The sequence below is a fragment of the Parasteatoda tepidariorum genome, chromosome 3 (assembly GCF_043381705.1).
Source record: "Parasteatoda tepidariorum isolate YZ-2023 chromosome 3, CAS_Ptep_4.0, whole genome shotgun sequence".
In the NCBI taxonomy this organism is placed as follows: domain Eukaryota; kingdom Metazoa; phylum Arthropoda; class Arachnida; order Araneae; family Theridiidae; genus Parasteatoda; species Parasteatoda tepidariorum.
In genome coordinates this window covers 31,909,750-32,026,238 of record NC_092206.1, presented here as the reverse complement: position 1 = coordinate 32,026,238, position 116,489 = coordinate 31,909,750, and the positions used below count along the sequence as shown (strand labels likewise).

At 28.4% G+C, this 116,489-nt stretch overlaps 2 protein-coding genes and 1 long non-coding RNA gene across 9 annotated transcripts in view; 2 read left to right on the top strand and 1 right to left on the bottom strand.

Annotated features, from left to right (window-relative positions):
- Positions 1-1,853: 1,853 nt before the first annotated feature.
- Positions 1,854-85,495, top strand: LOC107439947 (serine proteinase stubble). 7 transcript variants are annotated; one of them, XM_071178478.1, is made up of 8 exons: positions 1,854-2,011; positions 68,424-68,519; positions 73,901-74,353; positions 75,963-76,042; positions 77,282-77,388; positions 79,465-79,733; positions 81,644-81,798; positions 84,817-85,495. In XM_071178478.1, exons 2-8 carry the CDS (start codon positions 68,444-68,446, stop codon positions 84,973-84,975), a joined length of 1,299 nt encoding a protein of 432 aa, XP_071034579.1. In that variant the 5' UTR covers positions 1,854-2,011; positions 68,424-68,443; the 3' UTR covers positions 84,976-85,495. The 7 variants fall into 7 exon arrangements, with proteins under 7 accessions (XP_071034579.1, XP_042898790.1, XP_042898789.1 ...); XM_043042856.2 differs by lacking the exon at positions 1,854-2,011 and adding an exon at positions 35,797-35,988; XM_043042855.2 differs by lacking the exon at positions 1,854-2,011 and adding an exon at positions 35,809-35,992.
- Positions 85,496-88,389: 2,894 nt separating this feature from the next.
- On the bottom strand, positions 88,390-103,808 carry LOC107439949 (uncharacterized). The gene is made up of 3 exons (XR_006225215.2): positions 103,700-103,808; positions 92,305-92,386; positions 88,390-88,419 (listed from the first exon to the last, which is right to left on the bottom strand). It is a non-coding gene; the product is annotated as an uncharacterized lncRNA (long non-coding RNA).
- Positions 103,809-107,864: 4,056 nt separating this feature from the next.
- The window catches only part of LOC107439948 (serine protease filzig), a 53,433-nt gene continuing 44,808 nt past the window's right edge, over positions 107,865-116,489 (top strand). The window contains exons 1-2 of the mRNA XM_043042850.2: positions 107,865-108,050; positions 112,644-112,924. Coding sequence (XP_042898784.1) covers positions 112,813-112,924 — 112 coding nt within the window. The 5' untranslated portion in view covers positions 107,865-108,050; positions 112,644-112,812. The remainder of the gene's footprint in view (positions 108,051-112,643; positions 112,925-116,489) is intronic.

Sequence of the window (116,489 nt, the reverse complement as noted above, 5' to 3'; positions counted from 1 at the left end):
TTCGCATTATTAACATGCAAAATATTAGTTTACTCCGAAATATATTTATACAAAATATTGCACATGGATATGAAATTACAGAAATGATCATTTTTTAACTATCTAAGAGAAAAAATTCATATATTGGTAAATACGATACATTTAATCATGCAAATTGATAAATTTATCTTATTTACCAATTGCATCATGCACAGGACATTACCATATTCTTAATAGTAGCGCTTTTCCTATTACTGCAGGATAAAAATTCGAAGTTGATGGTCAGATTTTGGGATGGTTAGTGCAAGCATACAATTAAATGGTTAATGGTTAGTGCGTAGTTAAAATACACGAAAAATATTACCAAAACAAAATCTCTTATTGGGTTTTTTTTTCATTCAGTTTATATTATGTTTTAAAATTTTAAGCAAGTGAATAGAAATGCAATTTTGTACTTATATGTTAAATATCAGTATCAAACTGTATAAATGTAAAGTAATTGCTTGGGTGTCTTTTATTTTTGCCTCCAGATTGCGCCTTTTGCTGTTGTATATGGTGGTTATTTTGAAAACAATATTTTAATGTTTTCTCAGTTAGCAGCACCATCTTTTGACAATCTTTGTAACTAATTTTCTAACTTTTTGATTAAAAAAAAAACATCATTAATTTGTTTTTCACATTTCCAGCAAATTTTAGTACACCCGGTAAACAATAAGAAAATCACCTTTCTTATAGTTCAGATCTGTCTTAATCTTTTTAGTTTTCTCAAGGAAAAGCACATGAAGCATTTTAATACTGCATGATCATTAACAATTTTGGGTTTATTCTATTAAAGCTCGTCCCACAGTGGACTGATCGTTAAGACACGGCTCCCAGCAGATCACCGAAGTCAAGCATCACTGGCTGCGGTCAGTGTGCGGGTGGGTAACCACTTGGATCAGCCTGCGTAGGGACCCGAGGGTGTGCGGTATTGGTCCGCGTTAAATTGTTCTACCGTAAAGTGCTCGACTTCGCGTGCAGGTCGTCGGGCTACCGAAGAGGGGGTGCCATTCCCTCTGCAGAGGATCAAAATTGTGATGGCATGAATTCGGATCATCCTCAGGGATGTTTCCCTGACTGTCGCCAATAGCCTATTGTACAGCTCTAGTGCGACGTAAATGAACAGCAACAATTATTAAAGCTCTTGTTGAAACCGGAACTTGGTTAGAACATTTTAATGAGTTTAGAAAATTTTATGTGTGATATAGGGAAAATATCGTTATAACTGTACCAAAGAATTCTTGGAGAATATTTTCCTGTATTTTGATAAAAGTCTGATTTTTCGTGAAAAAATTTATCAAGGGGAAAATAATTTAATCGGGTATAAATGAAACTAATAATTGTTTTTCAGTTTTGTGCTTAAAATAAAAACTTAAGCGTATTCCTTTTGCAACATAAAATGAGATCAAAATAAAACAATGTCTACTCGCTAATTTAAACTACTTTTTCACAAATAATAAATAACAAAATCAATGAGCGTATATATTATAAGGAAATTTTAAAAAAATTTAGAAAATTTAGAAGTTTCGATTGTTTCAAATAATTGATGAAATTGAGAATCATTATGAACAGTTTTTAATTTCTGTGTTTTTATTTATTTATTTATTTTTGCAAATTTAATCAAGTTTTGTTTTAAAAAAAGTGAAATAACTGGAAAGTTTTCATAGACTCAGTTCTTATAATTAAGTTTAACCGTGAAAAGGTCATTGGAGTGAGGAAGGAAAATAATGAACTTAGTCTTTTTCTGTTTAACTGTGAACTTGGTCTTTTTTTATATAACTTCTCATGTTACTGCTTAATTGTACTTAGTCATTTCTGTTCACCATATCGTACAGAATTTCACTAGAATCAAGCTGTGCCGGGGTTGAATTTTATTGTGAATCTGATGTGAATAGAAGATTTGCGTGGATTACTTGAAAAAATACTTTTACAAATTTAAACACTATTTTTAAGGAATAAACTCAAAATGGATACGTAAATCAGCTGTAGTTTGGTAAGTAAATTTAGAAACTAAAAATATTTGCTTTTTTTTTTACATATTTTAGAAACATCTAAATTACTTACATCTGCTGTATATACATATGTCAGGAAAACTCAAGATGAAAATTACAAAATTTATTTACCTTCGATTATTTCATTTTTTAAGAGGATTTTGTTAATAATCAGAAACTTATTAAATTTTAATTGCCGTGAGGATATTTTATTGAATGCTACAGTTGAAAAATTTATTATGTTTTAGCTAAAAAAATTATGATTTTACCAAGATTTTTTTTCATATTTATTGTCTTTTTTTATCGTATTGTTATATAGCTGTTATTTGAGTAAAATATTGCTGCATAACTAACATTTTGTTAATATAACTAGAGAAGAATTTTTTTTTGTGTTTAAGAGAAATTTTGTCAAAATATCCCTTTTTCGAGGAAAATTGACGTTTTTGTCAACGAAAAAAAAATTATAAAATTCTTTGGGGTTTTTATTTTTACTAAAATTAGATTACCCTACGGTTGTTGAACTGTTGACTTGTCTGATAAGATGACATTCAGCAGTGTTTAGCGAAATTTTCTTTTCTCGTTGCTTTGAACCATGAACCCTTTGCTTTGAACCATGAAGAAAACTTAGAATCAATGGGGAATAATAAAGAAAAATCAAACTCTTTACAGCAACTTAATAACAGATATAAATGTAATACAAATTTCCCTGATCAGAAAAGTTTTTGACAACATTTTCTAAAAACATTTCTGGGGGTTAAGAAGTATTAAGATCTGGATAATTATTGCCTGGGGTATTATTCTTATGATAGAATGGAAACTTTAGTCAAACTTCAGTGCACTATTTTGGATGGTCATGTTTTCCTTAACTGTGACAATTTAATGGAATCTACTCGTGTAACTTTCAAGAAAAAATCAATAACCGCCATCTTGCGAAGTCAACCATAAATTGGTATGCGGCCCGAGCGCACGCTTCCCAGTGAGATGACTCAGATTTAAATCCCTGAGTCGACTGGTCATACGAAAGCTGCTTTACGCTCGCATCGACCACAAATTTATTCTATAGAGTATTTTGTTAAAATAACAGTACTTATCTGCTTAAAAGATAGACGTCTATTTTTACATAACAGTATTTTTCAGCGAAGTGGTTTTATACTAGCACATTGGCTGACAGTTTCTATCCGTAAATTCAAGTGTTTATTTTTTTCCTTCCTGTATTGGCTGGAGTGAAGAATATTTTTTTTATTCATTTTGTAGTTCGTCCATCCCTATAAAAGGCAGTTTCAGCTTCAAACCCTGGGATATATTTTTAACAAATCCTTTGATGACAATTTATGGCATTTCCCCCCCCCTGGATGGAAAAAGACTATTAGTTTTGTTTACTGAATTTGAAAGTTTTTATGCTTTAGTGATTCAACTTATCCCTGAGATCCTCCATATGGTTCAGGTTTGGGTTCCAGGCAGGCTAGTTCATTTGATTAACCCCATTGTAACCATACCGATTCTTGATGAACTTCGCTTCATGCTAGCTACCATTGTCTTCTTGAAAATAAAATAAGTGTTACCCCTGAAACTGCCACAATTTAGGAAACCACTAAGTGTTGGCACTATCTTCCACTAAGATTTTGGCATTGGACTCACTATAAATCTGGATCAGGGATTGCAGTTCATAATATGAGAAACACCCAAACCATAATTCTACCTCCACCAATATGTATGGGTTGTCCAAAAATTATTGGTAAATAATGTAAGTAAAACAGTTATTGTAAAAAGTTACCTATTTTGTTTAAAAAAATTTAATCTTTGAAACGATAAATAGATAGCAAAATTTTCTCACATTAAACGAAAGAATTAAAAAAATAAAACACAAATACATATATATTGGAAAACCTAACTTTAAAGGTTTTGAAATTCTCTTAAAATTTAGAAATTAATATTTTAAATCGAAGTGGTACCCAAAATTGATTGATGTTCAATGCATGTCAAAATAAGAATTTTAAGCCACGTTTTTATTTTAACTCTTCTTCTATTTTAAAACTAGTCTTTGCTTCGCATGAAATATTTTTAAACGAATGATCTTTAAAGTTTTCTATGCCGATACTAGTAGGAAATGATAACTCTACCATGTTTTTATTTCTTGTTCAGAAGCTTACAATTGATGATATCTATTTGGCATCTTTGGTGGTTCAATTTACTACCAAAATACAGGTTTTCAAAGGTCAATAGTTTATTGTAACCCCCCCCCCCAAATGCACTTAAATCATTTTTTTTTCGTTATCAAAACAATATCAGTGAAACTCTTAATCCAATGAAATCTTCGAAATTAAAAAAACTCAGCGAGGGGAGTGAATGTAGTATAGTTAACTAAGACTAAAATAAGAACTTTTTCCGATAAAGATCAATTTTTCCAAGACATTATTCATGCCCTTTCATCCATTCAGCTTTTCATGTATTTGTAGAGGAAGAAAAAAAATGTATTGTTCATTAAAAAAAAAATTTCTTTAAAATAATTATGATTTGTTCTCACTATTTCATCGCAATATATTAAATCTACAAACATTCAATTACAATTGATCAAATATCTTTGTTAGAGATTTTTAAAGACATTTTTTCCTACATTATTTTAAAAAAAATGTTTCAAATTTTTGGATTCTAAAAGAAGAAGACAAGCCCATGTAGCTGACATTAAAGGAGTGTATTGGTAAAAAGTTTGAGAGCTAAATGACTATTATGAAATTGCATATCATTTATTTTTATTTTCTGAATTATTTAAACAATTGTATACTGTAATGAATTACGGTGAGTAATTGAATTTTGATAGTAATTGAATTGTTGCACAATATTTATATGTTTGCAAATTGTTAAAAATATTAATATTACAATAGTTTAGATCCTTAAAATATTTGTAATAATATTAATCCGACAGAAATTGTCAAAGAAAAAAAGGATTTGCTTAATCTAATTACTCCAGTTTTTATCAAACTTAAGTTTTATGAAAAGTCCTCTTTGCCGTACATATTTCAGCACAAATTTCTCTTATAATTCATTTGCAAAAAAATTACCATTTCTTGTTTATTTGTTTTTTCTACATTTTTCTCCAAGAATTAAAGGAAAAGAAAAAAGGAAGCAAACTTTTTAACTCAATTACCTCAACTTTTAAGAAACATACTATTTGACGTACAGATTATTTATAGATTTTTTTTCTCACAATTAAGATGATTTAATTTTTTTCAAATATTAATATGATATTTTTACAATTAATAATAGAAAAAAATATTTTTTTCGCCTTATTATGAGTACTTTAAAATGTTATAATTCAAGCTTTACAAAACATTAAATCTTCCATCAAAAATAATTTTTAATATAATTGCGACAACTTCAACTTTATATAAATCGTAATTTCTGTTTGATTAATTTTTGCTAATTTTACCTCTAATTACCACTAATTTTGCCAATTAATTTTTTAATTAGATTTCTTTTTTAGCTTCAAAAATGCTAATATGAAACGTTATTCCCTTATGATATATTCATGCGCAAATTAAGTTACAATAATAAATTTTTATTATTTTTTTGTATTTAGACTAATAAAATTTGAAGAAAAAAAACTGAAAAATTTATCTTAAAAAAAAATAATTAATAAATGCAATAACTATAATGAATTTTCAGGAAAAAGAACTCTGCTCTCCGCTAGGTGGCACGCCGATCCTCAACATTCTTTTGGTTTCATCATCTCTTTCAATATTTCTCAATAAAACGAATTTCAATTTGTTAAAAAAAAAAGTAATTATAATAAATTTATGAAAGGACATTTTGGTAATATGTGAATCATTAAAAAATAAACGATTTTCTGGATTTGAAAAATAATCAATCATACTAGAAAAAAAATTAAAATACGGAATGATGAGAAGAAATATGTAAGAAATAAGTTTTCTTCGTGAGCAATGTTACAATGATATACATATATCATTATAACGATTCATATTGGAAACCGGATTTTATCTCTCTTGAGTTAAGATTTTTATGTTTTTTTCAAATTTTAACAGAAATATTAAAATTTGTATCTTTAAATATCCGTCTCTTTTTCTATATCTATCTATTTTTGTTACTTTCGTCATCAAAGTGAGCGCAAACTTATAAATTAAAAATTTATAGACAGACAAATAAATAACATAGATAAATAAATTTCCTATATCAATGAAAGATAAATAATTTCCTATAACAATAAGTGATAAATAAATTTACAATAATATTGAATTCCTGGTCATTTTATTTAAAATTTTCTTAAATTAAATTTAGGAATACAAATTAATGAGAAGAAATATATAAGAAATAATTTTTTCTCTTAAACGATCTCTTAATGATGTACTTGTATCTTTATAACTTGTATATTCATATTGGAAACGATTTTTATGTATCTTAAATTAAGATTTTTATGTTTTTCAAAATTTCAATAAAAATGTTGAGATTTATATCTATAAATATCTAATCTCTCTCTCTTTCTATCTATCTATTTTTGTTACTTTCGTCATAAAGCCGAGCACGAGCTTATAAAATAAAAATTTCTAGAGAGGTGAATAACTGATATAAGTAAATAAATAAATTTCCTGGCAATCAAATCCTGTTTCTTGTTAATATCGTCATTTTTTTATTTACTCTTATTTATTTATTTTTTATTCATTAATTTTTTTAATTTATTTTGTTTTATCTTGTCCAGTGATGGCTTTGAATTATAAATTTAGAATATGTTACAAGTTTAATGATCAATTTATTTGCGAACACTACCTAAAGATGAATAAAACCATATTTCAGATCAACATCCATTCTTCTTTCATTCAACTGCATTCTTTCGGATGGTTGAGTTCAGTCTGTTGTGACGTCATGCATGGATTTAAGGATTAAAACAAAAATTTTCAAATCAGTTTAATTAATACGTTGCAGTCCGAGCACTAATAATAATGAAAATTTATAATAATTAACTGAAAAATTATCTACAAATCGCCAGCAGTCGTAGTATTTTGAAATATAAATTCATTTTATAATTATTATTAATAAATTTTATTAATTATTAATTGATTTCATTAATTAATTATTAATCAATTTTATTAATTAATGTTATTAATTAATTATTACTTACTTTTATTAATCAATTTTATTACTTAATTATTACTTAATCATTACTTAATTTTATTATTTAATTATTACTTAACTTTATTAATGAATTTTTATTACTTAATTATTACTTAATTTTATTAATTAATTTTATTATTAATTATTACTTAAATTTATTAATTAATTTAATTACTTCATTATTACTTTATTATTACTTATTTTATTAATTAATTAATATTATTTCATTATATTAAATTGTCAATAATAAATTATTAATTAATATTTATTATGTAATTAATTATTATAATGTAAATTTTTAAAATTTAAATGAAAAAAACTTTATTTTTAAAATTTGAAAATAACCATACGACAGTACATTCTAAGTTTAAAGTCATATAATAATATTCTAAATTGAATCAATTTCTGAAATTACAAAATAGTAATCTAAATTTATTCCATTTCCAAAATGACTAAACAATAATATTTTAAATTAGTTTTATATTTAATATTCAAATTTTAGATTATAGTATTCTAAATGTAAATAGATTTTACTTTAAAAACCCATAATAATTCGTCTGTGTAGTAGCAAATAAAATTTTAAAAAATTAATTAGATTAAATTTTTTAGTATTAACAATATTTTACAACTTGTTACCACCTGTTTAATTTTAAAACTACTAAATTCTCAGCTTTCGTAGAACAAAATAATAATATAAAAATTGAATTGTTACGCGTTCGAAACGCTTTTATAATTTGAATTAAAATTAGTTCCCTACCTATAAGATTAAAACAAAGTTTAAAAATAATATGGTTGAAAATATTGTTAAAGATATACTTAAAATAAATTGTTTCACTAAAGTTGAACAAAAAACAGACCTTTGCATTTACCCTTCTATTTTATCATTAAGTACGCAATAACTCATAGACGCATTCTTAAACAATAAAAAAATTAAAAATAAAAAACGAATGGAAATGTAAATTTCATTGTTCCCGTATGGAAAACGAGATTGAATTCTCTTTTACTCAATTTCTGTGTTATTTTCTTTAAACTGTGCTTAATGACTATTATTTAATATTCTAAACATACTCATAAAACTTCTTGAATAACTTTACAGGGTGGTCTTAAAAACGTGAGACTTTCTAAAAATGTATATAAAAGCATCCAAATACTTGTTTTTTGAACTGAAATGTTGTTACTAAAAATGCATTATGCAAAGTTTATTTAAAACTTATGCGTATGAATAATAATTAAAAAAAACGAATGGAATTTTCTTTTCTAGTCATATAGAAAAATATACTTCAGTGGAGTAATAATTTAGAAGAAATCCACTTTTTTATATAAGAGAAACGTTTTCCTTGTCGCTTCAATATTTTATTTTTATTTTAAAATTTTAATTAAAACTATTTTTAAAAATATTATCTACCACTGAAAAAATTCTGCATATTTTTATTTGTTTATTATAATTTTTGTTTCTGGTTTTTAAAGTTTGACTTGGTGCTTTGATTACAATTGATATAACACAATATTTTTTTTAGTTATAACTATTGTTTTATTTATATTTCTATAATCTGTTAATTGGATTATTCTAATAAATTTTTTTCTGTAAATTACTTTATAACAATATATATTTTAATATATATTAAAAGAATAAATTTAATTGTAGGTGAGCCTCATGTTAATTGAAAATAATTTTTGTATTTTAATATCCTTTTCTGGAGACCTTAGAGTATGTCTAAATTTTTTCATATGGTTTTAATTCAATGCCACCTAATTTTTCCATTTTTTACTGAAAAAACGCAGCAAAATTTGCCGCGTTTTTGTCTAAATACATTTGTTATTTAGATGTTAAAAAGCTCAACTATTAAAATTTTTAAACAACTTGAAAGAACAATTTTTGGAAGAGGTGGTCGAAAACAGTCTGCAATGAGGCCATATTAGAATGGTGCCACTTCCTTAAATTGGGATAAACCATATTTCAGTTACTCGCACCATAAAATGTTCTCAGTGTTTGGCAGGTCATGGGTTAAAGTCTGTAAATCTGATTTCTTCAAATTTAAAAAACTGAGCCGTAGTGGTTCAATGGATAGAGCGTTCACCTCCTAATTAGGTGGCCAGGTTCGAATCACAGCGTTGGCTGGTCATTTCGAACTTTGCACCTGACTTACCCCGACCACGGTGGAAGCGTAAAATACCCGTAGTAGTCGACGGATCATCAGTTAGAATCCCCTACCCTGCTAGGTTAACCGTGAGAGGTTTTCCTCACCTGGAAGCTAATTTCACGAAAGCTAATTTCTCCCAATATTTAATCCAGAAGTTCCTTTGTCTTCTTGATTGGGTTCAAACTTACATGGCTACGCAGTTTAATATTGTAGTCGTAAAGACAAAATTAGGTCGGCTATTCAACGACGGTAATAAAGTAAAGCAAAGTTTAAGAAACTGAGTCGTTGGTGTTTAGGGGATAGAGCCTACGTTTCTGAATGATGTGACCCAGGTTCGAATCCCAGTGGTGGCTGGTTGATACGATTTCTGCTTCAAACTCGTATAGTCCACAGTGCTGACGTAAAACCGGGTGAAGTTTTCGTTCTTTTTCTCTCAATGTAACGTAAATGCTGGTTAGTTTCATCAAAAAAGTCCTCCGCGAAGACTAGTTTATTCCATTTCTTGATCCAGGAGTTACCTTGTGTTCTGGGTTAGGTTGAAAATTACTAGGCTGCGGAGAGGAACATTGGTAGTCGTAAACTCAGAATTGGGTTGGCTGTTATTTTATGAAATAAAATAAATAAATTTAACAAGTTGTTTAAATTGAATTAGAAGTTGTAACTGTTAGTGATGTAATTCAATAATATAATGAATACTAATTTTATTCCATTTCCAAACATCAGATTTGTTCTTTCTAAAAAAAAAATAAGCTGTTACCTGTAATTATAATTTCAAATGCATTTCCTTACTCCTTATAACCCATATGGTCAAAATAGCGAGTAATACTAACTTCTGTTTCTTTTATTCCTACTTCAGAATATTCTTTCATTATGGCTATTAAATCCGGGATGGATGTTCGTTCCGCTTCGGAGATGAGTTGTAGACTGGCTTCTGCTTCTTTATTTACTTTTTTTTTCCGTTTCCCGCTTCTTAAAAGTGGAAAATGTATTGTTCGATTTTAATGCAAGTGTTGAAAGAAAAGTTGAAATGAAAAGTATTTAGGTCATCGTTGAAACTAATTTTGATTTTAATTTTTCAAAAAAAAGAAATTTTCTTTTTTCAAAGGGATCTCTTGAGATTCAAATTAAGTGTCACGTATTGACGATTCTTTTTATGTGGAAAAGGGAACGATCAATTCTTACACATAATCACACGGAGATGGAAGAACGCCCATTCAATGAGCAATTGTAGAACTTTTTGAAAACGGATGATTTGAAAGCCATCTTGCTTTGATAGTTCTTATCCTTACAAAGGGAATAATTGAAAAAAATATTCTAAATTAGCATTTCGATCCTTAAATGAAAACTCGTTCCAAACGAATAGAAAAATCGGTATAGTTGTTTTGGGGTATTCTCGATGTTTTAGAGGAGGTTTTCTCACTGGAATGTTATGTTTAGTTCCAAACAGATGCTTAGGTACGAACTTGATCATGAAACCTGTTTATTGGTTTAGTTTACAAGCTGTTTATTTTGAATTTTCGATTTTATATCAAACTCTGGAATATTGTGTTAGTTAACTGAGGTATTGTGTTCTGATCTTTCACCATGGAATGCATGCAATTTATTTTATTTGGACATTCTACAAAATTTTATTAAACTTCGCACAATCGTAAAGTAAGTGTTTTTAATATTACTGCAAAATTTTATTTTAGAGTTTTTGTTATTTAATGTTTTTTAGTCATGATGGATTTTTAATTCTCCGAATGAAATTAAAAAAAAAATTTTTAAATGAAATATTTTTTATAAAAAAAAGAAAATTTCAGAAGACATTTTTTTTTAAATTTAGATTATTTTATTGGTAAAATTTTCATATATGTTTTTGAATTGCAAGTTGCAGTTATTTTTTAAGAAATTAATATTTTTTGGCTTTGCGTACTGCATAAAAATTGGTTTTAAAAAATGAAGAGGATAAACTGAGTTCCTCTTCTTGAACATATTTGTATACTGTTGATAAAATCTATCAGAATAAATAGTAAACAAAATAATTTTGTGAAAGAGACTCTCCTAGCTTAACCGATATTCATATATTTTTAAATTAAAATCAATAAATATAATGAATAAAATTATATTAAATGAATAAAACAATTACTCTAATAATAAAATAATTAATACGCACTACTTATAGAGAAAAAAGAAAAGTTTTTTTTTCACAACGTTTTGAACAAATTTTGATATTATTTTATTTATAAATTCATTTTGATTTAAAAATCGTAACTCCTGTGTAAGATGTTTTTTATTTTTTATTTTTTTCTGTTGATGGAAGGTTTATTTTTTTTTAAAGAAAAAGGAAGCTCATTTTATTTTTAATGTTCACGTGCACCAAGCTTTTAACACAAGAAAATTGCTGAGTTATAAAATAGACATTTTATAAAAGATAAATTCAGTAGCGTATTTCTAATAACATAATATTCACCTCCAAGTAAATGAGTAATATAAAAGATCTGAAAATAAATTCATTTTAGTTGAGGTATTTTTTATCAAAACTAACAAGTAATGCAACACCAAGTATCACTCACCATTTAAGCAGCAATTCGATATTAAGAAAATAAAATTTAAAAAATAATTCATGCGTTTAAGTTTGGTACAGGAAATAAGAAATTTTAAAAGTATTACTGTTTACTAAGATAAACTTAAAATGAATTACCGCATTTCTGACTCACAAGCAATAAAAATACACTTGGTTGAATTATTTTGAAGTTATTTTAAAATACTTAATAAAAGCAGAAAAATGATCGATTTCAACACAATAATTGGTGTTCTTAGTTTATCAAAACTTAAAATATTATTTGCTCTATTTCTAATTTACAAACATTTGAAAATTTAAATAAAATGAACAAAACCGCATTAGTTTTTTTAAGAGATTCGTATGTTAGCGTACATTTACCAATTGAATATCTACTATCTATATCTCTTTATATCAAATCAGGTATCTGCTCTCTTTATCTCTCTGTATCAAATTGGATATCTACTCTCTTTATCTCCCTATATCAAATTGGGTTTCTACTCTCTATATCTCTCTATATCAAATTTGGTATCTACTGTCTTTATCTCTATATATCAAATTGGGTTTCTACTCTCTATATCAAATTGGGTATCTACTCTCTCAATATCAAATTGGGTATCTACTCTTTTTATCTCTATATCAAATTGGATTTCTACTCTCTTTATCTCTCTATATCAAATTGGATATCTACTCTCCTTATCTCTCTAAATCAAATTGGGTATCTTCTCTCTTTGTCTCTCTATATCAAATTGCGTTTCTACTCTCTTTATCTCTCTATATCAAATTGGGTATCTACTCTCTTTATCTCTCTGTATCAAATTGGGTATCTACTCTCTTTATCTCTCGATATCAAATTGGGTTTCTACTCTCTGTATCAAATTGGGTATCTACTCTCTATATCTCTCTATATCAAATTGGGTATCTACTCTTTTTATCTCTATATCAAATTGGATTTCTACTCTCTTTATCTCTCTATATCAAATTGGGTATCTACTCTCCTTATCTCTCTATATCAAATTGGGTATCTACTCTCTTTATCTCTCTGTATCAAATTGGGTATCTACTCTCGTTATCTCTCGATATCAAATTGGGTTTCTACTCTCTGTATCAAATTGGATATCTACTCTCTGTATTAAGAAATTGAAAGGGCCGCCGGAGCAGCCGCTATTTTGAGTGTAGAAAATATCCCGGCAGTACAATAGAATAGAAAAAAGTTAAGTTCAAGAATAATTAAATGTTAAATTTGTATGAAAAAAACCATACTAGCCGCTCTATACGCAGCAGGAATGCAAATTCAGAGTTAGAATTTGGTATGCTGAAAAATTCATTATTTTCTATGAACTTAGCACAGAGTTTCTGTGTTTTTAAGGAAAATATCGACGTTTAAGGGGGAAAAATCAATGATTAATGAGAAGCAATTGCGGGGTAGACGAGCGGATTGAGTGGGGGCAGATCCTCCTTGTCTATTTAAAAATTCGTAAGTACTGCTGTTTTAAACGTAAGATGTTACGTTACATTTTGTTTTGCTACACAAAAAGTAATTGACTTAAACTTAAAATTACGAAAATGTGTAGGAAAAATGTATATGGAGTACTGGGGAATAAACTAAAATTAATATTTGATAATTAGTTCAGCAATTATAAGCTGTCATATCTGTTGTAAGAAATGCCAAGCATGTCGTTTTCCTGTCTGCTGAAATACAAGTACAGAATTGAAAACTGACATGCTGAAAGTGCCATTTTTATTTGTTAACTTAGCGTGAGTTTTATCCGAAATTCCAATTTGTTCAAAAGTTGGAGTTTTAAATGCTTTTATTATATATTTTTTTCTCAAATTTTTTTGCTTTAAATATTGTCTACTTATCAGTGTTGTAAAAAAAATTATTTTCTCTTTCGAGATCTTTATTTTATAAGCTAGAGTTTGAGTTGAAGTAAAAAAAATTTGAGAGAAAGATTGCATGTTGCCAAATATAGATCTAAATATAATTTGTTCAACAAATTTAGACTGTCAAACCTCTTGTAAGAAATACTAAGCATGTCGATCTTCTGCCTGCTGAAACACAACTATGGAATTGAAAATTGACATACTTTAAAGAGCCATTTTTATTTGTTAACTTAACGTGAGTTTTATCCGAAATTCCAATTTGTTCAAAAGTTGGAGTTTTAAGTACTTTTATCGTGAATTTTTTTCTCAGATTTTTTTGCTTTAAATATTGGCTATTTATCCTTTAGTGTTGTAGAAAAATTATTGTTCTCTTTCGAGATCTTTATTTCATAAGCCATAGTTTGAGTTGATGTAAAAAAAATTGAGAGAAAGATTGCATGCTGCCAAATATAAATCATAACATTTATATTGAGATTTTTAAAAATAAAAATAACTTATACAAGGGAAATGAAAACCTTTCCTAATTAGAACTGTTTTGTGTCTCGTTAACGAGTAAAATTAATTCTCATTTATTTCTTCGTATTGATTTACATAATCTATATTCCTTTGGTTAATTTTTTTTCAAGTATAGATCACTATTTTTCAAATTTAGGTAATCAATCATTCCGTTAAGACTAACTCATTTTCTTGCATAAAACGATAAACATTGTATATTTTGAACACAAAATGTTCATTGTTTTTGTGGAAAATAATGGTTTTTAAGGGAAAAAAATAATGACGAATAAGAAACAATTAAGGGAGTTTTAGCCTCCTGTTGATACAGACAAAGATTAATATTGAAACACATTTGACACCTGATTTCATATTGTATTCACAATTATAAACATAGAAACCTAAACAGTAATCCCATATTGATGCTATTTCTCAATGGTGATTATTATTAACTTTAATTTTTTTTTACTCTCAATTTTTTGTCTAGTGTAAAAAAGAAACGAATCTATTTATAATAACTAAATATTAGATTATTTGCTAGCGAATTCGTAAAATTAAAATTACGATAAGAAATTGGATTATATTGTAACTTATTAGCATTGTTTTATATAAACAAAGGTAATAAATAAAACATAGTTGGATATCTGATTCAGGATGTCTGCACCATCATAAACATAAAAACAGTAACAACTTTCCAGATAAACGGTATTTTTCATTGATGATATTATTAACATTAACTACTTTTAAGATTATTATTAATTGCTGATTAATTGACATTATGATTATTATTTGCATTAGAAACGCGTGAACTTATAATAACTAAAAATTATTTTTGTTAGACTTAAAATACGAAAACCCGTATAAGGAAATTAACTTGATTGCTTTTGAATTTGAGACATTCAATGGGATAATTAATGGAATTTCCTTGTGCCTAGTATTAGTTTATATCAAAAAATTACATTGCTTGATGTAAACCGATATAACCAATAAAGCATAGTTTATACCTGATTCAGGCATAGAAATCGAAACAACTATTCCTGATAGACGTTATTTTTTATTGATGATTATTATTAACATTAACTATTTACGCTCAATTTTTAAAACAGTCCTTTTTCAAGTGAAATAAAGAAACGAGTAAATTTGTAACTAAAAATTATATTGTTAGTTAGACTTGAATTACGAAAACCAGTAAATATAAGTTAATGGACCAGATTTCTTTAGAATATGACAAATACAATGGGATAATAAATAGGACTTCCTTGTGCCTTGTTAGCATTGTTTGATGTAAACCAATATAACCAATAAAACATAGTTGATATCTGATTCAGGATGCTTTTACTATCATGAACATAGAAATCGAAAATACTATTCCTGATAGACGTTATTTTTCATTGATGATTATCATTAACATTAACTATTTACGCTCAATTTTTAAAACAGTTCTTTTTCAAGTGAAATAAAGAAACGAGTAAATTTGTAACTAAAAATTATATTATTAGTTAGACTTAAATTACGAAAACCAGTAAATAAAAGTTAATGGACTAGATTTCTTTAGAATATGAGAAATTCAATGGGATAATCAATAGGATTTCCTTGTGCCTTGTTAGCATTGTTTGATATAAACCAATATAACCAATAAAACATAGTTGATATCTGATTCAGGATGCTTTTACTATCATGAACATAGAAATCGAAAATACTATTCCTGATAGACGTTATTTTTCATTGATGATTATCATTAACACTAACTATTTGTAGGGACCGAGAGTGTGCGGTATTGGTCCTCGTTAAACTGTGCTACCGTAAAGTGCTCGACTTCGCTCGCAGATCGTCGGGGTACCGAAGCGGGGGTGCCATCCCCTCCGCAGAGGATCAAAATTGTGATGGCATGTCTTCGGATCATCCTCCGGGATGTTTCCCAGACAGTCGTCAATAGGCCATTTTGCAGCTCTAGTGCGACGTAAATTAACAACAACAACAACATTAACTATTTACGCTCAATTTTTTAAACAGTTATTTTTCAAGTGAAATAAAGAAACGAGTAAATTTGTAACTAAAAATTATATTATTAGTTAGACTTAAGTTACGAAAACCAGTAAATATAAGTTAATGGACTAGATTTCTTTAGAATATGAGAAATTCAATGGGATAATAAATAGGATTTCCTTGTGCCTTGTTAGCATTGTTTGATGTAAACCAATATAAATAATGAAACATATGACATTGATATCTGATTCAGGATGTTTTTACTATCATGAACATAGAAATCGAAACTATTCCTGATAGACGTTGTTTTTCATACATGATTACTTTTAAAATTAACTATTTACGCTCAATTTTTAAAACAGTCCTTTTTTAAGTGAAATAAAGAAACGAGTAAATTTATAATAAAAAAAGATTATATTTGTTAGACTTAAAATACGAAAAGCTGTAAATATAAGTTAATGGGCTAGGTTGCTTTAGTATTTGAGAAATTCAAATTAGAATTTCCTTGTGCTTTGTTAGCACTGTTTGATATTAACCAAGATAACCAATAAAGCATATTTGCAATCTCATTCAGGATGTTTGAAATATCATAAACATAGAAATTGAAACAACTGTCCCAGATAGAGGTTATTTACAAGTTTCGAAGTAGGACATTATGAAGGTGGTATATGACGTCTTTCTTGATTTATAATTACCCGATGACGAGTAAAATTTTCTGGTAGCATTCAGTGTCACGGACCTTGACAATAGAAACATTTACTTTGTGAACATTAATTTCCCTTTGTTAACACGCCAAAAACGAAAGATTTAGCTTTTTGAAATAAAAAAATTGTGACAAGGTTACTATGTTTGAAATACAAATGTTGCACCTAATCATTTTTGACAATTGTTTATATGATTGCTGGTAAGCGCTGTTTTTGCATACAGGCCATAAAAACTTTAGAACTATATTAAGTATGTAAAATTGTATTTTTGGAAGAAAAAAACTGCATTCAACTGTAATTTAATTTCAGTCCATTATGTTTGAATGGGAAGTTTCTTTAAAAGAATGTGTTGATTATGTTTTTTAACGCTGTTAGTAACAGCAATTTAAAAAATAATAATTTCTTCGAACAGTCATTCATTTGATGACATTGTAAAAAAATTCCAGATAAAATTACAGCAAAATCTACAGGCACTATGAGTGCAGTATCCATATAATCCATGTAGCTGTAAAATTCATTTGACCGTAAAATTCTTTTGACCGTTAAATTCCTTTTGCTGTAAAATCCATTTTTACCATAAAATTATTAATAATAATATATAAAATTAATAATAATTCAAAGAAGTACACCGAAAAACAAAATACTTCTTAGCGATTACAATGAACTGCAAAAAGTAATAATAGTTACTTTTAATTTTTACATGAGTTAACTATGAGTTTAGAGTGGAACATTGTTAAATGTTTAAGTTGAAAACTAAACAAAAAACGAAAGATATATCACTTCTTGCACTGACGCACATATGAAATAAGCTTTCGTAAATAATGATGTTTTCTTTCTGGTTTCGTTTCATCTTCATAAAAAACGGTGTTTTGTCTCTAAAGATGTTTTCGAATTCACAGTAACTTCTTTAAATTTGACACGATTCGTTTAGAAATTTCCTCTCCGCGTACAAAACTATAAAGTAATCTGCGTTGCTTGCAGGTATTTTTTTATTGTATAAAAAGAAAGGGAAGGGTTTTTTTTATATTTAAACAATTATCTTGCTGAAGAGTACCAATTTATAATATGATAGAAGTCGGTAGCTAATGTTTTTTTTTTCATCAAGCATTTGAACTTAAATCAAGGAAAAATAATTTTTCTTTATCATAAGATTTTTCCCTCCTATGCTATCAGCCAGTAACATATATAGAAAAAAGTGTAATTCTATGTGTTTTTCGATACATATTTGGAAAGCCAATATGCTTAATCAAAAGGAAAATAAAATTAAAATAAAAGGAATTAGGAAAATGAAAATCAAATTATTTACAGTCAACCAGCAATAGAAAATTCAATCTTCCAGCGTTATCCAGAAATTAAAAAATTTGATCCAGGTCAATCTAGTTTTTGAATGATCCTTAAGATAATGTTATGCTCATTAATTTACTTGAAATACTGCAGATTTCATAGTAAAAATATTAATCATTTAATGCATCATTGTATGTAATTGAATCATTAAATGCATTGAAGGTAATCATGATTTAATGCATCATTGTATGTAATCGAATCATTGAATGCATTCATGAATCATTGAATTAATGTATTTTTGATGGAACTAAATTTAAAATTCCTGTTATGAGATGAGGCCTTCTGTCCTTTGATTAAAAGAAGATAGTGTTTAACAGGCCCGTAGACAGGGGGGGACCGTCGGGACAAATCCCCCCCCCCCGAAATTCTGGGATTCAAACTTTTTAGTCTTTCTATGAGCCTCTCAGTAAAAAGAAAAACAAAAACTATCGAATCAAACCTTTTATTAACTAACCTTATTAAGCATATTTCGGGATATTCCGGTTTGTCCTAAAAAAGTAATCGAAAAATTTTCTTCAAATCCCCGTCGCATGTCTTTAATTATAATCAATTCGTAAACTTTGTTTACAAATTGATTATAATTATTATGTAATATAAATTGAAAAATAATTATTATGTAATATTTTTAATTACTAGTTTAACCTTTGCAAACAACAGAATAAACAATATTTGTTACAATGTTTTCCCCTACTTTGCATGTCTGAAACTGTCCTTGCTTCTTACCATCCCCCCCCCCGAAAAAATGTCCTGGCTACGGCCTTGGTGTTTAACTATACTTGCTCCGATTTCTAGTAAAATATGAAACTACCGAAGCATCCAAACGAAAATAAAGGTGAGCTTTGTATTAAATTTCTAACTAACGTAAAAGCGAACGTCTACTTAACAAATGTAAATCAGTTGAATTTTTATTGCATGACTAAATAAATTTTTCAATATTTAGGTCACATTTTCAAAAGATTGTGATGATATTTAATAATAGACCAGCTGAAATGCATAACTTACTATACCAATTTGAGATACAATGAACTGCATGTATGTCGATTTCATCTATTCATATCTTATTTATCAATTGGTCAAATAGGAATGCTGAGAATGTTAATTGTTTCTTTATGTTTTCACACATGATTAATTTGATACTTCTGAGAAGAGACTCTAATTACGACTAAGGAATGTGTGGCCACGGGTACTTTTGTTCGTTTGGTTATTTTATTAATGGACAATTGAAATACTGAACAAAATGTAAACTGCTTTAGTTCAACTAACTTCAATTGTTGTTGGCTAAATGGATATCCGTCTCGCTGCCATCATTTTTCAAAGAACAAGAATAAATATTAATCCACAGTAAATAGTCTCCCAAAACTGTCAGTCTAATTCGAAAGTAGCGAAGACTTTTATAATTAATATTACAGAGCGACTATGGCAATTTTTAAATAATATATATATAGATAGATATAGATATATATATATATATATNTATATATATACACTAGATTGCCCAAGGAAATCATTTTGACTGCTTTTGGGCAATATAGGTATATACTAAGTTACACTCTTTCTTGTGTTAAATAATAAGGGCGTAGTTGTATATTACATTGAGTTTAAATTTTTTTTTCTTAAAATTTGAATGACGCGATCGAAACAATCAAACTTTATGTAATTAAAGTATATAAGTAGCCATTTTTTTAATAAGAATCTTCATCAAAATTTTCTTCACTTATCTAACGAAAATGATTTGATTATGAATTAACTGATTAAATACTTTTTTTACTCCAATTTACCTGACCTACCCGATAAAAAGTCAATATTTGTAAAATAAATTATCTGTACATCGAAAATAGTGGATTATTTTACTTTTATTAAATTCAAACTTTACGTTGACGTAGCAAACTACTTTTCAAAAACTTTATTTTATTTTAATTATTAATTAATTTCTATTTAATTACTATTTAATTATTCTATTTAATTTATTGATAAAACTAAATATATTCTATCATTTTTCAGACTGTGATCTTAGGTCTGTGTAGTTCGAAAGAAAAAATTTTTACAAAAAACAACAACAACAAACGATTTTGAGAAATTACCGGAAATAAAATAACCCTTTCTTCAGAATAAAAAAATTATCCAGCTCTTAATTTAAATATTTAATGTAACATATCTATTGTCCTAAATTTAAGCTATTGAAGTTTCAGAAATTTAAAAAAAAAATTCTATTAGAGATTCAAAATCATTACTTTGGACTCTTTCTTTTGCTCGCTAATGATGGCTCTTTAACTCAAATTGAAATTCATACTCATGATATAATTGTACAAACCTTTAAGATAATTGCAAGGACAGCCGGTATCAATTAACTTTAATTCTCTATTGAACCCTTCCTGATTCTCTGATTATAATTAGTTTTAAGTTTCTTATATGAATTATCGTGATACTCACAAATTTAGCACGGTAACCCTGTTTCCAAAGGCAAGCCATGGTCTACTTGAAAATAAAGAAAATAGATACTACAATTTGACCGCAGATTATAATCTCCTTGTTTCTTTTTTCATAATTGAGCTTGTTATTTTATTTATTTATTTTATCTTTTTATTGGAACAAGACGCTGATCTATACATTCATCTGGGCATGTAATTAGGTATTTTGCACCCTCAAAATATGAAAGTTCTTTTTGAAATTATTGAAACGTAGCCCATCGCTGACCTCAAACTGTTTATTGCATGGCAATTTTAATCATATTGATAAAAATAGCGCATATTATTAAAACCTTGACATTGTAATCTTCTTGAACCGGTTTACAATCAGTTTTTTTGTATTTCTTCACTTAAAAACGAGGCCATCAAACTGTTTGATTGTTACTGAAAAAGTAAATTCAGGTTCCAAATGTCATTTTAGAAAAATTAAGTGCAAAATAATTATTTGCGTATCGTTCGATTGCGTGAAAATGAAACGGTTCATGTATTCAGAGAATTAGTATGATCTTGATTGTATCACTTTAGCTTCAAATTAGTAAATTCCAGTTGCCAGAACCGAAACTTAAAAGTATTAGATTGTTTTCAGTTAAAATAACTGGTGTTTATTGGTAACTGGTGTTACTTCCTGGTTTTTATTGCTCTGTTTAAAAACAATTGGATGTTTCTAGTGTTCTTGATAGTGTTTTTATAATGAAATTATATTCATATTCTGAATGTCATTTTTTTAAAAAGTAAGAACAAAATAATTATTTGTGTATCGCTCTATTGCTTGAAAATGAAACGATTAATATATTCAGAGAATTAGTGTGATCTTGATAGTATCACTTGCCAGAACCGAAACTTAAAAACATTATATTAACTTCCTGAACTTTAATCAACTTCCCAATCTTTATTGCTCGGTTTAAAAACAATTCATATTTTGATGTTTTTAGTGTTCTTGATAGCGTTTTTATAATGAAATTATATTCAGATTCTGAATGTCATTTCAGAAAAATCAAGAACGGAAATATTTTTCTATGTTTCAATTACGGTAAAAACAAATGAACAGTTTCTATTCGGAGTAAGTAGGGTATGACCGGGTACATATGTTAACTCAATGAAAAAATTTAGAAATGCTGCAATTTCAATGAAACAGACATTTCTATTTAAAATGACAGATTAAGAAAATTATGCATATGATTAACATGTGATGTAGTCAAGGCCCTACTTAAGAACATAGAAGGGATTGCTGGTTCCGGGACTGCAGCGACCCCCACAAAATTTTTCTGCAAAAAATATAGTGTATATTGAAAAGTTTTTCAATAAAAATTCGGAGAGAATTTTTTTTTATTTACATAAAACCTACAATTTGTATAAAGGGTCTTCAAAAATTCCGAACAATGTGAAAATAAGGCTTTTTGTACTTAAAGGAAAGAGCCCGTAATAAAGTTTGTCCTGGCGCCCGTAAAGTCTTTGTTCAGCCACTGGCTCACATCAAGCAAGCACTGGCTCTCATCAAGGGAGTCAGAGCAAAACCGAGTAGCACCGGGTTTTATCCTGAGAGCAGAGGTTATCGAAACGAACAGGACTATGCATGTGTGTGAAGGAAAATAATATAGTTCATGCATTCAGAGAATCGGTATCATTGTATGAATCATTGATTGTATGATTTAGATTCAAATTAGTATACCTCAGTTGCCAAGAAATAAAATGCACGTTTTATTAAGATGGTCGAAGGAAGACCGCAATGGCTAATCGCAACGGTGCGGTTAGCCTCTTCAGGTTATTTGCACCATTTCACAGTGGGCCAGCATCCAAGGTTTCGTAGCCAAAATTAGTATTTCTATAAAATTTGTTTCAAAATTTGTATTTACGGATTTTTATGTGCAGGTAAATTGAATTCATAGTTGAAATTTTGAAATACGCTAAAAATACCCAAAAAACAAAATGGCGGCTGAAATATGGCGAGCAAAAATAAAAAAATTATATAGTACGTTTAAATAGTTAAGTATAGAAATAAAAATATAATAATTTTCGGAATTTTATATTAAAAATGAAAAGCAAATTACATTTCTGAAGTAATATTACAAAATAACGCGAATTAAATACAAAATAACACGAAAACATGAAGAAAAAAAACATAATTTTTGTTTTTCGGTATATTTACTCCACCTTCGCAATACGGGCAAAATGGGGCAGGTTTTTTCGATAGAAGAAACATTAAAAAAGACAACAAAAAAAAGTTTAGCTAATTACCTCGTAGAACATTTTGGAACTAATTTTCGAAAGTCATTCAAACATTGTAAAATGACAAATGATAAGATATAAACTATAAATTTGTCAAGAGTATTAACAAATCCAATAAATTGAAAAATTTTACTATAATTTAACACTAATTACTCTGATAAAAACGTAACAGTATGGTGAAATTCCGATATATATTTCTGAAATAAAAATTTAAAAGTTACATTTAAAACAATTTTTTTTAACATATTTTTCATTAAATTGTACTCTCATCGATCCAAAAAGTAAATTATAATGTTTGAAATGATTGTGAATACTTAATTTGGGATATATTAAAACTGCCTACACATATTTTAGTTAAAAAATTAATTTTTTACTTTCTTCCGAAGATCAAAGTCTTCTGGCCCACAGTGCATTTCGACGTTAGCATTTGGGAGCTGACCAATATAACAATGAGAGTAAAAGACTTTAATTCGCCATGAAACGGCCATCAAAATAATAATAAAGTTAAATTAAGTTTAAAAGTAAAAGTGTGAGAAAAAAAGTTGTTTTTTTATGAAAATAGACCCAAAAGTTCATCAATCATACAATCGAAAGTTCATATCAAGCTTAAATAAACTAAACATCGCTAGCCGCGCGTAACTTAACGAAACAGTGAGACTGTAAAAGAATAATAGAGAAGTCACTAAATTTTTCGAACCTTGTTAAATTAAGTTTAAGTGCCATTACCTGTTTTACACTTGCCTGATCTTTTGATTGATTCTATCTTTTGATTGAGTGAAAAAAATTAAACGTTTTGTGTTTAGACATTCCAGCATTCCTACTATCGTGATTGTTTTAATCATTAGTAAATCAAAATATGAGGGATTTTTTGATTTGCAGAATTGATAGCTCAAATTAGTAAAACCAACAGCCTATAAATGAAAACTTTAAAAAAAATGTTTATTTTCACTTATTTCAAAAAACAAGAAAGTAAAATATAAATAATTATATATTTATAAATAATGTAAACAAATGTTTCCAGCATTAAATCTAATTTTCTCAAGCTAAAAAAATTTCACATTGTTCTCTCTGGATATGAAACATTTGTCTCAAATATTGATGCATTAACAAATGCTGTAGAGGACCAATTTTTCCGGAAAAAAATCTCTTACATAAACAGGAAATATCCGAACTGCTCCTGTAGACGTCACTTGACAAACGTTACGAAGCTCTTGGAAAAAATGTCGATTAAAATGTTATTCTAAAATCTTTTAAAAAATGTGGAATTTCGAACTCTTTGGATTGGCGTGATTTTTTGTGGGTCTCAGCAGATGAGGATGAAGTAGAATCCACGTTAGAGTGCACTGTTATAATTTTTATTCTAAAATTATGGTAAAATGACCGGCTGTAGTTTGTCCTTCCAATTAATCTTAAAGTTCACGGTAAAGAGCATTTTTCCCTTTATGGTTGTGAAACCGTTTACAGCTAGTATTGTAAGAAAAACCATGAATACAACTAGCACGGTTTCAAAACCGTAAAAAATAAATTTTACTGGATATCGGAGATAGGTCATTAGTCTTATAGTGCTGTCATCTATTCGTGAATAAGAGTATCTGATTCTAATAGCCCAGGGTCACAAATTGGGAAATACGGGGCACTGGAAACTCTTCGTGTGTTGAAGGGCATAGAGACAGCGTCAACGTTGGGACCCGAACCCCTGTTTTATCAGTCATGAGATTCACAGATTAGCCCTCTAGGCTATAATATGTAAGGAACTAAGTGGCTTCATTAGGTGAGTCTAGTTAGTGCTGTAAAATTCTGGTTGTTTAACCGTATTTGGTGAAAGTAGTTAATAAACGGCTTTTCTCACAGTTAACAGTTTGAATATCATCTTGTTTATGGTAATTTGACTGTTTTGTTTGAATATGGTGAAATAGCAATTAAATAAATTGTTACTTAACCATTTTTTTCCGAGAATTTTCTAACGGTGTGGGATCCATGAGATGACAGAGTTAACATTATTGAATTCGATACAGATGGTGTTCGGAATCTTTATATGTGTAGATCATATGGTATGTTTCATAAGTTTTCATCGTGTTATATTTTTGAAATATTCTTGAATAGATTATCATAACGCTTCTTATTCCTATTTTTTTCTGAACTCAGATTAGCATTTTTTTTAATGAAACCATTTACATGCAAAAAATATGATGAGAGAAAATGCAAAATTAATTGTATGTAATGTATTGAAAATTGTTTATGAACAGGACAAAATGATACAGAGTTGTTCATATTAACCACATTGTATGTAATGCATCGATATTTCATTATCAATATTTTTTTATTTCTGGGCAACCCTTTGATTTTCATAACATTTTGGGGGTTTGAAAAATTGTCTTATATACGGTAAATTCAATAAAGTAAAAAGAAAAACAAAGGATTAAATTAATTTTCAATTACTAAAATGTTTTATTTCTTTGCTATGATACGGAATACAAAAGTTAGTATGCTTAAATGCACATTTTTAAATAATTAATGGAACTCAATTTTTCATTTAAACTATTAACAGTTTATTTATTTATTTAAAATTGATAATTAAAATTCACCTCCTAAAATTTAATTTTAGGTCCAAAAAAATTATTTTTATGCTTATTAATGTTAATTATCTTGTTTATATGATGAAATTAGTATTTTCAAATTCTGAATTCCATTTTTTTTAAAAACAATTAAGAACAAAGTAAGTATTTTCGTATCGTTCGACTGTGTGAAAAATGAAACGGTTCATATATTCAGAGATTCATACGGCTTTCAAGAAACAAGTAAACAAATACAATATTTATTTCTCTTCATTTACATATAATACTAAAAAAATTAATCTTGCATGTATGTTTTTTTTAAAAGATATCTGATAGAAATCAGTTTCATATATCCTACGGTTGATAGGTTTTATTTAGTTATTTATAATTCCAGTTTAAAACTTACTTCCTCAAATATTTTATTCTTTTCTGAAACAAATTATAAGTATATGTTGTTAGTATTCTTAATCCCTTTCTTTTTGGAGAAATTAGATTGAGGTTTCAATAGCTATTTTTGAAACGTTAAACACAAAACAATTATTTTTGTATCATTTAATGTAGCAGTAACGTAGAGTGGAAAATAAAATTAACGATCTCGTTTGTATCGCTTAAGATCAAATTAGTAAATCCAAATGTCAGAAACAAATTAAAGATTAGTATATTTTTAGAAGATAACCAGTAGAAATTTATATTCCTACCATCTACTGGTTTTATTTATTTATTAATAACTCGTGGTGAAAACTAACTTGCTTAAATCAGAAACAAATTGCAACGATTCAAAAACAAATTATATTTTTATGCTGTTAGTATTCTTAATTTCTTTTTTTTTGTAGAATTAGATTCATCTTTTAAAAGTAATTTTTAAAAACTTAAACACAAAACAATTATTTTCGTACTCTTTCTTTAAAAACGTGGAAAATGAAAGTAACGATTTCGTTTACATCGCTTAGGTTCTAATTAGTAAATCCGAATGTCAGAAGCAAAATTAAACATAAAATATCATATTATTTTAATTTACAAAAACAAAAAAAATATTTATAGTGTATTTCTCTGAACTTATTCAGAACTTATTCAAAATGCTAAAAAAATTTTAACTTCAAGTATGTTTTTAGAAGTTAGAAGATTTATTAATAACTCGTCGGGAAAACTAACACTTAAATAAAACACAAATTGTAACGTTTCAAAAACAAATTGTATTTATATGTTGTTAGTATTCTGAATCGCGTTCTTTTGGCAAAATTTAATTCAATATCTGAGTGTCATTTTTGAAAATTTAAATGCGTAGCAATTATTACGTATCATTTAATAATGTGAAAAATGAAATAGTTGCAGGTACTAGCGAGATTTCTTTTGTATCGTAAAGTTCAAATTGGTAAATCTAAAAGCCAGAAAAAAATTAAAAAATTATAAAATTGTTTTTTTTATTTCAAAAAACAATTTAAAATTTTTTTGATTTTTTAACATTTATACAGAAAACGATACACGTTATAACTTAGATTCATGTTTTTAAGAGGCAGTCAATAAAATTCAGTTTTATATTCTTATGAATAATAGTTTCTTCTCAAAATTCAGTTCAATATCTGAGTACCATTATTGAAAATTTTAATGCGTAACAATTATTTACGTATCGCGTAATAGCGCGAAAAATGAAACGGTTCAGATACTCGCGCGATCTCGTTTGTCTCATAAAGTTCAAATTTGTAAATCTAAAAACCAGAAACAAAGTTAAAAAAATATTATATTGTTTTTTTATTTCAAGAAACAAAAGAAATCTTTTTATTTTATTTCTTAACATTCATACAGATAACCGAAAACAGTATGCGTTATAACTTAGAAGATAGTCAATAGAAATTTTTTTTACATCCTTATGTGTAATAGTTTCTCTATTTATAACTTGTAGTTAAAATGAACTTCCTGGAATTTATTATTCGGTTAAAAAACAATTTATATTTTGGAGGTTGTTAGTATCCTTGATCGCGTGCTTGCGATGAATTTAAAAAGTAATTGACCTACTAAACCATGCATGCATGTTTCATAATTGCAATTTTAATCCAAATGATTTAATAAAGGATGACTTATAGTTACTTGATTGTAACTAACAACCCCAACTGACTCAAGATACATATTCATTTTATACTGTTTCGGTTGTTACATTGTTATTTTGTCTTAATTGTTTTCGATTTTAACTGTTATAATTGTGGTTCATGTAGTTGGTCTTACAAAGTCTTTTTCTGATTTGCTTAAGAAGAGATTATTAGTTTAAACGTTAAGACTGCATAAAAAGTAAAATTATTGAAAAGGATTTTGTTAATTTCTGTACCTATTGAAGATACTCTGTTAGAAAATTTCTTCAAAAAAATGGTTATATAACAATATATTTAATTATTATTTTACTATATCAAGCAAACCAGTTAACCATAAATAAGATGATATTCAAAATGTTTACTGTGAGAAAACCCGTTTATTAACTAAAACTAAACTAAACTCAGTGGCGCGACAGCCCATAGAGGGCCAAGGACTACTGTGTCCATCTCAGTTTTCTTGACCTTGGGCTCTGGTGTGCAGGAGCAGATGTTCCGGTCAGGTGGTCAGCCGAGCGCGGAACCCTCAGTGTTTAGTTCCCAAGCATGCTTGGTTCTCATTTATCGACCCACTGAAGGGATGAAAGGCTGGTTTATTAACTGCTTTCACCTAATACGGTTAAACAGACAAAAGGATTTTTATAACATCATCTAATCCCTCATAATGAAACCTCTTAATCCCTTGCTGACTTGTACGTAATAGCCGAGAGGGCTAATCTATCAATCTCATGACCAACAGAATGATTGTTTGAGTCCCAGTTTTGACCCTACAATGTTTCCTCTATTCCCTTCAGCGCATGAAAAATTTCCAGTGTCCTGGAACTCCCCAATTTGTGATCCAGGACTATTAAAATACGAAGCCCTCAATCACGCACAGATGGAAGCACCATAAAATTTTTGAATAATCTCCTATGTAATGCATCGNTGAATTTAAAAAGTAATTGACCTACTAAACCATGCATGCATGTTTCATAATTGCAATTTTAATCCAAATGATTTAATAAAGGATGACTTATAGTTACTTGATTGTAACTAACAACCCCAACTGACTCAAGATACATATTCATTTTATACTGTTTCGGTTGTTACATTGTTATTTTGTCTTAATTGTTTTCGATTTTAACTGTTATAATTGTGGTTCATGTAGTTGGTCTTACAAAGTCTTTTTCTGATTTGCTTAAGAAGAGATTATTAGTTTAAAAATTAAGACTGTATAAAAAGTAAATTAATTAAAAATGATTTTGTTAATATTTGTACCTTTTGAAGATACTCTGTTAGAAAATTTCTTGGAAAAAATGGTTATATAACAATATATTTAATTTTTATTTTACTATATCAAGCAAACCAGTTAAATAACCATAAATGAGATGATATTCAAAACGTTTACTGTGAGAAAACCCGTTTATTAACTAAAACTAAACTAAGCTCAGTGGCGCGACAGCCCATAGAGGGCCAAGGCCTACTGTGCCCATCTCAGTTTTCTTGACCTTGGGCTCTGGTGTGCAGGGGCAGATGTTCCGGTCAGGTGGTCAGCCGAACGCGGAACCCTCAGTGCTTAGTTCCCAAGCATGCTTGGTTCTCATTTATCGACCCACTGAAGGGATGAAAGGCTGGTTTATTAACTGCTTTCACCTAATACGGTTAAACAAATCGCACCAACTAGACCCACATAATGAAGCCTCTCAATCCCTTGCTGACTTGTACGTAATAGCCGAGAGGGTTAATCTATCAATCTCATGACCGACAGAACGATTGTTTGAGTCCCAGTTTTGACCCTACAATGTTTCCTCTATTCCCTTCAACGCATGGAAAATTTCCAGTGTCCTGGAACTCCCCAATTTGTGATCCTGGACTATTAAAATACGAAGCCCTCAATCACGCACAGATGGAAGCACCATAAAATTTTTGAATAATCTCCACAATTTCTACTTTACGGTTTTGATACCGTACTAGTCGTAAATTGTTAAGAAACAATACAGTTTTGTCTTCATGGTTTTTAAACCGTATTAGTTGTAAACGGTTTCAAAACCGTAAAGGTAAAAAATGTTCTTTACCTTGAACTTAACAGTTAATTAGATGGACAGACTGCTGCCGATTATTTTACCATAATTTAAGAATGAAACTTCTAACTGAGTATAATATGTCTTACGTTTATTTACGAAATTACAAAGCGATAACAAAGCCATAACAATAAGATACAATAAATTTGTACTACTATATTATTAAATCAGTATTATACTAATATTAGTCAATCTACGCAACCGAAAGTGGTATGAATGTCGGGTAATTTGATAATCCAGAAATCTGGTAAGTTAGTGATCCGGATGCCTGTTAAGTTGTTAATCCGAAGTGGTGCACTCCTATAAGAAAGATAGCGAACAAAAAATTGCATTTAGTAGAGAGCGTCAGTGCACCACATTTTTTTATAAAATGTTTTTAACAAGTTAATGCAAACCGAGAGTGTTTCATTAACTTTGAAATCAATTTCGTTAATTTTGAAAATAATCGTGAAATCACGCGATTTAAGACGAATCACGAAATTGTCAAATATATGACGAAAATGTTTACTTAACTCGAAACCTCATCGTAGTGTACTATGGAAGATTGTCAACTAGAATAAAGACTAGGCAATAGGAAATAAAGTGACTAATTAAATCGTCTCTTTGTATGGTGGTCAGAGAGTCGACCTTGTACTAGGATGATCCGGAGGTCGAATCACACTTCGGGCGAGGATGTAATTTATCTATCTGCTCTATCAGTCCTTGTTGCGTTGTGCCACCTATATGGTGCCCACGTTAAAGTGGTTATTGAGAATTTAGATATATTAGGAATTACTAAACTTCTTTTTCGAAAAAAAAATTGAATAATGAAATATTTCTTTAATTTTGACGAAATTCGTTTCCTTAAAAAAGTGATGATAGCTATTTCCTCACTTTGACGCAATATTTACTCGGAGCATATACCAGGACACGGTTTCGTCAACACGAAGAAAGTTTCGTGATATTTGAGCATCTAGTTTTTACAGTGTAAGAAGCGGTAAAAAATTGATAATATATTAATGTCTCAAATGAAATTAAATCAATTCAGATTCATAATGAATACGATGACAAAAATAGATGATTTTTAACAGCTTTGAACTGATTTAACATAATCTCAGTTTTACTGAATGTTTTATTATTCAAATAAAACATTCATCTTCATCAACATCCGGGAATTATCAGGAAATCTGGACCCCCAGTCCACAGTAAGTCTGAGCCCCAGGTCCGAATAAACCGTTTTAAAGAAGTAGATACCAATAGTAGATACTAATGGCTTTCAACCATCAAAGATCAAATAAATGAATAAAAATAAATAAAGTCTAATAATCTAAGAAAATTGAGCAATTCCATATTCATGGTGACAAAACGGATAACAAAAACTGGTAGTTTCTAACAAATTTGACCTGGCTTAACAATATTCAAATAATATTATTTTATTATCCAATAAAATACAAAAATGATTACAAAAAAAATAATTGTTTTGCTTTTCAACCCACTTATTTCTCAGAAAAATATGATTGTCTTCTTAGAAATTATTTAAATACAGTCTTACGTGTTTCATAACATACTAAATTAGTTAACTGATGGTTTTTAACAACTTTGAACTGTCTTAATAAGATCTCAATTTTAATAACGTTGCTTTGTTATTCAAATAAAGTTCATGAATTACAAAAAAATAAATAATTGCTTTGTTTTTTTTCTAACTTTCCATACTGTGCAAATAAAAAAGTTGCTAGTTAAATTCTTCTTATAATTAATGGCTTGGATTCAGGCTTAAGTATATCATAATAAGGTAAATTTAACTTATTTAAGTGAAAAGACTGTTTTCCTGCAGAAGAAATTAACAAAATGTTACAAACGTATAAAATTTACAAATGATAGAAATATTTATAAAATCGACAAACGTAGTTCTATGAATATTATTACTTCTAAAAATTCGGCTTGGGCTTACCATTTGCTGTTTCAAAATGTTTGCAACAATCTTTTTAGCATTATTTAAAAAAGCTTCTAAAATAAAAAAAAACCTAGTTCTAATTACGAGATTTGCACGAAATTCTAGATAAAATCTTTCAGGTTCTGGAAAAATTATACTTTTTTCTGAGTAAGACAAAAGAAATGATAAACATTTAACTTTTTTAGGAGATAAAGTTATATAAACATCTGTTGCAAATATTTCAAAGCCTATCATTAGTCACAATTAATAATTTCCTATAAATAGTAGTTTACAACATTTTAGAGAAGAAGCAAGCAAAGAGCCATTCAAAGACATTCTTTTTCTTATTACATAGTAATTCAATTGCCAATCTTTATTTTAAAATTCCTTCTACATTAAATCAATGGAAGAGATACAAATGATTTTTAAAACGTAGAAAAAATCGTGATAAATAATAACTCCTCTCAATTAGATTGACAACATGAGTACCCAAATTTATTACGTTTTTTTTATTATTTTATAAAGTTCTATTCTTGTCTATTACATTATAAAGTTCTATTTTGTCTATATTTTATTGTTACTTCTAATTACTATATTCGATGTAATAAAAACGATTTGCTATGTGGGAAATCAAACAGGTTAAATCACGAATAAATCAAGGTCAAACCGTTCAATGGATTAAGAAAGCCTTAATCGTAGAAAAGGTCAAACGATGATTCATAAAGGTTTTTGATTATTTGTATTAATATATTTAGTTCACCTACGCTTTTGTCTTTTCAATAGCATTTACCTCGCCAACGTATTTACTAAGCAAAGAGTAGGCCGTCTTAGGCATCTTCAAGTTATTGCCCTCATACCTTTAAGAAAAGATGAAGTAAGAACTTTTTCATCACGAAAAAAGTGTTTTGTTTGATCTTTCTCATCATTAACGTCTTTGCAGCGGAATGAAATATTATATGGAATTTAAAATATTATAAGACGATTTGTTAGAGTGGGAAGCAGACAGATTTTGTAAAGAAAAACCAAGTTAAATTGCTGAAAGGGTTTAAAAAAATTCGGAAAAGGTCAAATGACGACTCACGATTGTTTTCATTATTTGGATCAACACACATGGTCAATATATATGATTCATTACAACTTACCATAATAGTTATCTTGGCAGAGTATTTGCTAAACAGATACGGAAGTAGATTAAGGAAAATCTTTAGAGTAGGCATCTTGAGAGTTAAAAATAAGAACAAGTTTGCTCCAATTCATTAGGAAAAGAAATGAGAAATTTTCCCTTCACTGAGAAAGATGTTTAAAATTATCCGTCTCATCATTAACGATATGAATTCGGTTACAGAACGAAATATTTTATCCGTCTGACACCCAAGATTTAATTTATATTGTAACTTATGTAGCATTGTAATTTAGCCATTTATAAATAAATAGCTTAGATAGTATACTTCTAAATGCGATAAAATTTAAATTATTTAATTCACTTTAATGACCAATGTTTAGTTATTTTTAATTATTACACAAAAAATAATATTTTTTTAACATTACTTTGCATATTATAGTGTATTTTCGTAGCATATTTCTTACCATTTTGGTCATGAAAGAAAATCCACTAAGCTCAATAAGATATATCATAGAATTTCCTAAAAATTAAACATAAGGCAAGTTTCTTACTTTCATTATACATGGTCCCGCAGTGGACTGATCGTTAAGACACAATTCGCAGCAGATCACCAAAGTCAAGCATCATTGGCTGCGGTCAGTGTGCGGATGGGTGACAACTTGGATCAGTTTGCGTAGGGACCGAGGTTGTGCGGTATGGGTCCTCGTTAAACTGTGCAACCGTAAAGTTCTCGACTTCGCGTGCAGGTCGTCGGGCTACCGAAGCGGGGGTGCCATCCCCTCTACAGAGGATCAAAATTGTGATGGCATGTCTTCGGTTCCTCCTCAGGGATGTTTCCCAGACCGTCGCTAATAGCCCATTGCGCAGCTCTAGTGTGACGTAAATGAACTACAACAACAACTACTTTCATTATAATTTTTCATATTACTTATAAAATCTGACAAACGAGAGTAAATACAGTTGAATTTTCACATAAACAATCACTTTGTAAAGGCATAAGAAAATCATCTTAACATTTTATTTAGTAAGTGATAAAATTACACAAAATGTCGAACAATATATTGGGAGATGGGTCTCAAGAGGTTGTGAAATGAATTAGCATGATAAGCCAGTTTATTGAACAGGAAAGCAGCCAGATTTTATTGAAGAAAATAAATCCATGTCAATACAGACTAAGAGGCCATGTCAGAAGATTAAGAAATTCTGAGAAAGTCAAATTATGAGTTAGAAACGTTTTGAGTATTTGGATTAAAATATTTAAACCTCATTCACCGTCCTCTTTGCCCCCGTCAAAATATTTATCTCGTCAACATATAACTAAGCAAATAAAAATCTTTAAAGTGAGCAGTCTGAAATATCTTCAGGTCATGGTCCAATCATGGTCATGGTCCAGGTCTTCAACCCGTTAAGAAGATCTTCAGAAAAAGTTCAGAATAAAAAAAAAATTTAAAAACCTCCAGAAGAAGACTTTTCCCTTCATTAAGCAAGTTGTTTTAAATAATCTTAATTATCATTATCAAAATAATCTTAATTACCATTATCATTAATAATCTTATTTACCATTATCATTATTCCTGTCAAAATGTTTATGACTCCAACGTATTTACTAAACAAATAGAGAGATAAATTTAAAAAAAACTTTAGAATAAGCAATTTGTGAGATCTTCAGGTCATGGTTTCAATTCATTAAGAAAAAAAAATCTACAGAAGTAGTGAGGACTTTTCCCTGCACTAAGCAAGATGTTTTGAATAATCATCATTATTTTGGCTGTCTAACTACCACAAAAGAAAATATCCTATGGAATTTAATAATAGAAGCCACTATGTTTTGTAGGAAAGCAGCTAGATCCAGATTTATTAGAGAAAAAACTACGTCAAGTTGCTCAGAGAATTAAGAAATTCAAAGGAGGTTTACTAATCCCGAAAGTTTTCCTATTATTTTGATCAAAACATGCAATTCCCATAAGTACATGTAATTCATTATACCAACTTATTTACTAAGCATATAAATAAATAAATTAAAATCTTTATGGTAAGCAGTTTGAGAGATCTTCTCAATCGATATAGAAAATATCCTTAAAAGAAGTAGGGGCTTTTCTCTTCACTAAGTAAGATGTTTTAAATGGTATTCTAATCATTATGGTTATCAAAACTTTTACAAAAGAAAATATTCTACAAAATTTAATAACAGGCACTATGTTTAGTAGAAAAACAGCCAGATCAAATTTATTGGAGAAAAACCACATCAAGTTGCTCAAAGGATTAATAAATTCAGGGAAGGTCAAATGATGATTCCTGATTGTTGTTCTATTTTTTAGATCAAAATACATAACTCCCCTAAGTATTTCCCCCAGTCAAAATATTTATCACGACAACGTATTTACTAAACAAATACAAATGAAAAATTAAAATTTTAAGAGTAGGCTGTCTGAGAGATCTTCAGGTTATGGTCTCAATCCATTAAGCAAAAATCTCCAAAAGAAGTAAGTACTTTTCACTAGGTAAGGTATTTTAAATGATCATCCTCAAGTCAAAAAATTGAACATAAAATAAAATGTTCTATGAAATTTAATAACATAAGAAGCAGCTTTGTTCGGCTAGAAAGCAATCAGATTCAAAGGGAAAAAAGAAAACAACGCCAAGTTGCTCAAGGGATTAAGAAATTCAGAGAAGGTCAAATGATGATTCCTGATTGTTGTTCTATTTTTTAGATCAAAATACATAACTCCCCTAAGTATTTGCCCCAGTCAAAATATTTATCACGCCAACGTATTTACTAAACAAATACAAAAGAAAAATTAAAATTTTAAGAGTAGGCTGTCTGAGAGATCTTCGGGTCATGGTCTCAATACATTAAGAAAAATTCTCCAAAAGAAGTGAGAACTTTTCCCTACACTAAACAAGGTGTTTTGGATGATCCCTCATTAACTTTATTACTCCTGCCACAGAATAAAATTTTCCGATGAAAATGAATGAAAAACAAGTGCGGTAAAAACACTCTCCACCCCTGTCTTCGAATTAGGTTAGTTGGCAATGTGGAGAGGAGAGTAGCTGCTTCAGAACTAGAGCGGGTCACTTCGGTATTAAAAAAAAAGAACATTTTGTTTGACCCCGCCCCTAGCACCTCATGCGTGGGTTCATTTGAGGAAAGCTTCTCCATCACAAACCTGGAGGAAACCGGCGGATGAGGTTTAAGATTACATGGGATTACACGGTTACTACAAGTTGTTAACAAAAGACAACGTGCACGCCGTTATGGCGGGGTCTTTGGCCACTATGTTCATAACGTAAAAAAACATGAGGTCGAAATAGTTCCTCACCCCCCAGTAGCAAGGGCGTCGTAAGTAAGTTTTTTTTTTAAATTGAGTTCCTTACACTATGATTATTTATTTATTCTTTCATGGCATTCTTTCATTTATTCCTAAGATATACATTAAAAACAGCTTTTAGACTTTACGCAGCTGATATCCTTAAAAATTACAGGTTGTATTATATTTTAGATAAAAGTTACAATTAAAAACTATAAAGTTGATTTTGCGGTTAAAAGTTGTGAAATTATTACAATTATCTTAAAAATTATAAAATATTTCTGGTTAAAAGTGGAATTTACAAAATAGTTTTATTTAAAGTTGTTAATTTTAAGATAATTCTATTAGCAGTTGAAAACTTTAAAATTTTAAAGACGGTTGGAACTTGAAAATTCCTAAAAAATACATTAAAAACAGTTTTTAAATGGTACACAACTATTATCCCTAAAAATTACAGGATGTATTAAATTTTATCTGAAAGATATAATTAAAAAAATTTAAGTTTACAGATAAAAGTTATTAAATTGTTACAATTGTCTTTGAAAATTATAAAATTTCTGTGATTCCAAGTAAAAATTACAAAATATTTCAATTAAAAATTGCTAACTTTAGGATAATTTTATTAACGGTTGAAAATTTTAAAACGATATTTTAAATACGGATGAAACTTAAAAATTTCTAAAAAAAACACATTTAAAACAGCTTTTAAGTACTACATAACTAATATCCCTAAATTTTACAGGATGTATTACATTTTATCTGAAAGTTACAATTAAAAATAATAAATTTAAGTTTACAATTAGAAGTTATAAAAAATATTGCAATTAATATCGAAAACTATAAAAAATTTCTAATTCCTAGTAGAAATTATTAAATAATTCGATTAAAAGTTGTTAACTATAAGATAATTTTATTAATGGTTTAAAACTTAAAAAAGCTATTTTAAATAGAGTTGGAAATTAAAAACTATTCTTATTACTCTTGGAAAATTAGAAACTTTTACCCATTACATTTAAAAATTATGAAATTATCCTAATTGTAGTTGTAAATTATAAAATATTTCTAACTATATTCGAAACATATAAAATTATTCTGATTGCCATTAAAAATTATAAACACTTCTAATAAAACATTTATCTTATCAAATTATTCTAAGAGTAGTTTAAAATATAAATTATTCTAACTATAATTACTAATTAAAGTATTACTTTATTTGTATTTGAAAATTATAAAATGATTCAATCAAATTATGATTGAATATTATAAAATTAATGTAATTTCAGTCTAAAATTACACATTGATTTTAAATTCTGATAAAAATTGTAAAATGATTTATAAAATTTTAAAATTATTTATAAATTTGTAAAATGATTTAACTAACTTTAAAATTTTCTAATTACATTTGAAGCTAGTGAAGTAAATCATTTAACTGAAGTTCAAAATTATATAATGATCTTACTTATATTTGAAAATGTCAAAATAATTTTTAGTTTAGAATTCTAAAAGGAATATTTTTTAAACTTAATGTATTTCTGAATTTTGCCCCGATATGAACTTTCATAGTAATCAATTAATTTTGCAAAACATAATTAAATTTAAATACGGTTTGTATCTGATTATTTTATGTAAACCTCTTTATTTATTTATTGAATTTCTGGGTTTTATGCTAAATAAAACTATTTCTAGAGTGCTAATTTCATATACGCTATTAATTTTTAGTTGTTTGAATGGGTACATTATTCATGATAATGTTTAGGTTACATTAGATATAAAAAGAGTTTGCTATTAATGGCAATCCGTATATTTAGTCTCAAGCTCGAAATCCATGTAGATGACAAATTAATTTTCATCCCCTTCGGATATTTTCTATAATATTTTAGTTTGGTTTAAAAGTTTTATTTCTCTCCAAACACTTTCTTTTTTTTATCTTATAAGTGCTACTTAAAATTCGCGAACTTTTTCACCATTGAAAGGAATAAATGAATTAACATCATAATGAATAATATTTTCCATCATCAACAAATTAACAGTATATTTACTATTAAAAAATAAAAAAATATGCAAAACAATTAAATATAAATGAAATAAGTTGTAAAACTCACATTTAAAATTAGATATCTTTGTAAATACTTAAATACATAGTACCTTTCATAGTTTGGTATCTGTGATATTTTCCACGTTGTATACGATACTGAACATTATTTGATCAATAGGTTTAGATTGAAAGTCTTTTAAATGCTATGAGCCTGCATTATTATATAAATATAACATATAAAAATAATAATAAAACCCAGATTGTACTTTTTAGGATTAAATCCTCTCGCATATGTCATAATAAAAAAATTTTAAAATTTAAACACAGATCTTAATACTTTAACGTACGAAAGGAATAAAATATAATCAAGCTAAGAAATGTAATAGTAAAAAGAAAAATTGTCGACGCCAGGAGTTAAAACACACTTTTGTTAAAATTTAAAAAAGAAGAGTGTTATTATAAATAAACTAGAAACTACTTTTCTGCATACGTAAAAGTGAAAGTTTGCCTATATGTATGTTTTTAATAAATTTAAAATCGGAATACCGATTTAAAACGCGTTTTTCTCCACAGTTTGCATATTTTTATGGGTTGATTTGTATACAATCACCACTTTTCAATGGGATTTAGTTCGGGCGATATACCAAAAATACGAAATTCAATTGTTAAAAACCATTGTTATAGATTGAACTTTCCTTAATAACTTTTGAATAGCTTCACTGTTTGCACGGTGTTTTCTTTTGTCATATATTGCTAATATTTTTGGATCCTTTTACGATATTTTTGAAAATTCTACGATAAATTTTTCGCATGCAAAAGGGAAAAACATGTTTTTTTTTTCATTGTTATTACGTGTCCTGTCATGAAAACAGCTTCGTTACAAAATATTTATTTTTAAAAATAGAAGCCGATGAAATCTCTAGAAAAATTAAACATTCTTGCCTTAACTTATAGTTTTCAGCCAGGGGTCTGTTTAGAAGAAATTTGGGTCCGTTAACGGACCCTTCACAAAATATCTTTTCATAAAAACGGACCCTTCACAAAATATTTTAACTTAAAAACGGACCCTTCACAAAATGATTTTTCTTTTAATCGGACCCTTCACAAATTTGTTTATCTTCATTATTATTTNTCTGTGTATGTAATGAGATCTGTGTATTCTTTTAATTTATAGAAATTTATAATAGTTTGTTTTGTTTTGATAAAGTTTGTTTTGTTTTGACGGGGAAAAAACCTTACAAACTAAATTGATTGGCTCGCATTAGAAAGTTTTGATTGCTAATATAATAAAATTTTAATGAGAGAAAATACGTGATCAGTTTGATTTTCAAAAAGTTTGTAATTTGTTTTATTATCTATCAAAAACGCCATTGAACCGATTAGCATATTTTATTTGTTTCAAATATTATAATATGTTGTACTGAACATTTAAAAAATACATCTCGATAATCGTTTTGATCAAATCTGAAAATCCGAATGTGAAATATACAGAAATTAAATTCACTTTCACTTGAGTAATATGAGTTTATACTTACATATTGTCTTGTTTTTTGAATATATGGTTTTAAATATCGAAATACTTGAAATTAATCTTATTTAAAAACGTTGTGCCAGCTGGTCACCGAAGGCAGCTAGTATATTATGATATATATTTTATTTCAACGAATAGACATCTCTTTATCTTTTCAAAAATACTACTTATTTTATACTATCTTACAATGTTAATAATTTTTGGGAAATTTTCTGTCAAGTTTACACAGAGGAAAAAAAAATATGGTAAAAGCTACCAGAATATAATATACCCTATAGAAATACCGAAAAGCTCGAAAATTTTTTATCGAAACCAATTAAATATGGTTTTATAATATGTGATAAAATTTGGTAATCATGGTGAAATTGGTAACTTTACTAGATCTTAAATCACAGAATTAAATCCATTTATTCGGTTAAATTAACTTTTCAGTTTTCTATTTTTACTAAACGTGTGGTAATAAGAAGTATAATTTTAACAACGAGAATTTCCGGTAAGCCGTTACCATATGAACAGAAAAGTCACCAGTTTAAATACCGCATATTGGAATAAGGAATTTAGAAAGACTGCTATGGAATTGATTTCGAAAATACTATCTTACAATGTAAATATTTTTAGCTTAATTTTGAAACATTTTTCATTTCTGGTGTTCTGAATGATTTCGATATCCTTAAATCTCTGGTGTTTCTTTACCAATTTTTTTAGTTTCGTAAACAAAAAGTCAGCAGAAGATTTATCCGAAAAATATTCTGGAAGATTCCTCCCTACAACCTCCGTAACCAAACAATTTTCTCTAAGGAAATATTATTAAAGGATGTCAAAGACATTAAAAAAAAACGTTACTTGCAGAGTATTTTTGAAATTTTGAGCAATTTTATCTAGAGTGATGATTTTAAAGGTTGCTTCTGACATCTTAACATCCAAATATAGAAATATATTACGGCTGATGAAGGTTGCAGTGAAATAAATTAAATGGATAGGTAGTTCGCATGCTATTTCCATGATTTATTAGTTTCTTTCCGTGATTTATTAGTTTCCTCATACATTAAAATCCGTTTCTGAAATTTTGTTTCGCAATGCCTTAAAATTAAGTGCCTGCTTAATTGTTTATTATAATTTTATTCTCATTCACCAACCTTGTAAAGATACGTTCTTTAGAATTTTAAGTAATTTTAGTTTTTAAACATCGCATCTATAAATTTTACAGATTTTTCAACTTTTTTCAAATAAAACGAAACATTTCAAACAGCAATCCTTTTTTCGTACTTCGCCAAACGATTTTGAATATCTGTTTAATAAAATTAATATTTAATTTGAATACATAAAATTTAGCAGAAATATTTCGACTTTAGCATCAGTAGATTAAATTTGAAAAGTAAAAGTTGATACAGAAAATTGAATGCTTGTGAGGACTTTAACGTCTATATTTCATTCCTTAACTTTTCATTGAACTTTGAGAAAAGATTTAGTGTTACTTTGAGTAAACATTCGTCGAAGAATTGAAATGTCAATTTAAAAAATCTAACTTTTTTACTGAATTCCCAAACGATGTAAGTTTCCCAAGATGAAACATTCGATTTCCGGTCTATAAGTTCTCTTCTATTTCGATGAAAGGAAATAAATCAATGGATCTTTGAAGCACAAAATCGTCGTGTTTGTGTATCGGTTGATTGTCATTCCGTGAATCAGTGAATTAATATATCAGCGTAGTAATGAGCCGATGAATCAGTCTGAAAACAAATAGAAAAAAAATTTTTAGCATATAATTTGGACTAATTTTTGTCTAGGGAAAGAGGTTATGAACCATTAAGAGTCTTACGTTCTACTAGAGTTCAATCTTCTTTTTCTTTCCTTTTTTTTAAATTTGATATTATTATTTTGTTATAGTTCTTTCTTGAAATGCAAAATCCGTTTTTAGACTCAGATTAATTGCAATTTGACACTAACAAAATTTTTATGAACATTTATGAATAAAGTTATTTCACAAGTGGCAAGTCGTTGTTGCATATGTTCGGGTTTATGATACATAAGTTGATTTTTTGAATTTGTGATAGGAATTTTAAATAATATGTGGCCTCAGCAGGAAAAAAATTCTCTTAAAAAAATTTTGGCCCGTAATTCTAAAATTACTTACGCTTTCAAATAAATGACTCTCATTGGGGAAACGTGGATAAACTAGGGCTGCAGTAACACATTAAATTAGCAATTTAAAATAATAACAAAACAATTTAATTAATTATTTATTTTTAATTTATTTAATTATTTTAATTACAATTTAAAATAATTAAATTAATAACATTTCGAATAAACTTTACCGGTGAACAGACAATAATAAGATTCCTTTATGAAATCTTAGTTGTTGTATACTGTATTGCTACTTTCAGTGGAAATAAAATTACTTACAAGGAGAAAATAAATTCTAATTAATAAAAACGAAGTATACGGTAATTAAACCATTCATTTCTTTATTTTTCAGTTTATATAATAACTGTTCTCAAGAAATTCTGATTTGCAAAAATATAGCTCTTATTCCATACATTCGGTAGAATATACAAAACTAAAAAGTAAATTTAACCGAATAAAGGGTTTATCATTTTCTAAATTTTGCAACATTTTCCAAATTTTATCCCATATTATAAAACCATAATTTATGTTTAATTTTGCCAAAATCATTACCAAAGTGCTTCAATAAAAGTCACCTACCCTTTTAGTGCTCCTAAATTGCCAGAAACACGGTAAATTCTACCATATTTTGTTAGTTTTGACCATAGTTTTTCTAAGTGTACTTAAAATTGCCAGCCCCTTTGAAAACAGTATTTATGTTTCCTTGATGTCAGATAACGCACGTCTACTCCTAGAATGAAACTTTAAAAACATTTTTACCAACTTTCTTTTTTAATAATTCATATATTAATTGTTTTTAAAAAAATTACAATAACATTTAAATAGTTTCTCTTAAATTTCTCTATTTTACAATTAATTTATTATACCATGGCAGAAATAGTATCGATATGTTCAGAACTTAGATAATAATAATATGTTGTTCAAACCGTTATATAACCGTTGTTTAAATACTCTCAATGTTTATTAAGCCAAGTGCACTTTTTACTCTAAATATAGCTGTAATATAGTATTTTTTTAAATAGTAGGAAATTTGTATTTTTTAAAAAATAGGAAAGAGCAGATTAATTTATTTGGTTTGAGAAACATAAATAAAACAAACGTTTTTAAGATTAAATTTTTCAAAAACATTATCCCATTTTTAAGCCGATTCTTACTTTTAGGTAAAAAATTCATATGATTTTTTATTTTACTTGCGCTTTATCATATTTTGTTGTAAACTATAAAGTAGGATCGAAAGTTTTGAGTTCCTTGGGTTGATAATTTCCGGAGGCCCCATATCACACTCTATACTCTGAAATTAACACGGCAGATTTATACTTATTTAAGGGTTACTATTGATTTACAGTTTAGAATAGCAGTGCATTAATTCTATCAAAAGTTAAGAGAAATTGGAAATAAACTTCTGAGTTACTCAGTATTTCATCAACCTCTATCCTTATAATACTTTTGTTTTGTTTTTTCTTTCTCGAATATTTGTTTTTGAGTCAGACACGACCTATAACTCCATTTAGTCTCTTTACGTCGTTTACATAATTTCCTTTATTTTTTAATCGCCATTTCAAAAATCAATTAAAAACTTTCGGAGAAGATTCCCATGCAGTCCCTTTCTGATTAAATATAATTTTAAAAAATATTTTCAAAATAAAAACAATGTACATTAATATAAGATAAGTACTTTAAAAATCAATTTCTCAACGGTCACTCTTTCTCGATTCATCATTTTAATTAATTCCAAATTTAGTATTTCTGCAAGACATATCAAACTTTCGAAATGTATTCCGCTGAAATTTTTACCTCTCTTAATTTCACATTCGTATTAAATCCTCATTTTAAAATTTTATCAAAAGAATAAATATTGTAGGATTATATAAAATAAGTTCTTCATTCTTTCATTGCCTCTTTCTTCCTTTTATTTCTAAATTCCAATTAAATCCTCATTCCAATTTTGATGGAATTATTCTCAAAAATATTTACATTGTAAGTTAGTATAAAATAAGTAGTACTTTTGCAACCAATTCTCTAGCAACTTCCTTAAATTCTTCTTACCAATTAAATCCTCATTCCAAGCTGCATAAAATTAATTTCAAAAAATATTAAAATTGTAAATCAGTGTAAAATAAGTGGTTCTTTCGAAACTGATTCCCCAGCAGTTTCTTTCCATTCTTCTCACCAATTAAATCCTTATTCCAAGAAGCATAAAATTAATTTCAAAAAATATTAACATTGTAAGTTAGTATAAAATTAGTAATATTTTCGAAGCTGATCTCTCCACAGTTTCTTGCTTTCTCATTCCAATTAAATACAAATTCTACGTAAAGAAAAAAATTCTACTAAAATTACGGCACTAAAACATTAACGGTAAAAAAAATTTAAAAAAACATAATTTTGGTTAATAATACCAAAATATCCAAACTGGTACTTTTTCCATTCATATGGTAACGGTTTATCGGAAATTCTCGTTTTTAAAATTATATTTCTTATAACCACACATTTAATAAAAATAATAAACTGAAAAGTAAAATTAACCGAATAAATAGTTTTGATTCCGTGATTTAAGATACATGGTAAAATTTTCAAACTATATCACACATTATAAAACTATATTTTACTGTTAATTTCGATTAAAAAAGAGTTGTCTTTTTGGTGTTCCCATAGAGCCAGAAACACGGTAAATTTTACCAGATTGTGGTAGTTTATACCATACTTTTTTTTGTTGTAACCTTGATAGAAATATTCTGAAAAACGTTCAACATTGTATGATAGTATAAAATAAGCAGTGATTTCGGAATTAATTTCATAGCAGTCTTTCTTAATTCCTCCTTCCAATGAAGTCATAATTCTAACATTGATAGATATATTCGTAAAAAATATTCACATAGTAAGAAATCATAAAATAAGTAGTATTTTTGAAATCTATTCCATAGCGGGCTCTTTTAATTCATCATTTCTATAAAATATAATTCTAACCTTAATAGAAATATTCTCAAAAACTATTAACATTGTAAGATAGTACAAAATAAGTAGTATTTTCGGAATTAATTTCATAGCAGTCTTTCTTAATTCCTCCTTCCAATATACCATACTACTTTGATACAAATATTCTTGAAAAAAATTTACATAGTAAGAGAGCATAAAAATAAGCAGTATTTCTTAAATCAATTCCATAGCGGTCTCTTTCAATTCATCATTTCTATAAAATATAGTTTTAACCTTGATAGAAATATTCTCAAAAAATATTAACATTGTTAGATAGTGTAATATAAAAAGTAGTTTCTAAATTAATTCCATTGAAGTTTATCTTAATTCCACATTTTAATAAAATCCTTATGTTAGCCTTATCGAAAAATACTAACGTTGTAAGGTAGTATAAAATAAACAGTACTTTCAAAACCAATTCCATGGCATCCTCTCTTAATTCCTCATTTCAATTAGATCTTAATTCCAAACTTAAACAATTTTCTCAAAAAATATTAACATTGTAAGAGAGTTTAAAATAAGTAGTACTTCGAAACCAATTCCATTGCAACCTCTCTTAATTCTTCATTTCAATTAAATCTTAATTCCAAACTTAAACTATATTCTCAAAAAATATTAACATTGTAAGATAGTTTAAAATAAGTATAGTATTTCGAAGCTAATTCCATGGCAATCTCTTTCAATTCCTCATTCCAATTTTCGCAATAAGTAAAAGCACATCCCCGCCCTTGACATTCATCCAGGTCATTTCCTCGTCCTTTTGCCTTCCGACTAATCAAGGCCAAGACATCTACCTACTGATGCGGAAAAAGAATTAGGCAGATATCGGAATGAATGTCGAACCACTCTCGATATCATGTATTTATTTCTTCTCTATCATTATCACAATTATCCCACATTTTTTTGCTATCTATTTGTAATACCCAACAGGTTAAAGACTCACCTATTGTTCGATTCTGTATCTTTCTTTTTTTAATTGTTTGGTTAAAAACATTAATCATTAAATTGTGGGAAGTGTAAGCTACAGCTGGGAATGTATAAATTGATTTGTGAAATTAAAATATTTTTTTAAAAATCGTGTGAATTTAAATAACAATTGTAATTAAGGAACACAGAACTTTTATTTTGCCTTGTAAAAAGAATTTATGATTGCCTTTTTTTATTTAAAAAAGTCGTTTTTTTAAAGTATTATAATATTTACATATGCAGTTTTATTTTAATTTTCTTTATTGCTAGATCTTTATTGTTGTAATTTTTTTTCTTTATTCTGCTGTTTGCGCTTTGTTTAGTTTATTTACTTTCTTTTTTTTTAATTTTTCGGAAAAATTGACGTGAAGCAGGAATGATTTGAACAATAACGAAGAATAGTTTTGCTGATTACAAAACTTTTTGTTTTGATTTAGATTAATTAAAAAGAATAATTTTGATGAAAAAAATTACTGGAAAGGAATTTGTTTTTTCCGTTGGTGCTTCTTACCTTTAATTTGTAAGTTCGGCACAATATAGACAATATGTCATTTTATTTCAGACTTAATAAAACCCAATAATGATACTAAATATTTCACAGCCTTTTTCTAGCATTGTTATCAGTGCGTGCTTTTTTTAAAAAAAATTTTTCAAATCCTAATTGGTTTTGCAAAGCAAAGAATAAATTTGCAATTTTGGAATAAAAATTCAATATTATACTCAGCTTCCCTTTTAAACGAATTTTTCGAAGAAAAATTTTTTTATCTTTATTGACACCTAACCTTGCCGGAAAAAAACTCCCTCTTCAACACATAAGAAAAATTCAATATATTTATATTCAATATATCTAATAAAAATGGAAAATTAATTTCCTTTAAATTTTTCTTTTGTGCAAAAAATTTAATTTTTTTAAACTTTTATATTTTATTTTACATATGTACGTTTTTAGATACTTTTAATTTTTAATCAAACTCCGTTGATTATCCGTTTTCTTTACGGAGTGAAAAAAAGTAAATAATTAATAAATCGGTATTAATCAACACTATGAAATCCTGCACAAAACTAAAAGACATATACCGGCGCAATTAATTAAGCTCAAACAATTTAATTTTTTATTATTTGTTGCTCTTATTGGTAGCTTTGTGTTATCAGATTAATCAACACATATTTTTAGAGGTTCACCCTTTCGAAATAAAGATTATTTAAGTAACATTTGACATAATGCTCTTATTCGATGTCAACTCCTGATAGTCAAAAAGTTACAGAACCATCAATCTTCTCATGTACAATAAAAGAAAAAAAATTCCTTTGCCACTCACTAAAAGAAAAATGAACTAGATAGTATTATTTAAAATGTGATATTCAGAACTTTACTATAATTTTTCCATGGTTCAATAGATAACAATTATTAGTCAATAGATGGCAATTATTATAACTTTTGTTGAGTTCATAGTATTTAAATTTATTGATAAATTTCGCACACTTAAAAAATCTCATATATCAATAAACAAAAAAAATCATGGTTTTGCATACCTTTTAAAATATGAATTCGGTGAAGTCATTACCATACCTTGAGAAATTACTAACGTTGATTTTACTTATAATAATCTAAGATATGAAATTAATGATAAGTAATTCATAAAAATGAGCGATAAAACTAATTTTTGATTGATAAGAGCTGCAAGCTATCAAATTACCTTATTAAAAAATTTTTATCAAATCTTATGGAAAATTCACTTTTTAGAATTCAGCGTATGAACATTTTGTTAGAAGTGGTTTAAAGTTAATAGTTAGGTCCGGCGTGTCTTCGAACGTATTATCACCAAATTCGGCCCAGATCGGTTGAGAATTTGTATGCGTTACCCATGTATATGTTGTATATGTAACATACACGCGCGACGTCGCTTACAGGTATTCAGTTAAATCTGATTAAAGTAACGTAAACAGGCATAATCACTTCTTCTCGATTTGCAAGTACCCAATTAAAATCAAATTCTGTCGTGAATACTAAATTATGTCGTGGATAATATGCTTCATTGCTTGTTTACAATCTTATTCATACAAACTCATTTCTAATTTGAGTATTTCTTAAAAAAGTTTTAAAAAGATAAAAATAAAAATTGGATGTATTAAAATTATTAAGCATAGTCCTAGGTATTATATAGTAATTCAGAGATCAATCCTTCTAAAAACTTCAAATCTACATGAAATAAGGTGTGCAAAAAATTTATCACTCGAAATAACTTTTGATCTAATGATAGAATCTTCACGTTCCAGAACCCAATCTTAATGGTTCAAAGGAGTGTATGGCAGACAATATTTTGAGATACAAAATCAGACACAAAAACGTACTCCCCTGAATAACCATACCTTTTTTCCGATATATTTGGATTTTTAACCCCTAAAATATAGAGAGTTGCCGTGATCTGGGAAATATGGTCTCAATAGTTTGGTCAGAAGAGCGGTGCAAAGTTTGAACCCCTTAAGGTTAATTTTATTTTTCGTGTATTTCGTCATAGATCTAGAACCTTTGAATCAAATTGAAAAAATTTTGCACACATTAATAAAATTCGTTTATCCAAAGATGTTAGAAATGTTTAATATTATTTTATTTAACAATAGTCAAAAGCATTTGAATTGTAAGTTTACATCATTTTTTACATCATTTAAAAGAATGTAATTTTACAAGGCAAAATACAAAGTTTGAATCATTCCTGAGGAATCGAATATTAAAAAAGACATATTTGTAAAATTTGATTTATCGAGAAATATTCTACTGATTTCGGTCGAATTTCATATATTAAAGTATAGCATCCACTAATTAATTAGTATATTTGAGGTCACCCTCTCGAACAACTAAGATTGAGTTCTAAAACGGGAATATATCCAATTTTTAGATCAAATGTTATTCAAGATTGCCCGTTTATTTATCTACTTTCTTCTTTTTTAGCGCACTTCATTTACTCTTTCTAAAAAATCAGTTCAAAGGTGAGCCCTAATATCGATATCTAAACCGTAATACCATGCAAATTTACTGCAACCTTAATATAGTGTTAAACCTGACTACTCTGCAGTTAGAGATTAATCATTTGATATCACATGCGAGATATACAATCAAATTAAAGAAGAATTAATTTTCGCCTTAATCTAGTTAAACAATATTAAGGTTGATACGCTCTAAAATTTCTACAGTGTATAGAAATCTTAAGAAGAAACAGTTTTACACTGTAAAATCATTTCAAACTGCTGGGAAATACTGATTTTTGCCTTATAAACTTTACGTGGAAGTATGTAGGACATAGAGTATTTGACCTCTATCTTCCCACACCAAGGGTGGAGTGTCACAAAAACTCGTCAAAAATGTCACTTTGATGGAAGGAGGATCTCTTGAATGCCTTGGCAATAAATATTCCTTGATGAATCGACTGAAATCCTTGCTTTTTAAAATTCTTTCCTTGCATCGCTTACCTTGAAAGCAAGTTGCAACCTAGAATGTCACGTAAGAGAATAAGATGTAAGGTATCTTATGAAAGTTTAACATGTCTTTCAGGTAGTTTTTGAATGTTTATGCTAAAATTTGTATTGTAGGTTGTTGAGATTGCTCATGAATTTTAAAACGATTTTTAAAAAGTATGAATTTGAAGAAAAAGTAATTGTCCATTGTCCATTATTTTTTAGTTATGGAATAATTAGTTACAGAGACTTATTCTCTATGCAGGTAGCAGAACATTTCAGTAATGACGTCACAATTATAAATGACGTTACGATGACGTCAATTTATTAAAATGATAATAAAGTTTGTTCCATATATGTGAATTCTGTATTTTATCTAGCTTTTCCTTTATGCAATGGCGTTCGATAATTGATGAAATAATTAATTATTATATCGTCATATAATAATCCATTTATTAAATTAATAAATTATTGTTTTAGTATGTCCCAATTTATTATAATACTAATGACGTATTTTTATACATCATACTATTTATAATGACTTAAATAATTTTAATGACGTTACAAATATAACTTTGTTAAATATACTTGAGTGGCATCATTCGGTTGTCATTTACCTCTGAAGTTTCTAAAAGCTTGGTAATAGCTTCTAATAAGAAAAAATAGCGATTTTTGGAACAAAAATTAAGAAACACTTTAACTTTAGAAAAATTCAGTTACTTTTATTATATTTTCATTAAAAGCAAAATCTAAAATATATACTGATTAAGTGTATAAAAAATATTTTGTTATTAAGTGTTATTATTAATTTTACGAAACAACATCATATAAAATGAAGTTCTTAGAATATCTTATGCAAAGGTAAATAAACGTTCTACAGGACCAGTGCAAAACAAAGAAGTATTGTTCTTAATGTCTAAATTATTTTGAATAGTGATTGTGAAATTGAGGTTTTCCGTTTCAACAATATTGCTCACATGTGCTCTGAGTTTGTGGGTGAACACTATGATCCTTTGAACTTCAGAAATTTTAATGTAGCCGCTTTTTTGCATGGCTTATTATTGTAGCAGAATTTTCAATTTGTTCAACTTTTTCCACACTCTACTTTTTGCATCTGTATTTAACCAGTTAAAATTGATACAAGTCTCGAAACAATCAATCAGCTAAATATTTCGAGAAATTTCTTTTTAATTTGAAATATTTTGAACAAATTAAGATAAGCACTTAAAGAACACAGAAAAACATAATGATTTTTTCGACATTTTTGTTTAAAGTAATTGTAACTCTTCTCTAAAAAACGTAAAGAAAATCAAAGTACATATAATAGTGCAACAAAGTATAAATAAATTTTAAAAACATTCATAATAAACCTAAAAAGAGTTAAAAACTTAAAGGTATTCTAAAGCTTTTTGTTCCATTTGTAACATTTCTCGATTTATCTTACAATGTAACAACCATAAAAATTTATGCGAACTAGCTTTAGTAATTTTAATGTATTCTTATTTAAACTTGATATAAATATATTTTTAAAAACGTCGTCTAAACATTTTGAAAAAAAAGCTTTCTTTTGAATTAGTTTTGAAATATTCACTTTATTGATTTTAATGATGAAATATTTATTTTTTGATGTAAATAGTTCAATTCATATAGCTAACACATCCATAATAAAAATTAATTTCAATAATTGATAAATAAAATTGGATCTTCGTTTGTAGTTGGTAACTGGTTTTTATTTTCCTTTATGTCAATAAACAGCTGATAAGACATCTCTCGTTCTCTTAACACAGATCTAAACACGTCCAAATGCATCATAAATAACGTTACCAAATCCTTAAGACATTCATTAAAAATTGACAACCATGAATTATCAGCCATTTCAAATTCTCCTTTATTTCCATTCTCTAGGATGTCTGCAGCATTTAAACCTTTACAACTCATTATACCAATCTGATTACATACAAAACTCACTGTCATATTTTCTTTAACAGCTTCAATTTTTTGTTCTTTGTAACTGGCACATTTTGCATGAATAATAAATTAAAAAACAACAATTTTATGGGTCTGTACGAAAAATAAATAAATAAAATATTGAGTGTCACTTGAAAGAAAATCAAGTTTAGATAGTTTCAAGTCTTAGCTAATTTTTTAAGTATTATATTCATTTTATATTTATACGAAGTTCCAGGAATTATATTCAAGTTTAACATAAATGTTTTGCAAGAATTTCTTAAAATTTTTTAAAGGAAGCAGATGCAAAGACAGTGGTTTATTTGGATTTCTTATTTTTATTCTGCTTTCTTTAAAAAAAATTATGAAAAAATCTTGCTACACATTTTAATATAAACTTTATGTAAAATACCTAGAGTATTATCGAAATTATATAAACTCGATTTTTATAAGTTACATGGACTAATTTATTTATTACTTTTTCTGACAGACACGTAGAAATGCTACTTTTTTAACAAAATTATTTAAATTATTTTGTACCAAACTTATTCATCTCAGAATTTAAAGTATTTGAGAAACGTTGCATCTTTTTTTTAAAAACACACGTTTTAAAAGCACAACGATACACACTAAACACGTGATTTGAAGACATTTTAGAAGTGCTAATTTGATGACGTTTTCGATGTATATACCATTCACGTTTGATGACTGAACGTATAAAAAATAATTAAACAATATGCGATAAAATCTCACACAGAATCGCTTACAATTTCATTTAAAACAATGGCTAACATTAAAATAATTCGAGGAAAAAAATTATTCTTCAAACATTTCTTTCTGACGGAATAATTAAAATCCTTAAACCATTTTTAGGACCGGGAGCTAACATTGCCCACTTAGCCGATCTCTAAATTTCAAAACCCTATCATCAACAGTTCTGGAGTTATAACAAATTCAAACCAGCGTTTCGTGATAAGGACAGATACTGAGTAAAGATAGAAGAAAAATCGAAAAAAGAGATTTAAGTCATTGAACCAAAATGTCAACTTATTTTTTTTCTATTTTTGAGGTTAAAGTTCTGTGAATAATATTTTAAATTGCTTTGATTTATTTCTATGATCTTTTTTTAGATTAATAAATCATAAAAATCATTAATGAATTATATACCAATTTAATATGTTTTAATTATCTCTGATCCACTTTATTTGAATAACTGTTGAAAATGTTCTATGAATTATCTAACCATTTAATACGTTTCGGTCTAACCTTCACCTGTTCTATGATGTATAAGTTGCAGAGGCCAGATTTATAAGTTCTAACGCTAGAGTTTTCTTAATTATATTAAAAACCTGAAATCTTGTTCATTTAGCAAAGTTTTTGGTTTCAGAGGGTTTTATTTGTGGAGATGAGCAATTTATCTTACTCTTCAGACAAATCTCTTGTTGACCTTATTTATGCAACTGAAAATTTAGCTTGATCCATTTTATTTTAATAACTGCTGAAAATAATCTATGAATTATCTAACCATTTAATACGTTTCGGTCTAACCTTCACCTGTTCTATGATGTATAAGTTGCAGAGGCCAGATTTATAAGTTCTAACGCCATAGTTTTCTTAATTATATTAAAAACCAGAAATCGTGTTCATTTAACAAAGTTTTTGGTTTCAGAGGGTTTTATTTGTGGAGATGAGCAATTTATCTTACTCTTCAGACAAATCTCTCGTTGACCTTATTTATGCAACTGAAAATTTAGCTTGATCCATTTTATTTTAATAACTGCTGAAAATAATCTATGAATTATCTAACCATTTAATACGTTTCGGTCTAACCTTCACCTGTTCTATGATGTATAAGTTGCAGAGGCCAGATTTATAAGTTCTAACGCCAGAGTTTTCTTAATTATATTAAAAACCTGAAATCGTGTTCATTTAGCAAAGTTTTTGGTTTCAGAGGGTTTTATTTGTGGAGATGAGCAATTTATCTTACTCTTCAGACAAATCTCTTGTTGACCTTATTTATGCAACTGAAAATTTAGCTGTACGAGCAAGATATAATGGTATCTACGACATTACAATTAAAAAGCATTTCAGAATTAAAAAGCATTCAGAAAAGCATTTCAGCCATGTACAAAAATGCATTACATCAAGTGGATGTTAATTCGAAATATGTTAAATGGATATGAAACTTACTTTTTTAGGAGTTATTAGATGAATCGTAAAAATTTATGTTTGTACCTTGTAGTTTAAAGTAAGTTTTAAACAAAAATTTCAAAATGCATAAGCTTGGGACACCTTTTCTAGGAAAAGGTAGCTTGCTGTTTACGTATTGGATATATTAAGAAAATATCTTTACCAAACCTTTGGATTTGCTTCCAACTGAAACTCTTGTAACCTTTAACCGTTTGCTATTTATAAGGTTTCCACATTTTTTCACCAATGCTTCTATTTGTGTTTCTGGGATATTTAGTCATAAATATTTTCTTCAAATGGCTTGGCTCATTCAGAAAAAAAAATTCAGATTAAAAATTATTTAAAATAAAAATAATAATAAAAATGTATCTTATATGCTCGATTATAGCGGTTTGCTCTATTCTAGAAAAATTGACTAGTTCATTTTTCTAGAATGATATTCAGTTTCAAAATTTTATAAGCGGAATTACTTGCTTTGTCTCGAATCGGTCATATTTCAATGACCTTCGTAACATTGCACTCTCACATATCGTGCTTCTTTTCATGCATACGCAATCTATCTACCAAATAATATGTGTCAAGACCATTTTTCAACTATGTAATGTGCGCAAAAAAGAAGAAAAAAATCGTCAAGAACTTTTGTTTTAATGTTTGGAATTTTACATGCCTAAATGAAGTCACTTAAGATAATATAATTATGTTATACTATATTTTAGTGACGTATATTATGTTATGCTATATTTTAGTGACATAAAACGAATAATAATTGTAAAATAATTATCCTAATTTTTATTATTTTATTAAAATACATTCTAAAAGACACTTCCCCCCCCAAAAAAAATGTTTGAAGTCCTTACAAGGATGAAGTACATTGTAACTTGTAAGTGATCAACATTGTGAGAATGACACTTATAAATTATATGTTACCTTATGTCAAAAGTCTCGAAACAAAAAATGCTTTACTACGTATTGCAAGTCAATCGTAATGCTTTCTATTTCATTTAATGTAATTCCTACATTTATATATATGTGAAGATAGAAGAAGAAAAATTATTAAAGTAAAATATTTTTTGAAAATATTTAGTAAGTAAAATAAAATAAAAACAAAAAATAGGGAAAAAATATAATCTTACCATCAGTTCGAGCGATTTTATCAGCAGAAAAGACTTTCTAATATTGTATTAATATAGCCAAAGTAAAATATATCAATACATTAGTGTAAAGTGCACCCAAATAGTTTAAACGAAAATAGAACATATTAAGTAAAAAATACAAAATAAAACAAATCAAGCCGAAAACAAGGAAAGAAAATGCAAGAAAATTTCAGAATATTCTTTAATGTACTTTAATGTATCTTACAAAAATAATTTAAAATATTTTCGTAACAAGTTTACCAGATTACAAAAATAGAAGCGTAGAGGATAGAGGAATCATTTTTTGGCGCGTTCTTACAAAATTGCGTTAGATACCTTGAATTGGCCTAAAACTAAATGTCTGCAAGTTAATAATATTAAACTGGATAATTTAAAATTTATCATTAATTAGGTTAAGGCCTTGATAGGTCTTGGTTTGGTTAGGTCTTGGACTTGAGTTCGTGAGATAGGGAGTTTGAATCCAGCCACCCGGAGAAATCCCGTATATTTAACAACGACTGGTGCACGTTAAATCTGTCGAGGTCACAAAGTCTTCCAAGTTCTCATAACAAATCAATACCTCTAAGGGGAGCCGCGATGGCTCAGGGGATAGAGCGCCTTCCAATGAGGCGAACCGGGTTCGAATCCCAGTCGATTCGAATTCCGCATCCGGCTTGCAGCGACCACGGTGCTGACGTGAAATATCCTCAGTAGACGGATCATGGGTTAGAGTTCCCTTGCTGTCAGGCTAACCGGGGAAGGTTCACGTGGTCTTCCCCTCCATGTAACGCAAGTGCGGGTTAGCTCCATCAAAAAGTCCTCCACGAAGGCAAATTTCTCCCAATACTCGATCCAGGAGTTCCCTTGTCTTCTGGATTGGGTTCAAAATTACAAGGCTACGGAGCTGAACATTAATAGTCGTAAACCCATAAAATTGGGTCGGTTGTTCAACGACGGTTATAAAATAAAATAAAAAATACCTCTAGGGGGTACTGAACCAGGAGTTCCCTTGTCTTTTGGATTGGGTTTAAAATTATGAGGCTACGGAGTTGAACATTAGTAGTCATATACTCAAATCTGGGTCGGATGTTCAATGACAGTTATAAAATAAAATAAAATTAATAAGGTTGAACTTTAATTATACAACTTTAATGATTTTAAAGAAATTATTAGCATTTATTTTAAAAAAATTTTAAGCAATTATTTAAAAAAAATTTTATTAAATATTAATAAATTATAAGCCACAAATTTGCCCGAATTTGTACATGGTAAAAATATAAAATTGGTTAACAAAGAAATGTTTAATAAATTTATTAATAATTATGACATACAATTAACTCAATGATTTTATATAGAATTTAGTTACATTAGTAGGATACCCATTGTTTTTAATCAGATTTTCTAAGAGTTTGTGTATTTGTTTTTTGGATTAATAAATAAACATAACTACAAATTCTTATAATTCAATTCATTTGATTAAAAATGGTATTTAAATAATTGCTTTTAGAAATATTGGAATTCCATGTAATTAGTTTATTGATATTAAATTTAAAATCATTTATTTAATCGTATAAATCAACAATACAAATATTTTCTTCTTTTCTACTACCTAAATCCGAAAAATTGAACTTAATATTATCGTCATGATTACGAAGGAAGAAGAATTCCTGGGGGTGAATACATTTAACAAAACAGTATAATTTTGAAAATTAAAAATAATTAAATCAACAATAAATCTGAAAACAAATTTAATATAAAGAGTATAATTTCTTTCATAATAATGCAAATGTAAGTTAGCTAAGAAAGATGAAAAATTAGATCCTTGTAGTATTCCATCAATTTGAACAAAAACATGTTTTCTATTGCAAAGATAAATATTAAAAAGACGAATATTAATTAGAATTTCCAATAATCAAAATCGCAATTAAGGATATTGTTATAATCATAGTAATAACTCAAAAGATTATCTTTTAGTTTAGAAAGGGGAACTTTATTGAAGAGATCCAGGAAATCAAAAGTCGCAATAGAATTAATTTTATTTTACTTAATAAGTTCCAAAATAAATTTTTATTACATTTTGTATTTTATTCTGTATTTTTCCAACATTTAATTTTATATTTTTTGTTTATTATTTGTTAATATTTATTTTTTAAATTTTTAAGTATTTTTGAAATTATTTTATTTTAATAATTTTTCTTCGTCCTCTTCCTAAATCTTTATATTTGTTCCATGTTTTCTGTATATTTTTACCTTATTTTAGAAGAGTCATATACTTGCAGGTCATGCACAATAAATAAAACTTATGATTATTTTTCTTAATTTTCTTCGTTAATCTCTCTTTCCTTTTCGTCCTTATTGTGCTATATATATATTATTTTAAATTGATTAGAATAAAATTTAGGCGTCATCGGCCGGATGTAACTTCTTCTTCCCAATAATTAAACAATAAATATAAATCTATGTGAGTAACAAATAGACGATTTTACTTTTTCAAGAGAACAATACTGAATAATATCTTTTGTTCTCTTTCTTTTTTTTCAAATTTTTTACAGTAGTGTTCTATTTTGAGAACGTCCTTCACAACTATAGATATGAAGGTTGTTTCCTCCTAATAAAAAACATTTCTTCTGTCGTCCATTATGAGCCTGAGGGTCTTAGAGGTAAAGGCTCCCCAATCTCATGTCGTCAGGAATTCCACAACCTGAAGCAAACTGAAAATATATCTTGTAATGTCTAAATTTCTTCAACAAAAAAAATAATAATAAATTGCTGCGAAAAATTTTATATATAAATTCGTGTAGTTAAGAAAAGAGTGTTACTTTTAATCAAGGTCCTTTTAATTAAAAATTCTTCTTAAAACTACTCACACAGTCTCATTACCTAGAGCCACCGAGGTCCCTTAGCAAGTCTTACGGCTTAAATTTCTTCTAAAGTTGAAAATTAGAAAATGATTTCAAAAACTCTTCTATACAGCATCACGTGCTATTTAAAAAGCAATATTACTTTTCAAGTAGTTTTTAACAAAAGTCACAAAGTCTAAAACCCACTGAGTTACAAACTATTGCACTTCAAAAATTTATTCCCACAAAATGTGGAACACGAGTCCCAAAGACCTCAGACCACAAAAGATCTTTAGTTTGTTATCTTAAGTTGGCAATATCATTTAAGTTTAGTGCAGAACACAAGATCTTGATTTTTAAATTGTTACACTCTATTTTCAATGCATCAGAATATGAAAAAAAGGTTATTTTAAACTAAGTTTTAAAGTTTGTATTAAACAGAAGACATTAAAAATAGAATCATCGGAGATTTTTTAAATTTTTGATCCAATTGAAACTGAGAACTGAAAAATCTTGCAATCCTTGTTCATGGTATGAGCATAATTTGCAAGTTTTGGAAAATGGATTTTGCTTTCAATTCTAGCTTTCAAACTAATGCTGAATAGCTGCATGTAGAAATTATGTATGAGTCCTGCTAACTTTCTAGTTATATTATGGTCTATCTATTCTAGTATGTTATGATTCCTTTATTTTATGTTATGGTCTACCAAATCTAGTATCTTAAGATTCATTTATCCTAAGTTATGGTTTATCTAGTATAGAATGCTGGAATCTATCTTATTCAGTGTGGTTATGGTATAACTAGTCTAGTATGTTATAGTCTATATTGTTTAATGTATTATCTAATCTAGAAGGTTTTAGTCTGTCTAGTCAAGTATGTTATGGTTTATCTAGTCAAGTAAGCTACGATCTATCTGATCTAGTAGAATTCTTTGGTCCAGACACAGTTTGTTTCAGATTTTTTAAGTTAATAGAAAAAAGGGGGGAAAAAATTTATAATTTTTTTTTGAAAAGTCATTTTGAAACCTTTTCTGCTGTTCCATTATGACTATTGCAATTTAACTGGAAAGCAAAAGCCCAGAACAGTGTAGAATGTAAGGTTGTTCTGAGACAGACTCGAGTTCTCAAGAACTGTTACACCACTGAGTAGTAGTGTTGCATTTTTAAAGAATTAACTAGTGAGTACAACTTATTGAGCTTTCATATTGAGTTTTTACTTCTTTTTTTCTCATACTAATGTAGTAAGTGCTTAGAATTGGGGTTCATTGTATAACATTGTATATAAAGGCATTATGAGTTATATTTAGTATCATTGACGCGCACATCAAGCTATGCCCATTTTCTTAAACATGTTGAACTACGTCCGTTTTTTTCAACTTTTTTTCCTTGTTTTCCAAAATGAAAAGTTAAACTGACGATATATTTCAAGATCCATTTACTAGCAAACTTGGGTAACTTGGACTTGGGATGAAAAGTTCTTGTAGAACGATCTATAGGTTAAGGACCCCTGCTTTACAGAAAAAGCAGAAAACTTTTTTTGTTTCAAAGCATTTATTAAGTTGAGTGAATTTTTGAAGGTCCATTGATCCATTTCTTTACTTTTAAAAACGAGAATGTTACTTTTTTTAACTGAAAATGGAGACTATTTTAAACAGAAAAATCGAACTTGCTCATCCANAAAAAAAAAAAAAAAAAGAATTTCGTGCAGGTGGTGATTAAAAATCAAAAGTAGAGACCCAAGCTTTTTATTTATTTATTTTTTCTCTCCTTTCAGCCAATCAAGTCTTCCGTGTCTTTCTAAAGGGAACAGTACACGTGCTATTCTTGTTGACGAACATACAATCGAAGTTCTCTGCACGAAAAACTTCACTTTTGCACGAATTTTTCTTCGCATTTTTTTTAAGCCAACGAAATCGTTGCAGCAAATCGGAGAAATTTGTTACATGCTCCGAAGAGCGTAGCGTGTCGTTGGGACATTCCTCAAAAAAGTGCACGATTTAATTATCGCTATGTCCCTGTCCTGTTTTAAATAACATAAATAACCACCACTCTAGATACACAAAGAACGTCTTATATTTCATTAAACCTTATTAGATTGATTTACCGAGTATAAAATAATTTATTTTGTGAATTATATTTATCGTTCTTTGGTTTTTTACTTATTTTTAAATCTTATAAGACAATGTTTTTTTTTAGTTGAAATTTATATTTTGAATCACCATTCTGGATACACAAAGAACGTCTTATATTTCATTAAATCTTATTAGATTGTTTTACCCAGTATAAAACAATTTATTTTGTGAATTACATTTATCGTTCTTTGGTTTCTTACTTATTTTTAAATCTTTGAAAACAATGTTTTTTTAATACTGTGTAAATCTAGTTGAAATTTATATTTTGAATCACCATTCTGGATACACAGAAAACGTCTTATATTTCATTAAATCTAATTAGATTGTTTTACCCAGTATAAAATAATTTATTTTGTGAATTATGTTTATCGTTCTTTGGTTTCTTACTTATTTTTAAATCTTTTAAAACAATGTTTTTTAATACTGTGTAAATCTAGTTGAAATTTATGTTTTAAATCACCATTCTGGATACACAAAGAACGTCTTACATTTCATTAAATCTAATTAGATTGTTTTGTACCGGAGAGAAAACAGTTTATTTTGTGAATTATATAAAATGTGATTTGGTTATGCATTTATTCTAATTGTCCTAAAACAAAGTTTTTAGACATACATATGGCCGGATGACATTTATATTTTAAACCACCATTATAAATACACAAAGAAAATCTTATATTTCATTAAATCTTATTAAATTGTTTTACCCAGAATAAAATGATTTATTTCGTGAATTATATGTATTGTTAATTATATGTATATGTATTATATGTACACATGTAATGTTCGCGTTATTTTAAGTTATCCAAGAAAATGTTATAAGTTAGTCTAAAACATTTCATATTATCTTGGCTTATTCAAGAAAATGTTATGTTATCTTAAGTTATTCAAGAAAATGTTACGTTATCTCAAGTTATTTAAGAAAATATTATGTTATTTTAAATTATTCAAGAACACGTCATGTTAGCCTAAATTATTCCAGTAAATATTATCATATCTAACGCTATTCTAGTAAATTTACTATGTTTAATTAATATTAATATAATTTATATCAATGCAATTATTAAGCATTTAATAATTCTGAAAGCTTTTTAAAGTTAAATAATTTTATGCCGAAAAATCTTTAGAAACAATTTTTTTTAAACATTTTTCTGGAAACTTTCAAATATATATTTTATCTTAATTCTCAACGTTTTTTGGTGTCTACACAACTTTCTCGCACTTTTTAGCAATCTCTGAAAACGTGTCAGCAGGAAAACATTTTTTTATTACATTTCAGAAATTACTACAGGTAATCTCAATCGATCTTGTTAACCACCCTATGTTCGCAAATTTTAAAATACGTTTGTNCTTTCAAATATATATTTTATCTTAATTCTCAACGTTTTTTGGTGTCTACACAACTTTCTCGCACTTTTGGGCAATCTCTGAAAACGTGTCAGCAGAAAATGGAATTTTTTGGAATACATTTTTTTTATTACATTTCAGAAATTACTACAAGTAATCTCAATCGATCTTGTTAACCACCCTATGTTCGCAAATTTTAAAATACGTTTGTCACTTAGGTATCGGGTAAATGTTAAGTAATTAGACACATATATATATGACAAGAAAAATAAATAAATAAACGATAACACTTTTCCTTGCAATTTCACATTCCGTTTAACATCGATGTTTTGTATAGTAAACAATTGCAGTTCCGGATGTCGGCATTGTTTTCAGTTACTGTTCCGGATGTTTTTGATTTTCTAAAACTTTCACTAGAGTGAACAATGGGAATAAATGGTTATTTTCAAAAACTTGCACCTGAATTCGCAGACAATGGGTAAATTTTATGTTCGTTCCAAAAAAGCATATTATAACATTTTCAAGAAGAAAAAAAACGGACTTTAAAAACAGTTTAGAAGAAAGTGAATTTCTCAATCGTAACTGAAATAAGCATGAATAGTGAGATTTGTTTCCTGTTTTTTTTTTTTTATTTATTTATTTTTTTAAGAATTTTATTTAGTATTACAAACCAATAATTTTATAATTGCATACCACTTTCAAGTACATATATTTTGCAAAAGACTGTAAATGAAAAAAATTTTTTATTAAACAATGGTATCCAATATAAAATTTTGATGTTTAAAATGAAACTAAGTTAATTGTCTTATCCAGAAAATGACGCAAAAAATTACTTTTTATAATAAAATGTTTTTTTATAATAAAAAAATTTTTTTATTTTATTTTTAAAAAATGGGAAGAGAAAAAGTTAATTAATAAAGGCAAATAAATAAGACATAGGAGTAGCCCCAAATACGGTAGGGAAAAAAACATCACTGCCTTTTTTAAATATCAAGGCTAATAATATTATAATAATAAAATTATGAATAACCTCTTCTAGAAATAATATTATACTAAAAATATCATAAAAAAATTATGAATAACGTAATTTACAAATAATATTATGATAATAATATGATTAAAAAAATTAGGAATAACCTCTTTTACAAATAATGTTATGCCAACCAGGTGACCGAGCGGTTAGCGCGCCTGACTGCGAAGCCAATGGTTGCGGGTTCGAATCCCACTCTGGGCATGGATGTTTCTCTCTCTTGTGTTGTACTCTGTTGTGTGTGAATGTGGCCCACCCCATAAGCGGGTTTGTGGCGTGAGTAATGTTGCTCACCTCTGTGACTTTGGTTCACAGGTGCCCACTGGGTAACGTGAAATGAGTAACAATCCCGACATATTCTAAGGCGAAGAATAATGTTCAGTGCCTGCCATTTGAAAAAAAAAACATAATAATATTATACTAATAATATAATGATAAAATTATAATAATTTTAAATAATTTATATAACTTAAAGTGTACAATATTAATTTTTTTTGTAATAATTTTTTTTAATATTATTTGGCTAATAATGTAATAATAAAATTATGAATAATCTCTTTTACAAATAATATTATGTTAATAATATAATATTAAAATTATAAATAATCTTTTTAACAGACAGTCAGCTTAAATAAAGTCTTCATTGAATGAGAACCTTCTCAATTACTAGCTTTTGTTTTTTCTGTCAATTACTTAGACTCGAAACGAAAAGGAAATCTCCGACACATTTCATTTAATACAATTTCTGACTATAGTATTTTGTTTCAAAGTTTTTTTTGATTCAAAAAGAAAAGTTTAAATGTGCTTTAGCGGCTTTTAGGAGAGCAGCATTGCCGCGCGTCGTAAAGACTTTTACCCGATGCATTAAAGATTTTTTTTTTTAAATTATTATAACTATTTATCATTTCCACTACCAATGAATGACATCTTATTTTAATAATTTTTTAACAGTGAAAAGTTTTGGATACAAAAATTTTTTGTGTTGAAAAATCATTAAAATAAGATTCATGGACGAAAGAATTTTATTGTTAGAATTTAGGCGAATGAATTCCTGANTGTAAATGTAAAATATAAATCAGAAAGATCAAATAATTTTAAAATGAATAAATTTACTAAACAATAAATATCCGACTTAAACAAACAACACTTTAAGAAAAATATTCTTTTTGTTTTTGTTTTTTTTTCTTCATTTATTTATAACATATGCAGGTTTGCTTGCTTCTTCATTAAAAATCAGCAAGTTTCTAAACTCATCAGAAAGCATTTGACAATTTTTAAAATACGGAAACATAGCATACAGGGAAAGCAGGAATTGAACCCGCTACCTTCATACTTCAGGGTGTTTGGGGAGAGCACATTGCTCCCTAGCCGAAGAGACCAACAAAAAAAAAAGTTTGAAATGTAGAAATGTGCAAGCCATTATGCTGAGATTTAGGTCAAACAATAAGTAAATTTGTTGTCATTGTTGTTGTCTGATAGGAATTCAGATAACATAACACTACACAAATTAATTTTTATTTGAAATGAAACTCTTAATCTTCTACTATCAAGACGAGCCATGACGTGGCAAACCCTTCATGTATCTGAAAAAATTGGGCCTTTGTTGCCATTTTATAAGCGAAATATTTGCAGTATTCATAAGCGGATTCTCTTCATAACTGGATAAGGAGATATTTCAGACGATGAAAGGTAAAAAGATAAATTCTTTTTTTATATAAAAACCTCGTCTTATTCTTTGCATAATACCGAGTGTGTTTCCTTAACTTATTGAAAGTTTGTCTTATATCAATATCAATGACCTTATAGTTCGAAAAAATAGAGCTAAGGCTATTACCTCAAGCTTAAGTTTCTGAGAATTGAATTTCTTTAGTGACTTCGGGACAGAAACTTGAGGTCTTCAATCACTGTGTCTGTGTAGTCTTGATTGCATAATAATAAAATATTCGTTTTTGAATTGACATCGGTCCCGCAGTGAACTGATCGTTAAGACACGGTTCCCACCAGATCACCGAAGTCAAGCATCACTGGCTGCGGTCAGTGTGCGGGTGGGTGACCACGTGGATTAGTCTGCGTAGGGACCGAGAGTGTGCGGTATTGGTCCTCGTTAAACTGTGCTACCGTAAAGTGCTCGACTTCGCGCGCAGGTCGTTGGGCTACCGAAGCGGGGGTGCCATCCCCTCTGCAGAGGATCAAAATTGTGATGGCATGTCATCGGATCATCCTCAGGGATGTTTCCCAAACCGTCGCCAAAAGCCCATTATGCAGCTCTAGTGCGACGTAAATGAACTAGAGCTACAACTTGAATTAACATCGAACTCGTGATTAACCGATCTCGAGCTGAGTTACGATAACTTGATAAATATGTAGCAATTGCTTTTTCTGTTGTTTTTACAGTCAAATATGAGCAGTGTTTGCAACGACTCTTCTATGGATTCTGCTTTATCTTAATCAGAGGTTGTGGAAGATAATTATGCCGTTTAAAGGTGAATTGAGACAAAATTTATCTCCGTACTTCTTATCCTTTATACCGTATTCACCACACCTAATTATGATTCTACTTTATCGAAATGAAAATGACTATGTAGAATGATATTTAATTTGATAAATTTTTATCTTTTAACCTCTTCACACCCGTTACTCGGTTCTGTTGTTGTTGTAGTTGTAGTTAATTTACGTCGCACTAGAGCTGCACAATGGACTATTGGGGACGGTCTGGAAACATCCCTAAGGATGATCCGAAGACATACCATCTCAATTTTGATCCTCTTCAGAGAGGATGGCACCCCCACTTCGATAGCCCGACGACCTGCACGCGAAGTCGAGCACTTTACGGTAGAACAGTTTAACGAGGACCAATACCGGACACCCTCGGTCCCTACGCAGACCAATCCAAGTGGTCCACTCACTCGCACACTGACCGCAGCCAGTGATGCTTGACTTCGGCGATCTGCTGGGTACCGTGTCTTAACGATCAGTTCACTGCGGGACTTTATCTTTCTAAATTAATATTCTTAGAACAGAGATCCCTCTCAGGGATTCTTAAACATAAATATTTTTTAAAAAAAACGTAAAGAGGACAGTTTTCGACTGTCCTTTTGAAAATTTTGCTATATGTTCCTTAGTTTCTTTTGAGGGCGCTGATCACCTCATGTATGACATCGCGTTGGAGAACAGTTTATCAGCACAAGTGCTGTTCACTTACGTTTGAATCGTTTAAGTTTTTGTATGACTTGGCACGAACTTGATATCTTCTACCTCAGTCCGTCACTTCATTATCTCGGCCATACCAGCTTGCTTATTTATTTATTGTAAATTTATTTACTTACTTTTTGTTACATTTGTGTGCTCATTATAAAAAAGACTTGTAAGTCCTTGTAAAAATTGAAGAATATACAGCACATATTAAAGTATCACAAATTAAAATCCAGGGATTCGAACCTGCTACCTCCACACTACTAAGTTATTGTCGAAACGGCGAGATCGCTCCGATAAGGAAGCTCTATGTATGTATTGTTACACATATATATGCAGGCTTGTCTGCTCACTACAAAATACGGTTTACAGATCAAGTTGAAAAATAGATAGCTCAAGTTAGAGGAAGACATCGCTATGATGCATTCATGGTTACAGTAGGATTCGAACCTTTTACCTCAACGCTGCTGAGAGTTTAGGGGAACGACGAGACTGCTCGGCCGGGGAGGCCCCCCATAACAGCCTTACACAAATTGTTTCTTAAAAAAATTGAAGTGAAACTAATCTGCGGTTTTGTGGTCGAAGAAGGTCGTTAATCCGATTGAAAGTGTGATCTTATGAGAATATTATTTTGTACTTAATATTTGTAAATATTAAAACAATTATTTTAAAAAGTACAATTGTTTTTAGAAACTCATATAAACCAATAATTATTTTTCATTCTTGAATTATATTCGTATTTGGATTATTGAAATCAATAAACATTTATTCGGATTAAGACGACTGAAACTGCAAACACGTTGAATTAATTACTCGTAAGTAAAGTTTATTTTCTAATGGCTTTGTAATCTGTTTAATTTGTAATGTTTTCGGATTTGCATTTAAATTGATCACATTGATTGAATTATAAATTTAATTAAATTGTTCTTTAAGAGAATACACGTGAGGTTTTAACGAAAAACATTTTAAACATTCATGTGACAAAAAAAATTTTTTCTGTGGAAGTTTTTCTTTTTGTATCCTAAAGGTTCAAACTTAATCAGTATTCAAGCTTGTTGGTTTCCGAGATGAAAATGAACTTCGTAAATATATCAGATGCGAAAACTGTCTAATTAAGAGGAAGCTTTCAAATATGCAAAATTTGTTAACAGGACGTTTAAGAAGTACATTAAATATTTTTTTTTATATTAGGTTGTTAAAAAAGTTCTATAATACTCGAAATTCGACTTTTCGAAAATTTCAACTTTTATGAATTTTTATTTTGTGTTGTTTTTGGTATTCTTAGTTCATCAATAAGCTCTAATTGGCTTTGGATAAAGCTGAACCTTTGATTCATTACTGCTATAAACAAGATCTCTCAGCAAAGGGTGGTGCAGAACTTTAACAACCTAATATATTTGAATCAAAAATTGTAAATCTTATTTTAAAAAAATCTGATTAAGACATGAAATTGAACTACACTAACTGAAATTCGAAAATGTAAGTTTTTTTTCGAAAAATAAGAAATCACAGAACCTTTGATTCATTTTAAGTTGAACTCAACTTCGAAAATGCTTTGAAATACTTTTACATGTTCGTTTGATCGATTGCGAGTTTTCTAGAGAGTACTACTTAGATGTTAACTGTATAATAGCTTGAAAATAAAATAAAAACTTTATGCATGGATTTAAGTTGAAATAATATTTAGTACAGGGAATCATTAGATTTATTTTTTGCTCGTTAAATTTTATTACTTTGCACTAAAAAGTTTAATACTTTGAAATTTCAATTTGAATGACTTGCACTCTAAATTTATTTTTTTTTACACTCTACAAAACAATTTAATTTGAATTGAATAATATTTACTATAAATTTAATACTTTACACTTAGTAAAACTTAATTAATTTTAAATAATTTTCCCTATAAATATGATCTTTTACATTCTGTATATCTATAATGTAAAAACTATAAATTTTATACTTTGCACTTGGTGTTATGACATCTTTTATTTGAATATTTTAAGTTATAAATTTAATACTTCACGTTATAAATTTTATTCTAAACTTTAACTAACACTTTGAAAATTCTATCAAGCTGTATTTTTTCCTCATGTTTAATTTATAATAGTCTCCGAAAACGTAATTATTTTAAAGGAAAATCTCAACTTTATAGTGAAAATGTTCTACTTCATAGTACGAGTAGAATGTAATCGAAGTGATTTTTCTTTTGTTGCGTCTCATTTTATGTTAAAATCAAATTGAATGAATTTATATAATATTAGAGGATCAATTTATTTTCTCTTGTACTGAATACTTTTGAAAGTCACATTTTTTAAATCAAAGTAAAAGTTAGTGCAATTTACTGCCGCTGTAAATTTGCACTTTTGTACATGTTTGGTGTTTTTGTATATAAAAAATCAAAGCTTTTTTTTCAATTTCATCATATATTGTCATATAACGATGCATAAATTGTTTACATACTAGTTTATGCATGAACATAATTAAAATTTAGTAATACTTGTCAGTTAAAGATTTTCTTAAGCTTAATCTGTCTGTGTATTGTATAAAGGTTTATTATTTTAGAAATCATAAACAAGCAAAAGTTTCAAAAAATCAATATTTATTGATTTTTATTTTCTGTTTCTTTTTTCAATTTTTGTGTCCAACTTAGTTTATAACGCTAATAGATTACGTTGGTATGTAATGTTGTCTGTCAAGAATCTTAAATTTAACTACCTTAAATTCAAAATATATGTGTTTTAAATATCTTTCATTGTTTGTGTGTGAGTTTATAATAATCATAATAATAAAAGAAAAAGTGTGCTGTTAGTTTTAGAATTTTTTCAAATATTTTTTTAAACATTAAGTTCAGAAAAAATTTTGAAAAGAAAATCTGGGCTTTTATTTCTAAATAAACTGAACATTTCAAAATTAAAGCAGTACACCAACGCAAAATTTCGTCCTGCTGGCGCTATAAAATTTATCTGATGCGTATTTCTNATATATATTCATTTTTATTATATGCGCTGCACATTGTTAAAAATGTAAGCACATGTTGAACCATGACATTATTGCGATTTGCAGCAAATTTGAACATAGTGCCAAATTAAACATATCGTGTAAGTCATTTCTTACTAAACTTATTTACTCAATACAGTACATAACATGAAGGGTAACGATGTTAAATTTAGCATCCTATTGAGTTTGTACGATACTGTGATTCAAATTTTCGATTTTTTTTTTGACTCAACTGGGAACTGATAACAACAGTATAACTGATAACAACGGAACAGTAATTATTTGTCATTTTCCTTTTTAATTCTTTGTCTGCCTTAGTTTATAACACCATTTTGTATCGTTATATTTAGTACATGTCGTTTGTTTTGAAACAGTTTATTGCCTTCTGGTTCTTGTGCCATAGAATTCCTTATTCATTTATTCAAACCTTGAATCTGCAATGGAGTATTAGACTATTTTTAAATTTAGGATGTCATTAATCTAGTTTTTTTTCTCATCTCCTATGTACCTAAACTGCTATAAAATTTGCATATTTATTTTTATTATCTAATTTAATCCTCATTTCCATTTATTTTAGGTAAAGCCCTTAGTATTACAATGAAGTGTCAATACCAAAAAGCATGCACTTTGATGTATTACACGCTTCTTGTTTTTCTAATTATTGGACAAAATGGTAAGTGCCAAAATCATTCCTTTCTTTACTGTACGAATTTTTTCTATTTTACATGTTGTAAGGTAGCTAAAAAATTGGAAGACGGTTTTCAGTAATAAATAATTTATTCACCATTTCAAAATCTATTTCGTAAGTCTCACCGACAGCGTAGCGAAATAATTACTATTTGAATAGTTTTTCATCCCCTCGCTGTGATTTATTAAAACTAAATAGTTTACTAGCGTAAACAATCATTCTTTATTTAAACAAAATGTGCTACAGCATAGTAAAAAACAGTATATGGATCACAAATCATATATTCGAGAATAATTATTTCAGTATTGTAATAAAGAACCGAAACGGCTACTGTAACCAGCACTAGTACATTTTACAGAACTGAGCTTTTACTATCCAATTAAGCTATTTTATTTAGCTGATAAGCGTCCTCAAATTTAAAAAAAAAACTAATAGTAAAATTTCTATACGGATTTTTAAAAACGAACTGCTGTAACTTTCGAAACAAAAAACGAACCACCCTGAATAACTTTTGATCTGATGATTGGATCTTCACGTTCTAGGACTCGATCTTCCTAGGTTGAGGGAAGACCAATACAAATAGGCTAATTAGTTAGTGTAGATGAAGTTTAAGATTACGAAATCAGACACGAAAGCGTACTTTTTCTGAATGAACATTTTTTCGATGGACTCTGATTTCTGACTAGTCTAGCAAGCTGGTAAATATGGTATCAATAGTTTGGTCTGAGAGCGGTTCAAAATTTTGACCCTTTAATATTAATTTTATTTATTTATTTATTTATTTTTTTGCGCATTTCACCATGTTTCGAGAACTTTTTAAGCAAATTGAAAGGTTTTTGAAGGTTTGAAAGGTCACAACTATAAAATGTATTTATCCAAAGATAGTCCCATGCAAAAAAAAAATAATAAATAAATAAATAAAAAAGTAACAATAATAATAACTCGTAGTTAATATTTATTTTATTTAATAATAATCCAAAAAAATTTTAATTGTAAGGTATACAATTTTTACACCATTTTAAATAACGTAATTTTACATATAAAATTTGAGCAAAATCGATCAAATAGTTGTTGAAAATTCGAATTTTAAAAGTACGACATTTTCAAAATTTGATTTCTTGAAAACTATTGACCTATTTCATTCAATTTTTTTTTTTGTCACGTACATTTCTTAAAATAATCTAAAATATTGTACACCCTTCCAATTCAAAGTTTTTCGACTATTTTATAAAATAATTAGAAGTATTAGCTAAACTAAACGTTTTACGCTAACTAAAAGTTATTTTTGGCATAGAATTATCGAACTAATTCCGAATATTAAACGAATTTTATAACTGTTTGCAAAAATTTTTTAATTCACTTAAAATTTTCTTGAAGTAAAGCTAAATATGCAAAAAATAAAATTAACATTAAAGGGTCTAAACCTTGAACCACTCTCCTGTCCAAACTTTTGAGATCATATTTCCCATTGCGGCTTCCCACGATATTTTGGAGTCAAAATTCCAAATCAGAAAAGAAGGTATATTAACAGAAATCCAAATCAGAAAAAAAGGTATATTAGCAGAAATCCCAAAAAGGTATATTTTTTTAGAGAACGTACGTTTTTATGTCTCATTCTGTAACTTAAAATATCGTTTGCATTAATTCATTATATTCGAAGTCTACCCTTTAAGACATTGAGAGAGAGTCCTAGAATGTGAAGATCTGATAATTAGATCAAAAATTATTCAAGATGTTCCATTTTTTTTCCCACACGGTACAGCCCCGCAGTCTAATGTTCAGTAATATCCTATAGAATAAAAAAAGTAGCAGATGTCAAAATTTTTAAGATTTTATCTTTTGAAATTATCAAAATGCCTCAGGGCGCTCTATGAAAAGTGTCCTTTTATTTTTATTTATTATTTTTTATACCTCTAATTGCAGTTTAGAATAATCCCTAATCTAAAATCAAAAAATCCCGATTGCTTTTCTGTTAATGGTTCGTCAATAAACAAAACGTTTTTCAAATCAATATAATAGGTCGCGGCAGACCAACTGCAAACGACAGGAAATTAATCGTGAATGCAAACATTGGTCTACGTTCTTACTCAGCAACATTTTATAGAGACTAAAAAATTTAAACTAATTTGATCCATCTGATTTAAAATAAACCGAAATAGCAGCCGAACAATTTTCTAATTATAATTAACTTCTATCATTTGCCCTTCTTTATTATTTGCACCAACTGTTAAAAGGATTTTAAAACTTTTAGTTTTAAACTCAACGCTTAATAGTCTATCTTACTAACAGCTTTACAAATTATGCATCGATACAAAATAAGGAAAATCCTGCTCATTCAAGGAAGATAATTTATCATTCTCGTTTAGAATTTATTCTGATCAATGTGCGCCTTTTCAATCAATAATTTCCTTACAATAATTAATTATTAAAGCTGTAATTGTCATAAATTTTAGTGCGGTTCTAACCAATGTACTAGAATGTAGCATTTCTAATGTTAATTGCATAATAAAAACTCAAATTTCAAAATTTGTGTATAATATTGTTTGATAAAATTTCAAAATTATTTATAAAAGTACCGGATATGTTAGCTCCCATCTCTGCTTAAAAATACTTCAAAGTATTTTTCGAAGCAGAATTTTTTTTTCTCACAGAACTTTAAAATCTTAATTTTTTTTTTATTATTATTATTTTAATAGATTTTTGATTCTTGAGATTTTTAAAAATATTTTTAAAAAAATGTTTTAAATTATATATTTATTTATTTTTAAATTTAAATATACCAATTTATGTATAAAAGAAATTTTTTGTTCCTTTATTTTTTCCTTTACTTTTTAATTGAAGACCTTTTATTGTATCACAAAACACAAACTGAGAAGCAAATAACGAACATATACTCATATAAGCACCAGAAATGCTTTTGTGTTTTTGTCTTCAACGCAATTTAGTTTAAATAACTGTTAATGTATTGTCAAAATGTCTTGAATATTTCGTTTTTAAATCCGTACTTATTTTTATATACATACATATTTTCTCTATGCTATGCTATGCCAAGAGAAACGTGCAATCAAAAATATTTTTTAACCCTTGAACTTATAACTAACAAGCACTCCCAAAAATTTTTAAATTAAATTTTAGGATTTTTCCTTTATCTTTTAAGTATTTTGCTTTTCACAAAAAGAATGACATCCTCAGAATTCAAAAAGCGATTTTTCATTAATTTTTTTTTAACAAATTCTAAGAAAGAAAAAGTTTTGCCTGACTTCAAAGAAAGACGAAATCATTTATGGTGCTGCCATCTTGTGTTTTGTTATTTAACTCTTTAAGTGAATGGTGCTGCCATCTGTAAGCAAAATTTACAACTACACAATAACATTACAAAAAGAAATCTTTATACAAAGCACTTGATCACAAAATTGTCTAAAATTTATCCTTGCCAAGAAATGTTTTGTATTTAATCTTTTTAAGAAATATAAGTAAGAATAATTCTTTTAAAACATTTTTTTTTCTTTTCCGAATATTTCATTTGGATAAAACTTAGTTTATAATTAAATTTCTTTTTATTCATATTTTTGTCACAAATTTTTATCCATGTTTTGAAACAAATTTATATCCATGTTTTAAAACAAATTTAAAAAAGAAAAAAGCTTAGAAGAAATAATGAATGTGTTGATATTCACTTTTTTTCCCACTTTTGCGCTTAATTACAATAGCTCTGCTAAGGGAAGGGAAAAAATATATCTCATGTAAATTAAACATTAATATTATTAAAAGAAACTGAGATTTGTATTATTAGTAAAATGAATTTTTTTAAATAACATTCAAGGGGGAATTCTTAAAAATCAATGTTTAATCTCTAAATATAAATTTTAAACATTTTAGTGCAATTTTGAGAATCTTAATAATGGTATCAATTTTTTTTTTCTCCAGAAATCATGAGTAATTTTCAAAACCCACTGTTTTTATTATTACTATTTTAAGATTATTAACTATTTATAAGGAGAATTAATTTTTAATAAAATCAAACACAGATTTAAAATGGATATGACCACTAAGAAATATCGATCAAGGGATTTCAGTTTTTCTCGTTAATATGTAGACCCCCTTTTATTTTTATTGTTTTTTTTTCTGCTACACTTAGTTTGTAACACCATTTTATTTGAAGCTATTAATCAAGGAATGCTGCCTATGTTTGGAGCAGCTTAACAGCCTTAAATTACTGTGTGAAATCATTGGTCAAACTTGAAACACGCTGCAAGTGCAGAAACTACTTTTAACGCTATTTTCTTTTCATAGTTTTTAGTATAACGTGCTTTGTAGTACAATAGAAAAAGCGAACAGTAGTTTGTATTGACTGCTGGCAACTAATATTCTGCGTTGCGTCTGTGGCCAATTGCTTAAGAAATTACATAGACACTATGAATTATAGTTATGTTAATTTATCGTTTCTCTCATAACATATCCATATTCTCAAATACAATGTACGCTCTTAATGTGATCATAAATAAAATAATACGGAAGTATTTCAATAAAGAGGAACATATTTTGATCTATAACTTTAGATTTAATTCAATTTTTAGAGGAAATTAAAAAGCTTTAAAAGCACGACACAAATATTGATAATTTCCTAACATTTCTTAAAACAAATATTTCTAAAATCATATAAAAAGTTGAAAATTGAAAAATAAAATCATTAACGATTTAGAATATTAAATTTGCTCTTGTAAAACACATGAATTTTTTCACAATTATTGTCTGTTTAGCCATTATTTCCCAGTATAGGACTTCCTAATTCCAAAATGATGACTGTGGTTTAAATCCAGACTCCACGAACGGTCAGTTAGTATGCTTCTGCCGACTCGCACCAATCACCGCTCTAACGACCACGATAGTTTCCATGCAGCGAAAATGCAGAGTGCCATTCAAAAAGCTCACCACTGAAGCAATCTTATTTCAGTGTTTGATCCAGTACCTTCCCAACCTTACGTATTGTGTTCAGAATCACAAGGTTATGGAATTAAACATTTATATCACCACAGATCTATGAACGGGCTGTTCAATGCCTCTAAAATAAAAGTAGTATCTGCTGTATTTACTTCCAAACATATTCCACTCAATCGCTGAACCACACAATCAATTGAATTCTGATGTACTTTTCCAATTCGTATGTGTTTTTAAAAAATGCCTAAACTTGTCTGTCTTAACTCACAATCTACCATCAAAAATTAGCAGTCCTAACCTAATTTCTCCATTTACCATCAAAGTTATATTTGCATATCAATTTATCTCATTCGTATTCCTTATTTTAGAAACTGTCATCAAAACTATTTATATTTGCATTTAAAATTAATTTGCATTCTTTATTTCAGCATCTACCATCAAAATTCGACCAGAGAGCTGCACAAATGCCATGGGAGACAAAGGAACATGCATGTTTGTATGGCAATGCATCAAATCAGATGGTGTTCAACTCGGACCCTGCGTGGACCGTTTCTTGGTAGGAACATGCTGTTCATTGCCAAAAGAGGAAGATAATCTAGTTCCAGGATCCTCAGGGTCTTCTAGCAATTCATCTATGCCACCCTTTTCTCCTCCAAAAGGTGATTTGCCTAATAAAGTGAAACCAGCCGCTTCTAGTGTTCAAACAACAGTAGTGACAAAACCTCCAATCCTCATGACAACAGCTCCGCTGACGATTGGCACGTTTAATTTTCCAACAACGAATGCAAGGCCTATATCATCATCTACCATTCAATCAACAGTGGCTCAACAAACGTCATCAACAACAACAACAGCCAAGCCTGATAATAGAGATTCTTTAGGTAATTATATTTTTTTAAATTACAAGGAATGCGTTGTCTAAATAATATTAATTAGAAGTAATTCAAAAAGGACTTTTCTAGATAAAGATTTAGGACCCAAGCGCAATTATTTCATTATTTTAGTCTTAAAATGAAGAACATTACTTGAATGTGCAATATATATATATATATATATATACAGTATACTCTCGATTATCCGTGCTCGGATTATCCGGTTTGCGGATTATCCGTGCTCATTCCGGAGTCACACAAAAAATATAAAGATAAATATTTTCAAGTTTAAAAAAATTTTATTCGTGAAGTTATAACATTACAAAATTTTTTGAAGCAATTCAAGAAAGCAAATTCGTTGTTGGATTGCTGTATATGGAATATCAGCAGCACGGCCAAAGGTAAAATCGTCTACGTTATCACGATCGCGGCGAAAGATCATACTGCTTGATGAATAATCTTCTTCAAATATTCAGGAAAAATATGATAACAGGATTCTTGAACAAGGAATAGAAATCTAAGGTATCGAAATTCTTGATGAAGAAAATTTAAAAGACTGGTTTCAAAGTGATGCATGCGAGCCTGGGTTCCAGTATTTGACAGATGAAGACATCGTTTTGTTGTTAAATTAAATAGTGATAATAGTAACTGATGCAGAAGATGTAGTAAATGAGGGAAATACAATTTCTCATTCTGCTGCTCTGTGGAAACTTTATTAGATTATAGGGGAGGATTTGATTACGGTGACATTACTGCGGCTCGTAAAATATGTGCATCGATATATAGCGAAGACACATTACACATTTTTTTAAAAGGAAAATTACTAGTTTGATGTTAAACAGCATGCAAATGTCAGTAATTTTTATATTTTTTGTACTGATATTGATTTTTTCTTTAAAAAAAAGGGAGTTTTCGGATTATCCGTGTTTTTCGATTGTCCGTGCGACCTGTACCGGTGATTAACCCGGATAATCGAGAGTGCACTGTATATATATATATATATATATATATATAAAAAGTCAAGCTTGATACCAACTTGAATACTGCTGATAGAACGGTTATTAACGTTCATATCGCTGTTCGTCATAGGATTTTATTTTTAAACAAATTACCTTTTTTTTTTTTAATCGGTTCATAATTTTTTTTCTTAAATTTAAGCAATTAAATTACTAGCAGCAGTGAAAACTACACACACTGTTAAAAACTTTGTGATATAACTTGAACATAAAACTTGAACCGTAACATCGTTCGAATTTTAACGATAATATAATTCTTAAACTTATTACGTGATACTATCGTTCAACTTAATGAAAATAATAAATAATAATAAAGTTTTCATCAAATTTGGAGGGTATTAACGTTTTAGATATTTTATTTATTTTACAATATTGTAACATAAATAAAATATTCCTCTACTTAATATCATTTTTTTTTAAATACGAATGGTCTTTAACTTTGATTAGATAGTTATCTGAGAGTATTAAATGCTGAATATTCTAAATTTCGACAGCTATATAGTTGTATTTAACCTTTTTTTCGGAAGAAATAAGTTAATTTTAACCCAGTATTATTTAATTTTTACATCTAATTCCTTTACAATGTTTCTCTTCGAAATCAGAATGTGGAATTCCAGCCTTATTTCCGAAGAGTAAAGTTGTTGGTGGAACACATTCATCTTTTGGAGAATGGCCTTGGCAGGTAAAATTTATTTATATATTGTATTTTGTTACATGAGGTGTTCCAAAATGACCACCCTTAATGTATATTTCAGGATTATTGCTAGAAATGAAGTCAATTTTATTAGCATAAGGTATAGTAAATTAATATTCAAATGAAGAAGAGAAACGTTTTATTACAATTTACTCATTATAGAGTTCAATAGGAGCATAGGGGGAAAATGACAATCGTCTTAAACCGACTCATTTTAGAAGGAAGCTTAACGTTGTAAATAGGGCTTTAGGTTTTAAAACCAGCCACTTATAATTTTTTTCGAAACTTTTAAACTTTTTTGTTCGGTGTAAAATTAAAAAAAATCATATAAGCTAATTTTGAAACTTAGAACCTGGAATGGAAGATGTAGCTAGTGTTGTTTTTGTTCAATAAATGTATGTAATTAAAATATTTACTGCTAATTTAAATAGCTCGTATTTTATTGCTATTTTAAATATACCAATATCTAAAAACAAACATCTTCATTACAATGCAGAGTGAAGCAAAATTTTCTTTAAAGCTCATAGTAATTAGCGTAGCTAATTTTAGTTGCTTTTACATATCTCAGTTACAAATTGTGTTATTATTATTAATAATATTTTGACAGTTTTTGTCCCATCTATAGTATTAATACTTGTGTACTCTGTAGGGCATGATTCAAGACTCTGAAGTACTTTAGTTACTTTTGACACCTCTTATTTTACTTAATATCCCTCTTTGTACGTCAGACATAGTTTATTACACCATTTTAATTAGCTCTATCCTTACAGTAAATACAAAGGTTTGTGATTTCCAAGACATTACGGTGATCTTTCCTTTTTTATGGAATAATTTTACAGTAGTGTTTCAGTTTTCCGTATTATAACAGACTGCGATTCAACTGCAATTGCAAATCGTACTGTTTGGCACACCATGTCCTCGTTTGGACCTTGTGCCACTAAACTCTACACTCAATCAATCAACTGTAATTGAAAAAGAATATTCGATTTTTACAATGCAGTTTAAACACTACTGGCACTTTTGCCTCCAGATCCAATTTATCCAATCAACAAATAAGCGTATGACCTTTAACAGTACCTTTGTATCAAATATGAGTATGACCTTTGACAATTGTATTTTTCTGTTTACTTTATTTGTTACTATGTACAACGTTAAACCTGTCCTACAATATCACAAATTTCATTCAGCTCATGAAATGTAAATGTAATGTACTGCGTTTTTGTTTAGGTGTCTGTGCGAAGGTCATCATTCTTTGGTTTTGCGAGTACACATAGATGTGGAGGTGCTATTCTAAACGCCAACTGGATAGCCACTGCAGCTCATTGTGTTGATGAGTAAGATTTTATTTTACAGAATAAAAATATTACGTAAAATTACTGTTTGATTATGTTATGTTATGTTATGCCAATCATCAAGCCTGCTTCAAATCAAGCGAATTTTTTAGGCAAAGTGTGCGTTTCTCGTTTTTTTCAGTGGCGCCATCTATGGCCAAGAATACGACTTCATCCACTCACCCCACTTTACCGGGAAGACCCATTCATAGTCAATCCATTCATCCACATATCGTAATTTTGATCTGAACCAGTGAACGATCTTTGTCCATTTCAGTACTACCAGAGGTATGGATTTGTTATGGGAACTTGAAGGACTTCGTGACCCCGATAGAGTTAACGTGCACCGATTTCCATTTAATAGACAGGGATTCTTCGGCCTGTGGGATTCGAATTCCCATTCTTACAAACTCGAGCCTAACGTCCTACCAATCAGTCTATCCCTGCCTACTGGTTGATTATAATTTTATTAATCGCCAACAAATGAACTATATTACAACTAATAACATATTTGTCAAAAGTGTCTAAGTTTTAAGTTCATGCCTCATTTTTTGTTGCGTAGATCGAAAAACATTTTTAAAAAAAAATTTACGCAAATTTTTCTCTTTGAATTAATCACCAAGTGAAACGCAGAGTTTGAAAATTTCAATCAATAGTTCTAGAAAACTGTCCGAGTTATAAGTTTTCTATAAAAATTATTGATTATAAAGCTTCTCGTGAGAATTGCATTAAAGCCTTTAAAAAATACGCCATATGTCTTAAGATGAATGGTAAATTTAAATTCAAATAAAAGATCCATTTATAATTCTACTCTATGCCGAAATGATATGACAACAAATAAAATAAACTTTCCTAAACGAAGTTATTTTAATGCATTTTACATATTTTTTTTACAATTGCATCTCACACTTTACACTTTCTATATTCTTAGTAAATGGAATAGACGTCTCAAGTTTGAACACATCCCCCACACTCTACACTTTCCCCTCTCCGTTTGCATGATTTTGGCAAGTCTTGCTTTTTTCCCCATGGTAAATTCAGTAAACAGTTGGAATATACTTGCTTGGGGAAAAAGCAAGATTTGCGAAACCGTTTAAATGGTGAGGGGAGAAGTGCGAAGAGTGGGGAAATCGCTTAACCTTAAGACGTGTATTTTATTTACAAAGAGTATCATTCCCTTTTCTTGTCGAAAATCCAACGAATGTTTAGTATTATTATAATTATTCACCGAATAAATTTCAATTAATATCTTTTTGCCGAGAACAAATTGTATGAAAATCTGAATCAAGTGAATGCGGTAGGTTATTATTTTTTTTATATTCTAAATTTTTTTAAAGTTTGTAAAGTGAAGAGTAGGGAAAAAAAGTGCTCGGTTTACTTGGATTTCAGCAGTAAACTGGAAATTATTAAAAATATAAATTTGTACGTGTTTCCTACTCCTAACTCCAGAACCATTTGGTGGTCCTGGAGTTTGTAGAACAGGTGAAGGGGGAGAATTTTAACTTGAAGTCGAAAATTTCAATCAAATCGTTCGAGAAAGACACTTAAAAAGGGAAATTTTTTATTGATGTCGCATTAATTAAACTGTAGACGAATTATTTTTTTCTTTCCAAATAGTATTTAAAAAATAACATCAGTGATGTTTAAAATTCTGTTTAATAAATAAGAGTTTTTTGCAGGTTTTTTTATATCTGAATATTTTTTTATTCATTATGTGAGACAGTCAATGATCAACGTCCGTGTCGTAAAATGGGGAACAAAAGTTTATTTTAGAACTGTATAATTTCATTTAAATTAATAATTAGAACTGTAATGTACCTGTCATCTTAATTTTTTTTTCTTCGAAAAACGACCACTTAATTCCCAAAGGGAGATATTAAACAATGTAACGTATTAAATAATGTATGTTCCCAAACTAAATTTAGTTATAGAGTAAACAGATCAATACAAATAGCGACCTGTTTACATTGTGATTAATTAAAATTTCGTTATTAAGTAATTCATAGCTGATTTTTTAATGTGCAAATATTTAAATTGATTAAACATCTTTATTTCTAAGTTTTACTTTTTGTATTCTAGCCTGCTCAAGTCTCAAATACGAATTCGTGTAGGGGAGTTTGATTTCTCTACAGTACAAGAACCGGCCCCTTTCCAAGAAAGAGGTATAGAGAAGAAAGTGGTACACCCAAGATACAACTTTTTCACGTACGAGCATGATCTAGCTCTTGTGAAGCTGGAGTCTCCTCTAACTCTTCAACCCCATGTCAGGCCCATATGTTTGCCCGATATGGACGACACATTCATTGGACTGAATGCTACAGTGACTGGATGGGGAAGACTGAGTGAAGGTTTCATATTTTTCCATTTATTTTTCCTTAACATTTCCTTAACATTTAATTAACTTTAATTTTTCTTCACCATTTGTCCACCTTTTTAGTCACTAAACCTCGAGATAATTTAGTGATTTTTCATCTTTTTACTCTCGTGTTTATGAAGATGAAATATTGATTTGAGATATTTTGACGTTTTCGAGCAACTCAGATGCTTAAATTTTAGCACGAACACATAACACTAGTTTCCATGATTTCTAGTCAATGGAATCAGAGTTTGTCACCATTTTATCGTCAAATGAATATCATTACCAATACAAATCTCTGCCTATTTTTGAGCAAAGTTAAAATTTTACCTGAAGTTCTGTTCTGGAAATCAATCCAAGTTACAATTATTTATTAAATGACACGAGAAAAATGTATCTCAAGTTGAAAATTCAACTTCGTTTCTACCTAAACAAAATTACAGACGTAAAACCAAAAATAAACGAAAGTAATAAAATTAAATTAAAATTTTGAAAACTCTGCGTTTTTCTAGACTAAAAAGGAAAAAATAAGAAGGCAGAATCTACACATCAGAAATGCAAAATGTTATCTGTTACAAAATAAACGTCGAACATCAAGCACAATCGAAAATTCCCATCCTCTATGTTCGAAAATGCTGCGCTTTGGTTAGCTAAATAAATATAACAATAAATTATCTCAATTTTTGTCTACTAGAAAGATTTAGTTTTTTAAATGCTTTTTTTCTTATTTCGCATGTCTTCATAGCTTTCTTTTGCATGGATATAGTTTATAGCTTCATTCAATTCTGTTATCTTTAAATAAGTAAGTTTAATTTTTATCTTAACTCTTCACTTCGCACTTTGCAAAAGTAAAGAATAATAATTTTCGTATGTGGAATTGGTCAAAGAATACAGGAAGCATACAGAGAAAAAGTCAGATACAATTTTTAAGAGGAAAAAAGCTTTTGTTACTTTGCAAACCCGATGCAAAACCCGATTTATAATGTTATAAATTCATTGATACTCAACGTAAATAATGGAATCTTTGCAATAATAAACAAAATCATCAGAACTCAAATATACGAAGGAAATGGTTTAAATAAGAAATGGTGTAATTTCCTAACAGCAATCATCTCTCTTACCGAATGGCGATAAACTAAGGAAGCTACACGCGGGGAAACAGCATGTCTTTTCAAAGTTAAAACTAGCACAGACTGGTGGTCTATAATGCTCCCTTACTGAGGCAAACACCTTTGCAGATGTTCAAAGTACTTTTCAATGTTAAATTATAGAAGACTGCATGAAAAATCCAATTCTAAATAGCTTTTGTAGATGTGCAAAAGGGGCACAGTAAAGAAATAAGTCTGATGCAATATAAATGTGTCCAACCTTGACTAAGTATTGTTCTTTGAGTTTCATGCACTATGAAATGTTCTGCTTTTCTGATAGTAATCCAATCCAATATCCATTGTTTCCTTGCTGATTTGATTCACAGAATATCTGTTTTTTTTTTACTTTTCAAAATTTACTTTATAAAGAAACTTTTTAATGATAGTAAATTTAATTGGTTTTATAAATTCACTTACCCGATTTGCATCAAGGGTATTGCACAGAGTTTTGAATAAATTTTACCATAGCATACTTTTAAGAAACGAAACGGCTAAGCGACTTTAAATTGTTTATTTCGACACTTAATTGCTGAAGTACATCAATATAATTAATCAATTATCATATAGTGTGTGTTCTTACGTTTACACATATTGCTAGTATACATAAGGCAATTCAAGTTTCATAGATAAGAAAATTAAAGCATTTAATGATGCATAAACATATTAAATCACACTAGAGCCTAATGATATATTGTGACTAAAAATTATTATTTTTCTTATGCATTGATTCTAATACAAAATGGATGTATCTTAGGTGGTACTTTGCCCTCCAAACTACAGCAGGTACAAGTGCCAATCATCAGCAACGAAAAGTGTCAACAAATGTTCCATACTGCGGGGCGGCAAGAAAGTATTCCGGACATTTTCTTATGTGCAGGATATGAAGCAGGGGGACGAGATTCATGTCAGGTATGCTTAGTTTCTCATTATCTTGAAAAAAAATTGTGTAAGTAATTTTAAAATTACTTTCGCATCTTAAATTTCACTTACTTTTAATTCCAAGTTTTATTGATTTAATTAGCCAGCTTTCTTATGTTAATGAGCTGGTTTTATCAGATAACTTGTTATCCGATAAAAAATAATGAATAATGATGAAAATTTTAATGCTTTCAAATATTATCAATGTTTTTCTGTTGGCTGCATACTTTTGATTTAAATGAGAGGAAAAAACATTCCAATTGCTATAAAATGGCTGTTTAACTCATGAAGCAAAACGTTTCTAATTATATATATATTAAATTTTTGCAATGAAAATTTCCCTTGCTTGAACAGACTAGTAACCTGAGTCTTTGACTTTATTATAAATGGTCATCTTGGTCACTGAATGAGTTTTCGAACAAAAGCTGCCAAAAACTTAGATGCCATCTTATAGCATATATAGAACATAAGTTATAAGTCTAGAACATAAATATTAATTGTATAATAGTATTAATATATATTATAGTATATAAGCTATATTCTTTTCAAAATAGTAAAATCTTTACCTTAAAACAACCTTTTCAAGAATTAGTATTGCAATTAAGTTAAATTAAAAACTCATTTACTAAGTTTTTTGTGTTAGCACGTATCATGGAACAAACACTATTGAGATTCATCATTATATTTGAATGTACGTAAACTCAGTGCATTTATGTATGAAAACTGAAAAATAATTTTAAATTTTAAGTTAAAATTAGTTAAACCAAATAATTTTAAAATTAAATTGTATAATTGTGCTAAATTTTATTAATTTAAATTTTTAAAATGTATTTGTTAATACTTATGTAATCGTAAACGGTTTTCATTTTGCTAGGAAAAAAGTGTGATAATGCTGTTATATTTATCTTAAAAGAAGATAAAGTTTTTATATTTTATTTTTATAAAAACGTTTTCCATGTCAAGTGCAAGGGAAATAAAATAGATTTTGATGCTAAACCTATTTTTCTGATATTACTGTTTAACATGAATCAATTGATTTAAAGTAAGTCAAAGCAATTAGTATAGGCAAACATTGTATTTCTTACTTCCAAACATATTACTGGAAAATTTGTATTTTAAAACTGTTACAATATTTTGGAATGCTGGGATCAAACCTTTCAGATATTACCTATTTTCAAGAGAAATTTTTTTCTCGCAATTTTTGAAAATTCACTTTTGATGCTTTTCTAATGTCTTCATTTGAAACTAGTTACCAAATTTTAGGTTTTAGGTGTAAGTTTTCTTTTAAAGCATAAAGCATAAATTTTAAAAATCCTTACAATGATAAAATTTAAAATTCAGTAACTAAGTTCAATACAATACATTTTGATACATAAAATAAAATAAAACAAATTGCACTATGAAAGATTTTAATTATTTAAGAAGTATCACTATTACTATTTTAACAAAGTGTGTGAGGTGATTTTACAATATTTAAGTAGTAGTGTTACAATGCTATTACTTGATGTTATAATGCTACTTAATATACACAACTACTTAATATTATAAAGAAACACGGTACACCTTTTGTTTTATGTTTATATCTTAGATATTATATTTTTTTAACAAGCTTTAGAATTTGAACTTAATTTACTAACTAACAACTCTCAGATGAGTTTAATTATTTTCATTTAATCCTACGTAGGCGAGTTTTACAAGAAAAAATTGGCCCAACCAAAAATTAAATAGCGTTCATCTAATTTATGATTTGTAAATGAAAACTGATTTATTTAAACAAGAGATGCACAGCTTTAATTCAAACTAACTTTTTTTATGAGTCTAGTGAATGTAAAAGAAATACTTCACAAAAAATTTAAAAACATTTGCTCATCAGTCAATTTGATATTTGATGCCAAACAATTATTTCAAAGTTTTACCAGCTTAAAATCCTGTTAAACTTTTTCCTTTATGTAAAAATACACAAAATAAGTTTAATTTAGTAGTAGTATAATAAGTCTAACTACAAATTTTTTAACTTTTTGTGCGCTTTCAAAAATTTAAATGCAAAGTTTATTATAGAGTGAAGAAAGATTTTGAAATTAGTTCATGTAGATTAACATGTTACAGTCACTTGTGAAAAGTACACTCCATGAAAAGTTTGAAATGCATTCTTTATATTTATAGAAGCAGTATTACTTCCCCCAATGGCATGTTCAATGAATGTTTTATGCTTCAGTACTCGTGGCATATTCTGAAATTAGAGTATCAAAGCTTTTGAAAATGCTTTTCGAAACCATACAAACTTTGCATCAAGGATCAAAATCTTGATGCAAAGTTTCCTTTTTGAATTGCAGACATTTTTATTTTCTCTAAGAATTTGATTAGCATTACTTTTACTCAAGTAAGTCGTATGGGTGTTAATAATATATCTCAATGTTAATAATAATAATTTCTTTAAATCCAACAGATGGCGCTCTGCAAAGTAATGTAAAAGGATAAATTGTATTCAGTTTCCTCATTGGCACTGTACCCTGAACACCATTCATTGTTTTTGTTATTGAATACATTAAAGGCGTTTGTAATGATTTAAAACCCCGAGATCATTGTATGTAACATTTGGAGAGCCGATGGTACAGCGCCAATAAGGAAACTGCATGCAGTTAGTCCTTTTACATCACTTTACAGAGAGCGCCATCTGTTGGAATTTAGAAACTATTATTAACAATAGTATCAAACTATCAATAAAATGTTTACTTCAAATTTTGTGATAAGTACTATTTAGGTGGTAATTTGTCTTCAGAAAGTTTTTCTGCTTATTACTATTGATATAAATTTTGTATGGATATAAATAACCCCATTTCAAAAACTTTGATCGTAAAATTTCAAAATGTACTTGCCCTTTTGACATATTTTCCAGAACAGAACTCTGTTATCTTTATGGAACTATCCTGTTTTCCAGAAAGAGGACACGTTATTAAACTTCTACTTTTTCTCACGAGTATACTTAGTATTTATTCAATAATTTTTCAGGGAGATTCTGGAGGCCCGTTGCAAGCAAAGAGGAAAGATGGACGCTGGTTTCTCGCTGGTATTATATCCTGGGGCATCGGCTGTGCAGAGCCTAACATGCCTGGTGTCTGCACTAGGATATCTAAATTCACGAACTGGATTATGCAAGTGATTAGCTGAGGTTTTTTTTTTTATTTTGACGGTAGATGCTAAACATGTGTTGGTGACGCCATAGCCAAATGTGATAAATCTTTGCAAGAGAAGGACTTTTCTCTGGAAAAAAAAGTGAGAAGAACTATTAGTGTAGCAGAAGCTGGAACTTCTAAACTATGTTAGTCTATTCATAAAACTCGTCATTTGGCTATGATTTAACAGAAAGCGAACGTGCTTTTGAGGTAAATAGTTCAAAACTAGTGATTCGTCTATCATAAGTGAGTTATATTTATCAATTTTCATTACTTGTGTCACAAAACCTGAATATTTTGTTCAGGGAAATATTTTTAGTGACCTGATGTATATCAGACTGACTTGTCTACCGGGGACCACTGAAAAATCACAGGGAAAAATCATTTTTGTGCATCAACGTGTGCTTTCATTGTTTTATGTGTAATTGTATGAATGGAAAAAGTTTAAAGCTTTTTTTTTTCTAGTGTAAAATGTATGTTTTTATCAATTGTAAATAAATATTTATACTCAAACATTTACTGTTTAGTCTTCTATTTTATAAAAGGTGTAATTGTTTAATTCCAGGGCTGTGCTTCGTGCATGAAATTGTTAATGTATTGTTATAAAAATGAGATTCATTAGTACGTACCTTAAACACATACATTGGGCCAGCCGATACAGTGCACGATCGAAAAAAATTGCAGGGTTTCCCAAGCAAATTAAATTGCCTAATTTGTTACTTTTCACTCCCCCCCCCAACTCTTTTCGGAGTGAATAAATATTTTCGGATGTCGGTTACTCGCCTTCCCATTTGTAGTTATCCGTAAATTTATGGGTGTGCAAAGATTCGCAATTGTATGTACAGTGGTGCGCAGTATAAAATACGAACCACCCTTAATTACTTTTGATCGGATCTTCACGTTCTAGGACTCAATTGTTTGAGGAAGTGATCCCAAGTATGCTAATTTATTAGTGCAGACGATATTTTAAGTTATATTTAAGACACAAAAACGTACTTTCTCTGAATGAACATACCTTTTTTTTCTATGGATCCGGATTTCTGACCCTCAAAATATAGGGGGTAGCCGCAATCTGGGAAAAATTGTCTCAATAGTTTGGTCCCCTTAATGTTAATTTTATATATTTTGACACATCTCGAGAAATTTTTAAGCGAATTAAAAAACTTTTTGCACAATATTATGAATTATAAAATTTGTTTTTTTTTCATTCCATGCAAAATATAACTCTTAATACATATTTATTTTTTTATTATCTTAAATAATAGTCGAAGTATACAAGTTTTCCCATAGTTTTAATAAAAAATTTTAACTGGCAAAATATGAGCGAAATGTGTTATCTGCCGAATAGTTTGAAAGCCATATTTTTAAATTTCAATTTATCTCTTTTTCTAAAATTCAATTTGACTTTGCTCAAATTTTGTATTTTGTTATGTAAAAATGCATTTTTTAAAACTGTAAAAGATTGCATAACCTTACAATTTAAAATTTTTTCGACTATTATAAAAAAAACACTAATAAAAAATTGCATACTCACTAAAAAAAAAAAAAAAAATTTATAGAATTATCTTTGGCTAAATGAATTTTATAATTATATGCAAGAAAAATTTTAATTCGCTTAAAAAAATTTAGATATGGCAAAATACGCAAAAATTAACATTTAGGGGTTCAAACTTTGGACCGCTGTCCAGACCAAACTATTGGGACTATATGTCCCAGATTGTGGGCTGCCCCCTATTTTTTGGAAGTCAGAATTCCGAATCCGTGAAAAAAAAAGTCTGTTCATTCAAGGTTCATTCAGTGAAAGTACGTTTATGTGTCTGATTTTGGAACTTAATATATCGTCAGCACTTATTAAATAACATATTTGAAGTCACCCTTTTGAACCTTAAAATGGAGTCCTAGAACGTGAAGATCCCAACATTATATAAAAAGTTATTCACGGTGTTATGTTTTTTATTTTGCACACTGTACATTTTTCATTTAGAAAAAAAAAATAAATGCATTTATCATTACTTCCAGATTCGATAGAATTCTGTGCATTTTTGATGAGATAATTTTTTAATCGGTATTACAATTGCTTAGCCTTTTTTTGTAATAGCAATTAGCTATTTGTGTTCAAGTTTTAGAAAGCTTTTTTTTCAACAAAGAAAAAATATTAGAAAGCAATTTCGAAGAAAATTCACTCTAAAACCCTAACATGAATTACTAATTGGTATTACAAAAAAAAAAGCCTCAAGATTGTAAATCAGATTTTTTTTAAAAATCATCTTATCAAAATTGCACTAATTTCCATAGAATCTGGACTTAATGAGAAATGCAATAATTTTTCCTAAATGATAGTTTCGATATTATTATAATTTCCATGCTTGCATATACGAATGCAAATATTTGCTCACCCATAAATTTACAGATGACTGCAAATGTGAAGATGAGTATAACACCGATATCCTAATATGTTTATTCACCCCGGAAAAAATTGGTGGATTAAAAAATAGCTAATTTTATAATTACAAAAGAATGATTTTTCATGTCAATGCACATTGTCTGAAAAAAATATTTACTATTTGGGACACATAATTCAACAGCTAGAATAATTAATGTTACAAAAGATATACATTTTTTAACAGAACGCTTACACTAATTCCGTAATTTGCCTCAAATCGAAGTTAAGAAAGGCAAGAAAGGAACTTATTTATATCGAAATTATGGCAAAAATAAATTTAAACCATTATAATAAAGTACGCATTTACTTTTAAAGCGCAGAATTAGTCTCTTGGATATCTCACTATGAACAATGTGAGTTCTGTGATCAGATATGAAAGCAAGATACTTGCTAATAACGACATACAAAAAAGTGATTTATTCATCGTTAGAACTACTTTTTCTTCGTTTCTCTAGGCTTTTAAAATGTATTGAACTAGAGAAATATGAAGGAAACACAAGATCTCTAAACTGAAGATAAATTATATTAAACCAATATACTAAATTTATTAAACCAATATTAACTTAATTACAATTTTTCAAAAAAAATTTTTTTGGATGTTTCCTAAAAAATTGTACAAAAATATGCAGCAGTGAAAAAGGACTAAATTTATACTTCGTGTCTTAAATGTCAAAAAAAATGTTCAAATTTTATTTAAAGCTGTTTAACATGAAAATAAATAAATAAAAAAACATCAGTTTAAACAGAAAAAGCAAAAAAATTACCCTTGAGGTATTTTTTCTGAAAAATCGCACGAAAAATTTCAATTACTTAAACTAAGACTAACACTTTAAGACTATCTAACAGAACAATCCCTAGCGATCTTTTAAATCCATTTGTAAATAAAACTTTCAAGAAAATTAATGGAAAATAGAGTTGCGATGAGAAATTAGGAAAAAAATTATTGAGTATAAAATTGGTACTTGCGTATTATCCCGTCAACTCCTTATGCCAAATCTGAAAATAAATTTAGAAATAGTTCAAATTTAAATATTTTTTTTTGCAGATTATATTTGCATTTTGTCAATTTCTCTTTTATCAATTACTATATAAAACCAATTTAAGAGATAGCAAAATGACTTTGACGAGATGTTGGCGAAAATGATTGAAGGGATAATTCTTAAATACTTTTAAGGATAATAACTTTTGCAAAATTAACACAAATTTGCCAATATAATTATTATAATTTGCTTAAAAATACTTCTATAATAAAAGTTTTAACATCAAATGACAAACAGAAATTTTCTTAACGATTTATACACAAAATTTATTTTCGAAAATTTGGCAATTTTTAAGGTCCAGGAGTCTTATTCAGTTTTCCGAGTTCTGATGTAGCCCATTATCATTTAAATATCCATAATCAGGAAAAAGATAATCAAGATGAAGCTTGTTTAAGCTCCATTTTATTTAAATGGGATAACAGAGGTCTAAATTTGTCTTATTAAATTTCACCCTGATAAGAAAAAAGTATTTTGGACTAAATGCGAAAATTTTGGATTTTTTTTGTAAAAGAAGTATAATTTTTAAAAACCATTGCAGCTAATAATGGGTACAAAATAATTTTAACCATCTTTTTTTACAAGTATCATAAATGTAATTTGTAAAATCATTTTCATGAGGTTTTCTTAATTTTAAGTAAAAACTTTTTACGAAGACATAGCACCCTTCTTAATCATATATATTTGATACATTTTTAATTGCTGATTCCAATTATTCTTTTTAATTACTAACCAATTTAATCCAGTAGAAAATGGGAATCTGAGAAATTTAATAAAATGTTCCTTATTTTTTTTAAATTTAATTTATATCTGTTTGAAAATATTTTTTTTCGAAAACTGCTTCTTCACACTAAAGCATTTACCTATCAATAATCTATGCTAACTTTGAAGCATAAGTCAGGCAAGTTTAAAGTTGAGTGTAACTTTTTTTATGGATCATTCCCTATAATAAATAGAATTACTTACAGATCCTTATAAATCTCATCACTTAAAATAAAAGGATTTGAATGGAAAATGGTAAGCCAAAAATGACTATGGTAACCCAAAAATGACCGACTATTTGAAAAATTTCAGAGGAAAAGATATTCAAATGTACAATTTGTTGTATTAGCAATAAATGTCTCACCAAATCGCAAAAATAGTTGCAAAATTCGTCAAGAGATGGTGTTGCTAACTGATAAAACCATTGTAATAACTACGACTTTCAACAACAGCGTATAGCATTCGGAGGACTAAATTAATTCAGCCCCGTGCGAATATTTCACTACAAATTGTCTGGAATGCATCAGAAAACATTGTTCTCCAGTTTTTTCAGTACAGAACGCCATGCCCTCTATTGAGAAACTTAGTAATTAATTATAAATTTCGGTAAGAATAAATAACCGCTTTCATATGCAGAACTCTGTAAACCTTACAATCCATTGGTCAATTTCAAATCATCGGGTAATTTTCGGAACAACCTTTATTTTGCTTATTTCAAAAACTTCCAATTCTTCAGACCCTGTGTTTTTTTTAACGGAAATGGTCATTGACTATAGTTGCCGATATTTAATATTTTTATGAATAGTTCATCGCCGCAGCATCCTTTACTGTCTGTGATTCTTGTTATAGCAATAGAATAAGCAAAGAAAAAAAACTAATTTTTTAATTAAATTTTTGGAAAAACAGTAAATATTTGGTTGAGAAAATCAGCTAATAACTGAACTAATCAGTTCGTAAACAAATAAAAAAGTTTATATACTATAATTTGTCACACAAAAGTCCGCTACTATGTCAAATGATTTTTATGATTTGATTTAAGTTTTTAATGATATTTTTATTTTATTTAAGGTTTTTTAGCAAAGAAAAGAAACTAACTTTTAAATAAAATTTTAATGAACCAGTAAATATTTGGTTTTGAAAATCAGTTAATGAATGGACTAAACACTTCATTAACAAATGAAAAGTCTGTACCTAACTTACACGTTATTAATTTTTGTTCTTAACTACTTTTATTTGAAATATTTTAAATGTGTGTATTATCGCAATTTACACCGGTGACGTAGTTCAACGCCATTCTAAAATATGATAAGCAAAATAAATGATGCGCTAAGCATATTATTTTATTATGATACTAGTTTTGCATCCTAAACAGATGGTCGCAATTGATTGACGAAAGATATCACTTGCGTTTTCATATTCTGTGATTTTACCATTCTTTTATATCATTTATATTTAATTATCATTATTAATACTAGCTGACTTTGACTACCAGCATCATCTTGGATACAAAAGCGCTACTTCGCAGTTCCTTATTTAACTACCAAAAATAAATAAATAAAATAAAAACGATGGTATAATGGAGTTATGAAAGAAAGTGCGGGAAAAAGAAATGACTCTAAATCTCTTCCTTGTAGCTCAATGGGATTAAAAGGTTAAATTGATGACAATGTACAAATATCGTGGAAGAATAAAGTTAATTCATAAAATTCATATGTAATAACAGTGAAATACGCTAAGTTAACGGCTTAGTTTACTTACAACAATTAAATGAAAGAAAATACTGTCGCAAATATCATTGCTGCTTAACCGCACCAAATGATCATAAAACTGCCCCATCTAACCACTTTTTACCAGATTTCACATACAACGTAGTTTTCGTCTTTTTTTTTTTAAATGGTTAAATATTCATCCATAATTTAAAGCAATGTGTGTCACTCAACAGTTCGTAAAATCGGTTTATGCGTCGGGTTCATGAACACGATGCGATGTTTTTTAAAAAAAGTGCGGAAAAGATAGCAAAGACATCAAATATTTTCCACACAGTTCAATATTACCCTGATGGCACTAAAAGGTAAAGTTAATGACAATGAGCAAAAATCATGATGGGCAAATGATAATTCACGAATTTAATATGTAATAACCGAGAAAAAAAAAGCAACTTACTAAAATACTTTAAGTTATCGGTTGAGTTAATTTACAGCAATTAAATAAAATAGAAACCTATCAGAAACTTCATTGCTGCGCAAACCGCACCAAATAATCATGAAATTGCCCCACCATCCCACCACTTTTTACCAGTTGTCGCATATGTTTTTTTTTCCTTCTTTAAAAAATATTCAATTATTCATCTACATTTTAACGCGATGTATGTCCACCATCAGTTCGTCAAATTCATTTATGTGTCGGGTTCATAAACACAATGTGGTGTTTTTGAAAGAAAGTGCAGAAAATATATAAAAGACGCGAAATCTCTTCAAAACACTTCAATCGCCTGGAAATCGAAAGTAAAATTAATAACAAAGAGCGAAAATCACGATAAAAAAAAGTAAAAACTCAAATTTAATTTTTAATAACCATTAAAAAAAAACAACAAACTGAAATAAGCTGAGTTAACGGTTTTATTTACAGCAATCAAATAAAACAAAACGATCTTCATTATTGTTCAACCGCAACAAATGTTCATAAGACTGTCCCATCCCACCACTTTCTACCAAATTTCACATACAGTGTATTTTTTTTAAAGTAGTCAATTATTCATCCATATTTTAATGCGATGTATGTCACCCATCAGTTCGTCAAATCGGTTTATGTGTCGGGTTCATGAACAGGGGTGACGTTTTTAGAAAAATATACGAGAGAGTGTGTGTGTGAGTTATTTCCAGTTATGGAGTTTTTACTTCTGGCGTTTCACTCACGTAAACAGGGAAGTGGATCACTCTTTTAAGGTAATGCTCATTTTTGTAATTATTTCTATAAATCTCTTTGTTTAGACTGTAATTGTAGGCAAGGGTCGGTTATGCCAGCTTATAATTCAATAATTCAACCTTGTAAGAAAAATAAATATATTATCTAATATACTCACGCATGTATTGTCACAAAACCGATGAAATTTCTTTTCTGACGTTGTCATCGAAAACCAGAAACAATCTGAATTATAAGTTGTGCTAAAATGAAAAGTTAATAGTAAACGGCTTATAAAAACAGACAAACTGCAACAAAATCGTATTCTTTATAACTTCCCCAGATATCATTATAGTTATTTCTAATGTGTTTCTTATTTCTAATGTAATTTTGTTATTTCTAATGTTACCTTCAAGTAAGCATCATAATTTATGTAGAATAGGGAGGTATTCTAATGAAACTGCAAAAAACGGGAATAAATAGAGATCAAGGCTGAAATATATATTTTTTTTTTCATTTTCTAACTGTTTCTTTTCTTGTTATTGATTTTACGAGTCCATAATAGAATAAAAGACTTAAAACTTTTAGGACTCTGAAAAATTAAATTTAGAATTGCGTATATAGGGAATTCTATGAATTATTCATTTCCAAATTTTAATGAAATGTATATAAATAAAATATTTATAAATCAAACTATAGCATTTATAAACTGAAAAGTATACAAATCAAATTTTTAAATAATGGATAGGTTGTATATTTTTAGCATATGTATTATTTATACAAAACCTTAAAAGCAACAAGTATCCAATGAGCAAGCGTAGCAAGCTCGATTGCAAGCGAACGTATTAAACTGAAGCGCGACAAAAAAAAGTATGTAGTCTGCTTGTGATTAAATAATATAACATATAAATTAAACAAAATGTCATTTTTCGCATATATAATATTTAATAGTTTGGAGATTTATCGGGATTCTCAAATTTCTTATCTTTCTCAATCCCGAAACGGATTTCTAAACTTTTGCTACGTTAACATTACGTTATCGATAACGTAGTTACGTTACGTAACTACGTTATAGTTAAATCCTTAAATCATTTTCTGTCTTGAAAAAAAAAAATTTCATTTAATGAAAGTAATATGACTACAAATTCAGCAAACAAATTAAATAAATCGAGGGCTGTTAAATAATGAGAATTTAGTACCGGCATGATACCATTCGTAATTCAGAATTGTTTTCAAGATTTAAAATAATTTTTTTGAAGAAAATAAATAAGGATTTATTGCTTTTCATTGTTCTTTAAAGCTTGTTGTGAAATATTTTTCCCCTGTTTTTCAGTTGTTCTTTTAAATTATTCAAATAGAAATTGATTATACAAAAAGAGTTTGTAAGGTACTTAATGGCAAAAATGAAACTACCGTAATTTAAAGGGGTTGTTTAATATGTGTACTTTTTCTGCATTTTACTCAATCCTAAATCTAAATGTGCATTTTAATATATATGATTTTTTTTAAAAATGTACATTTAGATTTGAGTAACATGATTTATATAAAATATGTCATGCATTGGCCAAATACGACGGTGATAGAAAAGTTTTAGATTTGTTATCAATTTCTTCAGATTCAGAATGTCGAGGCATTTAAAAAATAAGTATGAGTTTTGTCAATTATAGTTGTTTCCAACTTTGTGAAATAGACACATATCTATATTTTTTTACTATTTTATTACCGTCATTGAATTTTGGGTTTACGACTACTAATGTTCAATTCCACAGCCTTGTAATTTTGAACCCAATTCAAAAGTCAAGGGAACTCCTAGACCAAGTAGTGGGAGAAATTTGCCTTCGTGGAGGACTTATGATGGAACTAACCAGCATTTGCGTTACATGGAAAGGGAAACCAGGTAAACCTCCCATGGTTAGCCTGATGACCAGGGTACTCTAACCCATGATCCGTCTATCACTGAGGATATTTTATGTCAACACTGTGGTCGGTGCAAGCTGGATGCGGAATGCGTATCGACCAGCAATCACTGGGAATCGAACGCGGTTCACCTCATCGGAAGGCAAACGTTCTATCACCTGAGCCATCACGGCTCACGCTTATATGTATTAAAACATATTTCATATTAATCGTGTGCCCCAACCTTTTATCGCTTCCCTCGCCTACCCCGGAAACTGCTTTTGCAGCTTGTTTCAGCTCACTTTGCAATTTGAGCTTGCTTATATACTTATTTTTTTTATTCTTACTCATTATGTATGATGTTATTCTTTTTAAAAGGAAATTTCGAAAATGAGCAACATATACTCATTCTGTGGAACCTTCGATTTATAAACATTTCATTCAATTTATATAAATTACGATTTTATTTATATATATTTTAATGCTACTCTGTAATTGCGTGTGGAAAAAATAGTTCATAGAATTTCCTTGCTCCCACAATTATAAATTTTAGTGCAATTATCGAGATATTGGTAAGCAATCGAACTCAAGCACGACAACCTTCGGTTATCTCATGAGCGTTTCGATGTTACTGATTTCTTTTTTTAAATTTTTCTCGTTCCTATTCTTTTTCAATGCCCCAATCATTGAAAATTTTTTTAAAAAAAAACGCGTTTAATAGATATATAACTATAAAAATTTTATTCTAGGATCAACTAAACCTAAACGGTATAATTAACCAAAGCATAACGACAAATTTTCTGTTGAATCAATGAGTTATCAGCTCCTTTTTACCAACGCGAAAAAAAATTCTCGCTTTTTTAACAATCTATGCATTATACTCAGTTGCATGTTAAGAAAAAACCATTACTCCCATGGAGAGAGCCTTTTTTCATCTAAATTCTCGCCAAATGGATGCCAAGCTTCCATCGCAAAGGTATATCAACATCATCATATCAACATATCGTAAAAGATAGCAAGAATTAAATTTCTGTCTGACGTTTTTCAACTTTTAAAAACTTTTATATTGTTTTGAAAGCATACGTATACGAGGGTTGTAAATTAAATAGTGGCAACTTAACCTTTAAACTCACAGAAGGACGGGCATGCGCAAATTAGATATGGGAGCTGTGAGGTGGGGCTGTTGTCGATGTGTAGAGTGCAAAAAAAGTCGATTAGCTTAGAAGGGTAGTTGTTGTGTGGCGTTAAAGTGAGGAGTTTCATTTCCATCGCTCTAAAGCATGTTTTCAAAAGGTGATCAGCGGTCGTGGCTTACAATCGAGGTTGCCCGTGGCAAAAATGCAACAGAATGCTATCGAGGATTAGTGGAAGCCTTTGGAGCAAATGCTTTACCATATAGGACAGTAGCACAATGGATTCAAGCATCTCGTCTTTTTTCGTCATTAAGCCTTTTCACAACATGCTTTAGAGCGATGGAAACGAAACTCCTCACTTTAACGCCACGCAACAACTACCCTTCTAAGCAAATCGACTGTTTTTTGCACTCTACACATCGACAACAGCGCCACCTCACCGCACCCATACCCTATTTACGAATGCGCACCCTTTTGTGAGTTTCAAGGTTAAGTTTCCACTATTTAATTTACAAACCTCGTATAATCGGATAATGAAATAAAACGGAACTATATACAATCGCGGATGATTACTTAAATCCAATACAGCAATGGTCTTTTCTTAATCTACAACTGAGTACAGTGTCTTATATAATAATATTAAATTAATTTAAAATTAAAACCTCGTTACGATAAATTTACATAGATTATCACGTTACAGAAACGAATCTTAAAAGTTCACGAACACATCATTAAACTACTAACATGACATTTAATGTTATAAATGATTTAAATCGTGACTAAGCCTTCAACTTGAAAAGATTTTATTTTTGCCAGACATTTACATACACGTTTTTAGTATTATTTGCTTTATTACAATATGAGATAGAATATCCAAACAAGTAATCATTTTAGTACTTTTTAAATGCACTTGATAAAATCTCTTTTTATTTAAAAGAAATAAGATTTTTTTCTATTTTGAAATTGTAATTCCCCAGCATTAATCCTTTCAAGCCCAACTCTGATCTTCAGTTTATTAATAAGATGTAGTATTAACTAGTTCGTGAAGATCGATTTAGATAGTCACGACTCTCACTAATAATACAGGAAATCGATTTGTATGATAATGTGTAAACAAGGGGATTGAAATGTTAAAGTCACGTTTCTTGACCTGCAAAAAGATTAGAGGATATTGTATGATAAATGGATTTTGGTATCATGTGAGCAATAACTGTAACTGCATAATCAGGGTAAAAAAGACTATACTGGAAAAAATAAACCTTAAGGCATTACAAAGACTACGACAGATTGTTTATACCATTTTCTATTAGTTTTGTCAAATAATTTATGACTACCTCTTATCATAAAAACTTTTATCAATAACAATTTCAAAACACATGAAGTGAGAAACAAAACAAAAAATAAAAATGCTGATAGTAATTTTCTTTATATTCAAAATAATTTTTAAATTCTTAGATATAAAATTTTTTAATTAATTATGAACTATTACTTGTTATGTCGAAATTTAAAAAGTTTTATACAACAATAAAATAGTCCCTAAAAAATTTAACAATACCGTTTTTATTATAAATAATACGTTCTTTTTTTTAAGAAGAAAGTCAAAATAATATTAAGGATTAAAAATAATAATATCTTCTCACTTATAGAGGAAAATGACATTCAAGATTACATTAACTGTACATTACAAAAGAAATTAAATTACAAAAAGTTGAAATCTTAAAGAATGATAAAATACAATTCACGATTTTTATACACTTATGAAACATTCCTACTGAATGTGTTTTATCTTTCCACTTTAAATGCACCATTCAAATTATCAATTTTTAATATATATTTTACATATTTTGCTGGAAAAAAGACAAAAAATATTTGCAAGTGCACCGTTGGAAAATATTTTGCATTAAAATGAAAAGTTTGTTTTCAAAACATTGAATTTTACACAAATTCGTTTATTTTTGACAAAAAGTGACAAAACAAATATATCCCCTCTTTTCATAAGATAAAAACCGATTAAACTTTTCAGTTTGTTTTCGAATGGCATCGTCAGAACAGTTTGGAGAGGGCTTGTCGAGAAACTGACCCTATTTTTGATTTAAAAACTGAAGATCAGAAAAAAGAATGATATTTAAATATGAAAGCTGGTTCTGCGAAAAAAGGAGTTTTCCAGTCAAAGAGAAACTATTTTTTTTCAAGCCTGATATTTCTTCACTGTGTAATAACTCTCAAGGAGAACCGATTTTTCAATGTTATTGATTTGTCAAAACTTAGTAATCCTCAAAAGGTAACAGATGGCGATTCAGTCGTCATTTTTGTGAAAATTAAGCATAAACGGTTCTTCTATTAAGAACATTATTTTCTTGGGAACCATTCATTTTCAATTACTTAATAATTTCCTTATAAATTTACTAAAACATTGGTTTAGAATTTTATAACTTGGGTATTTTTTAAATTTTGGAGAAATATGGCATTCCAAAGACTATACTCCTCATTTCAGCGGAACCTTAATCTAAGTGTTAAATCCGGTCTTTCAGAAACATTTGCATTCCGCAAAAATGAAATTAGAATGAGAAAATTTTAGAATTCATTGTCTTACAACCCGCTATAAAATAATGCAGTTTTTAAGCTCGGCATCGTAATTTAATTAGAATGAGCACTTATTATATATTATACGAGCGGTGGAAATTTTTTAAAAGAAGTTATCTTTGAAAGATCTAGACAAAAAATATTTTATTTCGTTCCACCAATTACTGAAACATACAAAAAATTTGAACTGTAAGTAATAGTGATAATTTATATTTAAAAAAATGTTCCGTATGTTGGCTGAAACTACTTGAGGTCAATATCAGAAAACATATATTCAATATCTTCAAATAGTACAACTTTAAAACTATCTTTCCTTGAAATGATAATGATATATTTTAACAACCTCAATTGAGTACTCGCAGCATATTATCGAGTAAAGGTTAAGAAAATAAAACAATGTTATCGATATTGAACATCAATATCTGAAACCACATAACAAAGTAATATATAACGAGCTAATAAAACAAATAAATAATATCGTATTATTGTAATAATAACATCAGCAAAATCTTTTTTTATGGTAAATTACTGCTTAACTACGACGATAAGAGTAGAAATTGTTTAAAAAGATAAATGAAAAGAAGTTTTTTTTTTGTTTAAATTTAATAATTTACAATTATTTTAATCTTATCATTTAGGGTAGTTTGAAATATTAATCATTTAAAAAAGCTTCTTACAATATATTCCAAAAGCATGTAAATCACATTAAATTCATTAAATTGAAAATATAATCTCTGATCTAATTAGTAGATTTTTTTGAGACAGATCTAATAAAAAAAACTCTCTCTCTAAAACCAGGATGTACCTGAAAAAGTGGTTTTTACGCAGTACATCAACAGTTTGGTATCCCATACAATCTCTTTGGCGGCAACTGAAAAGGATGTTCCTCAGTACCCAACACTTAAAACTTATCCAGTTGGACGTGTCCCCATTAACAGCAAAAAAATCAGATGACCTGAGAACAATTTCGGACTATGTTTTTATTATGACTACTAATTAAGGTCAAGTGTATTTGTATAGCATACAACTAGAGAGAAAAACCTATACTTATCAAGTTATCAACTTTCCAGTGGAATAGTTAGGGTAGAAAACTAAGAGACTAGAAGTTTTATGATTGAATCAACAATTAAATTAATAATTATTGCAACAATAAATAATGCAGCAATCATGCAACTAGAGAGAAAAACTTATATAAATCAAAATATATACTCTGTTTCCAGTAGAATAGATAGAAAAGAAAACTAAAAATAGAGGTTTTTACGATTACATTAACAAATAAGGATTGATAATTGAGTAACGTTGCAAAATTTTTTATAAGAGACGATATCGTAGCGCTTTCCTGGTATTCGGTAGAAATTTTAATTGTGGTTTAATCGGAGTCGAAGTTGGTCGGTGCACAGTAAAAAAAAATCCTATAACCGCAGTGTCTGCAGTATTACCTATATTAGTATGATTAGTGCCAATTAAAACATCACTAATTAGCATAATTCCAGCTGCACTAACTAAAAATTATCTAAGCATAATTGGCACCAATAATACTATGGTGCTCTCTTTCGGTTCCAAAAACAAACCAGCTAGTACGTTTTATTCATTAACTTCTCATTTTAGCATGTAAATTTTCATTTATTTCAATTACCTTGGATTTTAATTTATTTAATTTTATAAAAATAAATTAGAAAAATCACAACTATAAGAAATAATGTATGGTTTCGGATAATTTTAGAAATACTAATTCAGTGACGTAATAACACTATCCATGTTGATAATAGGTTACCTCCAAGTGAACCGAAGGTGATTTTGTTACAGTTATCCGATCAAATCAGAATTAAATCGCAGGGTTAGGTATAATCACTTCACTTCTTTTCGGGTTGCAAGTACTAATTACCAAAAGTATTTAAACGCTAACTGAATACCCGCTCTTTATACGGTGTGTAAAAAAGCAAAATAATCAATAAATCGATATTGATCAACAAAATGAAATCATGCCCGAAACTGAAAGGCATGTACCGACACAATTAATTGTGTCGGCAAAAGTAATAAAAGTCGGCCTAAAATTATTCCATTTTTTTATATTATTTGTAGCTCTTCCCAGTTGCTTAACGTTAATGTATGAAGCAAAGCATCTTTTTAGAAGCCCATCCCATCAATATAAAGATTAATTATGTTCAGTTTCATTTATCATAATGCTATTGCTCGAGGTTAACACAAAGTACAAAAATATCATAATCAACAATTTTCTCTAGTACTTATCCCTTTCCCTAGATCGTAAAAAATATCTTTCCACAGTATCTACAGTAGGTATTTTGATACGAATATTAACACATTTAGCACACTTAATGCATATTAAAAACGCAGCTTAATATAATAATCGTAATAGGGCATCAACCGATCTTCCATCGCTCTACGTACTTGGAATACTAGTTACACGTTTGAGTTTCCTACTGATAAAATCATTCAACACTACTTTTCATTTACTGAACTTGATTTTTGGGAAGCATTCCATTTTTTGACAAAATTTTCATAATTTAGTTAATGATCTTTCTAGTATACCACCGTTTTCAATATTCAGTAGTCTATTCTAATTCAATCTGTTGCACCATGGGGTTCCCGCCAAATCCCAGTACACCTTTTTCTTATCCCCTTTTTAATTATGTGGTTCAAACTTGTTCCGCTATCTCTATTAGCTAAACCACTCTGTTGTGTTTGTCTCTTTACTTCTCTACCATTATTTGTTGTTTAGATACGGAGGAACGTTCTTGTTTATAAAACCGAAACTACAGTATGTCAACTTCTGTGCTTTCATTTCTGCTTTATTCACGTTTTTATCAAGATAGAAGATTTAAACCATGGGATATTTATAAGCCGTATAAAAGACTAAAAAGAAAAAAACTCATTTTGATATTTTGCAATTATGAAAGTAATTTGAGTAATTGAACTTATTGACAATTATGATAAACAATATGTTTCCAGTAATTTCCACCCGGCATTTGCAACATTGCATATCTATTTCCGGCTTTAGTGTCATTACACCTCGAAAAGTAAATTGAGATTTCTAACCCTTCCATTTGTCCTTAAAATAGTAATATCGAGTACTCAGAGCTGTGGAGCCGAAGGCAACAAGAACAAGCTTGAAACCGCAAAACGGTGAATTCGTTTAGGTGGACCAGTTGGTCACCATAGACGGGCAGAACATAAAATAAGACTCAAAATCTGTCTTACCAGCTTCACATAAAAGTAAATAAAATTTATTTTGTAATTTTTCAACCGAAAATACTATCAAAATTCAAATTATAGAATAACTCCTATTATAGATCGCATTGTAACAAATCCATTGACAATAAATATCATTAAATAAACGATCTGATAATGCAGCTTTAAACCCAATTTAATTAAAATAAAATAAAGCTCGAAACCACAACTATCAGCTACTTATAATGTAAAGATTCTATATTTACAAAATTTTATTCTACACTTTTTCAACTGAATATACCATTAAAACTCAATATAGATCTCATAAATGTAACAAATCTGCCGATAATGACTATCATTAAATGAACGACCCGACTCAGTGGCAAAACAACAAAATAAAAGGAAAACAAATTATCTTATGTCATTCCACCAATACTGTTAGATTATCTTTTTTTCTCCTGACGACAATCTACATCTAACAACATGGAAGACACACGAGACCTCATCAAGAACGGGAATTCAGCATGGATATTATGTGTTCTCCGTTTCTTGTTCTTCTGAAAAGCAACAAGGTCACAGATTCCGTCTCTCCAAAGACAATTGCCGAAGTTAATCCTCCTCTTTAGATTTCCTTATAGTTCTCCTATTGTTCGGTTATAAATTACATATTTCTGTCTCGGGTCACCCCTCTCCTTCAGTTTTGAAGAGGAAATTAGACGATCAACTTACATTTTGTTTGCTGGTAGACAGTATTTTGCATAGTTAAGAAATATCAACAAGAAGTTCCAGTTCGGAGAAAATAATGATTTTTTATCTTTAAATAACTGTGTAGAAACAGGTTTACAAATGCGCGTAAAATTGCTTGCATGCTCGGGTAAACACATAGGAACGGTTTTTCGGTTTTCGGAAAACGGGCGAATTTGTATCTCTTATTTTAATCAGAAAAATGTAATGCAAACAAAACCTTCAATAACTATTTTTAACATCTACTCCATTTGCTGATATTGTTGATATTCAGAAGCGTCTAATGTGGGCAAGTGGAACGTTTGCCCCGGGCAGCTCCACCACATTTCTAGATCTGTGGTAGGCAACGTGTTAGTTAAACTAGATAATTAATTTCTTAAATAATTGAAAATAATTTATAGTGGATAAATCGTGCTATTTGTCAATTCAGAAGCCAACCAGGGTCGACATACACTCATGACGTCGCTTGAAGGAATCAAATTAAATTTGATTTAAATCACATGGTTGGGCATAATCGCTTAACTTCTTCTCGATTTGTAAGTACTCAATTATACATCTACGTTTTTGCAATAAATATTCAAAACTTTTTCTTAAATATTTCAATTATTTCTATTTGAATAATTAAGAATTATTAGGCACTGTCAGTTTTGGTTTTTCCACTGACAACGGAAAGCCCCCAGTGTGTTTGTAGGCAGTGTGTCCCCCCGAAGAAGTGCTGTCCTACAGACACACATATCTTTTATTTTATTGCTTTTTATTATTTCCAGCTTTAAATGTTTGTTTGAATATCTAAATTAAAATGAAGCAAATTTGGTTTTAGCCGCTATATATATATATATATATATAAGTTCAAAATGAAGAATAAAACAAAGAAAAAATATAGACATATGAAAAAAAGGGGGTGGGAAATAATAAGTAAAAAAAAACAACAAACATTTTATTTAAAAAAAAAAAAAAAAAAAAAAAAAAAAAATAAAAANCGTCGATTTTTTTGTTATAGAGTGTATATATATATATATATATATATATATATATATATATAGGTCTTAGGTTAGGCTCTTGAAAGTAGTGGTCTCTAAATTATCCAAAATAAGTGGAAATCAAAATCGTAAAATTAAAAAATAAGCTTAATATAAAAAATTTCACACAGTACATTAATCAAGGCTAATAAAACGAAAACTCTACACTTCTAAAATTCAGACAAACTTTTATCACTTAATATATATTTGACAAAAATAAAACGATAATCAAAAACTAAAGATTAAATAAAAAAGCGAACGAAAATTCAAAATAAAATCGAGTTATATTTGAAATTATAATTTATTTGAAAGTAATTGCAATTTTAAGTTCTTTTTTGGAATTTTTTTCGATTTTTTTTTTAATTCTAAATTTTGATTTTTGTTTTTTTAGAAAAATTTAAAAAGAGTTTGATAGAATCAAAAAAAACTTAAGATTGGAATTTTAGTTCGAGAATTATTAACTGTTAAACTGGTAGTAATTAAAATACAGGTATGTTGGTCGATTTCGATGAAATGCAAGTATGGAGTTGAAGTTTGAGGTACTGTAAACGACTGTTTTCAATTATAAACTTAACACGAGTTTTTTCGAAAGTTATAATATCAGGTTTAAGTGCTTTTTCATGAATTATCCAATTTGTTTTTTTTTCTTTGCTTTAAATAATGAATATATATCCATTGTTGTTCAAAATTTTATCCCTCTCGAGATTTTCTTTTTATAGCCTCACGCTTGACTTGATGTCAAAAGTTACAAATAAATTAATAAATAAATATGAAAAATAAGGGAAAGAGATTAGATGCTGTTGAGTGGAGATGAAAGCTCACCATGGGGGCTAGTGAGCAGAGCTTCCTACTCGATAAAATAAAATGCTGATTTTATAATGAAAGATTTATCCTAAGATTTATCCTATATTCTAACAATAAAAAGATTAAATTAGAAGAGCTTTGAAATAATATTTAATTCCAAATTTTAACGATAAACAAAATTTTAAAAAAGTTTAATCTTATACATTACCAATTTTCCACTTCATAACCTTGATCTCGTAACTGGGTTTTAAATCTCTACACCAAGCTCCTACCTAAGGAACGTAAAATTAAAAATTAAAAAAATTTTTTTTTAACTCCACAAGAAAGATGAGGGAAAGAAAAATATATCTATGTCAAAAACGGGATGCTTACTTAAATGGAATAAATATAAAAGAATGCACAAAAAAAAATTAGCAGGTGGGTGTAAAGTTGTCTTACTTTACGTCTAAAAAAGTGTACTTAGTTCCTGGAGCTTGTAAGAAGATGTCAATTTTATCAAAATACCCGGCTTGAGAATTCTTTCTTGAAGCTGTTTTTTGTTTAATTTATGATCATTATTTTTAACATTTTATTTATTGCTAAGCAAAAAAATTTAATTTATTAATAATAACAGAAAAATTTAGCTTAAAATATTCAAGATTGTAAAATATTTAATTTCAAGCCTTATATCCAGAAAATAAAAAATGTATAAGGATTATCAGAAATATCAGGAAGTATCTAGAAAATATTAAATTTGTGTTTAACTTTTTTTTTAAACCAATATAAAATTTTATAAAATAGCTTCCATTTTAGCAAGAGTGCGCAGACAAGGTGGTCAAAGGGGTAACAGTTATGCGCAAATAGATCCTGTGATAGTCAATTAAAGTTTCCGATATTTAAAAAATAGATTAATTTTCTAATCTTAGAAAAAAGTTGTGTAAAATCCCTTTATTACCATTTAATTTCAACATGAAAAGTAAAAAACAAAATTTAATCTAGGAACAGGTTTTCTAAGAATTAGTCATCACATGGTAGTTAAACATTCCTTTATTCATACAAAAAAGATAAATTAATTTCATGATTTAGCAAAAAATCTCTCCGACTTATAATATCATATTGTTTAATGTTTCTTTAAATTCGTATGGAAAATAAATTAGTTCCATAATCTAGGAATCAAGTTCTCAGATAATTGTTATCTCATTAAAAAGTTTCATTTATACATGCATGAAAGATAAATTTATTTCATAATTTAGAAACAGATTCCATATTAAATTTTTGTCACATTGAAGCTAAGCTTAGCATCCTTTTATTCATATTTGAAAGATAACTTTATTGCATAACCTAAAAACAAAGAATCTAGGAAATTGTCACATCATTGAAATTTAACATTCCTTTATACATAAGTGAAAGATAAATTAATATATCATAAGAACTAAGTCTCTAAGAGATTGTCATCACGTTGAAGTTTCAAATTGCTTTACTCATACATAAAAGGTTAATTAACTTCCCAACCTAAGAACGAAGTTTTTAGGAAATTCTCATTACATTGAAGTTTAAAATTATTTTATTCCCGTAATTATTTCTTTATATAATTATTTTGGATAATTTTTTCTCTGAAAATAAAAACAATGTCTCTTGGAAGTTATCACATTCAAGTTAAAGATTCTTTTATTCAAACATAAAAAATAAATTTATATCATAATTTAAGAACGGAATTTTTCGGAAACTAACATTGCATTCAAATTTAACATGCGTTTTCTTTTATATGAAAGGTAAATTAATTAAATTATCTATGAACCAAGTCCCCAAGCAATTGACGACACTTTGCAGTTAACATATTCCCTTATCCCTACATGAATGATAAATTAATTTCATAATCTAGGATAATATTGAAATTTGCACATTCTTTTATTCCTATATATATATAATAGAAATCAATTTCATAATCTGGAAAAATATTGAAATTTGCACATTCTTTTATTCCTATATAAAAGAAATCAATTTCATAATCTAGAATAATATAAATGAAATATATTATTCTATACATATTTCAATTCCTATATAAAAGAAATCAATTTCATAATCTAGAATAATATTGAAATTTGCACATTCTTTTATTCCTACATGAAAAAAATCAATTTCCTAATATAGGATAATATTGAAATTTGTTCATTCCTTTATTCCTATATAAAAGAAATCAATTTCAAAATCTAGAATAATATTGAAATTCGTACATTCTTTTATTCCTATATAAAAGAAATCAATTTCATAATCTAGAATAAAATAAAAGAAATATATTATTCTATGCATATTTCTATTCCTATATAAAAGAAATCAATTTAATAATCTAGAATAATATTGAAATTTGCACATTCTTTTATTCCTATATAAAAGAAATCAATTTCCTAATCTAGGATAATATTGAAATTTGCACATTCTTTTATTCCTATATAAAAGAAATCAATTTCATAATCCAGAATAATATTAAAATTTGCACCTTCTTTTATTCCTATATAAGAGAAATAAATATCATAATATAATTAATATTGAAATTTGCACATTCCTTTATTCCTATATAAAAGAAATCAATTTCAAAATCTAGAATAGTATTGAAATTCGCACATTCTTTCATTCCTATATAAAAGAAATCAATTTCATAATGTGGAAAAATATTGAAATTTGCACATTCTTTATTCCTATATAAAAGAAATCAATTTCATAATCTAGAATAATATAAAAGAAATATGTTATTCTATACATATTTCTATTCCTATATAAAAGAAATCAATTTCATAATCTAGGATAATATTGAAATTTGCACATTCTTTTATTCTTATATAAAAGAAATCAATTTCATAATCTAGAATAATATTGAAATTTGCGCATTCTTTTATTCCTATATAAAAGAAATCAATTTCATAATCTAGAATAATATTGAAATTTGCGCGTTCTTTTATTCCTATATAAAGGAAATCAATATCATAATATGGGAAAATATTGAAATTTGCACATTCCTTTATTCCTATATAAAAGAAATCAATTTCAAAATCTAGAACGATTTCGATGAAATGCAACTATGGAGTTGAAATTTGATGTGATGAATGGGTCATTTTTAATGATAAATGATATTACGAGATTTATTTTCTTAAAATTCAAATTGTTTCGTAAGTAATTGAAATTTCAAATGCCTTTTTGTAATTTTTTTTTTAAATTAAAGATTAGTTATCTATTGTTGACGAAGGATTTAAATCTCTCAAGATTTTTACTTTACAAGCTCGAGCTAGACTTGATGCCAGAAATAAGAAGAAAGAAAAATTGGTAAATAAAATTTACAAGTACACAAAAGAGATTAGATGCTGCCCCTTACAAATCATAACAATCACATAAAAAGNTCAGACCATTATAAACGGAAGGACTTTAATAAATGTTTAAAATCATAAAATAAATGTATAAACATAGCATCTAATAGAGTTTTATTTTAATTAACAGAAAATTACTTTTGCGGGGGTCGATGGAGATTTCGAAAAATTATATAGGGGNAATAAATGTACAAACATAGCATCTAATAGAGTTTTATTTCAATTAACAGAAAATTACTTTTGCGGGGGTCGATGGAGATTTCGAAAAATTATATAGGGGTCGATAATCAAAGAAGTTTGGCGACCCCTGATCTAGAATAATATAAAAGAAATATATTATTCTATACATATTTCTATTCCTATATAAAAGAAATCAATTTCATAATCTAGAATAATATTGAAATTTGCACATTCTTTTATTCCTATACGAAAGAAATCAATTTTATAATATAAGATAATATTGAAATTTGTTCATTCTTTTATTCCTATATAAAAGAAATCAATTTCACAATCTAGGATATTGTTGAAATTTGTACATTCTTTTATTCCTATATAAAAGAAATTAATTTCATAATCTAGAATAATATAAAACAAATATATTATTCTATATATATTTCTATTCCTATATAAAAGAAATCAATTTCATAATCTAGAATAATATTGAAATTTGCACATTCTTTTATTCCTATACGAAAAAAATCAATTTCATAATATAGGATAATATTGAAATTTGTTCATTCTTTTATTCCTATATAAAAGAAATCAATTTCATAATCTAGGAACGAAGTCTCTAGGAAAATTTGGTTGCATTGCAGTTGAACATTCTTTTATTCCTACATGGAAGAAAAAAATTAATTACATAATCCAGTAACGGAGTCTCCAGGTAACTGTCGTCACATCATTGGCACGTTCTTGACATTGATAAATCCGAAGTCAAAGACTCAAGCCACTGTGTAACACATTCAGTGGGTGACCTTCAAAGCCTACAGGCCCCAAAAACAAAAGAAAGATCTAAAAGAGGCAACAACTTCAAAACTGAAACAAAATGAACAGGCTTTCGGGTCAGGAAAGATAGAGACGAGCAGGCTCTAACCATGCGGAAACTTTGGCTCGATAGTCAAGAAATATCTCGTTCAAAATTGTAGTCATTCTTTTCCTTGAACCCAGAAGAACACTATCTTCGGTCTGTCTATTAAACCGGCCCTCTGTCTATTGACTCAGGTACGTTAATCTAGCAACACTGTTTGTCAACAATTTAAGGCATATAACCTATATTAAGTATTGTTTACTAAATAGGATTTAATTATAACAAGATGATTTTTGAACCATTTATTTTTATTTAATTTATTTAAATACAGCAAAGTGTGCCTATATCTTTGCTTGTTTTACTTGCTTTAATGTTTCTGCAGTTATTTAATTAATTGAAATAGCATTTTCTAAAGTAATGTTGGTTTCAAATTTTTAAATGTTTAAAAATATTTCTTATAGGAACCGGTGAATTAGAATTATAAATTTACTTTAAAGTAGTTTTGCGTTAATTTTATTTCTAATGCTTATTAACAAAATAAAAAGTTTAAACTCAGATTTTTAAGTTTTTTCTAGGCTTTTAACTTTTGTGTGATTCTAAATTTTTAACTTCATTTTTAGATTTATAATATTTTTTTTCGGATTTAAGATTAAACAAGTCATGAAATAAGTATTGATTTGATTAATGAACTTTTTATAAGCGTGTAGCCTCATTATGTGATACAAGTTTGCTACATTATGCTGCAACCTTAATATATCGCTAGGATTGAGTCTGAGTCATATTATAGTATTCCTAAATTTTGATTACACGGTTCAATTTGAATAACAACATGATCCAATTTAGTACGTTATCAAGTTTGTATTATGGTGTACCGTATTATGGTGCAATGCGATTTTTCTGATGGTGTACTTTCATTTTCTGAAGTGATTATAATAATTTATATTTATTGAACATGATTTTAATATCATATTAATAAAATAATTATTCTAATGTTATCTTAGCTTGATAACAGAAAACTCATTCCAAATTTTTTCTTGCGTATAATTTTTTATACTAAACGCAAAAAATAAAGTTTGCGTCCTTTTAATACAATGAGTTCTTGGTAGTCGATTAAGATTCTTCTCCATATCTTGTTCTACACTGTAAAAAATTCCGAATCAAATTATTGGAAAAAGTTCTAACATTCAGGATGCCGGTACTTTTTATCGTAAAATCCATTTTTACTGGAGTATGTTACGAAAACAAAATCTATTGCACCGTAATTTTTGCAATAATTATTACTGTAAAGTCACTGAATCACTCTCATTAAATAAATATTACTGTAAAATAAAAGTATAATATTTTACGATAAAAAATGAATTTTACGGATGATTTATTCAGAGTGCCGGTACTTTATACCGTAATTTGATCCAAAATTTTTTGTAGTGTGGGTAGTTAGCTTATTAGTTGAGAAAATAAAAATTTTTCACCTAATTTAATATTTTAAATATACAATTTAAATTCACATTTATATTCTCACTTTTGCTTTTTCTAAATATCTCGTATGCAGTTTGCGCTAAACAAATTAGCAATTTTTGTATATTAGCACAGGAAATAGTCAATAGAAGCACTGCATCCTCAAAATATTTTCAAGAATTTATCCCATACTCCTCAGTATGCACTTTTACATACAACAAGCTGGTAGGCAGTCTAACTTTTTAACCTGTTCTTACTCTAACCAATAGATTTTATACAAAGTTTGCAAAACGCAATTTAAAAACATTCAGTTTTAATCTATGTATTTGAATTTGAACTACTAACTCTAATCTTAAAATGTTGTTCAATTTATGAAAAATTTATTTTCAAGCGAAAAAGGGCAAATTGGATTTTAATAATTTTTACGAAATAACTTAAAAATAATATTACATATTGAGGCATTTTAAAAATTAGGATTTATTATTATCTTTAAGAAAAATTATGATTATAATGATGATTTTATTTAATTGAAACATTCTTGAATTTTAAGGCAAGTCGGAAATTTTATCCGGAGCAATAACTACCCTTTAACTGTTATGGCCTTTTTCTGATAAAATAAGAAATTAAGTTTAGTTTGAATCATTTATTAGGCGAAATATCTATTTAGACTAGACTATCTATTTAGACTATCTATTTAGACTTTCTATTTAACTCTGATTAATAACGAAAAAAATTGTGGATAACAAAAATGACTTATGTAAAATCTTTTAAGTAATTCTAAAATTGTATAATTATCTCAGTATCGGAAATATGAAGGTATTTAGTCACATGTAATTAAAAAAAAAAATTTCATGATTAATAGTTGTCAGTTCTTCCACGATAGGCAACTACATCTCAATTATCCGTTGTATGCTTTGCACAAATACTTGAATGACGGCTAATTGCATTTTTTTCTACTCGGATTAAAAAAGGCGGATAAGAAACCGATTTCGAAATGTCGTTGTATTCCTTAATTCAGCAATCTAACTCATACCCGAGAGTAAAAAGAAAAAAACATAAAATTTATAGTTTTAAGCTGGCAACTGGATTGGTAGTACAGAACGGTATAACTTACTAAGTAAATCTGTAGCCAACGGATTTTTTACATACAAAATCAACTTTTCTCCATAAAAGGTACACAAAGTTTTTTTCTGTGAAAGTTATGAAGAAAATCTGTACTCACACCAGATGTGGATATTTTGTGTCTATCCAAGTCGGGAGCAGAGATTCGAACCTGAGCACTTCGTTGGAAAGCGAGTGTTCTGTCCCCAGAGCGTCGCGGCTCAGTGTTTTATTATAAAGAAAAGACTTAAACTATCTTTACATAAAAAGTCTTGAACGTTGAAATCATATTTAAGGGTAGAAACGTTTAAAACCACAGTGGCCCACCTTTACAAAAATGTCTGGCCACTAAACTTACCAAATAATTGTATCTAAAGAAAGAAAATAATCAGGTACAAAAACAATATAGCAATAATCACAGCCTTATATGTACCATGTTCAAAACCATAAAACAATTGCAGAAGAGAAAGTACAGAAAAAAAATCGTAAAATGATTTGAGGAAAGGTGAAGTTATCGAACAGTAATAAAAAGCGCGTGGCAAAAAGTAAAATTCAATCCGTTTATAATTAGGGTGAAAAACGTTTTGTCAAAAACACAGTTTTAAACCGTCAAACATATGGAAGCAAAACAGATAATATTTTACAGTGTTAAGGTTCACCTTAGTGTTCTGGTTATGGCTCTGGGCAGACCAGTTCATTGTGTTAACCACGTTGTCGCCAGTCTATGGTGGCCTTTAAAATTAAACAACCAACTTGTTTTCCAAGTGTTTCAGAAACTTGCCTTCCTGTAAGCAACAACTGCCTTCCTGGAAGTACAAAACGTAAAAATTCCTCACCGCAAGAAGCCCACTATAACCTAAATAGTAGAAATAAGTCTTAACCTCATCATACCAAGAGTTCCAATCCATATTCAGGGTAATCATCCATACTATAGTTCTACCTATACTGATATGCATGGATATCAAAATGCTAATTAGTCAATAGAATTGTGCTATAATAACTAAATTCAGGTTGTCTACTAGTACTACTAAAACGAGAAAGGCTGAAAGATGGGTCCAGTACAAAGTAACCGATGACAGTTTTTAAAAAAAATGTAGTTAGTGAAATATTATTAAAATTTTTAAAATACAACCACATTAAATGGCTGTTATAATTAAAATTGAATAATGTTGAAGGTTGGATAAGTGCAATTTGTAAAGATATTTCTCTCACAGCGAGTAATGAGAGGAAAGGTGGGTTTATATTAAGTATAGAGAAAGTACATATAATGCCCGTGGCTATTTCATTTTAATAAGAAATACAATTTATAAAACTTTAATACATAGAGAAAAAAATATATAATTTTTAAAAAAAATTAAAGTTTTGAAGGAAAAAAATTTTTCGTTAGAAAATATGCTTAACTAAAAGTAAACATTTTTAATAAGAATCATGCTGAAATAAACAGCAGTATGAAAAGCAAAAAATAAATATATAATCAGAATAAAATAAGATAAAAATTAAAACAAAGCATTGCAACAATAGCCAAAAGTCGGCCAAAACGTTTAGGGAGTTAGAGGCTCCACAATCTCAAGACCAACGGCATGATTGTGAGATTGCTCATGGGTCATCTTTATTTCCTAGCCTTGTTGAACTCCCCTATTCCCAATCATTTAATTCTCAATTCTTCTTTAGGGAATCTTGTAGACTGTCTTCTGGTTTCAGTTCAAAATTACAAGGCTACTAGTTACGTTTATGAAGTCTTCCTCAAACACAAGTTTTTCCCAAAACGTGTTCCTCTGTCTTCTGGTTTCAGTTCAAAATTACAAAGCTACTAGTTTCATTTATGAAGTCTTCCTCAAACACAAGTTTTTCCCAATAAATATTCCTCCGTCTTCTGGGTTCAGTTCAAAATTACAAGGCTACAAGTTTCATTTATGAAGTCTTCCTAGAAGTCTAGCTTCTCCCAATACATATACCTCTGTCTTCTGGGTTCGGTTTAAAATTACAAGGCTACGGGCTTGAGCATTTATATAGCCGCAAATCCGATGTGAATTAAGAGTTCAACGCCAATATTAAAATAAAATATGTTATCTTGTATATCATATGTATATCTACAATAACAAATAACTAAACTTATAATAACAAAATTTTTTAAAAAATGATTAACTGTTCCCCGAAATAAATAATAATTATTTTATATATTTTTTATTACGTCATTTATGTCATGTAAAGTATATAATTTAACATTTCAGATTCCCTGAGAAACATGTGACCTTGATTTGGTTTTCTCTGTCATCTGTTTCAGACAGAATTAAATATACACATCATCTCCCGATGAACGCCAAGGGTGACTTTGAAGTATATTTAAATCCATTTATTTTTAATTGAAGTAGCGACAAGACTACTTCTAACAGTGCAATAATGGTGAGGTGGTATTTTGAAGCAGCCGCTTTCAATGGACTCAAATGTTTCATTTTCTTTGTGTGTCTAAGCTTTGGTTATGCTCATCCAGACATTTATAAAGTGAGACCAGGTAAGTGCAATTCTTTTTATTTAGATTTTATGCTCAAATTCTTAATAGTATACATAACAGAATTAATCTAAGACGTAATTAATTACAAGCAACTTAATAACCAATATATAAAACGGATATAGAACAGCACTGATTAGAAGATATAGTATTTCAAGAACTTGCAGACGGTTTTTGGAATATTCGACTAAAGACTTTTCTAAAATCCCAAATCCGACTCATATTGTATTGAAATTTTCATAGAATGTTGGAAAAGCATTAATATTATACTTGCATTACCTTTTTAATTACATTTGTAGTATTTTGCTTTGGTTATTACTTTGTTATGATGTTTCGCTTAAAGGTCCCCATAATTATAACTATTTGTCCATTTTTTGGTACATATACGATCAATTTTGTTTTTTTCTTTTAATTTGTAGGACTTAACCTTTAACTATCCGGTATCAAAACTTTTCCTGAATTCTACGAAATAGTCTTCAATTCAACAGTACCAGCTGCAGATTTACAATCCAGCGACCTTTAACGACTCTCTCTCTCTCTCTTTTCTAAATATTTTCCTCTTAGCTGTAGCTGGTCCCAATTATAATACAATCTTTTATTTCTTTTAAAATTTGTTACTTGAACTAAAAAAAAAGTCAAGAATCAAGTTTTATTTTATTTAAAAAATGCCAAACAGGTCGTTAAAGGTCGCTGGATTGAAAAATCACGCCTCAGCTTTGAGCTTCAACAAAAAAAATTGTTACATGGACTTTAAAATATCAAAAAATACATTTTTTACCCAATATTACAACATACTAAGAATTTTTTCTGTAAGTTTAATTCAATCGTAATAAAATTACGGAAGGAAGAATTTTAGAAACTCGTCCCTCTGAGCAGGTATAGTTGAAATTTACAAAGCAATGCATAATCTAGATTCTGCAGTGAATCAGATTTTTTTTAACATAGAATTCATCCAAAAATTTTATTTTTAAGCTTTACTTTGGTTTCCTTATTTGCAACTCCTTTCATAAAGCTACATTGCTTTTTTTAAATCATAAACCAGCCTTTTTTGCAAAGAACTCTCTTAAAAATATCAATTTCAATTTTTTTTAAATATTTCGTTCAAAAAGGAGCTACATTGTTACAAATTCTGTTGACGTGTTAAACGTTAGATGATTACACGATATTATGGTTCAACTTGGATTCAAAAAATCATTCAATCCGTTTATTTTTTATGTTATTTTATCTGCTTATTATTATTAAAATAAGAGAAAACTAGCTGCCTCTTTCGTTCGAAACTAACTCCTTAAAATTTGTTATGTTGGTAATAAAGTTTCTCAAGTTGGTAATAAAGAAACATTTTTAATATTAAACAGGAATTTAATCTGTGGCGTGCCAAGAGGTAAGGAGAGGACTTACTGAAAAGGAGGCATAAATTTGAATGTGAAAACTTTAAATTCATTATTATTATTTTCATGAAACAAATTTTTAACTAATAAACATTCGGCTCAAGCAAAATATTATATAAACGAAAATTGCGAAAATTATTAAAGTTTATTTTCATTAAAATTTAATTATTCTTTAAGAAAAACTTAAAATTACCTTGTTGGAACTAATAATTTTTGTTACCAAAGAATAATTCCTGTGGCCAAACGTGTTTTACTTTGAAAGGAGTTTAAAGTATGGATCTAGATTTTTAAAACATGTATATTTTTCCAATGTTTTCTTTTTAAATGGATTGGCCTTTTTTCCTGTTTCAAACAAGACTGTTATTTTTCTCATTACACATTACCGGTACAATGACCGATAAATATTATGCGTTATCAACTAATACTACTAATAGCATATAAATAAGCAAACGACATTGTGCACTAGTTACTTCTTGTAAATAATTAACAACTATGCTTCATTTTATAAGTATTTTTTTCAACATCCTACTTTTCTTCTATGCCAATTATATTCAAATGAGTAATAATTAATGTCAAACATTTCATCACATGTGGTAAAAATTAAACATTCTTTAAGAAAAACTAAAATTACCTTGTTAGAAATAATAATTTTTGTTATCTGAGAATGATTCCTGTGATCAAACTTGTTTCACTTTAAAAAAAGTTTGAATTTAGATTGAATTTAGATGTAAGAGTCTGATTTTAGATTTAGATTAGTAGGAATTTAGATTCTTAAAACATGTATATCTTTCCAATGTTTTCTTTTTAAATGGATTGGCCTTTTTTCCTGTTTCAAACAATACTGTTATTCTTCTCATTACACATTACCGGTACAATGATCGATAAGTATTATGCATTATCAACTAATACTACTAATAGCATATCAATAAACAAATGACCTTGTGCACTAGTTACTTCCTGTAAGTAATTAGCAATTATGCTTCATTTTATTAGTGTTATTTTAAATATCTTGCATTTTTTCCATGCTAATTATATTCAAATGAGTAATAATTAACGCCATACATTTCATACCATGTTGTGAAAATTACCCGCGGCATGCGAAATGTAATAATTAAATCATTATAATAAGAATAAAGAAAAACTGTATCAAGAATTGAATAACTTTGTTAGCTCTATTAGGTTATTATTAGGAAATAAGAATTTCCGGAATAGGAGAAAAAAATGATCTAGCTTCCAGGTCAAGTCTAGATTCTTGGCATTAAGTAAGCGTAGGGGTCAAGGGCAAATGTAAGAAACTTAATTCTGTCCGTGGCAATGATCTCTCTGTCAAAGTCGGCATATAATTCTAATTTTTTTCTCTTATCGCGAAAACATGGTTTTTACAGTTAACTGACCGAATTTATTGAATTTGTTTGACCTAGATTAGATTGCCCGATGCTAATATTCGTATATTTTACCACTCTTTTCATATCATTTCAGCGAACAATGTTTTTTTTTTATTATTTTTCTTCGAAATATAAAAATTATTTGTGCTTGCAACTTCCAGTTATTTCTGTTTTTATTTTATTGCATTTTTTATGCATTTAGTTTTATTGCTTCATCTGCCATTTAGATTTACATTAAATGCATTTTCCTCTTAGTTTCTATTTTATTTAAAATCAATAAAAAATAATTTCTGTAAGACTATTTTTATAAAAATAATTTTTTTACTGCCTTCCTTTTTAATAATTATATTAAAAAAAATATATTATTCTTATGTTTAAAAACTTGTTTGCTACTGCGCGTTTCAGACATTTTTTTTACACTGCCTCATTAATACATAAAAGAGTCAAAATAACTTGATTGTTAACCTGAGTTTGAACAAAACACGGACTGCGTGTAAATAAAATCAAAACCCAAAATTCATAAAAACAGTGCTAGCCAAATTATTTCACAATAATACGATTTTTTCCTCAAATTCAAAGTCATTTTTACATTTACATAGTTCTCTTCTGGAAAATGATAGAATATGACAATTATAACTTATGGCGCTATAATTGCAGAATTAAATGTGGTAAAAATTGTTAAAAATTGAGATACTTCGAGAAATGGAGATCGAAATAAACAGTTATGTTTGATAAATTAGGTAATGAATGATAAAAAAATTTTATTCCGTCCCACCTTTTGTCTGATTCTTCAAG

Excerpts from the sequence above, each read along its gene's own strand:
- LOC107439947 (XM_043042851.2), top strand. The coding sequence starts at position 68,200 with ATGTCGTTTGTTTTGAAACAGTTTATTGCCTTCTGGTTCTTGTGCCAT. Across the intron at positions 79,734-81,643 it reads ATGGGGAAGACTGAGTGAAG|GTGGTACTTTGCCCTCCAAA; the intron begins GTTTCATATTTT and ends GATGTATCTTAG. Across the intron at positions 81,799-84,816 it reads GGGGACGAGATTCATGTCAG|GGAGATTCTGGAGGCCCGTT; the intron begins GTATGCTTAGTT and ends ATAATTTTTCAG.